The sequence below is a fragment of the Vipera berus genome, assembly GCF_964194415.1.
Source record: "Vipera berus genome assembly, chromosome: 1".
Lineage (NCBI taxonomy): Eukaryota > Metazoa > Chordata > Lepidosauria > Squamata > Viperidae > Vipera > Vipera berus.
Window position 1 is genome coordinate 30935288 of NC_138202.1, and position 144179 is coordinate 31079466.

A 144179-nucleotide genomic window follows, 5' to 3' on the forward strand; every position below is an offset into this window, starting at 1 on the left:
GCCAGGGGATTTAAAAAAAATGATGCAACTGTGGAAGGAAAAGCCACCGGAAAGTGACATAACCGAACAATGATTAATGGATCAAAGACGTTTCATCATCTGTAATAAAGTTTTTACAGATGTGGAAATTCAACATCTAGGAACATTGGCTAAAAAGAAAACAACAAGCAATGATGAAGAACAGGCTAAAGAAATTGTTCCAATACCTGAACAAACTGACCAACAAACTGACCAACCAGCAGAAGAAGCCACCACACAGGATGAAGATTCCCCTGTGCAACAACTTGAAAGTGTAGAGCTAAGTAATCTAGCAAAAATGCTGAAAGAAAAGATTGCAAACCACATGAAAGAAAACACAGAAAGAAAAAGACTGCCTGCCATCCGTGAAGTGCATAGCAAACGAGTGAAAGATCTACTAAATGCTGTGAACAACATTTTAACTTCCATCCCATCCAGCACACTGTATGTAACAAACCAACTAATGTACAGTACAGCCGCCGTTATAACTGCAGAATTGGGTTATAAAATGACAAAAAAAGAAACCCACTGGAACACCAAAGTGGAAAATTCGACTTGAAAATAAAACAAAAAAAGTATGAGGAGATGTCAGCAAATTGAAGTACTTGAAAGAAGGAAAACTAAAGAACGAAAAGCTGAAAAATAGTTTATACAAAAAATATAACCTGGAGGAAACAACAATAACAGAAATCATAGAAAACCTAAAACAGCGTGTAATAGCAACAGCAAAGACAATTGAAAGATATGAAGGACGAATAAAACAATATCGTGAAAATGTCCAGTTCAGAAGAAACCAGCACCTCTTCTATCGGTCACTTGATGAAAATAAAGTCCAAACTACTGCTCTACCATGTAAAGAAAAAACCTTAAACTTTTGGAAAGAACTGTGGGAAAACCCAGTGGAACATAATAAAACTGCCTCCTAGATCAAAGATATCTAAAAACAAGCAACACAAAACAAAACAGAGAATATTGTAATAACCACTGATATGGTTGCAGAACAAGTAAAGAAGGTCAAGAACTGGAGTGCACCTGGCCTGGACGAGCTGCATGGATACTGGTTGAAACACCTCACCATACAGTAATCGCGAAGTTTGAATGGCTATGTGAATCAAAGTACAGAAAAATTGCTGCAGGCTGTGAAAACAGAGAGCATTATCAAAATAACAGAAGCAAAGGCAGAATATAAGGAAAAATGGCTGGATGATAGATTAAATAGATGGAAAACCAAAGCTTTGCATGGACAACATTTGAAAACTTTGAAGGAAAATGTGATAACAACTTGACATGGGCATGGCTTAAGATGGGAACCATCAAGAAAGAAACAGAAGGCTTAATACTGGCTGCTCAAGAACAAGCACTACAAACTAATGCCATGAAAGCGAAGATACATCGAATATCGCCTCGATGGCCTAGGACAGATTGGGTTGAGATCTAATGCTTTTTAAATGCAACAGGCTTTTCACTCTGCTCAAGACAGAGAGGGAAGCATATAGTTTAAGATGCTAGTTATTTAATGGTTTTGAAATTATACTTATTCTACTTATGTTCTGCTTTTTTTATAATTCCTTTGATGTTCACAGTTTCTCTGCATTTATCATGTGATATTCTGATGTCTTGATATTCTGGCTAGATTTCCATTCAACAAGCAGACAAATCCCTGAATCACCTTGGCATTTGCATTTAAGGGAAATTCAGGAGTGATTGGACAACCATTTGTTTGAAATGGGGTCTCCTGCTTGAGCAGGGGGTTGGACTAGAAGACCCCCAAGATCTCTTCTAAATGTTATTCTGTTACTCTGTCAGATGTCCTCCTCCTGTTTGTTTGGGTTTTTTTGGCCATGTTTTCTGTTATGTATTGAATATATACTGCTCAAAAAAAATAAAGGGAACACAAAATAAGCCATCCTACTATTAAATACAGTATATTGTGTTGTTTAAGTGTTCCCTTTATTTTTTTGAGCAGTATACCGGTATATAAAGTTGTGTTAATCCCTGCTAAAGTGAAACTAACTTAACTCCAACTGCTTGTGAAGCTAAAATGAAACTAACCTTTAGATGACCCTGACTGTTAACTCCAACTGTTTTGGAGGGAAACTTTGAACATTCACATTTGGACAGGTTTTTCAAGTATTGTGATTGGTTAAGGCCCTGTGGGCTCAGAGTATAAATTACTGGCAATTGCCTGCAGTTCTCCAGTTCTACTTTGACTCAGTAAATAATGTTGTAACTATGCTGGTCTCTCCTTGCCTACTGATGCCCACTACTCAATATTTTCATTCCTGCAGGGGTATCTGCAGGATGCTTTTTAAAAAGGTCAAGAGGGCAGCCACCGTTGTGCAACAGAAGCCCTTTCATGGTGCAAGTGAAAAGGGGTGGGTCTCTGATCACATAATGGTGGCTGTCCTCTTGATGTTTTTGACCTCCTCCTTACTAAGTCTCCTATATCTGGACTTTTTTTTCATGTAGAAATTAAAATTTTAGACTTTCATGATACTTTTGCATAATAGACCAAATGCAAAATGACTGGGTATGTGATGACATAGGAAAGACTAATCCTGTTATCAATTTATTTCTGTATTAAGATCTTAAGATTATTTATTTATTTATCAAATTTATATAGCTGTGCATCTCATGAATATGACTCTGGGTGGCTTACAATAAAAAAATCAATAAAAATAAGATTTTAAAAACCATTAAACACTTAAAATATAACTAAAGTTACAGAAGTCTGCCTTCAAAATCTATACAATATAGTCATTTCAAAGGCTTCCAACTTCCATGGGATCCCTAAGCCGCTGACAAAACCAAGCTCTAAGGCATTTCCAGGAAATCAATAGGACTTTCTCACGTCCTTCTCACTTGTCCATACTTAGATTACTAGAGAAAGCTAAATTTATTTATTTATTAAACAATAAAATTTATATAGCTACCCATCCCCCAGATGATGTACAGTAATCACATAAAACAACACATACAGTATATAAAGAATCATGATAAAAATATTAAAAAATCAGTATTAAAAATGTTATTAAAATTAAAAATATAAACCCCAGTAGAGAGAATAAGTCATCCACCTAGAAGTGGAGCCACCCATATATGTCCCTGTTTGCCTGGGAAACCCAGGCCTGGTGACATAACCAGGTCCTGAGGGACTTCCAGAACATGAAGAGGATAGACTAGAGCTAACCTGATTTCAGTGTATGTGTGAGCAGAGTGTGTGGGGGAAGAATGTGCCTTAAGATGGGCAGAGAAGGGCTGCTGCCTGGGACCCACCAAATTTAAGTTCCTGGAAGATGGTACCCACAGCATGTCTTCTCTTACCAGGTCTAATGGGGCAGGCTGATGTAATTGGGGAGAGGCAGTCCCTCAGATTACCTGTTTGCATGCCATAAAGTGTTTTAAAAGTTAAAACTAGCACCTTGAATTGGACACAGAATCAACCTGGCAGCCAATGAGCAGAGGTGTGACATGTGTATTCTAGGAGTACATGTAACTGCTCCCACCACAGCATTCTGTATCCGTTGAAACTTCCAGATACTCTTCAAGGCCAGTCTAATTTAGAGTACATTACATCAGGGGTCCCCAATGCCTGGTCCATGGACCGGTACCGGGCCACAGCATGCCAGCAACTGGTCTGCACAAACAAGCAAAGCCCCATCTATGGGATACAGGCAGCACACAAAACCACGCACTTTCTGGTACGTGGAAAAACCTTTCTCCATGGAACCAATCCTTGGTGCCCAAAAGGCTGGGAATCTCTGCATTACATAGTCTAATCTGAAGGCAACCAGTGCCTGACTGACTGTGAGCAGAGTCTCCTGATTCCAGAACAGGCAGAACTGAGCCACAACATGAAGTTGTGCAAAGGTCTTCCTAGCCATGATTGCTACCGCTCCTTGACCGAAGTTATGAGTATAAGAGGACTCCCAGATTGCACACTGCATCTATCTGAGGTGGTACAGCCCTATCCAGCACAAAAAATGGAATAGTCCTAGAATCAATAGGTTCAAACCCAGAGCTGCTCAGTTTTACCAGGGTTTACCTGAAACTTGTTGTTCCCCATCAGACCCTCACAGCTTCCAGACACCAGGATGAAACATTCACAGCATCACTTAATTCACCAGAAACATTAATTACTGCTTAAGCAAGAAACCTATGGCAGAAATATTTTTACAAATTTCCCTCAATTTTTCTTTTTTAAAAGTGCACACTCTAATCTAATCTAATCTAATCTAATCTAATCTGTTAATGCCAATGATAATGATGCAGTGCTATAAATATCTGACACTGGTGATGGTGTCTTGACTTTATGAAAAATTATACAGAGATGAGTAAAAGCAATAAAAGAGAGAAAATGGTTATGAGAAACACCTTTATGGGGAAGTAAGAGGAAATGGAAAGTAATTGAATTTTTTGCTCAATGTGCTGATTTCAGGGAAAATGCTCAGCACCACCTATGTATCTAAACTAGATCTAGAATGGAATCTTATTATATGCATTCAATACTTATAATTAAAAGTTAAGGGACTCGACAATGTTGTCTCCAAGGTTTTTGGAGGGGTATGTTTCTCGGTGCCTTCCATCCTTCTCACCACCACCACTACCGGTATATTTTGTTTCCTGGGTTTAAAAAGAGAGGACTGCCATTTGGAAACTGGTTTATTCTTATCTTTTCTCCATGCTTGGGAATGATAGGAAATCAGGACTCTTAGGGATTAGCTGTGGTTCCCTGCTGGGCAGAAGACGTCAGCAGGTGCTCCGTGATGTCAGTCTCTGATCTCTGGCTCTGATAATGAACTGAAGTACTGTACAGTCATCAGGAACCTTCTGGTACATTAAAAAAGATTTAAATTGTGGTAAGATGGGTGGCCAATAAATTTTATAAATAAATAAACTCTTTTTTTGAAATATCTACATTTGCATTTGAAAGGTACAGTACTTATGTAAACACAACATAGTATGCAAAAGTATCGTCAGCTTAGTTTCTTTCTTTTGGAAAGGAAGATCCTACTATAATGTTTACTGCTGAGTTATGAATACTAAATATATGAACATAAAAGTCTAGGAGGTAATATATATTCCCTATGAAACATTTCTAATGTCTGCTTAACTGACCTTTATGACTTTGGATTGTTTCCATCAGTAAAATGTGTAATGATTATTGTTTGTTTGAACTTGTTTCTCTCTGTAAGGTCTGCAATACACTGAAGTTAACAAAACATGAACCTCAGTCTTATTGGTCCATGGAGAGCTAAGACCAGTTTTCTTTATGCCTTATGTGTTCTCTTCCCATTTTCCCTCACATATTTAATGCATCTGCATGCGAAATGAAAATATAATGGATCTCATCCTTCTTTTCTCAAATTATAAACCCAGAGTTCATCTTGAGGCACAAATGAACAGGCTCAAATTATCCTCCTTAGGAAACATTATGTAAAGATCTAGCTCTACAGACAAAGCTATATTACTGGGACGAGTGAAAAGAAAGAGAGGAAAAAATGAAGAAGACAAACAACTTCTGCATACCATTTAAAAAAGACATCAAAAAGCCGAAGAGGAAACAAAAAGACAAAAAACCATCATCACCAGCAATCAACATCCAGATAAGCAAAGATTAATGCTAAACCAACAATCAAGCAGTAAGCAATACCCCAATCAAAGAACTACCAACTACCAATTCAGACAAACAAGCTAATAGTAAACAACAGTCTAACAAGGAACCACCAAGAACACTCACAACAACACTGCCAGGGCAAGCCGCTTCTGGAAATCCATTCTGGCCTTGGGTAACAAAAAATTAGCTATTGGTTCTGCCGAGGTGGTGTGAACTGGCTGAATCCCACCACTGCCTGCATTAGTATATAAACAAAGAACAACCTCCACTCCCTTCTAGCACTGATAGGGTTAACTAGTTGGGTAATGAAACATCTGCAAGAAAACAACCAAGCTCAGAGAGCACCAAAGACCCTACAAGAAAATGACCAGCAACAACCTGGATGGATTTAGTCATAGTAGTGATGATGAGTGCACCATTGGAAGACTTGAATGACCAGGTTAAGGACAGAGCTTCATGCAGAACAATGGGCCCTATCCAACAAAATGAATTTCAATGTGAGAAAAGCAAAGTCTTGCATTTAGGCAGGAAAAACCAAAGGTACAAATGCAGATTGGATGAGACCTGGCTCAAAAACAGTAACTGTGAGAGGGACCTTGGAGTCCTAGTGGATGATCACTTGATTATGAGCCAGCAGTGTGCAGCAGCAACCAAAAAAGCTAATACAATCCTGGGTTGTATAAAAAGAGGCATAGAATCAATATCACACAAAGTATTATTACTGCTTTATAAAACCCTAGTAAGACCACACCTGGAATACTGCAAACAATTTTGGTCACCATATTACAAAAAAGATGTTGAGAGTTTGGAAAAAAATCAGAAAAGAGCAACCAAGATGATCAAAGACCTAGAGACTAAAACATATGAAGAATGGCTATGGGACTTGGGTTTGGCTTGTCTAAAGAAAAGAAGAAATAGGGAGACATGATAGCAATGTTCCAGTATCTGAGGGGCTGCCACAAGGCAGAGGGCGCCAGGTTGTTCACCAAAGCACCAGATAGAAGGACGAGAAACAATGGTTGGAAACTGATCAAAGAGAGAAGCAACCTGGAATTAAGGAGAAACTTCCTGACAGTGAGGACAATTAACCAGTGGAACAGCTTACCCCCAGAAATCATGGGTGCTCCATCACTGGAAATTTTTAAAAAGAGACTAGACATTCACCTATTTGAGACAGTATAGGTTCTCCTACTTGAGCAGGGGGCTGGACTAGAAGACCTCCAAGGTCCCTTCCAGATTTCTATTCTATTCTATTCTATTCTATTCTATTCTATTCTATTCTATTCTATTCTATTCTATTCTATTCTATTCTATTCTATTCTATTCTATTCTATTCTATTCTATTCTATTCTATTCTATTCTATTCTATTCTATTCACAATTCCAGGGGCAAATCAATAAGCAGAAGTCTGTGTAATATTTTCTAGTGAAGCATATTTATTTATTAGATTTATCTCCCTCCTTTCATTCAGGAGTCCAGTGTTCATTCAAAGTGGCAAACTTAGAGCTTCCTCCTCCCAATTTTCCCACAGCGGCAACTTGGGTTGAGAGAAAATGACTGACTCAGGGCTACCCAGTGAGTTTTTGTGGTTGAGGCAGGACCTGGCCCTGGGTCTCCCAGGTGTTGCTCCAACAGCACCACACTGCTGCAAGGCTGAAGGGAGTTGACCCACTTATCAAGCAAAGATGGGTCCGTTAGAGTATTGTTTCTCTGAGGTTGGCACATCTGTACAATTATGCTTTTCTTTAAAGGAAGTGTTGTATGTTTCAATTATCCACAGATCATGGTATACCTTTCATATGAACAGAGGAATGCTTATTAAAATTGAAAGTGTTGTTTTCATGAATATTTTTGACAGTAATGAACAATGCCAATATGTTTTCTTCAGCATTCCTTATTAATATGTTTACCTATTCATTTAACTTGTCCTCGGTTGCACTTTCTCTCAGGTGCTCTTAACGGCATCTAATGTCATTATTGTGCAGACTATTTGCTGCTTTGCTGGCTGCTAGCTCATTGCATACTAGGATAGATGCCCCTGAAGCCCATGGCAGATGCCAGATGTTTAAAATCTTTTTTCCTTTTTTAAAAAGCCCAATAGTAGAATCAGTACTGGGCCCAAATGCCTGGATTCAATGATGCAGCTTCTATTTAGCTTCCATGCCCTGTTTGGTTGTGCACTGTGACAAAATTAGCAAGCTGCATAACCTCAAAGCATCTTTTAGTGCACAGAGTCTCTAGCAACTGAATCCTCCCAGCTGCAGTCAACCAGGAAAATTTTGAGATAACCTTGGTTGGAAACCCCCTGTTCGTTCATTGGCATCCCCATTTTGCAGAATGTACATTTGTGAACACAACTAAACCCAATCTTGAAAGAGATGCTTAATGTCCAAAAACATGGTTAAATATATCAGTAGAAGAGATTTCTGAATTTTCTGTCCTCCAAATGGAGAAAGAATTTGAAGGAAAGAAGGATTTCCCAAATAGTTGGTAAGATAAAAGCACAGTGTTCTGACAGATATGAGCTTTTCTAGCTACAGTCAATTGACCAAGAAAAGTGATTATTTGCTCCACAGAACTCTACAACTTTGATTTAAAAATTCACCAGGATCGAGATCTAGCATTATCTTGGTTTAAATTGTGATTTGGTGTTCTTAAATAATACGGGTAGTCCTCAACTTACAACCATTTGTTTAGTGACTACTACAATGGCACTGAAAAAAAGTGATTTATGACCAATGTTCACAATTAGCATGTAGCGGTGTCCCCATGGTCACATTATCAAAATTCAGATGCTTGGCAACTGGTATGTATTTATGCTGGTTGCAATGTCCTGGGGTCACAACTGTCTTGCTGAAGAATGGAAAATTTGGGCTCAGTTGTGGTCATAAGTTGAGAATTATTTGTATTGCAAAGACATTCAGATCTTTATTCTTACTTTGTAACTGGATCGGGTTACAACATCTTGTCAAACAAAAGGGAATTATGTACATTAGCAATCCTAACAGTAAATGGCTGCATAATGTGGTAACCTTTCCTCCTCCCTGCCCTAATGGATGTAATTTTCAGGCACAACTTCACAAGGGCCTTTGATAGCTGTTTTTCCTTCCAGCTTGATAAGCTGCATTATAATTTTGTATGAAATTCAAGTTCAGCGTGGCTATAATATCTTATGAATAATTTACACCAACAGCCTTTCTGTGGCAGAAGACTAAACTAATTAGGACCTGAAGGAATTTCCATGTGTTTTAGCCACACTATATCTTCAAGATTTTAACATTTCAAAGTCAATGAGTCTAACATCAGGCTTCTTGTGTGTTAATGGCACCAGCAAAAACAAGTTCCGTACTCTTCGTTCTGAGAATGGAAACAATTAATGAACTAAGACAGCATGGGCAGGATGTCTATGGGTGTCCATCTGCTTATCTGATACCAACCATTTGCAATCTTGACCTAAATGACACCGTTTTGTTATTCCATTTCTCAGTTTCCCCTTTCTTTTACAAGAGAGAGAAGTGGGGCTAATGGATGACTTTTCCCAACTATTCAATGCAGCTGCTTTTAATAAATGTTTGGAAATGACAAAATTCAGCTCTCATGGTGTCAAATTGAAAACCCTAATTACAGTAGACCTGAAGTCAAGGAAGATTTCTTAACCTGCTTCTTCTAGATATGTTTGGTCTATCCTGCCCTGGTAGGGAATTCTCGCAGTTATCAGTCCACTTTCAATAGAGCCGTAGGGGCTACTATTAGGGAAAATTGGGAAGATTGTCTTAAGGATGCTCAGCAGGGATATGTTCCCACCTGTTTGCTCTATTCTAAATGGGAAGTTTTGCTCCAGATTCTCAGAGCATCTGACAGTCAGCAGGCTTTTTAACATTGTGCCTTTTCAACAGTGAGACCCCCTTGTGTAGAAGGTCCAATTTAAATCTGAATTCAATTAAACTTTATTTCCAACATATAAATAAAAGAAAAAAGCCAAGGAAACAGTCAGTTCACAAAAGAGAGAAGATGGCAAGGAAGTAACAGGCAGTAGAGAGAAAGCAGAGCTGCTTAATTCATTCTTTGCATTGGTCTTCACACAAAAGAAACTATAGCCCAACCTACCAAAAACATAACTGTAAAAGACGGACTAGAAATAAAAATTAAAATTAAAATAAGCAAGAAAATGGTAAGAGAACACCTGTTTTGATCTTGATTAATATAATGCACTGGGACCTGATGGATTATATCCCAGAGTTCTAAAGGAGCTGGGAGATGTAATCTCAGAACCATTGTACCATACCTTTCAAAAATCCTGAGGATTGGAAAAGAGCTGATATGGTTCCCATCTTCAAAAAAGGAAGAAAAACTGACCCAGGAAACTGCAGACCAATCAGCCTAACTTTAATACCTGGGACGATACTGGAAAACATAATCAAAAAACAGATCTGGAAATCACCTAGAAACAAATAAAGTTATAACTAGAAGTCAGTACAGGTTTGTTAAATCCATGCCAAATCAATCTTATTTCATTCTTTGACCAAGTGACTAAATTAGTAGACCAGTGAAATGCTGTGGACATAGTATAGACTTCAGTAACACATTTGACAAAGTAGCTTATAGGTAAGCTAGAGAAAAGTGGGATAGATAGCATCACCAGATGGATTAGCAACTGGCTGACAAACCGTACTCAATGAGTAGTCCTTAATGGTACTACATCTATATGGAGGGAAGTAAACAGTGGGGTACCACTAGGATTTTGGAGTCCTAGTGGACAATCAATTAAATATGAGCCAGCAGTGTGTGGCAGCAGCCCAAAAAAGCCAATGCAATCTTAAATTGCATTAACAGAGGGATTGAATCAAGATCATGTGAGGTACTAGTACCACTCCATAAAGGCTTAATAAGACCACCCCTAGAATACTGCATCCAGTTTTAGTCACCGTACTATAAAAAAGATGTTAAGATTCTAGAAAGAGTGCAGACTGACAAAGATGATTAGGTCCTGAAGGCTAAAACATATGAACAATGGTTGCAAGAACTGGGCATGGCTAGTCTAGTGAAGAGAAAGACCAGGGATGACATGATAGCAGTGTTCCAATATTTGAGGGGCTGTCACAGGAGGACAGTCTATTTTCCAAAGTACTCTAAGGCCAGACAAGAAACAGTGGATGGATGCTGATCAAGGAGAGGTTCAACCTAGAAATAAGGAGACATTTTCTGACAGTGAGAACAATCGACCAATGGAACAACCTGCCTTCAAAAAATGTGGTTGCTTCATCATTGGAGGCTTTCAAGAAGAGACTTGACAGTCATTTGTCAGAAATGGTGTAGGGTCTCTTGTTTGAGCAGGGGGTTGGACTAGATGACCTACAAAATCCCTTCAAACTCTGTTATTCTATATTGATTTCCAGATACAGTGTGTTTAAGGAACTCTTTAACTGAAAATCACTTCTCCCTTTGCCCTGCACATGTTGCATTATTTTCCTTTCCGTCTATCTTCACTTTGTTTTTCATTTATTTGAATTCATGGATGTTTTTCTTTCATCATGCTGATACTTTCTGATAATTGTTCATTGTGGAGGTGGGCAACCTTTTGATGGCTAAAATTGGCCCAAATGAACATCACTGGAAGCTGACAACAGCAAAAATGATGAAGCCATATCACATAATGTATCTGGAGTCTGAGGACAAGAAGAAAACTCACAGACTGCATGTGGGCTTGGGGTCACAGATTGCCCACCAATTTTAATGAATTTTTGTTCATTTGATTAGACTGTGCTATATATTATTGTTGGCTCCACTACATTTACTTTAGGACAATAAAGCAGAGAGGCATTACTTAAAAAAACACAGTGGGACATCAGTAACTGGCAATCATCAGTTGGTTTTCTATTCAGATTTAAGACTCTGCTTTGAGAGCACCATCAATCTTTGAAATACAGAAAAAGCATAATTTTACTTATCAAGTATAAAATGCTAAGCTGTTGTTACATCTGTGCACGCATCCTTATTACAAGGGAATAATAGAACAGGGCTAGCTTAAGAAACTTTGCAGTCATGTCAATTCATGGAATTTCTCTTCTACTAAGGAGTTAGAATATCCTGTGAGATTTTCTTTCGACCTTCCAACATATGTGCTGGTCCCCCATTCTCTGCATTTAAAGAACTTCATGAAATTAATTGCCTAACATCAAAAAGCTTCATGGCCATTCTGATACACTGAAAGTACCCATGAGAGGGATTGTTGGGTGGCATTTCCTAGGCCAGGGATCTGCAACCTTGACAACTTTAAGACTTGTAACTGGCTGAGGAATTCTGGGAGCTGAAGTCCATAAGTCTTAAATAATAAATAATAAATCTTTATTGTCAAAGTACAACATGTGTACATTGAGATTAGCTGAGCCTCCCCCGTGCTCTCTCCCCCCAACACACAGTGACAACAAACCCTCCATCCCACCACACTATGTGAACCAACTACACCACACACCGGCCTCCCAAGTCAATTCTGCATAAGATTATGTCCCATTTAAAAGCCTAACAGCCCATGGATAAAAGCTATTTTTCAGCCTGTTGGTACGGCTGGCTATATTCCTATATCTCCTACCGGAGTAAAGAGATACCGTCCAGGGTGTGAGTCATCCCTGAGAATCTTCCTCACTCTTCCAAGGCAACGAGCCCTGGCGATGTCATCCAGTGGTGTCAGGGAACAGCCCACAAAGTCATCAAGGTTGCAGACCCCTGGCCTATGCCTACCTCCCATTATTGCTACCACCAGACATTCCCCCTACTCACTATAGAAAAGGTCTTAGGCTAATGACTACCTAGATTTGCTCAGTTGAAGTGGCATAAAATTACTTCGTATGAATGAATGAATACATTAAAATCCTTGTGATAGACTTCTACACAGGCCAAGGGAGTAAAACGTTGTGCTAACTAGAGGAATCACTTTTGATGTTTGCTTGAAGAAAATGTTAGCACTCTTTTGTTTATATAGGCAAGAATGTTGTTCTAATTGAGGATAGCTATTCAGAATCTTTCAGGAGCTCTTACTTGACTTCCTACATGAGATTCTTTAAAGCAGAAGAAGCTAGGAACTGATGCTAGGGTATTATGCCTATAAAATATTAACTGCATTTAGAGTTATGGAACTTTCTGCTCATGCTGTGATTTCATAGATATTTATTTGGTGGCTGTGCTAAATGAGGGTGATTGTGCTCATAGAATGGATTTTGGGTGTGTCACAATCAAATCTGGCCTAACAGAATTCACCCAATGACTTCTCCATAGTTAACTAGGATCATAATTCTCTTCTTGTCACAGATTACATAGATGTAAATACTGTAATATCTGTTCTAGATTTACCTTTCTAAGAATCTCAATATTTATTTTGATACTGAAGTTATTTATGTATTATAAAATTTATTGGCTGCCCATCTTAGCATAGGTGATTTTGTCCTATTGTGATATATAACTAAATAGACTAGCTTTCCCCAAGAAATATATGGCTCCAAGAATTCTCTTCTAGCACAACATATAAGCATACAGCTAAAGGGTATTCACTTGGGTCTTCTGATTTCTACTTGAGTATCAGTGGTGGTGGGTTTCTTTGGATCCTTTTAAGCAGAGGCTAGATGTCCATCACTTAGCAGACTTACTTGAGTATCAGTGGTGGTGGGTTTCTTTGGATCCTTTTAAGCAGAGGCTAGATGTCCATCACTTAGCAGACTTACTTGAGTATCAGTGGTGGTGGGTTTCTTTGGATCCTTTTAAGCAGAGGCTAGATGTCCATCACTTAGCAGACTTACTTGAGTATCAGTGGTGGTGGGTTTCTTTGGATCCTTTTAAGCAGAGGCTAGATGTCCATCACTTAGCAGACTTACTTGAGTATCAGTGGTGGTGGGTTTCTTTGGATCCTTTTAAGCAGAGGCTAGATGTCCATCACTTAGCAGACTTACTTGAGTATCAGTGGTGGTGGGTTTCTTTGGATCCTTTTAAGCAGAGGCTAGATGTCCATCACTTAGCAGACTTACTTGAGTATCAGTGGTGGTGGGTTTCTTTGGATCCTTTTAAGCAGAGGCTAGATGTCCATCACTTAGCAGACTTACTTGAGTATCAGTGGTGGTGGGTTTCTTTGGATCCTTTTAAGCAGAGGCTAGATGTCCATCACTTAGCAGACTTACTTGAGTATCAGTGGTGGTGGGTTTCTTTGGATCCTTTTAAGCAGAGGCTAGATGTCCATCACTTAGCAGACTTACTTGAGTATCAGTGGTGGTGGGTTTCTTTGGATCCTTTTAAGCAGAGGCTAGATGTCCATCACTTAGCAGACTTACTTGAGTATCAGTGGTGGTGGGTTTCTTTGGATCCTTTTAAGCAGAGGCTAGATGTCCATCACTTAGCAGACTTCTGCTGCTGTACTAGTGGATTAGATATGAAAAGGAAGCTACAAGCAACAGAAAAAGGAAGAAAAGTGGGAAAAAGAAAGGGAGGACCTGCTGCCAGGAGAAGATGATAGGATTTTAACAGGCAAGAAACACTTGTTTTCTCAAAAAGGAATATGTTCGAACAGACCTAAGCAGAACAACTGATAAAAGGAAGGAGCAATAACCCAAATTAAGTAAAACATTGGTGAAGGAGTATCTGGTTAATAGGTATGAGCACAGGATGAAGCAAAACATACAAAAAGGAGCTGTTTTGGTGAAGCATAAGCTGAACTGAGTCAATAACATTGATGGAGCTGGAGAAAAAGAAAAAAAATAACCCACGCAAACTTAGGCGGTATTAACAAATGTATGTGTCGAAGTACGAGGTGTGAAAACCACTTCCAGAATATTGTACAGATAGTTCTCGAGTTATGACCATAATTGAGCCCAAAATTTACATTGCTAAGTGAAACATTTTAAAGTGAGTTTTGCCCCATTTTGCGACTTTTCTTGCCACGTTAAGTGAATCCTCACATTTGTTAAGTTAATAATATGATTGTTAAATGAATCCGAGTTCCCAATTGACTTTGCTTGTCAGAAGGTTGCAAAAGCTGAACACGTGGCCCCAGGACACTGCAACCATCATAAATGTGAATGGGTTGCCAAGCAGCTGAATTTTGATCATGTGATCATGGGGATGCTGCAATGGTCGTAAGTGTGCAAAATGGTCGTAATTCACTTTTCCCAGTGCCATTGTAACTTTGAATGGTCACTAAATGAGCTGTTGTAAGTTGACCACCTGTATTTGGTTCTGAGCACCACTTTGTAGGAACATTCACAAATTGGTGCATGTCCAGAGTGGATCACCAAGAAGGGAAGAAACTTGGAAGGAACAATTTGTAAGGAAAATGCTGTGTATGTTTAACTTCAACCTGCTTGGAAATACCTGAAGCAATAATATGCAAGATGAACAGCAATAAAAAAAGCAATGGATTTAAGTTTTAAGGAAGTAGATATTCATTGGACATTAGGAAAAAAGTCCTAATAGGAAAATGCTATTCAATATTGGAACAAACTACCTCAAGAAGCGGTGAACTTTTTTCACAGAAAAGTTTTAAAAGAGGCTAGATGGCCATCTATCTGGAATGCTTTAATAATAAATTCCAACAAAGGATAGTGGGTTGTATTAGATACATTATTATATGCTTTGATAGAATACCTCTGAGATACATTTTAGATCTACATTTGTATTTATGTAATGTTACAGAGCAGTGTTTCCCAACTTTGGCAACTTGAAGCTGTGTGTGGACTTCAAATCCCAGAATTCTCCACCCAGTCATGCTAGCTGGGGAATTCTGGGAGTTGAAGTCCATGAGAAACACTGATAATAGACTAGAGTAGACTAGACTAGGGCTGGAATGGACCTTAGAGGTCTTCTAGTCCAGCTCCCTGCTCAAGCAGGAGACCCTATACCATCTCAGACAAGTGACTGTCTAGCCTCTTCTTAAAAATCTCCAGTGATGGAGCACCCATGATTTCTGGAGGCAAACTGTTCCACTGGTTAACTATTCTCTATAACCTTCCTGGTTAATAACTGTCAGGAAGGTTATAGAGAATAGTTCGGAAAAGTTTCATAGGAATATTTTTGTTGGGCTATGGAAAGATAACCCATGCCAGACTGTTTTCCTGAGCAAATGCTATCGAGTTTTGTACAGTGAAATTGTTAATAGAATGTATTGTATTGCATCTTACATCTTACTAATAGTCTAAAGCATGCATTAAAAGTACTGAAAAGCTTGAGAGGAAGGAGAGGCCAGTGTCTTTGACGGGACTTTTTGTCAAATCATAATATTCCCCCTTGATAGTTCACACATCAAAGGAAGTAATGGAAATGGGTAGAGATGAAACGAGGGCAACAGTTGCCAAGCTAAATAAAAGGCTTTCATTAAATATGAAGGTCAACAACAGTACCTGGAAAGTTGGCTGTGAAAACCAACTTTGTGTGAAAACCTATCCTCTCTTATGTTTTCTATCTCAAAGGGGCAATTACATCCCCAACATTCATTTTAACTTTCAGGAATGAAAAATAAACATGGCTTAAACATGGCCATGCAAATCAACAAAAGCACCTCATTTGGGAATCTATCACATAGGATGACATAAGCAACTTCCTTTAATTCGGGGCAGCACTTAAAATTTAGAAATGGCCCTCCAGAACCACAAGAAGTATGGTGGCAACACAGGAATGTTACTGGAAAAGGCGTAGCTCAGAATACTGAGACCATGTGTCAGCTGGTGGGATTTGAAGAGAAATAGAAATAGAAATAGCGTTCCGTGCGCCTTTGGCGTCTAGTCATGCTGGCCACATGACCACGGAGACGTCCTTGGACAAGCGCTGGCTCTTCGGCTTTGAAACGGAGATGAGCACTGGCCCCTAGAGTCGGAAACGACTAGCACGCATGTGCGGGGGAACCTTTACCTTTACCTAGAATCATGGAATCACTGGGCTGGAAGGGCCCATGGAGGTCTTCTTGTCCAACTCCTTGCCCCAAGGCAGGAGTCTTTACACCTTCCTAGGCAAAAGATTGTCCAACCTTTTCTTGAAAACCTCCAGAGATGGAGCACTCACAACTCTGGGAAGCAAGCTCTTCCATTGATTAATAGTTCTCACTATCAGGAAATTCCACTTTATTTCCAGATTGGATCTGCCTCTGATGAGCTTCTACCCATTGCTTCTTGTCATGCCCTGAGGTGCTATAGAGAATAAATCAGCTACCTCTTCTCTGTGACAACCCTTCAAATATTGGAAGACTGTTACCGAGTGTCCTCTAAGTATTCTCTTTTTTTAGGCTAAACATATATAATTCCCTTTTCAGGGGTGTCAAACTGCCGGCCATGGGCTGGTTGCATCATGTGGAGGCCACCCCCACCCCAGCTGTGGCAATGCGAAAAAAGTCAAAATACATTGTGACAGGTCACGTCACGTGGCGAGTTTCACACCCATGCCTTAGCTCTTCATCAAACGATTTAGCTTCTAGACCCCTTATCATCTTTGTGCATTGCATGTGTATTAAAATCCGTTATGCTTTTTTGAAAGAAATCTAATAATGCAAAAGTGCTGCTAATGTTAGTGCTCAATTTCATGTTGTCAGTGAAATTAGACAGTTGTCCGTATAGCTTTAAATGTTTTCTGGGGCAGAAAATAACCTGGAGCTAAGGGTCAAATATAGTTCATTGGCTATGGGTTCTTTACTCCTGAGTAAGTGCTGTAGTCCTGTATATTTAGCATGGAGCAAATCAAGGTAATAGACAACCCATTGGAACATAAGAATCTACTCTTCCTATCTGATCTCATAAACCATTTTTATTCAAGTCTTTCCCAATTCAGTATCACTGTGTATTTTTGGATTGTTTATCATCCCCAGTCAAAGGCCAGACAAGGTGGTAATTGTAGTCCAAAATATCTGAGGCTTGAGATTAATAAAAGCTTTACTACTCTATTAAGACTGCCAGTTCTCTCTATTTCTCAAATCACGATTGTTCTATAGGCAATTGCTTGCCTTTTAAGATAACTTTCAAACAATTTTTTCATTTCAAAATATTTGAAATTTGATAAATCTGAACAGGAATTGCATGATAATTTAAGTGGCTGTCCACATTTACTGATGCATTTCTGAGTTTCTAGAAATTCACAACATTTCTAATGAGACTATATGAGACTTGAGCAGGGGGCTGGACTAGAAGACCTCCAAGGTTCTGTTCTATTCTATTCTATTCTATTCTATTCTATTCTATTCTATTCTATTCTATTCTATTCTATTCTATTCTATTCTATTCTATTCTATTCTATTCTATTCTATTCTATTCTATTCTATTATTGTAATAATAATAATAATAATAATAATAACAACAACAACAACCCCTGGCTGGGCCTGGACAGCTATCGGGTGTGCTACTACCAGGCAGAACCAACAGCCAGGGGATTTCAAAAAAGAATGATGCAACTGTGGAAGGAAAAGCCTTGGTGGAGCAGTGGGCTAATGCCTCCTTAAGTAACACCAGCTGCCTGCAATTAGTGCAGGTTCGAGTCCCACCAGGCTCAAGGTTGACTCAGCCTTCCATCCTTCCGAGGTAGGTAAAATGAGGACCCAGATTGTTGGGGGCAATAAGCTGACTTTGTAATAATGCCACTTGGGGGGGCAAAAGCCCTAAAAAGCACATTGATTTGTGCTTTAGATTGTAAGCCGCCCTGAGTCTTCGGAGAAGGGCGGGATATAAATGGGAGTTTTTAAAAAAAGCATCCAGAAAGTGACATAACCGAACAACGATTAATGGATCAAAGACGTTTCATCATCCATAATAAAGTTTTTACAGATGTGGAAATTCAACATCTAGGAACATTGGCTAAAAAGAAAATTAATACTTCATGTGATCTTGATTCTATCCCTCTGTTAATGCAGCCTAGCATTGTGTTGGCTTTTTTGGCAGCTGCAGCATACTGCTGGCTCATATTTAAGTGATTGTCCACCAGGACTCCAAGATCCCTCTCACAGTTACAGCTATTGAGCAAGGTACCACCTATACTATACCTGTGCATTTGGTTTTTCTTGCTTAAATGTAGAACCTTACTTTTTTCACCATTGAATTTCATTTTGTTAGATAGTGCCCAGTGTTCGAGTCTGTCCAGATCCTCCTGTATCTTAAGCCTATCTTCTGGAGTGTTGGCTATTCCTGCCAGCTTGGTGTCATCTGCAAATTTGATGAGTTCCCCATCTATCCCCTCATCCAAATCATTAATGGAGATGTTGAAGAGCACTGGGCCCGGAACAGAGCCCTGGGGCACCCCACTACACACTTCTCTGCATGTAGATGCAGTTCCATTGAGGACCATACGCTGAGTACGGCCGGTCAGCCAGCTACAAATCCATCTGGTGGTGATGCTGTCTAACCCACATTTTTCTATCTTATCAAGTAGTAAGTTGTGATCTACTTTATCAAATGCCTTACTGAAGTCCAAGTAAATTATATCCACAGCATTCCTCTGATGCACTAAATTTGTCACTTGGTCAAAGAATGCAATAAGATTTGTCTGGCATGATCTGACAAACCCATGTTGTCTTTTAGTAATGAGATATTAACCATAATAGTGGACCTTCTTCTATTATCTTCCCTTTCAGATAGGAAAGGGAACAAAATGTCCCCAAAGTGGGGCAAAATCTAATTTAAACAATCCTATATTAAAACTGAGGGATGCGGTGGCTCAGTGGGTTAGGACGCTGAGCTTCTCGATCAGAAGGTTGGCAGTTTGGCGGGTCAAATCCCGAGTGCCGCATAGCAGAGTGAGTGCCTGTTACTTGTCCCAGCTTCTGCCCACCTAGCAGTTCGAAAGCACGTAAAAATGCAAGTAGAAAAATAGGGACCACTATGGTGGGAAGGTAACAGCGTTCCGTGCGCCTTTGGCATCCAGTCATGCTGGCCACATGACCACGGAGACATCCTCGGACAAGCGCTGGCTCTTCGGCTTTGAAACGGAGATGAGCACCGGCCCCTAGAGTCGGAAACGACTAGCACGCATGTGCGGGGGAACGTTTACCTTTTACCTATATTAAAACTGAGATGAGTTCACATATATGGTTTAAGCTGATGATTAATTGGCTGGATCTGGTTGTAACTGTGCTTAGATTAGAGACTTTGAAATCAATAGAACAATTCTTAAATTCTAATTTATGTTCTAATTATTTCATACCTATTAGCATGTATATAATTAAGAATATATTCATCCCAATAAGATTTAGGATGTGATTCTGTACACAACAATCCTGCTGTTTTATGCTGCAATAAATTTATCAGTCTTTAAGATTTAGGATATTTTTTCAAGGTACACAACAAATTTGTCAGAAGTTTTGGAAAACCCAAAAGAACAAAATCTGGACAGGTGTTGTATTGCCTCATTTAAAATACACCAATACTTTCAACTTGATATTTTGTGACTGGATGTTATGCTTGCTTTTCTCTTTGGTTGCTTAACCTGGCCACAGGTTGCTAGCATTTAGTTTCTTTTGGTATCACCCTTTCTCTGCTCTTGCTAAATCTGCCTTTCTGCAAAAGATTTAACTGAGAAATAGTTATGTGACCTTAGCCTCAAACAGCATTGCCCTTGCTTGCATATTTTATTGTAAGAGTTTTCATAAAATGTTCAGTGTCAAGTACCAAGCATCAACTTTAGGAACAAGCCACCTAGTAGTTATGCCATAGGTTGCAATGGTTAATACATATTAACTGGGTCTCCCTAATTAGTGTACCATAATAAACTCTTAGTCTATAATGATTAGAAAGAAATCATGCGTAAAGAAACCAATGCTGTATAGACATCTTGGCAAGACTGTAACTTTGTGATATTGTGTCCCATTTGCTTTCAGTTAGATTTAATCAGTGCTATTAATTCAGTCCAGTGCAATTAATCTTGGCTGATCAAAGTACAAGAATGAACCAGGGACTGCAATGACTTTGTGAAGAGATATTGCTGATAGAGCAGAAGCATGCAATAAGCTTAGTTAGCTGTGAGAATTGTGAAGGTGTCCTCTTAAACTGCAAACAAATAACCAAATAAGCAGATGTTTACTACCTTCCTATGATAACTCTGGAATAACATGGGAATTGTTAATCACATAAATAGCTAAAGCTCTGTATTTTACAGATGCATATTTTTGTTAGAAGCTTTGTTAGATCAGGATACAATACAGAAAATAATTGTTTTCTAACACATATCCTTGTATGTAACCTTGTGGCAATATGTGTGGCTAATCACCAAACCTGTCCTTAAATGAGAAGAAGCTGCATCGCTTATTCTGATTAGAGCTGCAGCTGATATTATCTGAATTTGTTTCAGGTAAGCTGTTTTGATGGGCTTAGAATTTTTCATGAAGAACTCATAATCAGGTTTAATTTAATTTTCAACCCAGGTGAATGCAATTGTGCAATCTGAGATATGTTTGTGTATAGCTGTTTCTTCTTTCTGTTCATATATTAGTTACATGGCACTCATTGCATAGTGAATGGGGTGATGCTGCATTACCTAATCAGTTAAATGGGTGCATATGTATCTGCACAGAAGTTTATGCTAACTACTGTAGAAGAGAAAAAAACTGGGCAATTTTTCTACAAAAGGAACTTGTGTGTTTCAAAATGTGCCCCTCCTCAAGAATTTGGTGAAACTTTTTTGAAATACAACTAGACCTTCAATACTGGATGTCCTTCAATACTGGATGTTCCATTTTGCCAATGGAAAATCAAATGAGGCCATTAGAGTCACCTTTAGGGTGGCAGAACAGAAGAAAGAAAGATCCAACATGACAAATTGGCTTGTTCAACTAGAACTAGAAATTTCTAGGTTCAGATCTTTATTAAACAATGAAGATTGAGTTAATCATTCTCTCACCCTACAGCACAGAGAGGAGAGTGAATAAAGTAGATAGGGGAAGAAAAGTACACACTCTCCGGAGTTCCTGGCTTAGAGAAAGGATTGGTCTCTTTAAGAGAGAGAGGACATTCCTCCTGACTATTTGAAAAACTGCCTGTACATTTATAAAGGAATGCAGGTAGAGTTGTAGAAAAAAGCTAGTTTATTGGAGGCTTCAATCAGCATTTTGACTTTTGTCTTAAATAATACTTTCAGAGAATGAAAATAATATGTTCCTCATTCTTTGCTCCATAAAAATACAAACATATGAACATAACATCCTATTATTGTTGAAGCTTCTGAGGCATTTAAAAGGATATGTCCATATCAACCATCAGGAGATGTCAAGGCACAATGGCAATTGGTGAGGTATTGGCTAGGTACTGGTTCCACGGGACACTTGCTGTGTCAAATATGTTGACAATGGAGGCAACCAATTGTTAACTGATCAGCTATGCTGCATGAAATCAGTAGTGAGGTGGAGAACAAACATGCCCTTCATGGCATATAGGTGAACAGCATGTCTCCTGGGAGATATGGATTTTCAATCTGTTAGCTTTCTTGAAGGTTGTGAAGACCTTCTCTTGCAGTAAACTTTTAGTAATTAATGATGAATGGACTGCTTCTTAGGATTTTATACATTACATTTTACTATATTTTTTCATGAAGCTGGATGAATTTTCTGGGGACTGTTGATTTTTTTAACCAGTCTTTCAAGCTGGGAGGCATACCATTGTTATATAAATATATACTATAAACAAATAAACATCCATCTTGAAATGGCCATGCCTATTTTGGAAGAACAGAACTTCAGAAATATAAATAGGATATATCAAAGGGCAGAACTGTAGCTGGCAATGCTTCAGGAATTTTTGCTATAAGACAATTATTGTGACTGAGGCAAAGGAGGGATAGGTGGAGTGGCTTCCAAAAATAGAGATGAATGAAAAATATTTTTAATGTGTCCTTTAGTTATTAGTTTGGTCTTAGGGAGCATTTGTCATCGTGTTCTTGGCTGGAAACTGTACTGAAAATGCTTGGTTGGTTCTGAAGTCTTTTGTAATAAATTTTTCCTATTCAACAGTTAAGACTGGCATATATAAAATTTACTATAACCTTCTCCTTCCTATTTCAGGAGACCAGTGATAAAAGAAACAAAAATAGACTTTGGCAGTCTTCTAATTCTTTGGCCTTCCCTTCCATCTCTTTGGAGCTGGAATTAGACATGGAAGTTTTAAGACCTTGTTTTTCAATGACTGCTGCAGTCATTCTAACATTGAAAAAATGGCTGATAAGAATCCAAAGAATAATATTTCAAAGTGGCAAAACATTTGAAGGAGACACATTTGAGTTTCTCAGAATGTTTGCCTATCCTGATTTTTATATTGGAAGTAGCACTGATGATGGAGAAAAGAAATATTTATTATAAAAATTTTAAACCTGCAAATGTTCATCTGCAGGTTTTCAAAATTGTTTGCTGCTATTGTTTCCCCATTAGTTACTGATTTGGCATTGTTTTTATATAAGATATTTTTCTAAATTGATTCCACCCAATCAGGGATAACATAGGCAATGGAATAATGCCATAATGCAACAATAGTGTAAACAATGCTTTATTTATTCATTTAGTTAGGATGCTACCTGACCCCAGCCAACTTTGGGTGGCTCACAATCATAATAGGAAAAAAATAGAAATATGAAAAAAATAACCCAAAAAAGTACAAATATAACTCTAAAATAATGACAAGATTGCAATCCAACAATAATGACAACAAAACCATTATAGCAGGGGATGCTATATTTATTGGTGTTACTGAGGTCAAACCAAGTCATTATAATGAAATGACTTTTGAACAAATCATACATAATCAGCCAATGGTTACCAGCAGTAAAAAAAAATGCCTACTCAAACAATGGCATACTACTGCTTCTTTTTGCAGTAACCCCTGAAATATTGTTGAAAGAGTGATATGTTTGATAGAAATAGAAATATTCACAAAAATTGTACCACTCTCATGTTTTATTCCTAATGTATTGCTGTAGACCATTTGTTTATGGAACATTTGCACATTAGAGAGTTCCCATAACACCATATTTGTTACCTTTTGTTCCCCCTCAATTTGACCTATGGAATAGTCTTGATATTCCTGCTGTTGTATAAATTAACAAAATGCCACGCTTTTAATCTTGAATGGTAATCAAACTGCCAAAGCATCTGTCTTTACAAATTGTTGTAAACATTTTTCTCAAATAGCCTTTTGAGACTGCAGGTGGGTAAGAATGCTGTTCTATGAGAAACATTTTATATGCAGCAGAAAAAAAGCTTGATGTAGAGAATATGCTAGACTTCTTCATTATGGGTTTTATATTTGTCTTTGTGTGTGCCTCCTGGCAACCCGTGGACTATTTCCTGTAATTTTCTGCATAAGATTTTCAAAGTGGTTTGCAGTTGTCTTCTTCCTATGGCTGAGAGAGACTGATTGGCCCCAATTCACTGTGGTTTCATGACTATGGTGAAACTAGAGTTCATGGTGTCCAGGTTCTGAGCCTGGTGTCTTAGTCACTACACCCAACTGCCTCTTAGTTTTGGGGGGCATGGAAGAAAAGACGAGTGATAAATATAAGATGAAATAATATTTATTATTTAATAAATAATATTAAATATTCCAGGTAGCCCCTTCCTGGAATGTTCTTTCTTGGTGCAACCACCAACCAAACCTGCTTGCTCAGGAAAGAGTAGGATCTCCACAATATGGTGGCCCCTGTTCCCTCACAGGCAGTCCTAGACCAGACAATGGTCAACAGTACTGATAACTACTAAAAGTGCAACATAATCAGGATCCTCCATGTCAGAAGTCATCCGTGAGAGTAACCAGTGCCATATGCATCCTGTGCCCAAGCACAGCTTTTGGTTTCAGAGAGGAAAAAAAAATGTGCTGATTAATTACATTTGCTGATGGATTAATAGCCTATAAGCAAAGGGGGAAAAAATTGCCCTGAGGATATACAATGATTTATTGCTGCTTACAAAGAGAGAACTAGCTTTAACTTTTGTTCCAGAAGTTCAATTACTTTTTACTCTGCATGTGTTATACCATACCATTGTTATTTATTACGTAGAAGTGTTGCCATTGTAAGATATCTAGACTTAGACCATATATGCTCTGTTTTTGATTTGCAGTTGATGGAATTTCTTAGTTAGAAGTCAGAACTATCAATCATAAAGCTACACTTTCCCCCTTCTTTCTGCCGCCTGGCGATTTCATAGAATCCTAGAATGTGAGGGACCCTGGAGATCATTGACTCTAGCTCTCTACTCAGGGCATAATATATTACAATTGCATGTCCAATAGGAGTCTACCATAATCTATTTGCATACTTTAAATGGATAGATGAAGCAGTCTATTCCATTAATGAACAGCTCTTACATTTTGAAAAATTTCCTGATATCCACTTGAAATCTCCTTCCTTGTACTTTAATCCTATTGCTTCTTGTCTTGTTTCTGAACAAATCCTGTCTTCTATATGACACTCTTTTAAATAGTTGTCTGTAGGCTTCTCCTCCAGACCGATCATAAGTGGCTCTGATAACTTTTTCTCATAGATTTTTCCTTCTAAGGCCATGCTTAATTTTATTCCTCTCACTTGGACAAATTCCAGCTTCTCAATATCCTTTTATAAATGTGCTACCTAGCAGTATTTTCTTTAGGGAGAGAAAGGGTGTTAAAACAAGTCAAGATGGTGACTTGCAATAATATCCTATGGACTACTATTTCTTGCTGCCCTTATCCATGGTAAAGCAAAGATGCTAGGCATTTTTCTATCCTAAAAATATTTATACATTAGCCAAGGAAGCATTGGGACCACAGAAAAAGACCTGAATTTCATATTAATTTGGAGTACTGAACCAAAACCCATCCAATAGAAAATGTGTCATTTATATGTCTTTGTTGTGCACATTCTTTGACATTGCCAAGTGCTTTAAATCACTTCAGGAGGTGGTTGGACTAGAAAGTTAAATCAGTCAGGAAATAAATATAGCAGTGAGATAAACGGGGGAAGCGCTGGTAATGAACATTTTCAATAAATTGCTGCTCCCCCCCCCAGAGATTGTTCTCAAGAGGCAGAGTTTTAATGAGGTAATGCATTGTGCTCACATGGAATTGGCTTTGTGGCATTCAGCAGCTTGTTAAGTTTTCACTTGATTGTAATGTTATGACAGTGGCAAAATGATTCTTGATTGGCTAGATCACAGAGCAATCAAAAAGAAGAAAATGTTTGTTGAAGATAAATATAGAACTAGAGCAACAACCCAGTGAACAAACATCAGCTACCACATATAAGAGAGACAGATACAGCACTGAAGGGGAAATTTTGACGTTTTATTTTCCTTTTGATACAAAAAAAATCACTTGAAAATATGTTTAGCTTTTAAGCAAATGCACCTGATTTGTGGCAAGATCTGTTGAATTGAAAACAAAAACAAAATCCAACCCTGTGCTCTATATAGTATAGGTAGTCCTCGAGTAACAACTACAGTTAGGACCACAAATCCGATCATAAGTCATTGAGGTCATAAGTTGAGGCATCCACACAATCAGATCTTTTTTTCTGATATTTTTCATACGGTTGTTAAGCAAATCACCATGCTCATTAAGCCAACAGCACAGTCATTAAGTGAACCTGCTCTTCTGAATGGGGGAGGGTTTGCCAGAAACCTGGAAAAAAACAGTCGCACATCAGGGTCAAGTGACTGTGGGATGCTGCAACCAGAGGTAAATGCAAACTGATTGCTAAGTGCTCATAGTGTGATCATGAAACTGCACAGTGGGGTGCAGAATCTTATGTTGGATACAAGGGCTTTTCAGGCTGTAAAGGACCTATTCCCATGCCCTCATAACCTTGAAAGGTCATAAAACCACTGGTCATAAGTCGAGGATTTTCTGTAGGCCTTTACCTATTTTTCCCTCTAGCAGGAATGCAATTGAATAGGACCCAGAGCTGATGCCAGTGGGAATGGAGTGTCCTTTGCAAATTTATTAAATAAACCATCCTGTTGCAGGAAGTCAGTAATGTTTATCCAATTAGGCATAATGAGGGTCTGGTGACAACAACTGAAGCAGGTTACTTGCAGCTGTACAGTAGTGGGACAAAGATACTGTTTTCTTCTCCAGCAGTTTTCAGAGGAGATAGTTTTGCCTGCAGGCTTCATATTGCTAAAGATATTGTTATTGGTAAGAGGGGGGAGAGGAAGGGGAGAGAGAGAGGGAGAGAGAGGGAGAGGGAGAGAGAGAAATTACCTTGCATGTTTTATGTTGATCATGTTTCCACTAAAAGTTTGGAAAATTTAAAAAACAAATGCCTTTTCTTAAAAAATATTCTTCTAAGAAAAATGGTAAAGGATAACTACAGTTAAATCTTTTCCTAAGAACACATTAGTCCTACGTATATAGGTTTTATTTATTTTAAATATTTGTATTCTGTCTCCTATAAATTCTGTTTGCAATATTGTGTACAAGAAACAGTAGTCAAGATCCAGTCTTCACAAATCAGCTTTTTAATTATCCAAAAATACTTCTATGCATATACCCTTGTCATTAATACCTCAAAAGCACCCGAAGGCAGGACAAGAAGCAATGGATGGAAACTAATCAAGGAGAGAAGCAACCTAGAACTAAAGAGAAATTTCCTGACAGAATAATTCATCAGTGGAACAGTTTGCCTCCAGAAGTTGTGAATGCTCCAACACTGGAAGTTTTTAAGAAGAGACTGGACAGCCATTTGTCTGAACACTAGAAGACCTCCACGTTTCCTTCCAACTCTGTTATTTTGTTAATATGCAGTCATCATCAACCTCATCACTGAAGTTGTTCATAAGATGGAGAGCTACAAAGCCATCTTTGTCTTTGAAAACCTGCTAAGGTAATTGAAGTTGTTTAGTTGGTAGATGGAGTAAGGCATGAATTCTTGTAAATGAGGAAAGGTCCATCCACAAGCCCACAGAGCTCCAACACACCAAAGGGAAAAAAAACAATGGACTTATGGTTTAAAATATAGAGAAGCTGAGCCAGAAATGAATCAGCTCATCATTTGATTACTTACCAACTTCATAGGATCAAACCACAGTGATTCAAAGCAATGTTGAAGCACTGCTTATATAAAAATAGCTTTCATGAAAAAAAAGAACCAAGCAGTAAATTAAGTGGTTTTATCTATTGCAGAGTTAGACAGTAGGTCTACTGAGATGTACTAGTAAATTGATAAATTTCTAGTAGATCAAAAACTGCTCAGAATGGTCACATTCACCAAAGTAGCCAAGTGGCAGTTTTAAGCATGGTCTCTATGAATGTATCAATAATGCATTTGCATAGACTTCCTCCATGTAATCAGAAACCACATTTCATGAGATTTGCACAAAACAATGTAGACATCATTGGGATGCTCCTACTGAATATATTCCAACATCATTCTGACATGCTATAAACTGAGAATGGCAGGTTGTAGGTGACTCCTTGAAACGGCAGTGGCAGTAAGCAACTGTTACTTGCAGATCCACGCAATGCACCCTTGCATATTTTTTTATGAAGGGTGGGTCATCTAATCTCCCTTTTTGCATCTCTTCTGACCTCTTGAGTTTTTTCCAGCCAAATGTAGAACAATATCCTAAAAAGAATATTTCTGAAGGAACAGTAAGAAGAGCAGTGGCTTAGTTGTGGCCTGGTGTAGTAGGAAGGGAGTAGCGTTCAGTCATATGAGTGTTGCTTTTCTAGAAATTGAAATGATATTGTAAGAAAAGAAGAAGCAGAACTTGGAGGCGGAGTCAAGAGAGGAATCAGTCTGAAGTTAGATTCCCACAAGCGATCCAAGTCCACCCCTTTTGAATTCCATTGATTCTTATCTAGTGCCAGTTTAGTGCTAATGATTAGTTGACTACATTCTTGTCTTTAGGCACGAGCAATAAATCTTAACTGCACCATAACTTGTGGTCTTGATTTTTTTGTGCCTAACAGATATATGCTTAAATCATCTCTCAGTTTTAAATGTAGTTTAATTTATTATTAATTCATTTACTTTTAAAAAGTTTTTCTCCCTTCTCAGCTATCTTTTTCTCCATCTGGGATAGCTAATGTGGTATTTTTAATTGCAATCACAGAATTCAATCTAAACAATTGTATTTTATTGTTTTATTTTAATTGGTTCCTGCTACAGGGAGATAAAACCAACCAAGGCTTTCAGTTTTCATATGATTATTACTTTTCCATCACTTCCGAAGAATCCATTTGGTTGTTTTATTTTATTTTTTTGAGGGGGGGAGGGGCATTGCTATCAAAATTGCACGTTTAATTAAAGGACTAGTTGCTTGGCAGATACTCTTTTAAATGCGTAACTGATTATCTCCTTCCTGTAATTGCGGGTTTGTCTATCTAAATTTTCACTGAGTTGGCAGCCAATGAAATACTGTATCATTCTTTAATTAATCATTTCATCTGTAGCACTTGAGAGCCAAAGATACTTCACTTTCTGTACTAATACATTTTCCTCCCATTTGGTAATATGGTCTTCTCTTATTAGCTATTCACATTTATATCTTGATTACATTCTCCTTGGGTCTTGCTTTCCTACAGGCTTCCTATATGCTGAAGGTTTGTTAAAAATGTAAGACATCTGTAATGGTATCCATCCTGTCATCCTTCCTCTTCAGAGAATCCATTTGGCTACTCTTTCTTACACTACTAAAGATAAGAATAGATCCATTGTGGATAGATCCATTGTGGGACAAACTGGTGTGAACTCATCTAAAATGAGAGATCAAAGCATTTAAATAAGGACATTTTTCTGATAAACAATAGTATGACTGAGAGTACCACTTTCTTAAAGCAAATACAGGTAGTTGTCGATTTATAACGGTTTCTTTAGTAACCATTTGAAATTACAATAGCACTGAAAAAAATGACTTATGACCATTATTCACACTTACAACCGTTGTGGTATCCCCATGATCACATGGTCAAAATTCAGAAGCTTGGCAACTGACTCATACTTATGACAGTTGCAGTGTCCCAAGGTCATGTGATCACTTTCTGCGACCTTCTGACAAGCAAAGTCAACGGGGAAATCAGATTCACATAAAAACTGTTACTAACTTAACAACTGTAGTGATTACTTAACAGCTGTGGCAAGAAAGGACATATAATGGGACAAAACTCACTTAACAGATATCTTACTTAGCGACAGAAATTTTGGGCTCAATTGTGGTTGTAACTTGTGAACTATCTGCAGCAAAGAAAAGTTGTTGCCTTCCAGCTCTACATAGGACCCATTCAAAGGTCATTTACAGAGCCTTGTGCAGAACAAAATGATTAGGTGGATTTTCTACACTAATTCATCTCAACTGCTTGATATCCTGGCAGGCAATTACACTGGTCTATGGTCCTGCTGATTCATAGTTCAGGAGCAACTGAGCAACTTTTTGCCAGAGATTGAACCATTATTTGTTTTTTAAAATATTTTCGCCCACTGAAATGAATGGTACTGAATTTAACAACTCTCTTCATCTCCTTTCCCTTCCTCCTGTCCTTTCCCCCTCTCCATCTTTCTAATCTGTACAAAGCCCAGTTTTAGATACACTCAGAATTTCTAAAAATTTAAAATATGATAAATTAAACCAGGCATGCTGGCTGAGGAATTCTGGGAGTTGAAGTCCACAAGTCATAAAAGGGCCAAGGTTGAAGACCCCTGAATTAAACAAATCAATGACATGGGAAGCATAAAATCTTGTATTGCGTTACATAATGGGATTTTTTTAAATCAAGCTGAATACTGAACTAGGAGAATGTTTTTGGCACTGAAGAGATACTTCTGGTAATGCCAATGTGCCTTGTGTATTGCCTTGTAGGGGCATTTCATAAGAAGGCTCAACCAATAAAAGGTTTCCTCCTTTCTTCACTTGACAGGTGATGGATACCTCTGAGGCTTCCAAAGAGCTCAGGTAGGTACATTAAAGAGTGCTGAGTTCTTTGAGCCATTCAGCACTTTAAAAATCGTCAATATAACCCTGAACTGAGGCTGGAAAAATACTGACAGCACATCACAGGTTATGGTGAAAAAAATCCATCACAGATCAGCATAAGCACAGATTCTCAGCCATCTTTGGTGTCATGTCTTTGACATGTTTCTACCCTTTATGTTCCATGCTATGCCAGCAAATGAGATTTCTACTATTATGTTGAGAGTGGCTATTTAGTTTGATAATCCTCTAAATCACATTAGCCAAATTTCTAGGCAATTACCATCCAAACAATCTTTTTCCTCTTTTCCCTTTTCTTTCTCTCTTCCTGTCCCTCACATACAGTTTACCTGGTGCTTCTATATTTGGCTACATTGCTATATTATAAGTTTGAAAAGATAATTTGATATCAACAAATTTCCTGTTATTGTAGCACTTGCAATGGCACTTAGACTTATATACTGATCCAGTACTTTTCAGCACTCTCTGGGCAGTTTACCATGTCAACAAATTGCCATCAGTGATCTGGGTCCTCATTTTACTAACCTCGGAAGGATGGAAGGCTGAGTCAACCTTGAGCTGGTCAGGATCAAACTCCTGGCAGTGGACAGAGTTACCCTGCAATGCTGCATTTCAACAACTGTGGCACCATGGCTTCTTTAACACTGGTTACTGACTATGAGAAATATTATGATGATTTTATTTTTATGCAAGCTAACCCAAATTCATTGCTTCGATTAATAGAAATTTGGCTAGAAAAACCTGAAAAAAACTTAGTCTTTTTGAGAGCTACTGTAACAGTAGAGAATGCTGGATAGGGATCAAGGAGACATTTGTTTGACTGATATCTTGATGGAAAAATCATTTGCACTTCCCAAGCCTATATGTGAACCAGAATATGTTATGCTAACATTATGCTGACATTCATACATTTTTGAATTTGAAAATACAGTCCACAGCTTTGGGACACATGAAAGAAATGTGTCTATTAAGGGAAACTATGCAGGAAGATGTATATTACAGAAAATCATTTCCAAAAATTACTCTTAGAAAAATTCTGTATAAAATATGTACATTATGAGAAATGGGATGAAAAAGCATATCATATGATGCAGGGACATTTAAAAAAGCAAACTGATATCAAAGGAAACTAAATGAACTAACAATGATTTGTGGGAGGTAACTGAGATATCAGTATCTCGTATTACCTGCTAATGTTTGTATAAATTTATTGATTGTAGAGGAAAATCATTTGATTTTCAAGATATGCAATAAGTAATTACATTTTTTAAGGGTGGAGATTTTGTGAGCCCCCCTTTTTCCTGCTTTTTTACATTTGGATCCATTTTTTAATCCATTCCTCATTTTGGATCCACTTGCCTGAAAACATCCTCAGAATTCCCCAAAGCCCAAATGATAGTTTGCCCCAATCTAAAATAAACCTTAAGTGAAATTAGTCTCACATTGCCTTTAATCTTCTTTCTTGGGAATAAAAACATACAAAGTTGTTACTTTTTTTCCTGCCTAAAGTTACTGCTAGTAACTGCTAAGTCTCTTCAGTGGTGGTATTCAGCCAGTTCGTACCAGTTTGGCAGAACCGGTAGCTAATTTTTTGTTGCCCAGGCCCAGAATGGACTTTCGGAAGCGGCATCCACACAGAGAACTGGTTGTTCACATATCTGAATCCCACCCCTGCCTCTCTTCCCTTCATTCTCTCAGTGCTCATATTAATATGGTAGTCTAGTACTTGAAATCTTTTGGATTGTCTAAAGGTCTATTATTTGTCTTTGCCATTTTTATTCTATTCTCCCACCCGACCCCATTTCCCATTTAGCATTCAGACTAATCTTTCTAGGTTCAATGCTATCAGGGAAAACTGAACTGCCACTTGGTTTTTCCATCTTAAGTTGACCTCTCTTATCTCTTTTCTTTCTCCTTTGTTCTCAACCCTTCCCTTATCCAATTGTTAGTACTGTAAGTCAGCAGGCACTGGCTATTTACACCTAATGGTTTTCTCTGCCCAATTTTCAGACCAAGGACTTAAATTAAACTTGCGTAACTTGCAGCTTCTGAGGCTAAATGTAATTCATCCTTAACTTTTACTGATAACAGTTTCATATTTTCTGACATGGAAATAACAATCTCAATAGACTATCGTGTGCCAGATAGCAGGAGAATATTTGAAATATTTTTATTTTTTCTGATTCATGACCTGTCTATCATCTTCATTTTTCCCCATCTTGCTGATTGTGCTCTCTGTGCTTGGTTGTTTGCTTGCAGAAACTTCATTATCCAACCAGATAATATCATCAGGTCTCATGAGTGTGGGGTTTGCTCCCTGTTTATATACAGTAACTTGCCCTGCCGGTGTTTTCTCCATGGCACTTCCTTGATTACGGTATTGTTTTCTGTTTGATTGTTTGCCTGAAATTACTCCTCTGCTTATCTGGGTGTTGGCTGCTGGAAGGGATCTGTTCTGATCTTTTTGTTTCATTCATAGCATTTTTTTATTGACTCATTTGAATGGCATGTGAATGTGATTTATCTCTATGTATTTACTGATGTACTGATGTGATATATTGATGGCTAATTTGGCTGAATGCTAAGCTTCTAGGAATTCCTTAGCATTTTTGGATTTAGGTTGGTCTGGGATGCTCATAGTTTCCCAGTTGAAACTGTGGTTGAGTCTGTTTGTGTGTTGTGAGATTAAGGAGCTTTCATTATGTCTTCTGACCACTGGTTGGAGTTCATGGATGTGGTCTGCTAGTCTTCTGTAGCAGCTGCTACAATCCTTACATGTTCTAGGTAAGTCCTGTTTGTTTCTTCTTAGCTACTGAGTCTTTTATTTTACTTGACATGTTTTGGAGGGCTTTAGTTGGTTTATACACTATGATGAGGGTGTCTGGTTATAATAGACTTTGTTTCTGAGTTGTTTTTGAAATATGGCAGTGTTATCTTTTTCATGGTTTGTGTTGGTTGTTCTATATTGGGCTGAATGGTCAAGCATTTTTTGATAAAGTTACATGGGTATCCATTTTCTTGGAAGATGTTTTATAGGTAATCTATACAACCTTTTACAGCCCAGTTCTGGGAAAGATTTAAGGACCACATTCCAGTTCTGATGAAATCAAAGCTGAAGAGGAAAAAAAACAAAGATGTCCTTAAAATAAGCAAGAACATAAGTGTATACCACCCCCCGCCCCCACCCCCATTTATTTGCTCAGAAGTCAAGTCTCTTTAGATGTGGTGCCTATTCCCAATGGTCGATGTCAGCCTCCCTTCTGCTTTAGGTAGGGACTGCAGCTCAGGACCCTGTAAAATTAAAGAAAAAGTGAGTCTTGGGTTAATGGCATAAGGGCAAACCTGGAGGGGGAGGCATCAGAATGGCTGAATAGCTTGCACAATGAACAGGTGCCGGAGCTATGGGACTACAACCTATTCATCCAAGGCCTAAGACCCAGGTTTGAGGACGAATCCATACCTCTGCAGGCAGAGAAGGACATTCATGAAGTGAAACAGGCAGGTAGACCAGAGAAGGAATATGTGTGTGAATTCCAGAGGGTCGCGGGTTGTATTGAGTGGTAGCCAAAATGATCCTGGTGCACCATTTCAAGAATGGCCTGGAAGCCAATCTGTTCCAAGCCTGTTGTCAAAGCAAGAACATCTGGTGTCTATTGTGGGATTCCTGACCAACTGCAGGAATGGTACTGGGTGGCAGTAAAGATGGACATTGACCTGACCCGTTATAAAAAGCTGACGACTCCCGCACTGGGACTGAGGTCAGAATCTGCAAGATGACCACCTCGATGACCCCCAGTGGCAGGTGCGGTGGAGCCTCCTAGACCATCTTCAGCCCCACTGATCAAATGTTTTAGATGCGGCCAGCCGGGTAACTGGGCAGCAGCTTGCTCCTGTCCTGTTCTTGCAGCAGAGAGGCAGCTCAGCCCCACCATAGGAAAAAAAAGTACCCCAGCCATCTGCCAGGGAGAAGTCAAATTGGGTCATGCAGGAACCAGTTGCCCAGGTCATCTCACCCACTCAAGAGAGAGTTGAAAACCCAGCTGATTCAGGCACCGTGTTGGCTGCTTATGACAGCAATGATGAGGGAGAGAATGACCTGATGGTGAGTCGACTTATTCCGCCTTTTTCCCTTTCAGCCAGTTTCTAAGACAGGAACACAAATGGACTTACGGGTACTGATAGACTTGGGGTGCTCATGATGCATTATCAGCCTGCCAATTGCTCTCAGATTGGGCATTCAGATGAGGTTACTCTCCAAACCCATGAAATTTGAACAGGCAGATGGGTCTTTAATAGGAGGAACCCTAGTCACTCACCTAACTGAGCCAGTGGAGCTAGAAATAGGTGAACATTGGGAGCTCATCCGGTTTGTGGTGGCTCCAAAAATGACTGAAGCAGTGATTCTAGGCCTAGCTTGGTTAGACAGGTAAAAACCCTTTATCTGGTGGGAAAAGGGGATGAGAACCCTAAGATTGCCCATATGACCATCCACTTCCAGTTCCTCCTTCGATATTAGCGGTGAGACAGAGCCTCCAGCCAACACAATAAAAACAGCCACCATCCCCCTGCCTGGAGGGCCACTCATCCCCAGCGAATATTGAGGCTTGGCAGAAGTGTTTAGTGAAAAAGAATGTGATGTCCTGCCACCCCACAGACCAAATGACTGCGCTATTGAGATTTTTCTGGGAGCCAAGTTACCAAAACTGAAAATGTATGCAATGACCCCCCCCCCTCGAGGTGGAGGAGTTGCAGCAATACATTGACAAGAATTTGGCCGGCAAAATCATTGAGCCGGCAAAATCCCAAGTAGGAGCCCCAGTACTATTCAAGGAAAAGAAAGATGGGACACTCCACCTCTGTGTTGATTATAAGGAGCTCAACTTGACTGTGGAAAATATGTACCCCCTCCCTATACTGAAGGATTTGTTATCCCATCTAGCAAAGGGACAAATTTTTACTAAATTAGATCTGAGAGAGGTGTATTACCGTGTGAGAATAAAAGAAGGTGACAAATGGAAAACTGCTTTTAACAGCCATTTGGGCAGCTATTAGTTCAACATTATGCCATTTGGATTACAAGGGGCTCCTGCTGTGTTCATGCAGCTGATTAACCAGGTGCTATATGATCATTTGTACAAAGGTGTTTTGGTCTGTCTTGATAACATCTTAATCTATACTAATACTATGGCAGACCATGTATGTTTAGTATGAGAGGTGTTGAAAAAACTTCTAAGCACTAAACTCTATGTCAAACTGTCAAAGTGTGAATTTCATCAGACACGTTTGGATTATTTGGGCTATAGAATTTCCAGTGAGGGCATTGAGATGGACCCAGCCAAAGTGAAAGCTGTAATTGAATGGCAGCCTCCAAAAACTCAAAAGCAGCTACAAAGTTTCCTGGGGTTTGCCAATTTCCGCCGTCAATTCATCCCATCATTTGCTGAGATTGCTTTACCCCTGATAGAGCTGTTAAAAACTGGCAAAGATAGAGGGAAACCATGACCTGGTCAGCCACTACAATGGACTATGGAATGCCAAACTGCTTTTGAGAATTTAAAAAGACAATTTGCTGCTGGACCAGTTTTAAAGCATCCCTACCCAGAGGAACCATTTGTTATTCAAGCCAATGCCAGTGATGTGGCTGTAGTAGCAGTACCTCTGCAGAAAAATCATGATGGGATTTTACAGCCCTAGGCTTACACTTCCAAAAAGTTCAGTGACACTGAGTGATGGGCTGTTTGGGAGAAAGAAGCCTTTGCGATTCGATGGGCTTTGTTGATGTGGCGTCATTACCTAGAGGGGAACAAGGTGCCTTTTGAAGTATGGACTGATCACAAAAACTTAGAGGCATTGAAAATTCTCCGTAAGCTATCTCCCAAACAAGTACATTGGGCACAATATTTTAATCATTTTAATTTCCCCCTAAAATACATACTGGGTGGGGAAAATTTCTTGGCTGATGACCTATTGCCCCAGTATAAAAGCCAGCATGAGCAAGTCATTGATTCTATTATGTCTGCACCACAGGTTATCTCTCAGATAAATCCACAGAACCCCCAATCTGCAAAGACTCCTAACACTGACGATCCTGTGATGAGCAAGTTAAAGCAAGAACTGATTAACGATCAAAGGTTTAAGAACAATCCGAGCATCCTGACCCATAGGGATGGGTTGGCTTACAAGGGGGAAAAATTATATCTGCCTGAATCACTCAGATTCCAAACACTCCAACACAACCATGATGCAAAATAGGTTGGTCACTTTGGTTACTTGAAAATGCTGCATTTAATTTGGTGGCAATTTTGCTGGGCAGGCTTAAAGAAAGATGTAGAGAACTATGTAAAAAGCTGCGCAGTCTGTGCTACTATGAAAAGAATTCCAGGGAAGCCCCCTGGACTATTGCAGCCTGTTGCAGACCCTTGCCAACCATGGGAAGAGATTGCTATGGACTTTATCGTCGAGTTACCTGAGAGTAGAGGAAATACAGTAATATGGATTGTGATTGATATTTGTTCAAAACAGGCTCATTTCACCGCCTGTTCCGGCCTCCCATCGGCCCAAAAACTGGCTAAAATGTTCCTTAAACACATTTACAGACTACATGGTGTGCCAAAGCATGCGATCTCTGACAGGGGGGTGCAATTCATGGCTAAATTCTGGAGAAATTTTCTGAAAATAATCAGCTCAATGCAAGGACTGTCATCAGCTTTTTATCTGTCTATGAATGGGGTGGCTGAAAAAGTGAATACAATGGTGGAGCAGTATCTTAGGTGATATGTGGATTACCAACAGATGAGCTGGACTGACCTCCTCCCGTTCGCTGAAGTGGCTTACAATAACACTGTCCACAGTAGCACCGGTTTTACGCCTTTTAAGATTGCCACTGGAAGGGATTTCATCCCAATGCCTGAATACCCCCAGGATCCCCCTGCATCTCAGACTTTAGACCAATGGGTGTCTGCATGGCAGTGTGGGGCAATGCTAAGAAAGAATTGAAAAAAGCCTCAGAAACATATAAAAAGCAGGCTGATAAGAAAAGGGCTCTTCAGAGGTCATTTTGCATGGGGAAAAAGGTTTATCTGTCCACGAAGTATTTAAGACTCAAATTGCCTAGTAAAAAATTGGTACCGAAATACCTAGGTCCTTTCCCCATAGTGCGAATTCTGAACCCGGTTACTGTAGAATTAGAACTCCCTCAGCTTTTAGGGAAGATTCACCCTGTGTTTCACTGCAGCTTGTTGAAACCTTTCAGGGAATCAAGACCCCCCTCCCAAGAAAGCACCTGGGCCCCTTGTGGTGGCTGGGGAGACTCATTGCAAGGACTTCTCCTTTCTGTTAAGGGGGGGGCGGATGTCAGCTCTGCAACAACTATAGCCATTTTACCTTTTGCTTTCATTGTGCTTCTTTCTGCTTTTTGGGTTTTTAGATGTAGAAGGGGGTAGGGGGCAATGTTTGAGCATTTTCAGTTAGCTATAACAATTGCAGCTGTGGGTGAACTCAAGGCCAGTGTTAGATAAAGATTTGGCAGGCTGAGAAGTTGGGAGGAGAGCCCGTGTTTTGGATTAATTGGTGAATGTGATATATGACAGCCTTTCTGGAGTGGGAATTGCAATTTGTTATTTTGTATCTGGGGGAGGGAACTTTAGTCTTGGGTTCAACTATGTAAGTGACCATACTTTGTTTCCTGAATAAAATGTTCTTTAAGGAAGAAATCTTTGCCTTGAAGTTATTTTAATTGGTTTCATCTATCAGAACCATGACATTCCTCTTACACAAATAGCATTCCAGCCACTTGTTTCACTCCCTCCTCTTTTCCTGGCCAATACAGGATCATCTGTGTAAACACCTTTTTCTGTTGAAAGTTTAGATAAATTGCTATATACAGAGTTTAGTAGCAGTTCAGATGAGACCCAACTGAATTTAGTGAGGCTTTTCTTCAGATAAGAAAATAAGAAGGTGAGATACATTTTAAATATTTTAAGCATAACAAAGCCACCCATGTAGTGCAGATGCATTTGTTAGGTTTGTAGCAACTTCCTTACAAAAAATAAATATTCGTTCACCACCCCTTCCACCTGACCACTGTTTTATACCATAATTTATTAATATATTATTAGGAAAAATACATTCATAATTTATACCTCATGTTGCATGCATCAGAAATTTATCCAAAGACTTCTTTGGCTCCCCCACAAATCTCTCTGGTCTGTTTCTTGCCATTGCAAGAATTGGAGCCTTTAATCATTAATTAAAAAGCTTCAAATGAACTTACCCAAAATAAGAAGAGGAGGAGGGAGAGAGGAAGGGAGGGAGGGGGCAAGAATAGAAAAAAGATAAATGGATCCTGAAGGATACAGCATGAAGCCATTAAAGGAAAAGAAAGAGCATGGATGATAGTTGCTTGAGCCTGAGACTTAAAGTAGTTTTGCTCTGCCTTAAAAAAAAGAAAGCAAAGAAACTTTTTTTCAGAAATGAATGGTATTTGGTATTTTTCAGAAATGAATGGTATTTAGTATCTTTGCTGTATTGCCGTTAACTAATGATTAAAACATATAAGTTAAGCACAAGATGTGCAACAGACCTGACTTATAGGTAATCCTCAATTTAAAACCATTTGTTTAGCGATCGTTCAAAGTTACAAGGGCACTGAAAAAGGGACCTACAACCCATCCTTACACTTAATTTCATTTCATTTCATTTTATTAAATTTATATGCCGCCCTTCTCCCTGAGGACTCAGGGCGGCTCACAACAATAAAAATTAAAAAACATAGAGCAAAAAATTTAAAAGAGAATTAAACAATAAATACAAAATTACAAAACAATTTAACCCAGTAAAAGCCTAATTAAAAATCGTAGTCAGTCCAGGCCCGCTTGTTGGAACAACCATGTCTTCAGGTCACGGCGGAAGGACCGAAGGTCAGGGGCCATCTGCAGCTCCGGAGGCAACTCATTCCAGAGGGTCAGCACACCCACAGAGAAGGCTCTCCCCCTGGGGGTTGCCAGCCAGGATTGCCTGGCCGACGGAACCCTGAGGAGGCCGACTCTGTGGGAGCGAACCGGGCAATGGGAGGTTGACAATGGCAGCAGGTGGTCTCGCAAGTACCCCGGGCCTAAGCCATGCAGGGCTTTAAAGGTTATTACCAGCACCTTGAATTGCACTCGGAGGGTAAACGGAAGCCAATGCAGCTCACGCAGGAGTGGTGTAACATGGGAGTACCGAGATACTCACATAAGTACCCGCGTGGCCGTATTTTGTACTAGTTGAAGCCTCCGGGTGCTCTTCAAGGGCAGCCCTATGTAAAGAGCATTGCAGTAATCCAGGCGAGAAGTGACGAGAGCGTGGGTAACCATGCACAGGGCATCTCGGTCGAAAAAGGGGCGCAACTGGCGCACTAGGCGAACCGTGCGAAGGCCCCCCTGGTCACGGCCATTAGATGATCTTCCAAATTAAGCCGTGAATCCAGGAGGACACCGAAGTTGCGAGCCCTTTCTGAGGAGGGCAATACCTCCCCCCCATCAAAAGAGATGGAACTTGTTGGACAATGCAAGATGCCGGTATCCACAGCCACTCGGTCTTGGAGGGGTTAAGCCTGAGCCTGTTCCTTCCCATCCAGACCCGCACCGCCTCCAGGTATGGTATCAAAAACAACTGAGAGGTCAAGTGGGACCAGGACAGAGGAACAGCCCCTGTCCCGGGCCCGCCAGAGATCATCCACCAGTGCAACCAATGCCGTTTCCGTGCTGTAGCCAGGTCTGAAACCAGACTGGTACAGGTCCAGATAGTCCGCTTCATCCAGGAATTGCGGGAATGACGCACCACAACACTCTCAACAACCTTCACTACAAAGTGAAGCTTGGAGACAGGATGGTAGTTATTCACCAAGGCCGGGTCCAGAGCAGGCTTCTTGAGGAGGGGTCTCACCACCGCCTCTTTTAAGGTGGAGGGGAAGACACTCTCCATCAAAGAAGCATTAACAACTGCCTGGAGCCAGCCCCCTGTCACCTCCCAGGCGGCTGAAACCAGCCAGGAGGGACATGGGTCCAGTAAACAATTTGTAGTGCTCAGTCTATGCATGATCCTGTCCACATCATCCAGAGTCACAGGGTCAAACTCACCCCAAATGGTATGGTCAAGACCTGCCCTCTCCACTCCGCCAGATTCCACCCAGTTGGAGTCCAAGCCAGTCCGGATCTGAGCGATTTTGTCCTGCAGATACTGTACAAATTCCTCAGCCCTACCCTGCAAAGGGTCATCCCTTGGTCCCTGATTAAACAGGGAGTGGGTCACTCTAAACAGGGTGGCTGGGCGGTTATCTGTGGACGCAATGAGAGCGGAAAAGTAAACACACTTTGCCGCTTCCATTGCCACTAGGTAAGACTTAAGATAAGTTCTTAGCTGTGTTCGATCAGATTCGGATCCGCTGGACCTCCAACAGCTCTCTAGGCATCTTTTCCGGCGCTTCATCTCCCGGAGCTCCTCGGTAAACCAGGGGGCCACCCGGGGTCTGCGCCGGGTCAGAGGCCGCAAAGGCACAACTCGATCCAAGGCCCCAGCAGCCACCCTCTCCCAGGCTTCTACTAGGGCCTCGGCAGAGTCGTGGGCAAGGGAAGCAGGAAATGTCCCAAGCTCCAACTGGAACCTTTCAGGGTCCAATAGGCACCTGGGGCGGAACCACCTGGTCGGTTCCAACTCCCAGCGGTGTGGGGTGGCATACTGAAAGTCTAGCCGGAGAAGAAAATGATCGGACCATGACAGGGGTTGGATGATTAAATCCCCCCCTACCCAGATCATTAATCCACTGCCCAGAGATAAAAACCAGGTCGAGTGTGTGCCCTCCATTATGGGTCGGGTGCTGAATTATTTGAGTCAGGTCCATGGCCGTCATGGAAGCCATGAACTCCCAGGCCAACTCAGACGCCTCACCCACGGAAGGCAGATTGAAATCCCCCAGAACTATAAGCCTGGGGAACTCAATTGCCAACCTGGACAATATGTCAAGAAACTTAGGCAGGACCGATGACACGCAGCTGGGAGACAGGTACGTAATCAATAGGCCCAACTGAACTCCAGGACCCCACTTCAAAAGGAGAGACTTACACCCGCCTATCTGAGGGACAGTGGCCACTTGCGGACAAAGACTCTCCCTAATAATAACCACCACCACCCGCCCCTGCTCTGGGCCCATGGCTGGTGAAGCACCCGGAAACCTGGTGGGCATAATTCTGAGAGAGGGACACACCCCTCTTGGCCCAACCAGGTCTCCGTGATGCAAGCCAGGTCCGCGTTCTCCTCCTCAATAAGATCCTGTATGAGGGGAGCCTTGTTCACCATGGACCTGGCGTTGATATAGACCAACCTGAGCCTAGGTTCCTGTAATCCTATGCCCCCAGGGGAGCGAGAAGAGCAATGAGGGCAGGAACAGGCCACCGCTTGAAGACAGCGGTGGCCCGTTCTCCGATTACGATAAAGCCCTCTGCTCCCACACTCTCTGCCCCTCCCAATCATTGTCAGGATAGAAAGACCCTCCTCACTCAGAGCTGCATCCATTCCCAAACCCCTACTCCCCCCCGTGACCATCCGATGGTCTGGACTGTTGTCCGGGTCGAACTCCCCCAAGTTCATTCCGGATCCCTTGGACCTCCCCCCTCCCAGATCCCCTTAAAATGTTGTTTAAAAATCTTAGTAAAAATCCCCTCAGGTTCCTCTTTGCGGCATGCCATCTCTCGGGGTCCCACAACCCGTCATCAAGGAAGATCTTCCATAAAACAGATGGACGCTCCTGCGAGAGGGGGGAATCTCGCAGCGAGTAAAGTTCTGCTGCAGTGTAAGCTGGCATACAAAAGGGAAACGGTCACATCAGACATCTGCAGGGTGCCAGCAGATGGAATCAACAAAAAGTTCAGTCAGCCTGTGGCAGATCCCAAAGCCAAAATCGTGGTAACGATCAATGGTGGCGACAGTGGAAGCCATAATAAAGGTGGCCAGGGGGCAGCCCGATGATAATAACGGTGGCCCATCGCGGCGGACCCAAGACAACGGGTTCAGTCACGACGGCAAGAACATCTGCAGCCTCCGCAGTGGCAAAAAGAGGGGGAGGAGATGAGCACAACAGCAGGCACCATGGCAACAGCAACAGCAAGCACCATGACAACAGCAACAGCAGGCACCATAGCCGCAGCAATAGCGTCACCAGGTCCACTGCGTCCGTAGAGCCAAGCTCTTGCAGAATCCCCATGAACAAAATTCAGGTGCTTGGCAACTGACATGCATTTATGACTGCTTGTAGCACCCTCAGGTGATGTGATCATCATTTGCAACCTTTTCTGTCAGCTTACAACCAGTAAAGTCAATGGGGGAAGATGGATTTGCTTAATGACTGCATGATTCACTTAACAACTGTGATGATTCACTTTACACCCATGGCAAAAAGGTCATAAAACTGGGTGCAACTTGTTTAACAATTACCTTGTTTAACTATGGAAGCACTTGTCCTAGCTGTGGTTATAAGTCAAGGACTACCAATATACTATTTATAACTTAAATTATACATTAATTACCAACAACCTCCCAAACATGATTAGGCATGTGCAAAACTCATCATATTAAGATCAGGCTGTTCTGGGTACAGATTAGTGGTTTCTAGGTGTCCTGGGTGGTCCAGCCTGAAATAGGATTGTTTTGTCTAGATTGCTGTGTTTAGGATATCTCATACAGCTTCTGGTTTGAAGTATTTACTTCCAGAAACCAGCATATCACTTTTGGAATGTCATAGTCAGAAGAAAGTTTGGCATGATTCCATTGTTCCTCCAATTTGCCCTTCCTGAATTAATGAGTTATGCACATCCTTATATCTACGTATGTGCAAATTTATTTCCTACTATTATAATGTATCTACATTCTCAAGGTGGCTTAAACCAATTAAATGCAAGCAGAAACAGCAATAACAAGTTTGCTTTGGCTGGGAGGAAGGAAGGAAGGAAGGCAGGAAGGCAGGAAGGCAGGAAGGCAGAAAGGAAGGAAGGAAGGAAGGAAGGAAGGAAGGAAGGAAGGAAGGAAGGAAGGAAGGAAGGAAGGAAGGAAGGAAGGAAGGAAAAGACCCCCTATCTAACGCAAACCAAATGAGTTACTTGATCATGCTAAGTAATTGGCATAGCAGTATCTATAACATTTGGCCAAGAGGGTATTCTTAATTAGCACACAATAGCAAAGAAAATCATATAGAAATGAAAAGTTGTGCAGGGAATGCTGGTTTATGTTTACGTTTACTGTCAGGATGGACAAGGTGATTCAGACGATACCAACATGCAACTTTTCACCATAAATTTCTGAACTGGGTTGTTTCATTTTAACCTTTGAAACAAATACACCTTTCAGTTCATTCATGTCCTAAATCTGAGTGGCTTTTGGAGAACAATAAGATGGTTCCAGCTACGTAACTAACAGATAATTAACATTGCATTTACCAAGATTATACATTTGAGCCAAATTATACAAAGCATCTACAGTATATTCCTACTTTGCCATGTATTTGCTATCTTAATATTCTGACAAAGAAACTCTGGAACATTTCAGCTGGTTTAAAGTAGAAAAGTTTTGCACTTCACACTTCGGAAAGAATCTGTCTCTAGCAGCATTTTTATTTCTCAGTCATGTATTTTAAACTGTTCCATTCAAGAAACAATTAACCTGAAAATGTGTACACATGCATCCTTACTTTACTATTTTGCCTTAAGCAACAGAAAAATCGTAACAGAAAACCACTGCAAAAAATTGCAAGTAGGTAACATAGATAATGAATAATTGAAATTTTTTGTTTGAGCTGAAAGGGTGAAAAGGGAAAGAGAGAAAGTTACTGACATTCACATAAAGTTTTATTTTTATTTTTATTTTATTTTAATCCCATTTATATCCCGCTCTTCTCCGAAGACTCAGGGCGGCTTACAATCTAAGCACAAATCAAATGTGCTTAGCAATAGCCTTCATTCTATGTATATGCCTGCTTATTAGGGCTTTCGGCCCCATCTCAAGTGGCATTTTTACAAAGTCAGCTTATTGCCCCCAACAATGATCTGAAAACGCATTTGTTTGAACAAGCCGGCTTGGCCCGATGGGGGGTGGGTTGGGTTTTTTATTGTTCTTAATATTTGTATTTATTGTTCTTTACCTCGGGCATTATGTTTAATTCTTTTTAACTTTTGTATTTTTTGTATTTTATACATCTGCCCTGTTCACCGCCCTGAGTCCTTCGGGAGAAGGGCGGTATATAAATAAAATTAATAATAATAATAATAATAACAATCTGGGTCCTCATTTTACCTACCTCGGAAGGATGGAAGGCTGAGTCAACCTTGAGCCTGGTGGGATGCGAACCTGGTGTTACTTAAGGAGGCATTAGCCCACTGCTCCACCAAGGCTCCAGGTGATCATTGTTTCAATGACAAGGTAATTAAGCTCTCATGGGCAATTCCATAAAAATGTTGGCTATGATATCCCATCGATTAAAACCATATAAAATAGAAGAGAGATAAGGAACAAGCAACAAGCAGGAAAGCAACACAAGTTATGACAGGCATCCAATTCCAAAATACTTCCTGCTTCAAGAATGAATTTTCTCTATCCCAGCTTCCTCATAGTTATAGCCTCCCCATTTTGCTGTCTTCCAAGAAAATTGTCAGGGAAAAAAAAACTCCCTACAGGATGGAAGGAGGCTATTTTTAACTGCCTTACCATTAGATAGAGAGGAAAGTCTTTTATCTGAATTCAGCACAGGATTGCTCTAAATTAAAAGCAATCTCCATTTAGCTTCCAGACTCTATTAAAGTACTTTCTGAACAGAACTTTTTGTTTCAATTGATATGTTTTGATATTTTTTTTTTCATTTGCACACAGAGAGAATATGAGAAAAAGAAATTCACAGTTATAGCGTTTTAGCTAGGGTGGTAGTGACTTTGAGACAGTCATGGTTCCTGGTGACTACAAGGACTTCCTGCAATTTTCTTAGCAAGGATTCTCAGAAGTGGTTTTCCAGTTCTTTCTTCCTAGGACTGAGAAAGAGCAACTGGCTTAAAAGTCACCCAAATGGCTTCTTTGCATAGCTTAGAACTCATAATCTCCCATTTTCTAGCCCCCCTAAGCTTTAACCACTACAGTACAGCCAGCTGGTTTTTACAGCAATATTAATCTGCTAAAATAAAAATGCCAAAACAAAAAGATGTTGATACCTTAAAGATTACCATAATAAACAGACATCTGTGGGAAGCACATAAATAGGACAATCCAATAATAGCCATTTCCTGCTATTGTTCAATAGTGACTGTATCCGGGAGAGACTAGAGTAACCTTTATTTTCTTTTAGTCATAGCCATGGACAGCTTTATTTTGCCTACCCTTCCACTCAAAGGTGCTTTTTTTAAGGAGGCAATTGGACTTTCTTGTGTTTCTTTTCCACCATTTAAAACCATTTAACATCTTTCAGTCTTGTAAGAGGACAAAAGGACCCTGAGACCCCAAATTCCTAAATTTGGCAAAAAGAAAGCAAAATCTGTTTACACCATATGCATGTGCAAATTTACATACATTTAGAGTCTCAACCTATAAAACAGATGTTGAGATTCTAGAAAGAGTGCAGAAAAGAGCAACAAGATGATTAGGGGGCTGGAGGCTAAAACATTTGAAGAATGGTTGCAGGAATTGGGTTTCTCTAGTCTAGTGAAAAGAAGGTCTAGGGTGAAATGATAGCAATGTTCCAATATTTGAGGAGCTGCAAAAAAGAACAGGGGGTCAATCTATTTTTCAAAGTACCAGAAGGCAAGAAACAATGGGTGGAAGATAATTAAGGAGAGAAGCAACCTAGAACTAAGGACAAATTTCCTGACAGTAAGGACCATTAATCAGTGGAATGACTTGTTTCCAGAAGTTGTGCATGCTCCAACACTGGAAGTTGACAACCATATAGGGGTTGGACTAGAAGACATCCAAGGTCCCTTCCAAGTCTGTTATTCTGTTATTCCAGCATTCTATATCCCATGTCTATCAGCCAGGCACTTGGGTCTAGTTGTTTATCAAGTGTCATTGTGCTTCAGTGGTGTGTGCTTTTTATTGTGTGCGTGTATTTTGTTTAGTGATTCATTTTTGTAAGTGTGTGTTAGCTACTTGGACTGCAAAAATCAAGAAACCACTTCTTGATGTCGTGCAAGAAGTATAGTTTTCTCTAACTTTTTTCTGTCACCTGCTGGTCATCTGAATTACTGCAAACCAGCTATGGTAGTCCTACCAATTTGCCAATTTTTAAATAATTGCCTTTATGTTTTTAATTTAGTGATTATGAGTTCCATACATCGTGCATAATCTTTTTCCTTTCCTTTCTTCTCCCCCCCCCTTTTTTTTTACAATCACTTACAGGGTTATATATGACATCACTGTGTTTTACAAATGAGTACTAAAAGCCAGTAGTCTGCTGAGGGGGAGGGCGCACCTAGTCTTATGAAAACCTCAGTGATTATTACTTCTGTGGCTGTATCCTTCATTTCCATTAAAATGCCTGAAAAAAACCCCAAGAATATTAATAGCTTATACAGCTTTGTGGAAAGCCCGGTGATCTAATTAGTGCATGTTTGTACATTGTACATTGTGCTGAATTCAGTGCTGATTGGCTTCTAGTGTTTGTCCACAGGCAATGTGAGATGTTCACCAGGTGAGCATTTGGCCCCTTGATGAATAAATTGCATTATGAACTGGTTAGTGCACAATTAATTTACTGTACAATTCAGATTTTATACTTTGCTTTTCACTTTGCTGACTTCTTGTTTTATTGTCTACATTTATGGAAACTCAAGTTCTGATACAAAGAATTTAGCACCCATATTTTAGGTCCTTTTGTCCTCATTTTTCATTGACTAAAAGAAAGAAAAAACTTCTTTCACTTAAAGAATTATGGAATGTTGGCCGGACTCTGACTGATTTTAAGTGGCTGAATAATGTAATTTTGCTTAACATGTGCTCAGAAAAACTTGTCTGTTTTCTGAGACTTATCTCACAGTTCATAATGCTGGTTCAAGCACACTGACAGTGCCATGAACATTGCAACCTGATAATTTAAATTCTTCTCACATATCTTCCACCATCCCAATAGCATAATTTATGGGGAAACGCTACTTTAAAATTTACTCATGCATCATCCAGTGCATATTCCCAGGGATGAGGAAGAATTTTTTTAATCAGGAAGGTTGGTAGCTATCCCATAACAAGCTTGGGGAAAAATAATCAGGAAGACTGATGGTTCTAACTAAGTAATAATAAAAAAGCTCTCTAGATAAATGTCCGCTTGGTTAGGTAACCTAGTGATGCAGTTTACAGCCATTGATGATGGAGTAATCATGACTGTAATACTAAATCATTTTTGTGTAAGTACCTTGAAAATATAGCAATTTCATTTATGCCATCTTATAATTGTTCAACAATTGTATAGCTGTACAAAAGTGCAAAATGAAATAAACTTTACCTTTTGTGTGTGTGTGTTACAGGAAAGAAGTAATCAGTAAATACAGAATAATTATAGATGACAGCAGGGCTGTTTCTGAAATACATTTATACTATTGCATTTTTTAAAATGGATTTTTTTAATGATATACTGCAATAGCAATATGCTGGTGCAGTTTATTCTATTATACCAAGGTTCTATCATCTCATTTTGCTGAATAGAAGTGATGGTTCATAATATACCTCAAGTGGCCCAATCAGTTAAAAATAAGCTGTTTAAATGCTTATATAATTATAACATGATTCCTGATGACTAAAGACATAGAAAAGAAAGACAGAGACAGGATCATGCAGTCTGTTGCTTCTAGCAGCTGCTTTGCTATGTTTTATGGTAACTTGGTCCAACTGTAGGATGCATTAATGAAAAGAGATGCTGAGCTTACTTAGAACAAACTTGCAGCTCCATTGTATAGGTAGAATATTGGCTGGTGCAACTTGATGGTACAGAAAAATTATCCACATCACTTTACATTTATTGAGGCTAAGATTAGATCTATGATTCATGAATATAAGACTTGGTCTCATTTGTCAGGCAGGGCTGAATTTTGGCATAATATGAATAAAAGTGAATAGAAACTGATTCCATGAGAGACATGCTTTATTTTAATATACTTGGTTTGGATACATTGTTTTTATTAGTAAAGTAAAACTCCTTAATGTAATGGGAAAAAATCTCTTTTTGTAAGGAAAAGCCCAGGTATGATTCAAACAGTTACAATAAATACAAGCACTTCACAAATGTGCATTTCTCAAAACTATCATCTGGATCTATTTATATTACAATCCATAACCCAATATAGTACAGAATAATTCTAGATTAACTTGGTGTAGTATAGATTTAAGAATCTCACTTTGACCAAAGCTTACTATATCAAACAGGGAGCTATGGAAAATTCATTGTGAACTTCCTTAATGCCTTGTGTCACATAATCAGCATGTGTAACAGTACTGAAAGAAGGTATTGGTAGCTATGGCGTTCAAGAAACCAAGATGTTAGAGAGCAAGTTTATTCATGCATGGATGAAATAAGTATTCTCAAGCATGTCTGTAAGAAACAGCATTCCTTATGGCAGTATGTCTCAAACTTGGGAGCTTCAAGATATGTGAACTTCAACTCCCAGAATTCCCGAGCCAGCTATCCCCATCAATGGGTGACATCTGAAGTTTTAGATGAGTCAACTGGGTTTATAAGTGACCCTACTACATTCACAGAGATTTTGGACTTTTTTGCATGCAAACTTCAGTAGTTGCACTGAGATGAACGGAACAATGTCACTCTCATCTTACTATAGCTATCTAGCAGTTGTCCAGGTTTTTGCAGATTAGAAATGGCAGTCCTTGTCCACCTGTCTTATTAAGTGGAATAAGATTTGAAAACATAGTTTCTCAATACTCTAACCAGCTCTAACCATGATTATCTTTACATCTCTTTTTCAGGAACCCTAGTTTGTCTGTCCTCCAGTCCTTCTCAAAAAATACTTTCCAGATATACTTCTCAGAATGTCTTTTGACTATCATGACAGAAAATGTCAGGGTTAATCTCATCAGATATAATGTTAGGTCTACAATCCCAACTTTCGGGAAGGTCTTCCAAATGGCAGGAGTTCAATCCTTATCAGCTCATGGTAGACTCAGCCTTCCATCCTTCTGAGGATCCAAGTTGCTGGGGGCAATATGCTGACTCTGAAAACCTCTTAGTGCTGTAAGGCGCTAAGTGCTATTGCTATTACACACTGAATAACTTCACTCAAGGTTTGGGGTCTACCATGGCTTTTATATCATCCATTTGCAACTTAAATTAAAAACATTTTTAGAAGTCATTCCCTCCCCAAAGATGGTATAGATACAAAAGATAGCCAGTAATTTTCCAATAGGGACTTGGTGTAGCTATTAAATAAAGAATAAAAAATGAAAATGAAAAGAGTTCCAAGATTTCATGTAATGGTAACCTTCGAAACAGCAAGGCCTCAACATGTCTTTATATAGTGCCTTTAGATCAATAATGTTGAAAAGTTAAAAGGAAGAATGAAGATCTGGAGCCGCTGGATCTGATCTCTTCTTCTCATTTGCAAAGATAGCTTCTTAGCCACTTCAGGTGGCTGTCTTAGTTGTTGTCTAAGGCTCTAACGTAGGAATGCTAGTTATGATTTTAGTAGTAAGTAGTAAGTCTGGAAAGGGTCAATGGAAAAGTGAAATTTCATGGAAGAGAGAAGATTCTCAACAAGGTGCATGGACTAATTCTGTAAATGATTTCATTGTGGCTATAAACTTATTCCCAGGTATATTTCCTCCAAATCAAAATTTGGTACTATTTAGCTTTAATCTTTTCTAGAAAGTGCTTGAAAGTAGAAATCCCTCTGATTTGCTGTGATTACAAATAATGGCCCTCCATGATAGACATATCTGGATTGCAAAGTCTGTATGACAACTAGATATCAGCCACGTCATATAGAATTTCTTTCTGTTGTCTCTGTCATTGTTGGATTTCTCCAATAGGGGATAGTATGCCTAATCAGTGATCATAATATGTGCAGAATCTGTTTAACAGTGAGAACTTTCTATAATCTTTTGCTTCAAAGCCATTAAGATGTACCATGCCTTCTGGCCATATATGAACTCATGAAAACTCTCAAGACATACAAAAAATAGGCAGTTATCAGACCTGCTTTATTTTTCTCATTTAATCTCTTAAACACATTTGGAGGCTTAAAATATTCTGAGCAATTCTTGATTGTTGAGTTCCCATCATCAAGTCTGAAAAGCAATTATTTGAATCAGCTTTAAAAGAAAACTCTAAAACTGTATCTGTAAGATAATATGCTTGGCAACCTATATTACAAATAGGAAGAGTCAATTTGAAATATTAATTGATAAGATTTATGACATCAAAAATGATAAAGAAGCGTGGTGTAATTCAGACACAATTTAATTCTGGCCATTGGGGATGTGGGTCTTTAATGAAAGGATGTTAATTAGTAAATTGCTATCTGTGAAATGGTGGATGAGCCTTTATTCATGGATCATTTATATGCATTTTGCCCTGCCACCATGGTGCCAAAGATCCCTTCTGGAAAGGCAATTTTATAGCTGGGTTTCTCTCCCATGCCATCCTGCTATATTCTTGCCAAATGTGGCTCAATTTTTTAAAAAAAATGTTTTCCAAATTATATTTATTTATTTATTTATGTCAGTGGAATTTCCTGTATTAATCCTTGCTTGCAATCAAATTTTAAATATAATTTTCTGGTTATCTTAAATGTAAGGATTAAGAAAGTTGCTTTTCCTGCACTTCCAGCATTTATCCTATCTCATCAGATTTTCCAGAAATAAGTAAACTTCAGGGATTGGCCTGATTAACAGCTCCTTGTTGTACTCATAAATGGGAAATGCAGAAGCTGAACAAGGTTACGTTACATTAAGTTTCCCCATTTTTCTGGTCATGCTAGATATTATAGGCATGTTAATGCTTTCATTTGAGACACTGCCTTTTACATTTTGAGTCTGTTCACGTTAAGATCTCTAGAGAAGTCCTTGTGATGTGCCCCATTTTCAGAAGCCCATCTGTCAAGCGTGTAAGAAGTGGGCTTTGTTCTGTACCACCCACTGGCTATGTGATGCATTCCCTTAACATTTATGTTTGGTTCCCCAATTCTGTCTGCTTTTAGAACGTTTGTAAAGACATATCTCTTTAGTGAAGACTTTTAAGATCAATAATATAAGTTATTATTTTAAAATCTTGCCTGTATTCTGTAATTTCTATGTAAACTATAAACCTCCTTTGAAAATTCATTCAAACAGAAAGGCAATATATACTCTACATCAACTAAATAACATCTAATAAATGTACCCTTATGTAGACATAGCATTCTTCAGTTCACTGTGTTTGTATAACTCCATTCTCTATTGGTCTTAAAGAAAAAAGAAAAAATTGAAACCTATCAGATTATTGGAGTGGTAAATTTCTGGAACTAACATCTTGAACGGGGGATGTTGAAAGAATATGCTAAGGATTAAAAATCCAGTGGAATCCTTAACTGACAAAGATTTGGTGCTTACTACTGCAAGGGGAAATTGGAACTAGACAAGAAAACCAATGGGCCCAGTTACTCTTCTCTGTTTTTGAGTGAGTGATCTGGTGGTTTTAAAATTATTGCTTGTTTTAGGTTTACTGTTTTAGGTGTGCTGATAGTATTTTGTTTTCGGCTATAGTTATAGTTTGTTTTTGCCATCTTGTGTTCTTTCATAGAAAGGCTGGGTATGAATTATAATAATAACAATAATAACCATTGGCATTGACAAATTCACCATCGGTCAATTGCAAAAGGAGGCTTTACTGAAAACAGCTTCCATCCTGCAATGATATCTGTAAAACCATCAAACACGCACATCTGCCTATCCCAGGTTCTTGGTAAGGACTCAATAGGTAGACAAAAATGCCAAATCCAATCTGAACATCTGGCTGACTGTGCGATGATCAATAATAATATATAATAGCACAGCAACAGCTCTGCAAGGTTTCATATAAAGGTTGTTGGCATCTGTGGTTCCTTTCAGTAGATGATCAGAGACAGTATTTAGCTTATTGCAAATATATTTTGTTAAAAACTGACACTTACATAAAACATGCACTTCACCACTGAATAGTAAACCATTCACTGGTTTGTTATGGAAAGGAGTGAAGGACCCAAATCTAACCTTCCAATTATGTGAATTTATCACTATATAAATTTGGTGTTCCTATCTATCTTCAAAGCGGCAACTTTAATAAATACAAATAAACAAACAAACAAATACATAAATGCTATTACTGATTCTGGCAATTGTGATTTACATCTTGTGTCAGACAAGTTCTTTGGCTTGTTGCTATGATCTTTGAAGTATGTCAGTAATCAGCCAATCACTCTGGAGAAGAGAAGGAATAGGGAAAAGAAGAGACAAAGCTGTATAACTAAAATCAGAGTTGGGCAACTTTTTAATGGATGGGGCTGCACTTAATGTTCTTTGGAGGAAAGCTCCATTGGCATAATGATGATCCAAAGTAGACAGGAGTATGTTACTCATGTCACCAGAATGCTTTGCTTTTCTCCCCCAGTCTATTAGGAAGATGAAGAAATATTGACAAAAGAAGTTTTGCAGTCTTGAATAGTACCAGGTCTACACTGCAGTTTACATAGATTTCTGTGTTAAAATGGGAAGAAACCATGCTGAACTAATGTCACTGAAATATGGAAACATGATTGAAAGAAACTCTGAGAAAGATGAAAAAGGCAGGAGAGGGGATTGGATGTCATGGGGACTTTGGAACTGAATGTTGCTCTCTTATAGTTTAAATAGTTCAAAATGTGATTGGGAAAGATTAAACACTGGAACATACAACATTCTTTAGGAAAAACCTTATTTGCTATAAATCTGATTTGGACATCTGCATATATTTCATTGATCTGCCTAAGGAAGATTGCAAATGGATCCATTACAGAAAATTTGACAATCCAAATTTATAATTCAGTTAATTCACATCCATTGGAATTCCATTTGCCGTTTGTAACATGCTTCTGGCTAGAATATAATCAGTTTGCTGATTTTCTTATAATTTCTATTATATTTGATATTGCTGCTGAGCAAGTCTAGCTCAATTAAAGGTAGATCTTGAATGCATCAAATAAAAAAAATGCTTTCACTAAATCTCTTTGGTTAATAACATGATTTTAATTCTGAAGGGTTGCTTGAATCTGCTTTATAAGCATAATGTGAACGTTCCCCTGGAGTCACAAAAAATTAGCTTTGCATATCCCATATCTATTTAACACTATGTACATTCCTTGACTCTTTATAATTTATTCTGGTGTGGTATGCATGAGAACTTAATTGGAAAAATAATGTAATATTGGAATCAACGATATGAAAAATCTGTTTTTCTCTATTTGAATAATATTACCATACATTTTAAGCAGAGTGGAATTTCAAAAGTTATATAGGTATGAGAGATGGTTGACGCAAAAATGTACATCCAGGAGAACCTTTGAAGTCAAACATTACCTTTGTTGAATGTTTCAGAGATGAGTTTTTATATTCATTTTGCAAAATTCTGTTAACTTACAAGTTAGCAATGTAAATTGGTGCCAATGCTAATGCATGTCGCTTACTGGTTTTATTAAAACAGCTTTCCCATCTCAATGCCCTTCGGTTTTTGTAATTATAACCACATTTCTATTCTTGCACGACATCTGTAGCTCTTCTAGATTCACAAGCTTATTTTCCCCCAAGGCTTAAGTCCATCTTTACCATTGTTTCCTTTCTTTATTCCTCACAAAGCAGTCTGAGATAACTATAATTGTTTACTATTGGCTTCAAAACACTGAAAACACAGAAAAAGCACCCCGAGCCAATCAAAGTCTACTTACAATATGTGGCTTCCAGTTGCCCAATAGGAGACTGCAAATAACTTTAACCAGTCAGTATCCATTTCCTTTTCACCAATCTGCAATAGTAAAAATCCTTTCCCTCTCCAGACAGCAGGTAAATCAATAGCTACTACTTCCTCCTCTGTTTTTCAGTACATACATTTTGTGTGTGATTTTTCTGACTGTTTCCAAAACACCAACCACAAGAGATGTCACCATGATAGGGAGCTTACTCAAGAAAAGGTCAGATGTCAAAACCCAAAACAAATCAAAAGCATTTAAGTTTTTCCAAGATTTCCAAATTACTTTGCTGACGTTGCATTTAAAAGACCATTTGATTCATGAAGATAAACTGTTCTCCTGTTACTGATTTTGAAACCAGGAGCTTTTCCTAATAGCTGTGATCATGGATACATATCGCTACAATGACTGAACCGAGTGGGGAGGAGATAATTACTTAGTGGGAGAGAAACACTCCAAGAACAGCTTGCGGAACTTCTATGGTGGCAAGAGGATACAATAATGGTTGGCTTGAGTCTAGGAGCCGGAAGGCAAGAATGGGTGAGAAAAAGGACCATCTACATTCTACAAGGTTTGCAGAGCCAAAGTAATTCAGAGGAAAAGAGCAGCTTCGCTGCAGTTCCCAAACACCAGAGCAGACTCAGAAATGGCTTGGTTCCCAAAAGAAGACAGTATCCTAAGTGCAAAGAGGTCCCAAGCCTTTCAGTGTTTGTAGTTCTAAATGTTCTAAATGTCCAGTTGTGGTATATCATTCTGCATTCTTTCAGTGTATCTATGATATAAGGCCGAATTTAGATACCTCTAGGGCAGGGCTTTTCAACCTTTTCACCCATTGTACCACTTTTAGGATATGGCAACATCTGAGTTCCACCAGTCGCCTAGCAAGGTGTCAAAAACTTGATGACCCCCCAAAAAAGGAAAAAAGTGATGAAGTACAGGTAGTCCTCGACTTACAACAGTTCACTTAGTGACTGTTCGAAGTTACAATGGCACTGAAAAAGGGCCCCCCAAGCCACAGCCGAGCAAGATAATTGCCTGCCCGCCCAGCAGCGCTCTTCCTCTTGTACGAGGTTTTCATTGTTGTGAGCATTTCTGTTGAGGATTGGCAGAGGTGGTGGGGTGGGGGGGGTGTTTGGTTTTTATTCCCCCCGTCTGCTGGGTGGTTGCAGCAGGTTTTGGTCACTTCACATGACCCTGGGACATTGTGACCATCATAAATATGAATCAGTTGCCAAGCATCTGAATGTAAATCACAAGACACTGGAGATGCTGCAACATTCCAGCTGATCTGCGCTTCCTCTGGGCTCAGAAGTGCCAGGATCAGTGCCGAGCTCCAGCTGGAGCCTGGCACTGATCCTGGTGCTTCCATTGAGCCCTGACAGCCCTGAAGAAGCACTGATCCTGGCACTTCCGCTGAGCCCTGACAGCCCTGCAGTTCCAGCCATCTCTTGCTCAGGCTTGTGTGGTGTTGCCATTCCCCTCCCCTGCTACCACTTTACTAGGATGGTCGTGTACCACCTGCCAGGTGCAAATGTACCACAGGTGGTACCCGTACCACTGGTTGAAAATTCCTGCTCTAGGGAACAGTTAAAAAGGCTGAAGTCTCAGCTTTTCATGATCCTCTGGTGCAGTCTTTTTCAAAGGGCCTCTTGTGTCATTCAGCATAGTAATTTGCACAACGTTCCTTGTAGAATTAATGATGTCTATAGGCCAGTGGGTAAACGAGGAGTGTGTTGTCATTTCAGTTGTTTTATGTAGTTACAGACCTTAGTTGATCAACTGAACTCATCCTTTGGCTATGCATGCTCCAGGTTTTAATTTCTAGCATTTTTATTTAATTTGCAATATCTTCAATTAAACTTGAGAAACAGCAGAAATGATTCAAAACCCTAGCTGTAATAGCTTGCTCAAAGCTTCACTCAATATACCTTCATGCATTTATATGTTGGACTGATAATCTGCCACTTAATTATTATCCTCAATAGTACATGAAAATAGGGTATTGTTATTGTTGTTGTTGTTGTTATTCCTTTTATTTTCCTTTCTTTTGGGTTGATCCAGTAAGTTGACAGATGGTGGCTATTAAATCAAGAATACATAAAAAATTAAAATTATGCTGAAATAATAGGCAGTCACAGAAAAAATAGTGAAAATATCATAATTACATAATGTATGTGAATCAGTTATAATTTAATGAAATGATTGCCAAAATGCAATATAGATTTATACTAGCATTTATATATATAACTATAAATCTCAGTAAAATCCTGCAATCTTATGATTGAACAATGCTTCCAATAAAAAAAAATCCTGTAATCCCAATGCCACCCCCAAATCACACTGATCACTGCTTTGATAGATTCTTATTGGTTATTGGTTTCAGTTAAAACAGTTAAAACTAACATTATATTGTTAGACCAATACTCTATTTTTATTTAATCCTTTGCCTCTTAACTAATTTACTTGGAATTAGACTCCTCTGTCAATCATGTCTTAAACTGGTTTATTTCAAATGTTATTGTCATGCATTCTCCTCCCTTTACTGGTTTACAAAAGGATTGCCTTTTCAGACGAATCATTTAGAAGCGAATGAAGGTTCATTCTCCAAGCTTGAGGGCTGGTTTCTAAACATTTCATTACCAGGCTAGGTAACATATTCAGCAGAGTTTAGGGGATGTCAGTGTCTTGTGATGGGTCTTGCGATGGTGAGGTCACGTCAGGTGAGGGTCCCATCAGGTCAGGGTCTTGTGATGGGTCAGGTGGGGGTGTGACAAGTGACTCATACAAGACCCATCTGACTCATCACACCACACCTGACTCATCGCAAGACCCTGACCTGATGGGACCCTCACCTGATGTGACCTCACCATCACAAGATCTACTGGCCACACAAAATCCTTATAAACAGAAGAATACTGACATCCCTTAAACTCCACTGAAGATGTTACTTAGCCTGGTAACAAAACATTCGGAAACCAACCCACAAGCTCGGAGAATGAACCTTCACTCTCATCCTACACCTGATATTCACCACTATTGTAACTCATTTAGAGTTGAAAATAAAATTAAACTATCGCTATACATACATCTCTGTGCTTAGCCATTCAAGCCCAATAGTCACACTGGGCAATTGCAATGCGCTCTCCACTCTCTTTGAAGAGCATCTGGAATTTTCAGCTGGTGCAGAGCGTAACGGCACAGGCGGTCTTTAGGGCTTCTAGAGTGACCCTTGTTACATCACTGTTCGGCAAGCTGCACTGGCTGCCAGTTTGTTTCTGCTTGCAATTCAAGATGTTTGTTATTATCTATAAAGCTCTAGGATTTATCATGCATCATAAACTTTTTCACAGCTCCATATGTCTCAGCTGAATAGTAAAAGATGCCCAATACATGTTTTTTGAAACCATCTAGGCTCCTGGACACAAAAGTTTCAGATCTTTTTAAAGTAATTTTTGATTCAGGTCTTTCTTGTCAGGGGAAAGTTCTGCTCTGCTTCAGGCTCAATATGCTTCAGATTCTAACAGGTTTTATTTTCCAGCAGATATGACACCTGGTTCACAGCATCCTTCAAGCTTGAGTTTGGTTCAAGCTTCATTTGATCCGCTGCTCAATAGGCCCTATCTTTGTCTGATGTTCCTTGTTTACAACATCAACAAATGACTAGACTAGCAGGGCACTGGCATCCAAGCCTGAGATTATTTTTAACATGAGCCATTTCCATCCTTTTCAGTGGTTCATAAAACTAGTAATGTTATTATGTTTGCTGATGCCACCACTCAGGTGAAATATGGTGCACAACTCTATTTTCTATTAGGTACACCAAGCAGAAGACTAGCTTTTGTGCATGCTAGCTAAGAAGGTAATAAAAGGACAAAATCACAGTGTGAGGGAAGCTCCTGTAATAATGCTATCAAGTTACAGGTATTAGACAAAATATAGGTATTTTGCAAAAGGTAGTGCAAATATACTGCATTTGCAGTGCTGTGCACAGTTTAGAGAATATGGTAAGAAATCATGTGTCTCTCCAGTCCCAAGGATGCTCTCTGAATGTTTACTTATTTTTTTGCCCTTCAGAAAGACAGCCTTCTATTTCTCCCCCCTGATTTCTCTATGCAGTGCTATACACCTCTCTTTCCTTCTTCAACATTCATATATTACCTAATAAAGCATTTCCTCTTTCTGAAATCTCAGGTCTCCAATGCACTTGCTTGGATTAGGAACTGCCATCTCTTCAAAAGACTAATTGACACTACATGTATGGAAGTTCAGTGAAAGATTGTCTAAAAGTTGGGGAAATCCTGTCAAATCCTGGTTTGATAGCAAAAAACAGACATCTCTTAATTGGAAGGCATCAGCCTCATGGGTGAAAATATGGAACAATCAAAAGCTGATATGCTGGCCAAGAAAGCCAAGATGCTGCCTGTTGATAATATGAAATCTTTTCATGAGAGAAAAGATCAGTATCAGACCAGATGTGTGGCTGCTAGTATAAGCCATGCTGTTTATTGTGCCAGATATGCTGCTTGTCAAATCACATCACTCTTGCTCTAAACCCATGCTGACAGCTACTGAATCAAATACATCAGCTATTGAATTAAAGTTGTCTCAGAAGAAATCATACCAGGATTAAGTGTAATATATAGGAATATACAAATTGCAGCATGAATCTTTAGACTGATTTTATATAAAAAGATGGTAACAAAGAGCATTAGCTGGAATTACAGAAAAGTAGGGAAATGTCTATCCAAAAGATCAGGTATATCTGTGTGGATGAAGACCTATACAATATAAAATTATATACAGGGAGAATCAGGTTGACAATATCCCTAGAAATTCACAGAAGACCCCTCAACTAATCTTAGGGAGAGGGACCTCTTCCCCTTATTACACTATTGTTCTCCAATGGCATCCTATTTTACAATAGGAAGAAAGTTAAGTTGTGTAACCATGCTGAAATGTGACACTTCTTTTCCTTCCCCTGATGAATCCAGTCATTAAGGAGAAAGACAATTTTGGCTGATCTCACTATGAGCCATTGGAAAGTCTCATCTTTATGGCTCAGCACCTTTAATATGTATGATTCATTCTTTAATATTACTAGTTCCAGAAAAGAGGGTATATTTACATATTAATTTGTAAAAAGTTAGTTTGCATATTAATTTATAAAACATTCTGAGTTGGTTCATCCTATACTTTTACTGTTTTTTTATTTTCAATCATGTACAATCCTATTTTTCAAAAACAAACTTCTTTATTCTACTTATTCTATTCTTAAGAGGCCATCAGAAGGTGGACAAGAAATCCAAGACATCAGCAAAAACAGATGAAACAATGATGGATGTCAATGTTCATTTTGATGCAAGTGATGTTCTTTGGCATGATTCACTGCTGTTGAATAATGTGAGGGACAAACAGCCGAAGAAGGAAGAGAAATGACAATTGAGAGGAATTAAGTTCAAACAGGTTTTCAGGTACCTTTCTCTTCACACCATTACAATGATGGATTTCCTCATTATTTTGGTCAACTTCATTTCACATTTTGCTTTTATACTGTGCTAGCAATACAAACTACAAATTTTTTTCTCTTAAAACCACATAATTTTATCTATACCAAAATAACAAGGCACAAAAACAAGCACAAACAGGCAGAAAAAAGGATAGAAAAATAGACATAAATACCTAGAACAGACAAGCTAGAAAGAAGGCTAACAGATAAGCACATCCACCAGCCAAAAAGAGGGATTTTCAAATAACAAACACATGAAACAGGTGACTGATACTATTGTGGTGTGCAATACATGTTCCATATATGCGGCTATGCCCAAAGAACACCCAAACTATACATGCATTAGATGTAAATTATGTGAACTGCTACAGGAAAAAGTAAGGAACTTAGAGGCAACTCTAGCCAAATCCCAATGTACAAAAGAAAGCTCCACCCAAACTGAACCAAATAATGAACAAATAACTCACAGAGGATTTGACCCTACTGATAAAGCCTTGGAGGAAGACAAATGGAGGTATGTCACACATAGAAGGAAACACAATACTCAAAGAAGCAGCATACAACTAACAACCCCCTTCTGCTCAATCCAACCCAACCAGAAGCAGCTCCATTAAAACTTAGCAATTGATTTCTCCCCTTAGATGGAAACATGTAGACCCACAAACTCCCCCTCAAAGAAAACATGCAGACACCTACCAAAGAAACAACTTCAAATATCCCTAAAAAGACACTTCAAACATCCCTAACAAAGTCACATCAATAAACACACCTGAGATAAACAGAAAAGCACCCCAAACTGCAGCCCCCCAAAAAGGAAGGTGAATGTTGGTAATAGGAGATTCTGTCCTCAAAAGAACAGAATCATCCATCTGCAGACCAGACATACAATCCAAGGGGGTATGTTGTCTCCCTGGAGCAAAAATCAAAGATGTAGCTGAGAACCTAACCAAAATAATTAGGCCCACAGATTACTATCCCTTCCTCCTCCTCCACATAGGGATGAACGACACAACAAAGAACTTGAGTACAATAATGACAGATTACAAACAACTAGGCAATAAAGTTAAGAAGCTAGGTGCACAAGTAGTGTTGTCATCAGTACTTCCAACAATAGACCAACATCCATTGAGGGGAAAAAGAATTTTAGAAATAAACCATTGGCTAAAGGGTTGGTGTCACCAAAAAAACTTTGGTTTTCTGGATCATGGACTACATTTCCTATGTGAAGGAATGGCAAGGGATGGGCTGCACCTCACGAAAACAGGCAAAAATGTACTCAGAAAAAGAATGGCCCAACTCATTAGGAGGGCTTTAAACTAAAATTGAGGGGGAAAGGTGACAAATCTCTAGAATCTTTAGAACCCAAACCCAATCACAAATCCCAAGAAAACAAATCAAACAATGAGTAGGCAGTCATGAGAAAAAAGAAAAACTCAAACAACAATCAGGAGATGCAGGAAATATACCCATGGACAGGCATAAAAGTCTTAAATGCTTATATACAGATGCTCAAAGCTTGGGGAACAAACAGGGCGACCTAGAAGCAATAGTACACAAGGGAGGGTATGACATAGTTGGCACTACAGAAACCTGATGGGATGAAACCCATGAATGGAATGGACTGATGCATGGATACAAATTGTTCAAAAGAAACAGGTCTACAAAAAGAGGAGGGGGAATTGCACTATATGTAAGAGAACACTATGTACCTACAGAAATGCACATGATCCAAGATAAAATCTCTCCAGAATGTATATTTAATTTCATTTCATTTATTATATTTGTATACCGCCCTTCTCCCGAAGGACTCAGGGCGGTGAACAGGACACATAAAAAATACAGAATACAAAAATTAAAAAAGAATTAAATAAGAGCCCAAGCTAAAAACAGTAGAATAATATAAAAATCCCCAATAAAAACCCCAGCACATCCCCCATCAGGCCAGGCCGGCTTGCTCAAATAGGTAGGTCTTCAGACCGCATCGGAAGGAGCGAAGGTCAGGTGCCATCCAGAGCTCAACCGGCAACTGTTTCCATAAAGCCGGGGCGCCCACAGAGAAGGCCCTCCCCCTGGGGGCCACCAGCCGACATTCTCTGACCGGTGGCACCCTGAGGAGGCCCTCTATATGGGTCAATATAAAAGAGAAAAAAGTGACATTGCCATAGGTGTATATTACAACCAATCAGAAGAAATAGTTGAACTCTTTGCCAATCAGTTAACAAATACATGCAGGAAGCATACCACAGTAGTAGTGGGAGACTTCAACTATCCAGATATCAACTAGGAGACAAACTGTGCAGCGAGTGGGAGATCAAACAGATTCCTAACCAAGCTAGCTGGCAACTTTGTCATCCAAAAGGTGGAGGAGGGAACTAGACGTAAAGCCATACTGGACTTAATTCTAATTAATAGACTGTTAGAACAATTAACCAGTGGAACAAACTCCAGAAGCGGTGAATGCTCCAATGCTGGAAGTTTTAAAGCAGAGACTGGACAGCCATTTGTCTGAAGATGACCTCCAAGGTCCCTTCCAACTACTACTACTACTACTACTACTACTACTTATTATTATTATTATTATTATTATTATTATTATTATTATTATTATTATTATTATTATTACTATTATTATTATTATTATTATTATTATTATTATTATTATTATTATTATTATTATTATTATTATTATTATTATTATTATTATTATTATTATTGAAAAAGTGATAGAGGGAATTGAAATTGCCAGACCTTGGGTGAAAGTGACCATGTTATACTGGAATTTAACATAATGCAAACACTAGCAATAGAAAACAATCCAACCAGTGTCTTAAACTTCAAAACAGCTGACTTTAGCAAATACAGAGCGAACCTAGGAAAGATCCCATGGATGAAAATCCTAAAAGGGAAAACAACCCAAGAAGCATGGGAAACTCTGAAAAATGCGATCATAAAAGCTCAGACCAGTACAATACCGCTGAAAAACAAAAACAAGAAATTTAAGAAGAAGCCAGCATGGCTGCACAAAGATCCCTCTGACAAACTCAAAGACAAAAAGGACAAATACAAAAAAAAAAGGAAAGAGGGGCACATAACTAAGACCGATTATCAGCAGACAGCCAGAACATGCAAAGATGAAGTCAGGAAAGCAAAGGCTCAGAACGAACAAAGACTTGCAAAATAAATCATGGATAATAAAAAAAAAGTTTCTTCCAACATATTAACAACATGGAAAAAGTGAAGGAAACTGTAGGTCCTCCAAAGAGAGAAGATGGCAAGGAAATTAACAGGCAATAGGGAGAAAGCAGACCTGCTTAACTCATACTTTGCATCAGTCTTCACACAAAAAGAAACTATAGCCCAACATACCAAAAAAACCACTGCAAAAGACAAACTAGAAACAAAAATTAAAATAAACAAGAAAATGGTAAGAAAACATGCATCCACCCTTGACAAGTATAAATCACTGGGACCCGCTAGATTACATCCCAGATGTTCTTAAGGAGCTGGCAGATGTTATCTCAGAACAATTGCACCAAATCTTTCATAAATCCTGGAGCACTGGGGAAGTATCTGAGGATTGGAAAAGGGCTGATGTGGTTCCCATCTTCAAGAAAGGGGGAAAAAAACAGACCCAGAAAACTACAGAACAATCAGTTTAACAAAAGATAATCAAAAGATGATCAAAAAAGAGATCTGTGAACAACTAGAAACAAACAAATTTATAACTAGTAGCCAGCACGGGTTTGTTAAAACAGCTAAATGCTGTGGACATCGTATACTTAGACTTCAGTAAGGCATTTGATAAAATAGACCACAACCTACTCCTTGGTAAGCTAGAAAAAGGTGGAATAGACAACATCACCACCAGATGGATCTGTAGCTGGCTGGCAAATCATACTCAATCAGTAGTCCTCAATGGCACCACATCCACATGGAGAGAAATAAGCAACGGGGTACCACAAGGTTCCATCTTAGGCCCAGTACTCTTCAATATCTTCATCAATGACTTAGATGAGGGAATTGAAGGGGAACTCATCAAATTTGCAGATGACACCAAACTGACAGGAGTAGCCAACACCCCAGAAAACAAATTCAGGATCCAAAAAGATCTTGACAAACTTGAACAATGGGCGCTATCCAACAAAATGAGTTTCAGTGTGGAGAAAAGCAAAGTTTTACATTTAGGCAGGAAGAATCAAAAGTACAGATTGGGTTTGGCTAGTCTAAAGAAAAGAAGAAATAGGGGAGATATGATTAGATATGGTTAGAATGCAGTCTTCCAGGCTAATTCTGCCAACTGCCAGCAGTTTGATCCTCCCCGGCTCAAGGTTAACTCAGCCTACCATCCTTCTGAGCTCGGTAAAATGAGGACCTAGATTGTTGGGGGCAAAATATGCTGACTCTGTAAACTGCTTAGAGAGGGCTGTAAGGCACTGTGAAACAGTATGTAAGTCTAAGTGCTATTGCTACTGCTATTCATTGATCACGTGGTTACTGATTTGGTTAGGGCTGAGATACAGCGAGTTATTATTGGCTCTTTTAGGCTGCTACAGGGACATCCCCATCCCATTTCTGACCATCTTCCATGGCTATTTTGGCTCCGATCCTTGGCTTCCAGAGAGGCATTTACCATATGATAATTTCTAGTTGCTTTTTGAAATATTTGTTAGAACAGTTGTGGGCTTCTTATAAACATACTTCAATCCTATTTTGAAAAAAGAGGGCTAGCATTCTCTTAAGTGAACATTAGCTCTGTACTGCAGAGAAGGCTCTTCTAGACTGGAAAAAATGGACATGTTCTACTATCTCTGTGTTGTTGGTTTTGTCACCATTGGCAGCCTGACAAATGTTCTGCCAGGAAGGGTTCACATGGCTCCAATTTTTATTGTTTTATTTCTTTGGTGGGGTAAGGAGTGCCATTTTACCTACTCAATTCCAACTCCATGGCTGTCCATGGCTACCTCTGGATGCTGCCAGCTAGCAGAACAGAACAGACTGCCATTCCAATAATTGTGGATGGAGGTTACTCATTTTGAATAACTTCTTTCCTGCTTTATTCCTGTTAGGTGACATATGGTAGGAGGGAAAATGAAGCCAGGCAAATCCACTTTTCATAATTGGTCCTGTATTAAGAGCGTGGCCAACACCAGTCATAGACCTTGTTACTGAGGCAAAATTAAAGCTTGGCAACCAGGCTATCAAATTTCATGGTAACATATTTTTCTGCTAGCTTGAGGACGATGGATAGCATTTAGCATGGCCATATGGTTGTGCCAATAGACAACTCAGATACAAATATTCAGTGAAATACAATGAAACAATATCCCTTGTTTCTGTCCTGCTTTCTTATTTTCTTTCCTATTTCTCTACTTTCTGTTAATCACCCTTTGAAATGCTTTAAAAAATCTATTAAACAAAAAATAATGTAACAGTTTAAAATAGCATGACATAACAAATACTAAATAGTAGAGTTGAACAGGGAAGGCAAGAAAAGGCAAGACAAGGGAATGCTACATTTCGGGAAGCTCCCTCAGCTGGAATGGGACAACCTTCCATGAATTTGCTGCAGCCAACTTGCCAAATGACAGCTCATCAAGGGACAATTCAGCAATTCAATTTAATTACTTAAAATAATTAAAAAATATTTTAATTTTTGTCATTCACATTTCATTTTGTCTTTCCTTTTGCAGCCTTTCTTTAATGATTCTATTCTACCATTTCTTCAATATTTATGTAACTCTTGTCCCACAGTGAGGTGTCCCACAGTGAGTTGGGTGTGGCAAGTTGTCCTGTGGTGAGTTGGTTGAAGTGAGTTGTTTGTGGTGAGTTGTTAGACATTCATAAAGAATGTCACAGTAAAAACCATGGGCTATGTCCTCACATCAACATCAAACCAGGTTATTCTCAATTCACAGAAAACAGATGTACAAAATATATATTTCAGGCAAGATTAACTAAATTTTACATCTTGGTACATTATAGGCTGGTCATTAAAGGACCTCCTGAGACTATCCTATTAATTCAAAACAATAAAATAGAGGCAAGCAATCTCTCTTAACATTTGGAGGGCTCAGGAAGTGAGTTAGGTCATAATTCTATCATACTTGCCCACAGCCCGATTTTGCATGAAGTCAGAAAGGAAAATGTCTAGCATTCTTGTAGTAACCATGGGGAAATCAGATTATCAGCTTGATTTTGAAACCTCCTCACAACCTAGATGCTTTGGGTACTTGAAATCTCCAGACCAATCTTTTATGAGTTATCCTAGATTATGTTTTTTGAGATGATGTCCCAGTATGCTATCTATAGGGCTGATCAAATAACATTCATTGCAATGTAAATCCCACCTCTCATGTACTTGCATGTGAAGTTGCAATACAAATACTTAAGGATGGAGTTTTTGCCACAATATCATGATATCACAATAGACATTTCATCATTTTGGTATTATCATGGTTAGGAATAGCTTACAACATTTACAATTTTTAAACATTAAACCTTGCACAGAGCAGGGGTTTCAAACTCAATTTAATTTTGGACTGTATCAGCATTGTGGTTACCCTCAGGGGGCTGGGGGACGTGGCTGACTAGGTGGGCATAGCTGGGGGGGCATTGCCACTTCAACACTGTTTGTGTTGTGGAGCACCTGTGGGGGCTGGGAGAGGTTGGGGGGATCCAGGGGTCTCTGGTGGGTGGGGTGGTGGGCAGGAGGCATGGGCAGGCAGGGGTGCCACCACTATGGGGTGAGGGGAGGGGAGACAGGTGGTGGAGTAGCTGCTGCTGCTGGATACCATTGGCCCCTGTGCACAGTGGGTGGCTAGTGTGCAGGGGATGATGGTGTCTAGCAGCAGCCCATTGCCACCACCGGGCTGGCCTTCCAAGCAGCAGGCAGGGTGGCAGCACTGGCAGCAGGTGGAGTCGGAAAGGCATGTGATGTGGACCACCAGACATGTCTACCCAATCCCATCTGTTTTTGCTTGGAGAGCAGGTTCCTGCTGGTCATCTCCTCCGCATTCCTCTGTCCGTTCCTCCTCAGTTCCCTCCCTCTGTTGTGCTGCCGGCTTCTTTGAAAGAGGTCCCTTGGGATCTGGACAACTCTCACTGGGATGGCATTCCCAAAAGTCTTAGATATCTTGCTGTTCTCTCAGGCTTTGAGTTAGGGCAGATGGAATCATCCTTGTTGGAAGTGTTTGATATTTTTCATATTTATGTTGATGTTATTGCCTGGCTTGTTATTGTGCTATTTGTCATTTTATGAAATTGTATCTATATTCTGTTTTACATAGTGAACTGCAAAGAGTTGCTCTGGGAACAGGTGGTGTTAAGATCAACTTAAATAAATAAACCACCACTGTGGTTTGTCTGATAATTCACAACATCTGATGTTCATATTGACCAAGGGGAGGGAAAGATAAAACAGGCTGAATATGTACAAAGATCATGAGAGAGCTAGAAGATTCCCATATCACAACTGAGAAATTGACAGCAAATATTGGGATTTCTCTCATTTAAGAGTAAATGAAGAAATAGGACACATAGGTTACATTTTGGAAGATGAACTTCCCTGTACAACAATATAAAAAGAACCCTACTGATCAGGTCACAAAGCCCATCTATCATGGTATTTTGTTTCCACAAGTAGTTGCCAGTGTCACTAGTGTAACGTGAGTTTAAAAAATCACACAGATGTATGTCCTTCAGCAACTGGTATTCAGAGGCATAATGATCCAATATTGAAACGCTGAGTCTATTGTCATCTTGAATAGTCTGTATGTATGTCTGTACATGTATTTTAATATTGGGTGTTCTTATGCTTGGAATCCTCATTGAAGATAAATATATTATCTTTTTGTTGACTAGCATCACCTGTTTTAATAATAAGGCCTTTCAAGCTAAGCTTAGTAACAGAAATTTAGTGCTCAGGCAATATATTTAAGCTCTTTAGAAGGATGCTAATCTCTCTAGTGATGCAGAAGCACAAGCATCTACTGCTGGGAGTAAATGTTGATGTTATTTGACCCTTAATACCCATGCCCAGACTTGAAATGACATCCAAGATTTTTCAGAAAAGGAGGCTTTATATAGTTTCATTTCACTTCTTGCCTGTTCTTCAAAAGCAAAAGATAAGGGAAATTCTACTTCAAAAAGCCAATCCTTTGGAAAGGCAGCTGATTATGTTAACCTTGCCTGATGCAGCCACTGGGTTATGTGAACAAGGTCTGATTTATGGGCATATAGCTTGCTTGCTGGTTTGTTGGTTTGTTTATCCCTTTTATAAATAACTCAAGACAATATCCAACACACCTTCCTCCTCCTATTTCCCCACAACAACAGCCCTGTGAGATGAGTTGGGCTGAGAGAGAATGACTGGCCCAAAATCACCCAGCAAGCTTTTATGGCTAAGGCAGGACTAGAACTCATAGCCTCTTGCTTTAACCACTAAACCAAACTTTGGAAGCTTTGGGAAACCACCTTCGCTGAAGTGTACAGTGCAAGTATTGAATCCAATGATAATAATAAGAATTCTAGCAATTCTAGATATAGCAATGGAACTGGGGGAAAAAAATCAAATGATTCAAAGTGCAGATTGTTCAAAGGAGCAGAATAAACAATAGATCATATACTCAGCACAAAAGGGTTGCAAAACTGATTATAAATAATGACATAACATAGTCACCAAAATGATTCACTGGAACATCTGCAAAAATTATCACATGCCAGTAATGAAATATTGGTGGGAACATAGAGTTGAAAAAGTAGTAAAAAATGAGGAAATTAAATTATTGTGGGGTTTCTGAATGCAAACTGATAAAGCCACTCAGAGACGCCTTGAATCATGAGATAGGCAGCAAATAAATGTAGTAGTACTAATAATAAAAAGTCTTGACATATAACACACCAGATTTAACTGTGGTTGAAAAGAAGAAAGTGTGGATAAGTGATGTGGCAATATCAGGAGATAGTAGAATACAAGACAGAGAATTGGAAAAGATCACAAAGTATCAAGATCTGAAAATCAAAGTTAAGAGATTATGACATAAACTGGCCCTGGTGGTCCCAGTGGTCATTGGAATATTGGGTGCCATATTAAAAAATCTTGAATGGCATTCAGAAAAATATGTGCGTTGACAAAATGACCATCAGTCAATTACAAAAGGCCACACTACTTGGATTACATAAATACTACACTGAAACATTATGACATCCTCGATTCTTAGGAAGAACTTGATGTGTGTGAAGACCAACACCAGCAAAGAACTGGCAGCTGTGATTTCATATTTTATGTATATAATGATACTTTATAATAGAAAATGAAAAAGCTAAAGTGCTCTGGGACTCAAACAAATTCAAACAAATAAGCACCTGCCACACAACACTCTAGTTTTAACAACTGTTAATAAGAAAAACAAAAGAGTCTGGATAGTGGACATTGCAATATCTGGGGACAGCAGCATAGAAGAGTAAGAACTGGAGAAGATAACAAAATACAAATAGAAGTAGAATGACTGTGGTAAAAGACAGCAGAGATGGTATCAATAATAATAGGTCCCTTGGGTACAATCTCAAAGCATCTGGAACACTTTTTGAACAGCATCAGCATTGACAAAAATCACAGTCAATTGCAAAAGACATCTTTACCTAGAATATCTTACATCTTGTGATGATACCTTAAACACCATCAAACTACAGCATCTGTCTATCCCAGGTCCTTGGGAAGGACTTAACAGATGGATAAAAATGACATATCCTGTTCCAGCAGTCCGGCCTGGCCTGATAGCTCTTGGGGTCTCAGTTATTATTATTACTATTGTTTCTGACTATTGTTCAACTGTATACCTACCTTACTCTGTACACCGCCCCGAGTCCCTCGGGAGAAGGGCGGTATATAAAAACAAACAAATAAATAAATAAATAAATAAACATCTGGCTGACTGTGTGAGCAAGTATAATTTATATGCTGTCTGACTCCTAGTGACTCTGGGCAGTTTCCAATTGTTAAAACATTTAAAAGAATGATTAAAAAAACCCCACAAAAACAGCACAAGACAAATAACAATGGCGCACGCGCACACACACACACAGATACACACACACACCAATCCTTAGAACAAAGGAGGAAAGGGGCATCAAAAGAAATGTGAAAAGGTTGCTGGGGTGAGGAGTGGAGGGAAATGAGAAATTGGAGAGGAAACAAAAAACTCCTGATAATTTTTCACAACTAAAAGGGAAACAAATGCTAGTATTCTAGCAGCGGAAAAATACAAATAGCAGAGATAGTTAGCAGTGATTCATATGTATTTCTGTGTTTTGACAGGGGAAATTTCCTATCACAAGAGGAAATTCTAAAAGAAGATTTAATGGGTAGTTGATACATTTGTTGTTGCTATTGTCATCACAAAAAAGCTTCCTCTTTTATATAACCAGGGACATCTGTTTTGTTTTTATTTTTCTCCACCTAATGTGTTTCTAATCTCAGAAGCAATTTTGAAAAGTGGCATTTTCTTGCTATTCTGCAGATCATCTCTTTGAATCATTCACAACCACTTATTTTAGTACCAGGGAAACCTTTAACAACAAAAACCCTTTAACAAAAGCAAGATAGTCTGCAGAAAGTACAAGTGAGGTTACTTCTCCTTTGTGTTGTGTGATGGTCCTTTGCTATACTCAGCAAAATGGACAATTGCCTTCCTCACTGTAATCAGTAATTTGAGGACTGGAGCGGTGGGGGGAGGAGGGAGACAGGATGGTCAGTAGAGAAAGCCAGCTCAGTGCTAGGCTGAAAATTGAGGACCTGGAGGTGGAGTGGTGGTTCCAGGGGCATTGCCAATCAGCTATTTGCTGATCAGCTGATTGAGCACATATTGTTCCAGGACAATGATATGGCTGGCAGCTGAAGAGGCAGGTCCTCAGCCTTGGAATAAACTGTAACCTTCATTGGAACAAAAATAGGAAGATTGTAGCTCCAAAGCAGACAAGCAGTTGTGGGGGTAACACAGGGTATGGATAAATACTTCCATTAAGGACTATCTTGTGGCACCAAGAGTGGTGAAATGCACAGGTAGCTAACAAGTAACCCTTTTGGGGGGGTGATTCAGTCCCTCACAGTTTTATTCATTGTTCTTGGCATGTACTGGATACAGTTGCTCGGATTTGTTGAGAGGTGGATTCTGACTGAGCAATCCTATGGAAGTAACCATGGTCGGACTCAATTATCTTGAGGAGTCTGAGCCTGTTGATCCTGAGAAAGTGGTCAGGGACCTTGAAGCTCTGAAACCTTCCCTCTGTGTTTTAGAACCATGTCTCTCCTGATTGACTGAGGCTGCCCAGCATTGCTTCTGGATGATGGCAAACATCTCTTTGTAGAACGAGTTCACACTACCTGCTTTGAAGGAAGCAGTGGTTCACTCTCTCTTCAAGAAGTAATTGCTGGCTCTAATGGTTTTGGACAATTTTAGCTCAATCTCCAACCTTCCCTTTTTACTGAGAAGATGGTAGGCTCACAGCTCTAAAATGATCAGAAAAAAACTCTTTTGCACTAGTTTCAATCTGGGTTCAGTTCAGGGAATAGTACGAAAGCAGCATTAGTCATGGTTGAGGTTGATCTCGAGCAGGAAAGGGATAGTAGCCCCATCTGTTCCCTTTTGACCTCTTGGCGGTTTTTGATACCATTGACTAAAGTATCCTTCTGGCCCACTTTAGGGGATTGAGTCTCTCTCTGTCTCTGTCTCTGTCTCTGTCTCTGTCTCTGTCTCTGTCTCTGTCTCTCTCTGTCTCTCTCTCTCTCTCTCTCTCTCTCTCTCTCTCTCTCTCTCTCTCTCTCTCTCTCTGTGTGTGTGTGTGTATGTGCATGCATGCTATTCTTCAGTGGTTATCTGCCTTCCTATGAAGCTGCTTCCAGCTTCAGTGTTGGTGGGGAAACTAGTCTAGCTCTAGGCTCCTCATTTGTCAGTGCCTCAGGGTTCAACTCTGTCCTCAATGCTATTTAATATCTACATGTACTGAATATCTACTGGTGAGGGTACTAGCCTCGTGTCAGCATTATCACAAAAATACCTAGGGCACACAGGACAATTCTACACTTCCCTGCTGCTTTCTGATCTTAACCCTGCTATAACATATAATGTTGCCAGGTTTTGCCCAGCAATGCTTAAAATCCATCAGATGATGACCTATGCCATAAACTAGTCCTAATGAGCACCGAGTTGTCATACTAGAATGCTCTGTATTGTGATAGATCTAGTTTGTCACACATTAACTTTTATGCTTCCCTATAACCATCTAATGCTCCTAGTTCTTCCTTTTAGATTCCTTTTTAGATTTTTGCTTTGTTTGTTTTTACTTTCTGTTTTTATGTTTTAGCTTTATAAGTTTATTTTTAGACTCTAATGTATTTTCCTGTGCTTTTAATTGATGGTGCCCTCACTTCCATTTGACAAAAATATTCATAAAAACTAAAACATGTTCAAAAATCAATTTCTTCAGAATATGTTCAAAACATGGAAAAGACAGGGCCCTAAATTAACAAGACACCCATCATGCCTTCAGTTCTTTGCCTTTCATTCTTGTTTTTATAATGTACAGTTGATAAAATTAATCAAGGCCAGGATTGGGAAATGAAAGTGCATCATACTTTTAAAAAATTGTTAACTACCCCAATAATTAAATTAATTAATTAATTATTAATTTAACATTTCATGATAACCAACAGAGTGGAACACTGAACAAGTGAATAGTGACAAAGAGCTGGGAAGACAGAAAAGTGGTTCCCAGAATAGAGGCAATTGAGCAACAGCTTGGCATTAAAAAAAAAAGGGTTTTATGTTGCCTCAGAGCAAGTGAGGGAGAATTATTTCAGCTGCATCAAACACAGCACTTTCCGATGTTCCTCTCTGCCCATTTATTAGTCCAATTTGTTTGATGCAAATTGAGCGTTTAAGGCAAGCCATGTAATTGAAGCCAAAGATAAAGGCAGCACAGTTTGAGGAGCTTAAATATCAAGCTTTACTGTTTCTTTTTTTGGCTGGTAGAATGTAACCTTTCCTGGGATTTTCAGACTGATAACTAAAAGCTGTAACTCATCGTGGAATGAGGAAGGCAGGGTGGAATGAACAGCGAAAGTGACACACACTAATTGAGTCATCACAGTGCTGTGTTGCCAAGATGGCAACATCAGCAGCAGATTTTGAATGATTTTGTTTGCAAATGAAAACATCGACCCTCATTCAGGTCAATGCTTTTAATAATGGCCATGCTGTGGCTTGAAAAGCAATTTACACCTAGGCAAAATTTCATGGATACATTCAGGATGTTTTCAGTATATTACCAGGGTGAATGCAAGGTGAATCCAGGAAGCTATTTGCTGTCAAATAATTGCATTGCTTAATAACTACAAGTCAGATGAGTAGGAAATGACAAAGGCCAAAGAATTACGCTGTCTACTCACACAACTGGAATGGAGGACCACTGCATCTTCTCTCATCCTTCAGCAACTATTTTCTCCATCACCCATTAGGTAAAATTTGATATTCTCCTGTTAGGAAGCCCCATGTGCTGATCTTTAATATCACATGATGGAGCCAGCTTAAGCCATTGACTGCTGATCCAACAGACCACTGCTGGCTTCAGGGCTGTCCATAGGGCAGTGAAGGTGAAAAAACACAAGAGGGCAGCTACAATCACATAACTCTTGTTAAAAGAGCCTTGATCATAATGCTGTGGCTTTTTTGTTTATTGACCCACCCACACCTTTTGGCAGGCTCCAGGTAATAGCAAAATCACAATATAATTACTATGAGAAGAGACATGAGGGACTAAGAGCACTAGTGGGATGAAACCTACCTGGAATACTGTATCCAGTTTTGGTCACCACGATGTAAAAAAGATGTCGAGACTCTAGAAAGAGTACAGAGAAGAGCAACAAAGATGATTGGGGGACTGGAGGCTAAAACATATAGGGAACGGTTGCTGGAATTGGGTATGTGTAGTTTAATGAAGAGAAGGGTGAGGGGTGACATGTAGCAGTGTTCCAATATCTCAGGGGCTGCCACAAAGAAGAGGGAGCCAAGCTATTTTCCAAGGCACCTGAAAGCAGGACAAGAAAAAACGGATGGAAACTAATCAAGGAGAGAAGCAACCTAGAACTAAGGAGAAACTTCCTGACAGTTAGAACAACTAACCAGTGGAACAACCTGCCTCCAGAAGCTGTGGTTGCTCCAACACTGGAAGTTTTTAAGAAGAGACTGGACAACCATTTGTCTGAAATGGTATAGGGTTTCCTGCCTGAGCAGGTGGTTGGACTAGATGACCTCCAAGGTCCCTTCCAACTTCTTCTTCTTCTTCTTCTTCTTCTTCTTCTTCTTCTTCTTCTTCTTCTTCTTCTTCTTCTTCTTCTTCTTCTTCTTCTTCTTCTTCTTCTTCTTCTTCTTCTTCTTCTTCTTCTTCTTCTTCCTATTATTATTATTATTATTATTATTATTATTATTATTATTATTATTATTATTATTATTATTATTATTATTATTATTATTATTATTATTATTACATGACCTCGACTTCAATGACAACTGGTCATTTTTTAAATGTAAAGGTATTAAAGTTAGGCTTCATTCTATTCTTCTCTTCCTCCTACAATGCTTTATGTTGATTTCCTGCATTGTATTTCTCTCCTTAATTAGTATAGTCCAAAGGTTTCAACATCTGGAAGTGGAGCCTGGAAATAGCTGCATTCCCAGCTGTACCATTCAGCTACCTGTAATGTAATATGCATAACATGAAGCCAGTCTTTGGTAATCATGGTTTATAGCTCACTGTTTGAGGTAAAGTCAGCAATCACAAGGCACAATTGGAGAATTTAAGGCTTACCAAAAGTTTGAACCAGGCAGTTCTGAATTTGTAGAAGTCTAATTTACACATTATCCTATTTCCTTTCTTGGTCATGTGTTTCACCTGGCTTAATCCTCTAGGCAAACACTTGATTTCTTTTTCTTTTTATATAGTTTTGTAATATGCAGTAACAGTGAAGTGAAGGTTCCCAGTGGATAACTTTTGGAGCAGGGGGGAAAGAAAAAGACAAATGTTCCTTCTTTCCTTTATCATGTTACAGTGGCCACTTAGTAGCTATACAGACCCTACCTCTTTCCTAATTTGCATTGTACAATATAATTTCCAGATGAATTTTGGGAAAAGAAAATGGCTGGTGAACTTGTTTGTTGCCACCAGCAATTGATCTCTCCAGTCTTACTGCATATCACTTTCATTAGACTTGCCAAGATGCTGCATCTGAATGGAGGGATAAACTGCAGAATGACCAGCAGTGTGGTTTATCATGCTAAAAATACTTACAGCACATAGACAATTTTGACTGACTTCAAAAAGCTAAGTAGGATCCATCTTGGTTAGTAGTTGGGTGGAAGAATGATAGACTAGACTGGGAAACAGGAAAAGTATCCTAGATTAGAAGACCATGACTAACCAGTTTTGTACTGCTGCCAATAACACCACCTAAATCTTCCTAGATACCCACTAAATTTGATTCCACAGAATCCTTTACCTTGACTTTTGCTACAGACTGTACACTAATGGTACTATATAAATCCTCATCTTTAACCAACAAAACAGTGAAAGAACAAGCACAAAAGTTAGACAGTGAACAGCTAAAACTATCTTTTGGACCTGGGCAGAAATAAAGTCAGGCATTGAAAAACTACCTTCTTTTTTCATTTCCCTTGTATAAAACAGTAACAAAAACTATCTAGTCCTAAAAAGAAGCGACCTCATCTTTCTAGAGAGTATGTTCTTAAGAGTCTACTGGTTAAAGTACTGGACTGACACAGGCTCATGTCCACCCTCAAATATGGAAGTTCAGTGGGTAATTTTGAGTTGGTCACTCTGTCTCAGTCCAAAATGAGGCCAGATGTTTATTGAATAGGACTTGAGCTCTTGAAGACAAGGCAAGAAAAATGGGGGGGCAAATATGCAAACATCAAAAGGCTACAGATAAGAGAACAACAGAAAAAGATACTGTTTGGACATGTACAAAGTTGCATTTTACAAACATTTTCCTTCTTAGTAATAGTGCTCTCAAAGATAACTGAACAATTTCCTGGTTATTTTTATTTTACAAGGATGCAGTGTGAAGGATAATAAAGTCTCTTCTTGTTCAGCCTTTTTTCCTTTTTCAAACTTGTCCTCTCTGCCATTGCTATTTTTACTACAGAACTTTGTACAGGTAATCCTTGTCAAGGTAAAAATCACCTTTGTAGAGGGCGACGGACCGTGCTTCAGAGAATGCATGATATGCTTGCAGGAAGGCAATAAAAACACGACGCATAATCTTACTAAATACCTTTTACTTACAAAAATATAAAAACTAAATATATATTATAAAGAGAGCTAGCTCACTACATTCTAACGTAACAGACAGTAACAGCAAAGTGAATAAAACAATACAGATAACAACTCAGAACTTTCTCTAGACATGCGCAATAAACAGACTGAAACCATAACATAGCTAGTCATATGGGATTCACTATGGTTACCAGATAAGTTATCACAACAGGTGCAGAGAGCAGGGGAAAATGTACAGTTAGAAATGAACTTTCTGACGAACATAAAAACGTGCAGTGACATTCCCCTTCTTTCGTCAGCAAAGTGAAGGCTCAAGTAAGGCACATCTCACGCAGATACTCATGCTGGGCTGTAGAAAGTGGTTTGTTCAGCATGTCAGCAATTTGATCACGTGTAGGCACATACTGTAATGTCACAAAACCTTGTTTCACCAGTTGCCTTATGTTTTGATATCGGATGTCAATGTGTCTGGACCTTGAACCTGTAAAACGTGTTTCAGAAATATAAACCACAGATTCATTATCTTCCATCACTGTAATCGGTCGAATCGGATGTGTCCAGATATCTGTGATTAAAGCATCAAACCAGGTTAAAGAATTGCATGCATCAGACACACAAGCATACTCAGCTTCTGTAGAGGAACAAGAAACAAAATTCTGTTTACGCACATGCCAGTAAACAGGACATCCATTTAAAAACATCATGTAACCTGATGTACTTTTCCGTGACTTCTTATCACTCGCCCAATCTGAATCTGCAAAACAACATAACTCTGCATAGTCAGTATGTGTGGGCTCCAACAACAACTTCATGTCTTTGGTGTGTTTTAGATACCTCAATAACTTTTTAACACATGTCCAATGAAACTGTTTTGCCTTGCCTACGTGTCGTGATAAAAGATTAACACTAAGTGCAATGTCGGGTCTAGTCCAACTACTAATATACAGCAACGACCCAATGACTGAGCGATATAGTGTTTGATCTTCGAACTCAGGACTTGGTTCATGTGCCAAAATGTGAAAATCGGTTTGCATGGGTATACTCACAGGCTTAGCGCCCTCCATGTTACAGTGATGTAACAGTTGTTCAATCTTCTCTTCTTGTGTGAGACTAAACCCCTTCTGAGTTTTGGCAATTTGAACACCTAAATAAGTGTTAATACATCCTAAAGACTTCAACGTGAAAAACTTTTGTAAAGCTTTAGCAAAAACCTCACTCATCTGCTTATTTGGACCAATATAAACAATATCATCGACATAAACAAGAATTATCTCATACCTATTACCGGATCTTTTGGTAAACACGCATTCATCTGTTTCGGACTTAATAAAGCCCATTGAATTTAGTTTGTCAGAAAGACATAAGTACCACATTAAACCAGACTGTTTCAGACCATAAAGACTTTTGTGTAGAAACCAGGTATCCCCTTCTTGCTGTCGGAAACCTGGAGGACCTTTGACGTAGATGTCCTCGTCAAGATTAGCGTGTAGATAAGCCGTTTCAACGTCGAACTGGAACACTTCCAGGCCAAGGATAGTTGCAGTGGCTAATGCAATTTTCACACTTTCAGTTCGCACCGTGGGTGAGTATGTATTTGTATAGTCCTCAGGATAACGTTGAGCGAAACCCTGGGCTACGAGTCTGGCCTTGTACAACGACTCACCATTCGGCTTCTTTTTGATCCTGTAGACCCATCGAGTACCAATAATTTTCTTGTTTGCTGGAGGGCTTGCAGGCGTAAACACTTGAAGTTTCTTTAGACTGTCCATTTCAGCCTGCATTGCCTCAAACCATTTATCTTGTTCTGATTCAGGAAGATGTTTGATCTGTGTGAACTTCTCAGGTGGAAGTGTAACATTACAAATTAAAGGTACAGGTGTTTTTGTTACTTGCCATGAATACCGTTTTGGAGGGATTCCCTTTGTGGTCCTCTTGGAACGTCTCGGGCCAACCGTCCATTCTTCTTCCGTGTCGTCCTCGTCTTCATCATCATCGCCAGCAGCAACATCAGCAGCTTGCGAAGACGGAACAGTAGGTTGAGAAGAACTCGTGGAAGGAACATTCTCCTGTGCATCTTGATCATCAGGTTGCGTGGCATCAGCAACATCATCTCTAGGAAAATAAACTCCAGGATCGTTAGAATGAATCCTGGACCAGTCAGCATCTTCCTCAAAAGTAGCAGATTGTGAAACCACAATAACATGATGAGAGTCAATGTATTTGCTCCATTTTGAATTATCATCAATGCCCATAAATCTCATCCTTTTTGCTGCAGGACCTCCTTTCTTTCTTTGGGCTAAAGGAATATTCACCATAGCATATGAACCAAAAATATGGAGATGTGAGAGATCAGGCTTGTGTCCATACAACATGAAATAAGGGGTCTGATTTATCACACTACTCCAAGTACGGTTGATGATATGGTTAGCATATTTGATAGCTTCACCCCAGTATGGAAGACCAAGGTTAGCATCTTCAAGGAGGCAACGCATCATGGTTTGCAGAACTCCATTTCTGCGTTCTGCCACCCCATTTTCAGCTGGAGTATAAGGAGCAGATGTCTGATGTACTATCCCATTCTCACGCATCCAGTCCTGGAAACGCTGAGACATGAATTCAGCACCGTGATCACTCTGGATTCTGGCAATGTTGACCTCGAATTGGGTATAGACAAGACTAGCAAAGTCTTTAAAGATCTGAAAGGTCTCAGATTTTTCTTTCATAGGATATACATATCCATATCTAGAATAATTGTCAACGATTGTCAAGAAATATCTTTTACCACCAAGTGTTGGTGCAAAAGGACCAACTATGTCAGTGTGTACCAAATCAAAAATGCGTGTTGACAGGCGTGTAGCGCGTTTTGGAATTGCTGCTGCTTTGGATTTGGCTTTCTTGCAGACAGCACAGTCCAAAAACACCTTACACCCCTTTAGATCCAAACCTCTTGCGAACTCTGGCATCTTCTTCAGAACACGGAAACTGGCATGACCCAATCTTCTGTGCCACTTATGGATACACCTGGAATGCAAAGGTTTACCTGTTAGTGAATTCTCAACATTAGCATTTTTATTAGGAACCCCAGGCTTGCTGTGAGCAACCTGTGTCTTTTTTGTCTTTTTATCATTATTAGGAACCTTTGGAGTAGCAACAGGATCTCTCTCTGGGACGTCTCTCTCTGGGCCTGTGCTTTTTGGAACGTGTATACTTGCCTGCTCTTGCTGCTTAGGCTTTGGTTTTAAGTAATAAACACCACCAATCAACATGGTTTCAGCAACAATATCTCCATCTTTGACTATATAACTTGCTTTTTCAAGATGGTGGACCTGAAAATGAGAAAACCTAGACAAATGACTCTGACTAAGCAAATTACTACTGGCAGACGGAACGTAATAAACGTTTGGAATGAGAGCACCGAGCTCTTCAATGTAGACAGTTCCTTTTCCCATGACCTGAACAGGATGATAGGAAAAAGAATAAAGTTCACGAAGTTCAGGTTCAGGCTCGTGCATCTCTGTGTAAAGCTCTTTTCTGTAGGTAACATGTAATGCTGCTCCACTGTCCAAAGTCCAAAGAAGTCGTCTGTCGTACTCTGGTTGAGGCTGTGGATCGTTGGTCACAACCAATGTGGCAAGTGGAGCTTGTGGATCACGCCTGGAACCACGACCACGACTTTGTCGTCCGCCTCTACCTCTGCCTCCTCTGGAATCTGTTCCTCTGGGCTGGTATGTGACGGGCGCTGGAACTCGTTGGGGACAATCCCGGGTGGCATGTCCCACACGATTGCAGATGTAGCATCTTGGCATTCCTGGAACGTAGGTCCTTCCACGGAAGGCACGCCTCGCTGAAGCTCTTGATGCAGGTGGTTCCCTTAAATGTGGCGCAGCTTGCATAAGTGCCTCTTCTTCGGCTAAGATCCTGCATACATGATCCACTGTGCGTTGAGCAATAGGCACTTGATTGATCTTGGAAATAGCATCTTTCCACTCATGATTCAAAGAATTGATGATAATGCTGATCATTTGAAAATCATCAATAGGATAGCCTTTTTCACCCAGTTCTTTTCTAATACCTTTCATTTTAGTCAAATGTGCTCCAATATGTTCACCAGATTTTAATCTGGAACCATGGAACTCGGACAAAAGCAAACATGTAGACTCAATTGATGTAGGCCGATAACATGCCTCTAACTGAGTCCAAATTTGTTGGGCAGTTGCATCATGTGAAAACGTGAGCTGCAATTCAATGTCCATTGACATCAATAATGTTGTGCATGCTCTATTATCCAAGTCCTATATGTCAGGAGTCCATGGCTGGGCAGGAGGATTAAACACCATCATGTGAGTACCTTCTCTGCGTAGCAAAAGTCCAACCTCACTGACCCATGCCCTGTAATTCTGTCCTGACTTCTTTAATTTTGAATCACCAGCCAGTGGTACAATGGAAGGTGTTTGATGAGGAAAATACAATTGAGGTACTGGCTGTGCAGGTTGTGCAATCCGACCATAACCTGCAGGGGGCACCAGTGGCGTCCGTGCCTGGACATGCGGCAGTTGCATTGAAGCTGCCGGCAGTCTTGGTGCTGGCTGTGATTGTCTTTGAGCTGCTATTTTACCCTGGCCAGCAGGAGGCGCTGGCGCTGGGGCTGGTGCAGTAGCATAATCTGCAGATGACACTGGCCTTCGCATATAAGAACCCGGTGGCAATTGCATGTGGGTTAAATATGGCTGTGCTCTGCCAGGTAGAGGGGCTTGCATAGAAGCAATATTAACAGGAGAAGCAATAGTAACAGGAATCCTAGCACCATCAGGGACTGGAGCCTCAGATAATGGCAGAAATCTTGTATCTCTGAGCAAAGACTCCTCCATGGACAATTGCGAGAGTGAGAGCTCCAATTTATGTCTTAATGCAGCTTCACCAGTAGATGGTGCTATAACATTTGCTTCAGGCATCATTGTGGCTCTGTATGTCCTTTGGGACAGCCCATGATCATGTGACATAGGAGCCTCCGGTTCCCATTCGTCTTGCATGACACTCAATGATGGGCGTGACTTTGGCTTTGGGGAAGAAGGAGGCAATATGGCTTCTCCTTGTGGGTGTGGCAATATGGCCGGTTCATGCTCATAATTCCTCTCATATTGCTGAACCATTGACACATATTTCTTTGCCTGCTGCAAACGCCTTTCAAAAACCCCAATTTGTTCACAGTAGCCTTGCATAGCCCTATCTCACATAGTTTGCTTGAGGCTTGAAGGAGCAGAAGGAATTTTCTTCGGCTGAATTTTAGGTTTCACTCCAAGCCTTTGAAATTCATCTTGAGCCCCTGGAGTGGGAACATTTCCAAAAACAGCTGCCAGGGAGCTTGGAAAAGTAGAAAAAGGAGTGACTGACCTTGCATCGTCGACAGGAGCAGGTGCGTCTTCTCCAAGGCGTGTGGCCGAAGCTATCGGAGTTCTTAAGGTCGAAGGGGGATGCCCAACAGAAAGACTCCTTTTCAGCCGTGGCTTCCTTCCTGACATGTTTCAGCAGTTAATCACCGCTGCCTCACTAGCACTAACTAACTGATAACAGCCGCAGAAACATGCATCTCTAAAACATAAATCAAACCATCCTCTGCTACCAAAATGTCAAGGTAAAAATCACCTTTGTAGAGGGCGACGGACCGTGCTTCAGAGAATGCATGATATGCTTGCAGGAAGGCAATAAAAACACGACGCATAATCTTACTAAATACCTTTTACTTACAAAAATATAAAAACTAAATATATATTATAAAGAGAGCTAGCTCACTACATTCTAACGTAACAGACAGTAACAGCAAAGTGAATAAAACAATACAGATAACAACTCAGAACTTTCTCTAGACATGCGCAATAAACAGACTGAAACCATAACATAGCTAGTCATATGGGATTCACTATGGTTACCAGATAAGTTATCACAACAGGTGCAGAGAGCAGGGGAAAATGTACAGTTAGAAATGAACTTTCTGACGAACATAAAAACGTGCAGTGACAATCCTGTACTTAGGACTGCAGTATTCTGAAATTTAAGCAAAAATAGAGAACATTTGCGTGTGCATCTATACTTAATATTTGTTGTTAGCATTTCTGCATGCAGCACTTCCTAATTAATTTTAACACAATTTTGTCAAAGTGTGCTGTTTTTAATTAAATTTTGCATAAGATATGCATTTCAAAATCCAGCTTCCCAAATATATGCCATTTTTCTGAGTTGAAAATGAGATGCTGCAAGATTCTTCATTTTGGCTGTCTATCTATACCACCTGGGAACCTGTATTAGTAGAATAGACTATTTTGCTTTAAAAAAAGGAATCATGGTACAATTATTTTGTATTTGTATGCATTGATTGTGGAAATACAAATCAGCCTGGTTTGTTTAAAAATGGGTATTGAGTGAAATTCCTGGGTAAAATGTGCCTTTTGATTATGATCATGCCCATCAGTTTTCCTGAACCTCCTATTTGACCACTGTAAGGAATAGTAGATTACTTCTGATCCCATTCATGCCAAGTGTTCCTATGACTAAGGGGACAGCAAATGTGGCATTTTGGAACCTATGAAAGCAAGCTATGGATAGAAATATAAATGTAAATCTGTACAATTCAATATGAGACTGGTTCAGAATTCAGCTGTTTGAAGTTGAATTCAACCAGTCAAGCTGCTTTCAGCAATCATGAGGACTAGCAACTTACATTTTAAGGACTGGATTTATTTAAGATATTCATCATCCTGCAATTATAATATTGTGCAAGTTTGACTTAGTTGCATGTAGTATTATTATCTGCAGTGTCTAGAATCACTGGGAACGAGAGCTGCCCTGTGAAATGACTATGTCCCTCCCAATGTGCTGCCTCCAGAGAGACCAAGATGGTGGGAATTGAAACTGGTTGCTGCCAAAGACATGAAGTAATTGATATCACTCTTTCATCCCAAATCAGATATCTTATTATATTTGGATAAATGGAAATCAGGCTAAAATGGATATGAAGAAAGGGTTGTCCCTCCCTGAATCCAGTAATTTTGTTAGTGAGTGGCTCTTGAAAGGAGAATAAAGAATGAAGTTTAAAATCAGCTCAAAGCAATTTTTCAGGATTATATTGGAGTTTTAACACATGAATGTAGTTGAAAAATGTCAACGTATTAATATAAAGGTTTTTGACATGCAGATTTAAATCTGAACCAAGGAAGAATTGTATTTCTCCTATATTCAGCATGGGTGGGTGGGGTACAGTTATTTGCAAGTAGGAAGTTCTTGATTCAATTCTTAGTAAAGTCTATTTGTAGAAAACAGGGAATACAAATAAATTCACAATGCCTGCAAGGGCTTTTTGACGTCAAGATACAATCAATTGTATGTAATGGCTCCTGTAACCTCATTCCCCAGATTTTATCAATGGCCCAAATTGCATGAGATTATGAAGTCATGCAGAATTTTGGCAATCAAAATTCTAACTATAATTTTTGAAATGTCAAAAGATTTTATGATTTACAATATAATTAGGGCTGTGGGACCTGTTAGGCAGAGTGTCTGTCATGTTGCCATTTCTAATTTGTATTGTTCCTGAATATTAGTGATTTTGTTTAACATTTGATAGAAGTAGGGCGTATTCAAATGTAATCTTCAGTTCCTTAAAAGCTATCTTATTGATGATTGAATACACACAGGCATCTTCATTTGTGGGGCAAATGACAATATGTGGATCATGATATCATAATCAAACCTCCAATTTATTTATTTACATCATGACATCACTGCAAACGTATCATAATCTTTTGTCACTGTGGCTAGCTGAGACCTTGAATTTGTTTTGCTGGAAAATTCAATAGCATGGTCCCATATCCAATAGTTGCCTCTTTCACCTCTGTCAAAGTAAAACATTATTTTATGGAAATCAGCTCCCTCCTCAAAAGAACTCCCACCCTGTTCCCAAATCCATGCCAAATCTAAAATGATATCTCTCTCAGACAGCCTGGTTTTACGTTCTGGCATTTTAAATCAAGGAAGGAATAAGACTGAATGCCATGCTTTGTTTGGTGCTATTCCTCAGCACTGGTGCTAATGTTTTAAGCAGAGCAGTAAGATCACAAGAACAAGGTTAATGTTTCATATCATTTATTATTATTTCCAGGTGTTCAAAGTACTAAGAATTTGCAGCTTAACTCTTTTTTTTGGTTTAGCTTCAGCTGTGACTTCCTGTCCTTGAAAATGCATGCTACATTCGACCGTATAGAAGATGCAGCCTTTCTGGAGGATATGTTTTTCTTTGTCATTTGTATGTATTTAAAGGAAGACCAAACCCGGCTGGATTTTTGTGCTGGCTGCATCCTTGGAACTAAGTAAATCAAAGGGAAGCCATGGAAAAAGGAAAACATTCCCAGCCTCCCACTGGCTGCAAACTTGTTACTTTGGATAGAGAATTGTTTTCAAAGAAGAAATGATTAAAGTACTCAACTGAGATTTTGGATGGATGGATGGATGGATGGATGGATGGATGGAAAGAAAAGCAAACTCAAGCAAACCAAATTCCACAACATTCTACCCTAGACATACAAATCAGCAGATAGGAAAGTTAAAAGTTTGCACAGAATGTCAGGCCTTTTCTAAAAGCAAAAAGCAGAGCTTTCAAATTCAGTACAAGCAAACTTGGATAGGTGGAATTAAAAGGATGGGATTCCATGTGATAAGAACATCTCATATAAAGTTTTTCATACAATATGTGGGCTTGAATAGAATTTGAGGCTCCAAAAGTTTGCTACCATTCCTAGCATAGCGATTCTTCTAGAAATAATCATCTACTAGATTATTACCTCTAGATTTTAGTGATGATGGTGAATTTAGCATGGAGAAATTCAGGAGCTGAATTTTCTCAGTTCAGAAATTCCACTCCCAATAGGACTAGATAGAGACTAAACCTATCAAAACTTTGATCCTGAATTGTATTGCAAATTTCTGTTACTCTGTAAGATGTGGCAATTTCCTCTCTGGTCCTATCTATTAAGTCTAAGTGACTGCCACAAAGTAGAGGGAGTTAAATTATTTTCTAAAGCACCTGAAGTCTGGAAAAGAAGCAAAGGATGGACACTAATCAAGGAATGAACCAACCTAGAAATAAAGAGAAATTGAATCACACGATAAACACTTGGGGGAAAAAAGCACACTCTAATATTCATTTCACAAAGAGAACACCTCTGCCCATTCTAGTCTAGGGCCTATAGAAAAGCTGATTTTAAGGGCTCACTTAAGTAAAGTCACAGTAGGCACCACTTGAAACTCTGGAAGGATGCTAATTCAGAGGGAAGGGGTCCCCTTTCTGGGTCCATTAGATGACACTGTTGAATCAATAGGACTGCAACATGATGACCCTGCCCAATTGTATAGGATGTGCACCAACTTGGAAGTCAGGTGGTCTTTCAGATAACCAGACCTATAAGACTGAAACTGAACATTAAGAAAACCAAGATCATGGCATCCGGCCCTCTCAATTCCTGGCAAATAGATGGGGAAGAAATGGAGGTAGTGACAGCTTTTATTTTCCTGGGCTCCAAGATCACTGCAGATGGGGACTGTAGCCAAGAAATTAAAAGACACTTGCTCCTGGGGAAGAAAGCCATGGCAAATCTAGACAGCACACTAAAAAGCAGAGACATCACCCTATCAACAAAAGTGCTATGGTCTTCCCAGTTGCAATGTATGGCAGTGAAAGTTGGACCATAAGAAAGGCTGAGCACCAAAGAATTGAGACCTTTGAACTATGGTGCTGGAGAAGACTCCTGCGAGTCCCTTGGACTGCAAAGCGATCAAACCGGTCAGTCCTAGAGGAGATTAACTCTGACTGCTCTTTAGAAGGCCAGATCCTGAAGTTGAAACTCAAATACTTTGGCCACTTAATGAGAAGGAAGGATTCACTGGAGAAGAACCTAATGATGGGAAAGATTGAGGGCAATAGAAGAAGGGGACGACAAAGAATGAGGTGGCTGGATGGAGTCACTGAAGCAGTAGGCGTGAGCTTAAATGGACTCCAGAAGATGGTAGAGGACAGGAAGGCCTGGAGGAATGTTTTCCATGGGTCGCGATGGGTCGGACACGACTTTGCAGCTAACAACAACAAACAACATAAGACTGAAACCAGACCAGAAGGCAGAAGAAAATACAAATCTCCTGAATTCTGGCAGAAAGTGAATCTCAGGCATAGTTACAAGTATTCAAATATTATGGATGATGGCAATGATCACCAAAACATATTACCTATACAGGCTATAATCAAGTAAAAAAGTCTTCCTTGGTTTACACTCTGCTCCATCTGATCACGGTAGGTGGTATCATCTAGTGAGGTTGCCTCATTCCCCCCAATATTAAGCAGGGATTACCTGACTAGGAGACAGAGGAGAAACCACCACAAATGCCCAGGACTCAAAGACATATCCTAGAAGTAGACAGGAGTAAACCACTTTTACATGGCTACCAAGAAAAGTGGATGAATAGATTTCTAAAAACCAAACTCAGCTTGATGGAATCATTAACTTTGTTAACCAATAGGATTCACATCAAAATATAGTGAATTTAGTAAAAAAAACTTTAGTTGTCAGATAATAATATATTAATATCTAATAATTTAAATTTGTCATAAAATGTTATTAAGAAATTAAAATACCTCCCCTTTACAATTGAGAATAGTAACATTATAATTAATGGTATGCCTCTCAATATGGCATGTAACAGCCAGTTAAAAACAATTGTTAATTAAGAATGTCAAAGACAAACAGGAAATACAATTTTTGTGTAAGACGATTACAAAAATGTAACAACCTGGTAAAACCAACCAATTCACAGTCATCAGTATAGTTTAATCTGTGATCCTTCTTCGTTTGAAGCAGGAATTTTTTAATCACACTTTTCTTAATGACATGATACATGTATAGCCCTAGTTATAATAACAACGTGGCATTGAGTTCAAGACTTCAATCCCCAATGCTGGCAGAGAATTCTGGGAGTTGAAGTCCACACATCTTAAAGGTGCCACCCTTGAGAACCACAGCAGATTTTTCAAACAAAAACTCTTCCAACTGCTGTTCAACTTCAGCTTGTTCAAGCAGCCTGCTGCCAGCCCTTTTACCAACAGGGGGAGTTCTAAGGAATGATTCCTAGATGATCCAGTAAGAAAAAGAATCTCCCAACTTCTGGGTTGTTGTTTTTTTTCTTTCAGATTTTACATATATCAGGGGAAAAACAAGAGGCATATGAAAGTATACATGCTGGTACAACAAGAAATTTATACTAAATTATTGAATGAACAGGTCAACCTCTACCCTTCAAATAATTGCTTTACTTGTTTATGTCAATCTGTTCTGTAGCTCAGGGGTCCCCAACACCTGGTCCACAGCATGCCAGCAACCCAGCTGCGCAAACAAGTGAAGCCCAGTCCGCAGGATGAAAGCAGCACATGAAACCATGCCCCCTCTGGTCCGTGGAAAAATCTTTCTCCAAAGAACAGGTCCCTGGTGCCCAAAAGATTGGGGATCTCTGCTGTAGCTGGTTGCTTTGGCTTCAATCTGCTTTCCCCCCCCCCCCATCTTCTTGCTGCTTCTCATGGCAATAGTATTTCTTTCAGAAAGCCCTGGGTCTTCTCTCCTTCACTCTTTTACTCCTTGCTTTGAGTTGGGATATTTTATGTTTCTGAACTAATTCATTCTTGACCCCTTTCCAAACTAGCTTCTTCTTCTCTATCCTCTCCTCCTGCCACTGTCTCATTCTTAGGGTTGGAGCTACTTAAACTGTAACCAAACATCAGGACGTTGTGCAGGGAAATCTTATCTCTTCTCAAAATCCATACCTTCATCTTAGAGCATCCTGTTTCCTGCATCTTATCTAACTACTTCATTTTCAACTTTAATCTTTTTGGCCTTGTACCCAACTTCCCTACAAACCTGTTGCACATGTGTTGTCTTTTATTCTGGAAAAGACATCCAAGAGAAAATATACACAATTTCTTAAAGACTCATTGGCTATAATTGCTGGGATAAAGAATTGTCATAATTATGTGTATCACCGCATCTTTGAAATTCAAGTGGGCTATACAACTCTCTTGGCATTTGAAAAAAGAAAACTTAACTCCTCTCATTTTATCTCCCCAACTAAAATGTTGTAATATTATGACCTGTTTTTACTCTGCACGCTGCTTTACACGGCTGTAAAAATGGTTATACATTCTCATATACCAAATCTTCAACCAGTTCCAAATTATAGAGGGGCTGTTTCCTAGAGATTAATACAAGGAAGCTATATCATTCATAGAAAGTGAATATGTAGTTATAAATACATCAAGTTATAACCAAGACATAGATCATATTGAGTTATAAACTATAGTTTAAAACTCAATATGATCCAAGCCTTGGTTATGATCAAAGTTCTTTAAATATTGTGGATTGCTGATTTTGTTTTATTTAAAAATATTATTATTATGGTTTGTCACATAGCCAATCAGATTTTTAAACTGGATTTGCAATTTTTATCTACCCAAGGATCTGGATACATACAGTAAACTGATTACCTGATTTATTAGAAGATAAAATGGAAGGGTTATTGTAATGTTTTGCTTTGAACTGTGTTCTCCTACTACACAGAAAAAATATCTAGGTGATAGAGAATATTTTTGTAGACTGGAACAGTTGTGGAGAGCAACTGGGTCATTTTGCTTTATGACAGCTATTTGTTTTATGATTGGCCATGTCATTCTAGCAACCATTTGGAGACATGGCATTTCCCTCACAAAACTCATAACATCCTTTTAAAACTCCAGATGTGTTGAAAAATTGAATATCAACAAATGAGATATTTGAGCCATTCTTTGCTAATGTAAAGTCCGCTAAAGCCTCTGAAGACAATGCAGGAATGGATATTTGTGGTAAGAATCAGAGTTTAATATTAAAAGTATGAATGGGTGTTCTGTTTAAAAGAGTACTTAAAACCTACTAAATCCTCATTCTCTCTCTTATTGGATTTAAAGTAATGAATAAAATAGTTTATTTCTATTGTTTGATGGTAGAATCTATGGTAGATTATGTATATGTTTGAAAGAAATAGCAGGCAAAATGTTACTTACAGTAAATATATCTATGGGACAATTGATGAAGGTAGAAAATAGCTATTATATAGCTTTTCTAAATTAATCATTAGTGAATCATTATTATAAAATCTCATTTTCCCATAATTTCTACTGATTGCTTGAAAGTCACAAGGTGTTCTGTACCAGCCTGCTACCGGCCTTGCAGAAAGGCAACCCCTGTACAAACGGCAGAGGCTGGAGAGCGTCTGAGGCTGGAAGGCGTCTGCCAAGTTTAATTCACAAGCAAAACAACAGAACAAGAAACAAAACACTGGAACTGTGATCCTCAAACGGAGCGGTTGCTTTCAGCAACCAGCCCTTCCCCAAACACTCCCTTTATTAGAGTTCAGGGCGTGGCCTCCCTGTGCCTCCTTCCGAGGAGTCCCACAGCCTTTCTCTGCTTGTTCCTGCTTGACTGCCTCCTGCGTCGGGCGTCCTTGAACAGGGCCAGCTGTGGGTCATCATCATCCGCACTGTCGGGCTCGCGCAGCTGAGAAGAGGGCCCTGGCTGGGGGCTCTGCGAAGCCTCCAAGCCATCATCAGCAAGTTCGTCTTCAACACCCTCCTCCTCCCCTCGTCTGAGTCATCCGAGACATCCGAGCCGGCTGCCGGACCCACAGGCTGGCCCTGAATCACAACACAAGGTATCATGGTTTGAATACCCAATGCAAGGAAATGCACCCACAAATGTGTCCTTTTCGTACTGTTAGTGATCAGAGCTTGTGTGAAGATTTTCATACAGGTACAGTATTGATAATTAGTTCCAAAAATTATAATGATTATATTTTGATATATTTGGTCAATGGATTAAACTGCTTTGGGTGTAACCATGTAGAAATGATTGCAGCCCAGATAAAACAATAAGGGTGAGGGCAATGGACAGCTCAAAGAAAATACATCTATCTTATTTTTTATTTTTATTTTTTTAATTCTATTTATATCCCGCCCTTCTCCGAAGACTCAGGGCGGCTTACAAGCTTAGCAGTAGCCTTCATTCTATGTATATGCCTGCTTATTAGGGCTTTCACACACACACACACAAGCGGCATTATTACAAAGTCAGCTTAATTGCCCCCAGCAATCTGGGTCCTCATTTTACCTACCTCGGAAGGATGGAAGGCTGAGTCAACCTTGAGCCTGGTGGGATGCGAACCTGCACTAATTGCAGGCAGCTGGTATTACTTAAGGAGGCATTAGCCCACTGCTCCACCAAGGCTCTGTATATAACCTAACTTATAACCTAATTCAGGCATTAGTCATTGAAGCTGGTAGAAATTTCTTCTAAGTAAACATGTTAAGATGTTTAGGATTGAGGTGCGAAAATTTCTTGACTAAATGGAGGTACACAAAGGTGTATGGATTTTTCCGAACCAACAGCCAGACATAATTCTTGCCTAAACAGGTCAACTTTGCTTAAAGAGTTATATTATGTTTCATCTCCTTCCATTGGCTGTTAACATTCTGGTGCAGGCCAAATAACATTGTCCTCAATCTGATGAAAAATCTGTGCCAAAGGTATGAGTGAATTAATTGTGGGTTAGCCTGCTTCATGTCTCTACTGGTAGCCCTCCTTCACGATTAAGATGTAATCTGAGAACTAACAAAATGAAGGGAATTGTTGAAGAAAATGTATAAAAAAGAGGGCTGAGCTAAAACATGGAATGTTTTTGTAGTCAATAAACCATAATCATTTTTAGAATAGAATAGCACTGGAAGGGACCTTGGAGGTCTTCTAGTCCATCCCCCTGCTCAAGTGGGAGAAACTATACCATCTGAGACAAGTGACTGTCTAGCCTCTTTTTAAAAATCTCCAGTGATGGAGCACCCATGATTTCTGGAGGCAAGCTGTTCCACTGGTTAATTGTCCTCACTGTCAGGAAGATTCTCCTTAATTACAGGTTGCTTCTCTTTTTGATCAGTTTCCAACCATTGTTTCTTGTCCTACCCTCTAGTGCTTTGGTGAATAACATGACCCCTCTTCTTTGTGGCAGCCCCTCAAATACTAAAATACTGCTATCATGTCTCCCCTATTTCTTCTTTTCTTTAGATTAAAAAGGTAAAGGTAAAGGTTCCCCCGCACATGTGTGCTAGTCGTTTCCGACTCTAGGGGCCGGTGCTCATCTCCGTTTCAAAGCCGAAGAGCCAGCGCTTGTCCGAGGACATCTCCGTGGTCATGTGGCCGGCATGACTAGATGCCAAAGGCGCACGGAACGCTGTTACCTTCCCACCGTAGTGGTCCCTATTTTTCTACTTGCATTTTTTACGTGCTTTCGAACTGCTAGGTTGGCAGAAGCTGGGACGAGTAACAGGCGCTCACTCTGTTACGCGGCACTCGGGATTCGACCCGCCAAATTGCCGACCTTCTGATCGACAAGCTCAGCGTCCTAACCCACTGAGCCACCGCGTCCCTTCTTTAGATTAGCCAAACCTAAGTCCTGCAGCCATTCTTCATATGTTTTAGTCTCCAGGTCTTTGATCATCTTATTTGCTCTTCTCTGAGTTTTTTTTCCAAACTCTCAACAACTTTTTTGTGATATGGTGACAAAAATTGGCTGCAGTATTCCAAGTGTGGTCTTACTAGGGTTTTATAAAGTGATACTAATACCTCATGTGATCTTGATTCTATGCCTCTGTTTATACAACCCAGGATTGTATTAGCTTTTTTGGCTGCTGCTGCTGCTGCTGCACACTACTGGCTCATGGTCAATGATTGTCCACTAGGACTCCAAAGTCCCTCTCATAATTACTGTTTTTAAGTCAGGTCTCACCCAATCTGTACTTGTACCTTTGATTTTTCCTGCCTAAATGTAAAACTGTGCTTTTCTCCACACTGAAACTCGTTTTGTTGGATAGGGCCCATTGTTAAGGTTTGTCAAGATCTTTCTGGAACTGAGTTTGTTTTCTGGGGTCTTGGCTACTCCTGCCGTTTTAGTGTCATCTACAAATTTGATGAGTTTCCCTTCAATTCCCTCATCTAAGTCATTTATGAAGATATTGAAGAGTACTGGACCTAAGATGGAACCTTGTGGTATCCCGCTGCTTACTTCTCTCCATATGGGTGTGGCGCCATTGAGAACTACTCGTTGAGTATAGTTTGCCAGCCAGCTACAGATCCATCTGGTGATGATGTTGTCTATTATTCCATCTTTTTCTAGCTTACCAAGGACTGGGTTGTGGTCTACTTTATCAAATGCCTTACTGAAGTCTAAGTATACTATGTCCACAGTATAGTATAGTCACTTTGTCGAAGAATGAAATAAGATTGGTTTGGCATGATCTGTTTTTAACAAAGCCGTGCTGGCTACTAGTTATAACTTTGTTTGCTTCTAGTTGTTCACAGACCTGTTTTTTTATTATCTTTTCGAGGATCTTCCCTGGTATTGATGTTAAACTGATTGGTCTGTTTTTTCCCCTTTTCTTGAAGATGGGAACCACATCAGCCCTTTTCCAATCCTCAGGTACTTCCCCAGTGCTTCAGGATTTTTGAAAGATGTGGTGCAATGGTTCTGAGATAACATCTGCCAGCTCCTTCAGAAGACTGGGATGTAATCTGTCAGGTTCCAATGATTTATACTCCTCAAGGTCGGAAAGGTGTTCTCTTACCATTTTCTTGTTTATTTTAATTTTTGTTTCTAATTTTCTTTTGCAGTTTTTTGGGGGGTATGTTGAGCTATAGTTTCTTTTTGTTTGAAGACTGATGCAAAGTATGAATTAAATAGCTGTGCTTTCTCCCTATTGCCTGTTATTTCCTTGCCATCTTCTCTCTTTGGTGGACCTACAGTTTCCTTGACTTTTTTCTTGTTGTTAATATATTGGAAGAAACTTTTTTTATTATCCATGATTTCTGTTGCAAGTCTTTGTTTCTTCTGAGCCTTTGCTTTCCTGACTTCATCTTTGCATGTTCTGGCTGTCTGCTGATAATTGGCCTTAGTTATGTGCCCGTCTTTCCATTTTTTGTATTTGTCCTTTTTGTCTTTCCATTTGTTAGAGAGATCTTTGTGCAACCATGCTGGTTTCTTGTTGTATTTCATACTTTTTCAGTGTTAATGTGCTGGTCTGAGCTTTTATGATCCCATTTTTCATAGTTTCCCACATTTCTTGGGTTGTTTTCCCCTTTAGGATTTTCATCCATGGGATCTTTTCTAGGTTCTCTCTGAGTTTGTTAAAGTCAGCTCTTTTGAAGTTCAAAACACTGGTTGGATTGTTTTCTGTTGCTAGTGTTTGCATTATGTTAAATTCCAACATGACGTGGTCACTTTCACCCAAGGTTCCGGCAACTTCAACTCCCTCTATCACTTCTTCTCTATTAGTTAGAATTAAGTCTAGTATGGCTTTACGTCTAGTTCCCTCTTCTACCTTTCGGATGACAAAGTTGTCAGCTAGGTTGGTTAGGAATCTCTTTGATCTCCCGCTCGCTACAGTGTTTGTCTCCTAGTTGATATCTGGATAGTTGAAGTCTCCCATTACTACTGTGGTATGCTTCCTACATTCATTTGTTAACTGGTTGGCAAACAGTTCGTCCCACCAGGTTTCTCTAATGCCAACTATGTCATACCATCCCTCGTGTACTATTGCTTTTAGTTTGCCCTGTTTGTTCCCAAGCTTTGAACATTTGTATGTAAGCATTTAAGACTTTTATGCCTGTTCATGGGTATGTTTCCTGCATCTCCGGATTGTTGTTTGAGTTTTTCTTTTTTCTCGTCTCTGCCTACCTCATTGTTTGATTTGTTTTCTTCCAATTTATGATTGGTTTTGGATTCTAGAGATTCTAGGGATTGGTCACCCTCCCACCTCAATTTTAGTTTAAAGCCCTCCTGATTTGCTTCAAGCTTTTTGGGAGGAGGGGAAGGGATGGTAAAGAGGGACACATTCTTAGGGATCGGTTACAAACAGTGAGGGTCGGGTCTGCTTTGTCCACCCCCCTGAAGCTTTGCACCGGCACACCACAGGGCTGTGTGCTTAGCCTCTACCTGTACTCTTTATACACTTATGATTGTGTATCATCTGACCCATCCACTGCGATAATCAAGTTCACAGATGATACAACTGTGGTGGGTCTTATTACAGGTGGGGATGAGACAGCATATAGGGCGGAGGTACAAAAACTATCCATATGGTGTAGTAACAACAACTTGCACCTAAACATTGGCAAGATGAAAGAGATGGTGTTAGACTTCCGGAGAAAAAAGGAGGAACCTGCCCCACTTTACATCGGGGAGGACTGTGTAGAGAGAGTTTCCTCCTTTAAATTTCTGGGAGTCTACCTCTGTGAAGATCTGACCTGGAAAGTTAGCACAACCCAGGTGGCTAGAAAGGCCCAACAGAGGCTTCACTTTCTTAGGGTCTTGCGGAAGAACAGGGTAGAACAACGGCTAATGACCCTCTTTTACCGGTCTACTATAGAGAGCGTCCTCTCATATGGTATTGTGGTTTGGTATGCTGGTCTGACAGCCGCGGACAGGAAAGTATTACAGAGGGTAGTGAGCACAGCACAAGACATTGTGGGCTGTTCCCTGACACCACTGGATGACATCGCCAGGGCTCGTTGCCTTGGAAGAGTGAGGAAGATTCTCAGGGATGACTCACACCCTGGACGGTATCTCTTTACTCTCCTACCATCCGGTAGGAGATATAGGAATATAGCCAGCCGTACCAACAGGCTGAAAAATAGCTTTTATCCGTGGGCTGTTAGGCTTTTAAATGGGACATAATCTCTGTGAACTTATGCAGAATTGACTTGGGAGGCCGGTGTGTGGTGTAGTTGGTTCACATGGTGTGGTAGGATGGACGGTTTGTTGTCACTGTGTGTTGGGGAGAGAGCACGGGGGGGGGGAGGCTCAGCTAATCTCAATGTACACATGTTGTACTTTGACAATAAAGATTTATTATTTGTGATAGCAGGACAGACTGGCTAATAGGGGATTGTTATGATATGAATCTTGATTGGCTGTGCACCCTCAAAACAATACTGGCATTCAAAGGAAGAAAGCAATGATCAACTACTTCTGGAAACTTTGCCTAAAGAACTGCACGCAGCTGTTCATTTGGTCACTAGGAATCATTTAGAATTTGCAAGAGAAAATACTATTCTGAAATGAACATCTTCTATTTAGAAGGACATGCTACTTATTCAGTGTTCCACGGGAATTCTAAATTTTCATTCTACAAAACTAACAAAAGGTGCTTCTGGACTGAAAGGATTTACTGATGACAATACAACAACAACAACAACAACAACAACAACAACAACAACAACAACAACAACAACAATAATAATAATAATAATAATAATAATAATAATAATAATAATAATAATAATAAAAATAAAAATAATAAAAATAAAAAAGTTGGAAGGCACCTTGGAGGTCATCTAGTCCAACCCCCTGCTCAGTCAGGAAACCCTATACCATTTTGGACAAATGGCTGTTCAGTCTGTCCTTAAAAACTTCCAGTGTTGGAGCATTCACCGCTTCTGGAGGCAGGTTGTTCCACTGGTTAATTGTTCTAACTGTCAGGAAGTTTCTCCTTAGTTCTAGGTTGCTTCTCTGCTTGATTAGTTTCCATCCATTGCTTCTTGTCCTGCCTTTGGGCGCTTTGGAGAATAGCTTGCCTCCCTCCAAGAGATGCCCAATTGCCAAAAGTAATGCAGTCTTTGGGGAGGCTCCATTCATGTCCCCTGCCTTCCAGTCTAATAACATCCATTGAAATAAATTTTGTTGGAATGATTTCCTTGAAAAGTAAGTGAAGTCAGAGAAACTATAGCCAGTTAGAGAGATGATTGTACAATGAGAGACTGACTATTCCACACACACTCCTTGTCAGCCTGGTAGATGCAACAATATCACATTCCTTTAATAGGAATTTCACCAAGATTCATTCTTTTTAAAAATAAATAAATATTTTTTTTTCATCAGTTTCAATGAGAACTAATTGAAAAACAAATTGGGGAGCTCTTCTTACGATCTGTAGTCCTGCTCCAATTATTTCTGGTTGTCGCTGGAATATTTACTTATTTACCAAATTTCTATCATGCCTTTTCACCAGAAACTCAAAGCACCTTGTCCTTTGACTTACCCCCACCTCCAAAACAGCAATCATATGCAGTCAGTTGGGCTGACAGAGTAGCTGGCCCAAAGTGCTTCAATGAGCTTCCATACCTAAGGATGATGGGCTTGAACGTTAGATTTTCTCAACCTGTTTCATCAACTTAACCACTGCATGATGCATAGCTTGGCCAGTTTTGTGTGGCCAAAAAGAAAACCAAAAGGGAAAGTGTCAATAAAAAGAAGACACAGATTTGTATTAAAAATGCATGTCTTGTGTCCGAATGCAAATTTAATCATAAGCATTGTGTTCAAATTGAAGTACATCATACTTTTCATACTAGTAGGGAAGGCCATGAGCAGATAAAAGGAAAGTTTGTTCAATCTGCTGATTGAGCTAAGTGTTGATGGATAACTTCAAGTCTACTTTTGATATGTATAACCGTCTTTGTGCAGGACAGCCTTCAAGGAGATAATTGTCCTCTATTTATTACGCTCAAACTGTTTCAAATCTGTTCCTTCTTTGCATAAGCATGTTGAATTCAGAATATACTAGGAGGGATATTGTATTCCAGGGTGTAGCAGAAAAGAGTTGAGCCTCAGTAATTCCTCCATTTGCTGCATGACATTCCCTTCCTTCCTGCTTTGTTGAAAGACCAGGTCCCTTTGAATGGAATTTTTGGGGAGCCACCTATAAATTCCCTTCCCTTCCCTTCCCTTCCCTTCCCTTCCCTTCCCTTCCCTTCCCTTCCCTTCCCTTCCCTCAGTGGCGTAGCGTGGGTTGTCAGCACCCAGGGCAAGGCAAGTAATATGCGCCTGGCACCCCACCCCCCTCCACAGTGGGCGGTGACCCGGCGGCTCGGATCAGATTCGCACAGCCAGCACTGCAGTGAGAGAGAGTGAGTGAGCCAGGCAGGGGCAGAGCTGCGAGTGCGAGCGCGAGCGCACCCCCCCAGATGTTGCGCCCGGTGCGGCCGGCCCCCCCTGCACCCCCCACGCTACGCCACTGCCTTGCCTTGCCTTGCCTTGCCTTGCCTTGCCTTGCCTTGCCTTGCCTTCCCTTCCCTTCCCTTCCCTTCCCTTCCCTTCCCTTCCATTCCATTCCATTCCATTCCATTCCAGCCATTTGTCTGGAATGGAATAGGGCAGACATGTCAAACACAAGGCCCGGGGGCCGGATCCGGCCCGCGAAGTGGTTTTATGTGGCCCGCGAAGCCATCCTGGAAACAGTGAGGGAACGGCCCCCACTGCCTTGGCCCTGGCCCAGAGACACTCCTTCTGCCAGAGACCCTCAGATCTGTCCCACTCCTGCCCAGGCCCCCATAGGCACCCTTGATGCGAACGATGTAGAGCTGGCCATGCCCACCCAGTAGGCCATACGCACTCTAGCCACGCCCACCCAGTAGGCCACACCCACCCAGGCCATACCCACCCGGCCCCCTGAGGGCAACCACAATGCTGATGCGGCCCTCAATGAAATTGAGTTTGACACCCCTGATATAGGGTCTCCTGATCGACAGGGGTTTGGGCTAGAAAACCTCCAAGGTCCCTTTCAACTCTGTTATTCTGTTAAATAATGGAACTGAACACAATACTGAATTCAGCTAAAAAAGAGCCCCTCCTCTTCTTTCTCTTCCTTACAGTACTCTGGATGTCATAACTGATTGTCTGCAGAAACCTTTTGAACATAGGCATCCATCACGAGCCATAATGATGTGACAATGACCTGTGCATTGTGACATCCTCTTGCAAATGATGCAGTGACTTTGTATTTCTTTCTCAACCTACATTTCAAATCTTTATGAAGATATTTTCTCAATTACTAGATTTTGCAACTGCAGAAGTAAAATTTCAAACCTTTGCTTATATGGGAATTGGTACGGTTAAACGTATATTCCTTCATGCAATTGTGTTGCTAGAATGGCAGAAAACTATGGCTTTAGAATTGAACCTCAGTTTACTTTGAAAACAGAATCAATCGTTTGTAAGTGCTGTTCACTATATTCTTTTCCCCTGAACAAAAGAACGTTTCAGAGAAGCCATTGCCAGGTTAATTCCCTTTCCAGAAGAGAGTACTCCTGGCATTTTTGCAATTCAGTTACTGAAAAGTATAGGTGGAACATGAGAAGTCGACAAGTACTTGAAAAACATTGGTAGTCTTCAAGGGTGACCTACAAAACAACCAGCCACATTTCCAGCCAGCTATAATGCTTAGATATATTTTCCCTTTTTGGCTACGTTCGAAGCCCAGGCCTATCTGAAGAAGTGAGAGATATGTCAGCGACAGTAGCTACTAGCCATCAAAAGTAATCGGGCAGATATATTCTGCCTTTCAGACCATATTTAACAATCTGTTTTTGCTATTATCTGCAAAAAATAATGATAAATATATTTTAATCATTTGACATCCCTCAGGAGATTGAATCCACTAAAAAGCTTTGATTAAAAGAGTCTTGAAGCTTTTTTCTTAGTTCTGCCGATCGGCTTTAAACATGCTGATGATTGTCAGCAGTTTGTTAGCTTTCAGTCAGATGCAGAAGAGGCTTGATCTGCAGTCTTCCCTGAGTCAGCTATATTTCAATACTATGGATTTGATTTACATCTAATATTTATTCTCCCATAAGAGGAGATTAAGAGGTCAGAAATTATTTGCTGACATCACCTCCCATCCTAAGAAATTATGCTACTCCATCTTACCCAGACAAATCAAGGCAATGGGTGAACACGGCATAGCAATTGTTCAGAGAAAAGAATTTATTGCTGAGGCCATCAGAAACATTAACAATTAATCTACAACCCAGCTTCTTAAATTAAAGAATTTATCTTTAATTCCTATTAATCCCACTATTTCAACATTTAGGGTTTTTTTTAGATTGGGATTGCACTCCACCGTTCTTGGTAGTGGGAAAGAAGTGGGAGTTTTTAGAATGATGACATTTCATTTAATGCTTATCTTAGTAGACATAGTCTATCAATGTCCAAAGGCACATTTGCCTTATGAATCTCCGTTAAACCCACATTCATTTTTCTTCAAAATTTCTCTAGCATGCTTGTTAAGAAAAATTCCCTGAGAACTCTTCTAATGCAAATTTATCTGATGTCATTTCTTATTATGTAAGCTTACCCAACGCAAACATTTCTCAATATAAGTTACTCTTTTTATAAGCAATTTTCTGAACATAAACCTGAGTATGTGTGTGTGCATAAGATTTTGCTGATAGATATTAGCATGGTCCATTTAATATTGCAGTGCATCCTACTGTAGTAGATTGTGAAAAGTTTCTACACTAGAATTTCATGTTAAAAATCTTTTAACTATCTCTCATAAACCTGCCCATTTATTAAGATCCTCTTTTGACAGACTGTGAGAAAGAAGGAAAGGAAAAGAAGACCATTGGAAAAGAGAGGCCTCAGCTCCAGGGAGGGAAGAAGCATGAAAAAGAGACTCAAAGCAACTCCGCCTTAATTATGCTAAGTATAACTTGAGCTGGAGAATTGCTTTGACAAGCTTTCAAGATTCTGATATCGTACCATACTAGCAATAAAGTTCTTTCCAAAAACCCAAGTAGCATTTGTTTCCTAAGTATGTGAGACTTGCAAAGCTTTGACACTTTTGCTAAGGTCCTGTTTGAAGTGCTTTAATAATAAAAATATTATTCATATGCTCTCCCTGATAATGGCAAATGTCTCATACAGGATTGTCTGCAGGGGAGGTTTTAAAAAGTCAGACTGATGACTGCAATGCACGTAAAATAAGATTGGGACTTTGATCCCATGGTCATGGCTGCCATCTTAACTGTTTTTCAATTCCCTGTAAATTACTTTGGTCTCACATGTCAGTCTGAGGTCTATAGATTAAAATATATGCCCATATATGTGTTTAATGAAGAAACCAAATAATGTAATAGAGTGAAGGGGAAGTGGGGGGGGAATTGCTTGTATCTGTATGGTAAATCAAAATATTTTAGATAACAAATCAATTGCGAAAGGAAGATTTTCATAAATTTTAAAGTGTTGCCATGAAATAATTGTGTTATCTGAGATATTTTAGGTAAATCCTTCAGGTTATATTTTTCATAGCTTTTGGATTTGGTGTCAGAACTAAATTGATTACTTCCTAAAGATTGAGTCTCACAATGGAGCACTGTTTAAGACACTTGATAATTTCCAATATCTATCAGTTTCTCTCAGCAAAAAGGATCCCTCACAGACTTTACAGAGAGAAACAGATTCCTCTGTATTCAAACAATAAAACGGAATATGAAGCTAGCTAGGAAGGTCTCAACTGATGATCATCAGAATGCTGCAATTGTCATAAATACATGCCAATTGCCAAGCACCCAAATTTTGATCAAAGTGACCAGGAGGACACTGCAACAGTACTGAGTGTGAGGATCAGTTGTGAGTCACTTTTGCCAGTGCCACTGTAATTGTAAAATGTCACTACAGGAATGGTTGTAAGTTTATATATAGTTCCGATTTTCCTTTCTCAGTTTGTATAGTAACAATTTTCCCATCTTATTTGCTAACTGAAAATTCTTTTTCATTGCAAAATTCATTTTTATTTCTCTGAATATGATCATTAACATAGAAAGCTGGTATTGTAGATGTATAATTTGTAGTGAGATATTTTTCCTTTTTGCATTCCATCTTTAATTCCTCCTCTTTCATTTTTTTATCTCCATTAAAATCTTTTGCATCTACTCTTTGTCTTTTCCATTTGCTTCTTTGTTGCATAAATTGTCCCCTCATAAAGACTTTACTAAAATCCCTTACTGTCCTTATATCAGTCCCTTTATTATGATTATTCTCAAAGAATATCCTTTCAGTTTCTTTTTACAGCTCTTCTTTTTGTAGCAAAGTCTCACTTATCCTCCATCTGTAAGTTCTAGCTTTCCTCTTATATGTTAAAATTACTGGGTTGTGATCCGAATAAGTCTTTGGCAATATCTTCATTATCTGTATCTTTCAGAAAACTTTTATATCACAATTTTTATGTCCCCATATACCTATAAGCTCAAAGTTATTGATCATTTCAAAAAAAATATTTTTGTTAATTTACTGTACTTGGGTTAATTTAATTCCTTTCTGTCTTTTTGCGGGCACCTCCTAAGAAGCACCAATTTTTGTAGCACAAGTCTATTAACCTTTTCCCAAGTCCCTTGAAAAATATAGCCGTGTTATCATTTTGGGCATATATTACCAATATCATTATTCGCTCGTTTCGCCGCGACCTGAAGACTTGGCTATTTGAACTTGCCGGCCTGGACTGAGGGACTGGGATTTTAGATTTTAAATTTAAAAAATAAATAAATTTTAGAATGGGTTTATTGTTTAGGGCTATTTGATTTAATTCTATTTTAATTTTTATACATTATGTGTTATTTATAGTGTTTTAATTGCCCTGTACACCGCCTCGAGTCTCTTCGGAGAGGGGCGGTATATAAATCCAAATAAATAAATAAATAAATAAATTATAGTTTCATTCAAATTAATTTTAATTGGCCATGATCATTCCTCATTGTAGTTTTGATTGTAACTGTGGATACAAAACAACTGAATTTTCCTTGGCTGTTTCGGCCAAAAATAAATTCTTGTATTGATTTTTTAAAAATCAGATATTTATTATTTTTTAAAATCTCTTTCCTGTAGACAAATTAAAACAGGCTTTAATTTTTTCAAATAATGAAATACCATTTTTGTTTTTGCCCCATTTATATTCCACATGAGGTATTTAAAATCCATCTTTATGCTGAAGGCTTAGAATAGCCTATACAATAGTCTTTTCCTCATTTTCTTGCAGCATTTGCTATACTTTGGGCCCAGTCACTACCTCTTAGCCCAATCCACCTCACAGGGATGTAGTGGGGAAAATAGGAGGAGGTAGGTGGGTTGGATATGTTCAGTGCCTCGAGCTGCTTGTAAAAATAATAAAGGTGGGATACAAATAAATAAATAAACAATTCCTTCCTTTGGCTCCACTTTCATCTCCTCCATTTCTTCTTTGAACATTTCATAGGTATCCCTCACTTTTTGGACTGAATTAAGTCGGTATCTCTACTGCTTAAAAGTTAAAATCACTCTTCAGTATCCTCTGTTTAGGTTTCTCAGTCAGGAAGGCATATCCTTTTGTTTTGCAGTTTTCTGACAGATATTTTTTTTTACCAGAATTACTTCTGAATTATTTATCCTTATAGAAACTGGTCTTTTGTCTTCTTCCTGAAAAAATGTATATCTCTTGGTGCTTTCCTTAAGTTTACATACAGTATGCTCAACTGCTTTGGTACTCAACATGTGAAAATTTTGTCTCAGTACTCACATTTGTTTGGTATTCAACACACAAGCTAGAATTTGTCAGTGTCAGCTGTTTTGTGATTCACTACATTATGCCGGCCACATGACCACAGAGACGTCCTCGGACAAGCGCTGGCTCTTCGGCTTTGAAACGGAGATGAGCACTGGCCCCTAGAGTTGGAAACAACTAGCACACATGTGTGGGGGAACCTTACCTTACCTTTACTTACATTATTCCTTATGGGAAAAATTTATTTGGTACTCATTGTTTTTGGTACTCATTGCACTTCCTGGAACCAATTAATGATGAGTACCAAGGTACCACTGTATCTTGTAATTAATTCTGTACACATGATCCACTTCTGCACTCTTACTGTATCTTCCTCATAGCATTCCAAAAACTTTGTTAAAGATTTAACAACCCTCTCTCTAATATCTTCAGCAGGTTTCTCTTGAACTGCTCTTAATATTAAACAATATTATTTCTCTCTTAGTTCCAGTAATTCCACATTGTCTAGATTTTTTTTGGTCTGTGTTTTATTTCTGTTTTATTTTTCTTTTTTTTCCAACATCATCAGTACTCTGTATTAGATTCTTTCCTATTTGCTATTCTTTCTTCCATTCTCCTTGCAAGTGGAGCCAAATCCATTTTAACTGATCCTGTTACAGAATTAGTCAGTCAGTGATGCAGGTACTGATGCTATGACATTGTTCCCCAATTTTTCAACCATCCTGTGTAAAATCTCTTTTGTATAATCCCTTCTTCTGTTAATCTCTCTGTAAATGATCCTTTCTTCCCTTCTGTAATTTTCATTGCTTTTCTAATTTATAATCCAGAAAGGGGAGGTAAAAACTAAAAGAAAGGTTTTTCTTTCTCTTTCTATTTTTCTCTCTATTATAATTCTTTGTTCCCTTTCAGTATTTTGTACTTCTATAATCATGTGGTTTTTCACAGCTTCCAATTCCCTTATCTCTTTGTTTAACAAAGCCAGCCAATCATTCTCCTTAGCAAGATTAAACAACTCTCTTTCTACAGAGGGTTGCATTATTTATTTATTTAATTCATAAGTACTTTAAAATAAACAATGTTTCTAATTTAACTATCCCCTTAAGTCTGTTTTTTCTGAATTCAAACTCTTGAGAAGCTTTCTGCTTTTAGTTCTTTTTTAAAAAAATCTGTATAACTATTTCTTTAGTTTTTATTTTAACTTTGCCCATGGGTCAAAGGCACATTCACAAGGTGCCTTGAGCTATTCTGTTACTTTGAAGATCTCTGTAACTTTAAATTTTAAATCTCTGTTCCAAAATGTGATAGAAAGTAGATTGGATTAGCCCAGTGTCCTTTAAGTAGGCTCCACCCAAGACTGTGAACTTGATGATTCATCCTGTGGTTTGTGGTGCTTTACCCTCAAGTCACCTGCAAGATCACTTTGGAGCTTGTGGGTTTCCTTGTGAGGAGCTGCCATCTGAATCACAAATAGGTAATCATACAAGTTCTCCTTGTCTAGAGAAGTTCTGTTGGCTCAGCCTTGCTGCCAAGTTACCACTCTTTGCTTCAATGGCAAAGTGTTTCAGTCCACTGTTTTCACCACCCAAAGTTGCAGCCTTTCATACTTGGGTCAAGACAGTAAATGCTTGTTGTATGACACAAAATCTCATGCTCTGAACTTTGACTGTGACGTGCTTACCAAAATTGGTTATGCCATCATTACATTATGCCTTAGTACTTTGCAAGTCTCAGTGGAGGAGAAGCTCATGGATGGTGTATATTTGCGGTGAGACTGTCCTTTTCCTCGACAAGAAAATTTTTATGGCTGGCATTTTACTCTTATTAAACATGCTGATGTAGTATTTTTCTGACCACAAGATTAATGATGTCAAGCTCAACATTATGTTGTTGTCTCCTGGGTCACAAACAATCCCTTCACAGTATTATCTGGCTTCATCTTAATGGCAACAGAGGTATTTATTTTCATCTGCATTAGCATACAGTTTAAGTTTAAGCAGATACAACTAAAGGCATTGTGTCTATATCTTTTTTTTTTTACAAAAACATGACTTCCCATACAAGAGCAAAATATCTAATAATAAATCATAAAGAATTTGAATTTATGAAACATTCCATCTTTTAAGAAACAGTTGATGAAAATGATAGTTAGCAAGAACACATTATAAGAAGATTATGATATGTCAGAAACTGGGAAAGCTAATGGTAGCTGGTAGCAAGGAAGGACATTAGAGGAGTCAGCATTAAGAGAAGTAATGACCAAAGAATGAACAATTTGTATAATTGTATAATTATATATTTTATATATAATTGTATAATTCAATTGTATAACACAATTGAAGAGCAAGTTAGAAATTAGCACTAAACAACAACCTTGGGTGTAACAACGGAATTCAGAAAGGCTATGCTGCCGAATCAAGGCCTAACTGGAACAAGAATCTCATTTATATTTCCTGTCCAGGAAATTCTAATACAGATAGTCCTTGACTTACAACAGTTCATTTAGTGAACATTTGAAGTTACAACGGCACTGAAAAAAGTGACTTATGACCATTTTTCACACTTAAGAACCATTACAGGATCCCCACAGTCAGTCATGTGATCCAAATTCAAACACTTGGGAATTGACTCATATTTAGGACAGTTGCAATATCTCAGGGTCCTATGGTAAACTTCTGACAATGGGGAAGCCAGGTTCTCTTAACAACCATGTTACTAATTTAACAACTGCAGTGATTCACTTAACAACTGTGGCAAGAAAAGTCATAAAATGAGGCAAAACATATTTAACAAATATCTCGCTTAGCAGGAAAAAAATTGGGTTCAATTTTGCTCGTAAATCAAGGACTACCTGTAGTAATCCTGGGAGAATGAAGCCAATCTAAAGCTTAAAAATGCTGTCACTCAGCCTATTCCAGGTTTAATGACTACATGTTGATTTTTGTGGAAATTTTTTTTGTTCTTAACCGATTTTTAGAAAAATAAATCTATTGTCTGAACAGTGTTGACTCCAAAATATGTGATTTAATCCTCACTACAATCTCTTGTGCTTTATTTGCTACTGTTGAAGGGCTGATTTTAATGAGATAGTCTATTCTCTTGTTTCATCTTAAATGTGAAAAAGATGAATAAGGGCAATATGCAATTTAAAAAAAAATCTAGTTGTCATTATATTTGACATTTGAAAAAAACACTCTTTTGGATGTTTTTAATCCAAGATCTCTTTTAAAAAGGCAATGGGAGGAAAAGAGAGAATTAATGGATTTACAAGGATTGCTTGTATCGTTTAACCACTTTGGGATAACTGATACAAGTTGGAATTGCATTGAGGGCACAGTGTCAATGTTATGTAGAAGGCAGATTTGAAATCCACTTTTTCAAACAAATGAAAAAATGTCACTTTGAGCAGAGTAGTAAAATGGGGAGAAACGTTCTTTTCTATCTTGTTTGAATTCTCATCAAAACTGTCTTTCTAAAAAATCATTTTTTCCCAACAGAATAGAGCGTTCTATTATTTGTTCATTGGTAGATGAAAGAAAAGAATGAAAGGACAATTTTAACCCAATCAGTGAGAGAAAATGATACATTTAGATAGCCACCTGCTTATATTTTCTTCAGATTCCTGATTTTCTTATTCCCAAAATTTCTTCTCATTTTAAAAAAATGCAGTCACTTGGAAGAATGATGGGGTACTTCAGTGTAGCATCTAGTCTGGTTTTCTTGCATTTTAGAAAGAGCTTCAGCCAGTTACTATCATGTTGTTTAGCCTACATCACAGGATAGTTGTGAGGCTAAAATCCTTACAGTTACAACCTTTAGTCACCTATCAGGGGGATTCTGACTTGAATTTGGGGAAAAAAATGATGCTGTGTGACCAGCTATGTTTACTTCAAACAAACTGGACAAAACAGAAAATGAAATGTTAAATACAGTATCTTTATCTAAGGAAACTGCATAGCTTTGATAGCATTGTTATTCAAACAAAAGATTCATATTGCCACATACATTATATTGCCTTTGGCCTTTTGTTTTTACACACCCAGTGGAAATTCAGCAAAGAAAGAAGGAACATTTTCTCTTTATGTGCTACACTAATCTGATGAAATAAGTAAAAAACCAATTGGCGTGCAGCTGGGGAGAAGGATGACTGCAGCTGATCTGAATATTTTTTCTGTTAATCTGACAACCATATACTCCTACTTTTAACAATATACAAGGGATAACCTTGTAATGAATTGTTCTTCCTGTTTTCAGCAGCACTCCATTAAAACAATGCTGGCTGCAAAGAGTGTGATAAAAAGGTTTTGGGCCTTAGGGAAGGATCTGCAGAGAATGGTCCCAATAGTCAAGATGGCAGCCACAATGGAGTGATTGATATTCTGTTTTCACTATTGTTAAAAACAAAACTTTCTTGACTTTTTGGATCATACCCTCCATCCATTCCCAAGAAAAGAATGGATGGAGTTTATTAGTTTATTAGTTTATTCTGTAAGCTTAAAAGGTCCAAAAAGCTGCTTTTTCCAGGGTCAGTGTACAGTACAAAAGATTTCTCCACATAAGGATCAACAGTAAGGTCTGGGTGAAAAAGGGAATATAGGTAGTCCTTGTTTTATTATCACAGTTGGGAATATCAACTTGGTTATTTAATGAAGTTGTTGCTAAATGAAATTGTGACTGTGCTTATGGTCTTATTTTAGCTTTCCTTTGCATTATACACCTGTGAAGGTCATAACTGTGAGGATTTCTCTGGCCACAAGCAGGATGTTCCTAACATTATGAAGATGGAGTAATGAGAAATATTCCCTCTTCCACTCTACCCTCCCTTCCCCACCCCCACCCCCACCCCAAAAAAACAAAATGGAGAGGTTAGAGGTGGAAATTAGCTAGTTAACGTGCTTAATTAAATCAATGCTGCCATTGATTGACACAATTGGGCTAAATACATAACAGAATATCAGAGTTGGAAGGGACCTTGGAAGTTCTCTAGTTTAAATCCCTGCTCAAGCAAGAGACCCTACAACATTTCAGACAAATGGTTGTCCAATCTCTTCTTTAAAAACCTCCAGTGATGGAGCACCCACAACTTCTGAAGGCAAGCTGTTCCACTGATGAATTGTTCTCACTGTCAGGAAATGTCTCCTTATTTTTAGTTTGGTTTGTTCCTTGATTAGTTTCCATTTGCTGATTTTTGTCCTGCCTTCAGGTGCTTTGGAGAATAGAATAGATCCAGATTTTCTTAGGATAGAGATGCTACTTATGTCAACAGATAGCTTTATGACCAAGAAGTACAAGGCAAAATATTTATTAAACAATGAGAGACGCCTCCTGGTCGCTTAATATATGTATGCTTATGATGATGTTAGAAATGTGTTAGTTGAGGACATAAATGTGAATGTACTTTTGTAGGTGCAGTGTTGTTTGCTGATAGCCTGAATTATTTGCAGCAAAAGTTAGATTCTAAAATGAAACAAACAAGCTGAAAATTTATGTATTGAACAACAACACTGAGTTGTGTTTAGCAAAGGAAATGGAGCAAACAATTGCAAATTAAACAGAAATTGTAATAATATCAAAATATGTGAACACTGGGGAATAACATTTATTATGGTTGGGAACATAGGCAGGGACTTTTTAAAGCTATACAAAAGTTAAGTAGTATTATACTGGTACTACATAGCCTCAGAACAAGTGTTTTGGGGAAGAAACATATTTGAAAGAAATGAAAATGGATGTACAGTACGTAAGAGCAATGTTCTCCCCCCTTTGCTAATGGCACAGAGAGCTGGGTATGTCTGGAAAAACTGCAGTGCAAATAAACCACTGAAGAAGTGTGTGTGGTAGAACAAGAAGAGATAGCATCAAGAATAAGTGGGTGGTAAATAAGTGTAGATTAAAAACAAAAGCAAGTGACAAGAACAAAAATAGTATGTTGAGGTAGTTTGGTCCTATAGGGAGAATGCATAAAAAGCAGCTTCAAAAAAAAGAAGAATGCATAAGTGGTAAGGTTGGTTGAAACTTATCCAGAGAAAGAAAGAGAGGTTTAAAGAATAAAGGACATAGTAGAAACCATGAAATTTTGCAAGGATATAAAAGTATAAAGATATACAGCAAGTGCTATTGGTATCAATGAAGTTTAATTCAAAGTCCCTTCTTTTATCTTTTCCATAAATTTTGTTTCCTCACTACTTCTCACTATTGATTGCCTTGACAGGGAATGCTATTGAGGTGTGTGTATGGTATAATCGAATGATGATAAGGAGAATAAAACCAGCACAATACAGGTAGTCCTCGACTTACAAAAGTTCATTTAGTGATCAACAGCACTGAAAAAAGTGACTTAAGACCATTTTTCACACTTAAGACCGTTTCAGCATCCTCATGGTCATTTGATCAAAATTCAGACACTTGGCAACTGACTCATACTTATGACAGTTGCAGAGTTCCGGGATCATGTGATGCCCTTTTGTGACCTTCTGACAAGCAAAGTCAATGGGGAAGCCAGATTCACTTAACAACTAGTGAGCCTTGGTGGAGCAGTGGGCTAATGCTGCCTGCAATTAGTGCAGGTTCGCATCCCACCAGGCTCAAGGTTGACTCAGCCTTCCATCCTTCCGAGGTAGGTAAAATGAGGACCCAGATTGTTGGGGGCATTTAAGCTGACTTTGTAATAATGCCGCTTGGGGTGTGTGTGTGTGTGAAAGCCCTAATAAGCAGGCATATACATAGAATGAAGGCTACTGCTAAGCTTGTAAGCCACCCTGAGTCTTCGGAGAAGGGCGGGATATAAATGGAATTAAAATAAAAAAAAATAAAAAAAAATAAACTATGTTACTAACTTAACAACTGCAGTGATTCACTTAAAAATTGTTGGCAGGAAAAATCGTAAAATGGGGGCAAATGTCACTTAACAAATGTCTCACTTAACAACAGAAATTTTGGGCTCAATTGTAGTCGTAGGTCGAGATCTTCTTAGAGAAAAATGTGCCAGCTCACTTCACTTCCCACTTCTCTTGACAATGGCTGATCTTCCTAACTGAGGAGATGTCTAACTGGAGCCCACAAGTGATCCCGCTTTAAGGCCTTCTAAAAATCCTGATTACATTCAGCCATTGTATTAAACTATAGCTTGCTTAATTGTAACGTATAGATAGAACAAATTCTAATTAACTATGCTTATGGCATACTAGTCCATAAGTTTGAGTGGATTTATATAGCACATTAAACCATTATGTGAGTTTGTTGCTTTTGTCTTAGTGTTTTGTATGGACAGAGCTGGACTCTCAAAAGGAAGGACCTAAAGCAGCAAATTGCCATGGGCTAAGTTATCAAACAGAAAACACTTGTCATTGGCCTCCCGAGAATTGATTATATAAACCAACATGGGATACACTTGATTTTAAAACCCCTGATCTTAATCGTTATTCAAAACACACAGACAATTTCTTAAAGTCAAGCAATGTTTTCTGTCGTTACTTTAAGTATGACATGTAATTATTTAAATCAATTCATTTGACAGACAGGGAGCTTGTGCCTCCCTGGCAGAGTGACAGGAAAAGAGCCAAGTTTTCCCCTGCTTGTTTTTGTTACAGCTCATGCTACAGATGGAGGCTGGATTTGCTCTATTTCTAGCTAATGGAGGCATTTGGAGACACTGTTTATATTTGAAATGTTGGTTGGAGAGGCTTTAATTTGCATTCAAGCCATAATAACTGGAGCAAATTGAAGGCTATCTATTTTAGTACACATCCCTTACAAAACGGAGTGGCTATAGATATTCAGACCACTTGGATTCAGGGGTATTCCATTTTTAGCATCATTCACGGCTGGATACACAATTTGGAGGTCCTCCTAGACTCACAACTCTTGTCAAGGAGGAAATAGCAGCTATGACCGGAGGATCTTTGTGCTGATTCATTTTGTGTACCAGTTATGGCTCTTCAGTTTCAGTTTTCAGTTTCAGTTTTATTTGATTTGTATACCGCCCTTCTCCCTAGGGACTCAGGGCGGTTCACAGGGCATATATAAATGACAATACAATACAATACAAAAGTTAAAAAAGATTAAATCAATGCCCAGTTAAAAACAGTAATACAATTCTAAAACAATAATTTAAAACCCAAATCCCCCGTCAGGCCAGACCAGCTAATTCAAATAAATGGGTCTTCAAGCCACGACGGAAAGTTCGGAGGTCTGATGCCATCCGGAGCTCCACCGGCAGTTGGTTCCACAAAGCCGGGGCACCCACAGAGAAGGCTCTCCCCCTGGGGGCCGCCAGTCGGCATTCCCTGACTGGAGGCACCCTGAGGAGGCCCTCTCTGTGGGAACGCACAGGGCGGAGGGGAGTTGACGCCGGCAGCAGGTGGTCCCCGAGGTAACCCGGACCCATGCCATGTAAGGACTTAAAGATCATAACCAAGACCTTGAACCTCACCCGGAAGACAACTGGTAACCAATGCAGCTCGCGGAGCAAAGGTGTAACATGGGAGTACCGGAAAACTCCCAAGACAACTCTCGCGGCCGCATTCTGTACCAGTTGGAGCCTCCGAGTGGTCTTCAAGGGAAGCCCCATGTAGAGAGCATTACAGTAGTCAAGGCGAGAGGTCACGAGCGCATGAGTGACCGTGCACAGGGCATCCCGGTCCAGATAGGGCCGCAACTGGCGCACCAGGCGAACCTGGGCGAAAGCCCCCCTAGTCACGGCCACTATATGATCTTCCAGGGTAAGCCGTGAATCTAGGAGGACTCCCAAGTTGCGAGCCCTATCTACGGGGGGTAAGAGCCCTATCTACGGGGGGTATAGGGAAGTATTTATCATAGCCACTCATACTTTGGCCACCTCATGTGGATTGGACCTGTCCTTAAAGATGACTTGAGAGCTGCAGCTGGTCCAGGATGCAGCTGGTCCAGAATGCAGGGGTCCCCAATCCCCAGTCCCTCACTCCCAGAAATTGGACCATGCAATGAAGCAAAGCCCCATCTACTGGATGCAGGCAGCACCCAAAACAACACTCCCTCCAGTTCGCAAGAAAAACCTCTCTCCACGGAACTGGTCCCTCGTGCCCAAAAGGTTGGGTGTCATTGTACTACAGTACAAAGAGTTATGAGCACTTCAATTATGCCCATCTAATATCTCTGCTTCATGGGCTCCATTGGTTGCCAGTTTGCTTACAAAGTTGGTCATTGCCTATGAAGCCCTCCATGGGGTAGGGCCTGGTTAATTGAAGGACAGCTTTGTTTCCTATGGTATTTACCTAATTTGTATCAGAGTTGGCATACTTTACATCCCATCAATTTAACTGGCATTTGATCAGACTCAGAATGCAGGCCTTCTGTCATGGTATCTATCCTGCGGAACAGCATAACCCCAGAAATGTAAATGCTTCCTACCTTAAAGTTTTTAAACCAAGCCCTGAAGATTGGACTCTGTTCCCAGGCTTGGATTAGAAAGCATGGCAGAATCTTTTGGGAATATGGGGAGTTGAGAACTATGCTTTATTACTTGTTCAGACACCGATCACTTTCTTATTGATTATGATGAGGTTTTTTATTTTAATATTGAACACTGCTCAAAGTTGTTATAGTGGTTTTAGAAATTTGACCAAATAAATAAGCAAATAAATAGGGACCATCAGTATCCCATCTCAAGAGTTCATGGTAGCAGTACAGGTTACTGATGAATTGAGGTTCAGAACTGCTTTTGCCCCAATAATTCATATCCATAATTACATTTGTCCAGTTTTTTTTCTAACATAAAGTAGCTGAAAGAGAGGAGAGAATCATCTGCTTCTTTCAATTTAAACAGTCGTGGTTACTGCACCCTACTGCTACTAGCGGAGGAAAAGCAGGAGAGGGAAATACACCTTCAGTAATTTCATTACCTGAATAATGAAGTCACTGAAAGCATACCACCCACAAGATTATTTATTGCTTTTCCCTGGCTCTCATTTATTAGCATCAGATTTTACTTGTTATCTTCTCTGACTCTTCTGTTCTAAAGGACAGCTCCTTGCTGTTTTTAAGGCAATGCAGGAATGGGAATTGTGGCAGATTTAGTTTGTCAGCAGGAGGGAAATAAGATGTAACTGTCATAATTTCTTCACAAATATGAAAGACACAGAGGAGCCCTGTCCAATCTGCATATAGTAATTTAACAGGGAATGCTGCTGATAGAGATTGTCAGTGGGCGTAATAGTAAACTACAATCTGAATCTTGCATTTTCTCTTAGGTGGACATGGGACAACATTCTCTGATGGTTATATCATGGTATTGTGGTTGCCCTATTTGAAAAAATTCCTACCACTGAAAGCCCAGTAACTGAAATGGAGAAGAAAACAGGTTAAATGGGGCAACTTTGAAATTTTCTTCCTCTCATCTTAAAAATGATGGAGTTGCCTATTCCAGTACATCTGGAGAGGGGCCAAACATTTAATCAACAGTCCTACAGTGGAGTGTCTTGAGGGACGACAGGAGACAGTAGGCACGGTCCAAAAAGAACTTGTTTATTGGGCAGAGGTCCCGGGCGAGGCACCGCTGGGATTCCCCCGTATTTATAGTGAACAACAACATTAACAACTTTGTTCAGAACCAATAAACAGGCGGGGTTCTCCCGCCTAACGATAACACCCAATAGGGAAGAGACCGGCTAAGGTAGGCGCGGCTGACAGCGGGTTGTTGCTGGGGCCAGCTGGCAGCTTTGACAGCTCCGGCTGGACTGCGCATGTGCGGTTAAGCTTAGTTTGACAGCTGTCAGTGTACTGCGCCTGCGCGTCAGTTGACAGCTGTCAGAATCGGCCGGTTTGACAGCTGTCAGTGTACTGCGCATGCGCGGCAGTTTGACAGCTGTCAGAATCGGCCGCTTGCCGTGTCAGTGGGGGGGGGAAAAGCCGCGGCAGCCTTTTGACGGCTGTCAACGGCTGCCGGGACTCCTTATTGTTTGTGAGGGGAATGTATGTGTATGCTGAGTACATAACATACAGCAATCTCTTCCATGTCATGCTTTGACAATTAAGCCTGTTTTGGCTGATGATAAACATCTCTGTCTCTCTCTGTCACTTTCCCTGTCTCTGTCTCTCTCTTTCTCTCTCTCTCCTCCCTCTCCCTTCCTTTCTCTCCTCCCCCTAGCCCCAAGAGACTCTTTCAAAATTGACAGCATGGAATTATAATATATGAGCACAGAATTATCTTTCGGCCCAAGACAATCTAAAAACTTTATTTTACTCAAGATTCACAACACATCTTTGATTATATGTGGAATGCACTACCTTCTCAAGGAAACCCATAAATGACCTACAGTTGAGAAATCAACTGGGTCTAAAAAAAATTGCATACTGAAATACTTTAACTTTGTCTTCTGGCTGTAGGGTATAATGACTTTTCATTCATGCGACATCTTTAGGATTGTTTTCCAGGTACATTTATACAAGATTATAGAGATGAAGGGTTAGTAATCAGCAGCTATTCACCTGAGGGGACACTTATTGTTCACTAGTTGCCAGGCTAAATTCTATTTTCCTTCTCATTTGCTCGAGCCTTTTTTGATATAAGGAGAATAAGTGACTCATTGAGCCATAGCACATTAATCCTTTCCCTGCTTCTGGGCAGTCAGTAAATTAGGAGAAATATAGTATTGTTATTGAGTATCTATTTAACATAGCTATAATCCCTTCCTCCTCATTGTTTAGTGCCAGAGGAACGATTTGACAGTTTGATCCATAATGGTTGTTTGGAATTATCTAAGAATCCAAGAAGTACATTAGTCATCCATGGGCATCCAAGGGAGGAAGGCAGTGATAACTACATGACCATTCGTGGGTACTGGGGTGAAGTATAGTGAGGAAACGTATGCAACAATGTCACACAAATTATATCACCTTATTTGCATCAGATGTCAGGATGTCAATACATAATGGTGGCATTTTCATTATGTAACTGCATGCATGCTATTCAGGGATGACCATGATTTTGCTGCAGATGCTGTGACCTGCCATGGTCCATGTGGACTATGAAAGTTTTGTCTCTTGAGGCTCAGTTTCATTCTTAGAGGATGACTCACTCACAAGAATAAAGACAGAAGCAAGTGGGTAGTCATACTCACACAAAGAAAGATGTCCATATCCTGAGCAAATAGACATTCATCCATAAAAAAAATGCAGTTAGAAAATCTGACATTCAGAACTGGAAATACTGAAGTTATGCATTGTAAAAATGGGACAAAACTCACTTAGCAATGGTCCTACTTAGCAATGGAAACTTTTGGTTCAATTGTAGATGTAAATCGAGGACTATTTGCATTATACACAAGAGCCTCCCAAAGCATGAAGCTGGTGTTGTTGGAAGGAATGCTTTAGTCAGCCATCCACAAAATTGAAATTATTGAAATAATTAAATTTTCAATTTAGCAAAGTTGAAATTAGTGTTGGTTATTCTAGATCCATGCAGTGCTGCCATCTTCTCATCAAGGTAGTACCTACTTACCTACTCACATTTGTATGCTTTTGCACTGTTAGGTTGACAAGAACTAAGGTGAGGACAGGAGCTCACCCTGTCGCATGACTCTCTGGTCTCAAACCTGGGCTGTCTGTTTTCCAGCTGACAAGCCTAGTATCTTAGCCACTGAATAATCGTGCTGGTGAGAAGGTAACCGTGCTCCATGATGTCATACTGGCCACATGATCATGAAAGCATCTTTGGACAGCTCTGGCTCAGTGGCCCTTGAAATGGAGTTGAATACCGCCCCCTCTAGTTGATAATGACTAGTGGACTAGTGGAGTATTTATTTATTTATTTATTTATTTAGTTACATTTATATACCGCCCTTTCCCTGAGGACTCAGGGCGGTTTACAGGGAATTAAAAAATCCAACATACAAAAGTTAAAACCGAATTAAAAAATATTAAATTGACCCTGTACACAATTAAAACCCCAATTAAAAATTTCTCCTCAGCCTGGGCCCGAGAGCTCAAAGAGCCAGGTCTTCAGGCCCCGGCGGAATGATCGGAGGTCAGGGGCAGTTCTCAGCTCCACCGGCAGCTGGTTCCAGAGGGCAGGCGCTCCCACTGAGAAGGCCCTATCCTGGCTCAGGATCCCCCTTTTCTCTCTCTGCTCCAGTTAGACGCCTCAGCCGGAGTGAGAGGACTGAGATGGCCTTGCTAGCCATAATGCCTGCCTGTCAACAAAGAAAGTAAAGGACAGGCAGGCCAGGCCTCTGTCGATCCTCACACCGCCAACCAGCGCCGTCAGTCTGAGGGGGGAGAGCAGAAACATTCTCTCCCCAATGCCCGTCCGCCAGTCCAAACCATCTTCCAACGGCGGAGAGAGGTGATCCCAGCAGCTATGTTGAGTCAGGGAGTTCGCTAGCATGTCCGCCGAGGCCAATGACCAGGCCCACAGTCTGCAACCACCATCCGGGAGGAGAAGGAGGCTCCGCAGCGCAAAAAACGGTGCCAGCCAGCAGATGGTCATAGAAGAATCTCCGTCCGGTGGGATCATCGCCGCTGCCCCTCCGACAAGCAGAGGGTATCCACAGCGAGCAGGCAGAGGAGGGAAGACAGGCAGGCGTCCCGGGCTTCCCGGCGCTGTAATAGTGCTCGGCGCCGTAACGGAGCTCAGCAGGTCGGCAGGGAATTCTCAGCGCTGCTCATTCAAATCAGCAGGCCGCTAGTTCGGGGGGGGGCTCAGCGTCACGAAAAGCAGCGCCCAGCAGCTGTTTCAACAATCCCCAATCCCCAAAGCTGCCTCGGCCCGCAAGCAGATGAAAACAAGGTAGACGTCCCGAGCTTCACGGCGTGGCAGCGCTCAGCGCCATAATGGAGCTCAGCAAGTCGACAGGCAGTTCTCGGCACCGCTCGTTAGAATCAACAAGCCGCTATTTCGGAGGGGGGGGCTCAGCGCCACAAAGAGCAGCGCCCAGCAGCTGTTTTAAAAACCCCCGATTCCCAGAGTCGCCTCGGCCAGCAGCAGCATGAAGTCGCCTCGGCCAGCAGCAGGTGAAGAAAGCAAGGCAGACGTCCCGGATTTCACGGCATAGCAGCGCTCAGCGCCATCATGGGGCCGGCAAGTCGGCAGGCGGCAGATGTCAAGCACCGCTAGTTCGAAGGGGGGGGATCAGCGCCGCAGAAAACAGCGCCCAGCAGCTGTTTTTAGATCCCCCACCCCCAGAATCGCCTCAACATACCGTGGGCTTCCCCGAGCTAAATCCTTTGGAGCCCTCAAAGAGCGCCCGAAGCTTAAGTTGCGGCCGTCGCCATCTTGGGCAGGAAAAAACTGTAAAAGCTGTAGGGACTCCTTTACTTTTATTCTGCATCCTATCAATAAGAATTAATGCATGAAAGTGGCTGTGCATGTGTTCCCACTCATGAATTTAAGCTGAAAAGCTAACTCATCAGTTATTTTCATCTGCAGAGCATCAGGTTGGAAAAAGGAAATTTAGAATTGGATCACACACTGTCTCTCTGTAACAGGTATTTATTTTGAATAGAGTGTTTTTCTCTCTCTCAAAAAGACAGATTTATTGGAATAATGATGCTAAGACTTTGGCTCACATGCATACAATCAAATTTCCTTTGATACATAAAATATACAAGAATGCATTGAAAGAAATGATAAAGACTGACATTTGAGTTTGCAATTCTAGTTTGTGCGCATTTATATAACAGAAAGTATTTGCACATTCTAAGAAAGAGAGATTAAGTTAATTGTGCAGCAGAGTCCAATACAAATACATGAAGAAAAATCCATGATTTTCAGGGCATAAATTTATGTGAGATACAGTTTTCTTGAACCTTCTTTGAAACATTTCAGTTTTGTACTTCTGTTTCACAAGATTAGAAAGATTAGCTAAAAAGTAAGAGTCAGCTTTGACTGGAACAGCTCATAATCCTTGTAAAATAAAAAAACATAAATATCTAACAAAATGAAATTCAGTATAGAGAAAAATAAGGTTTACACTTAGGCAAGAAAAAACAGATGTACAGGTACACATTAGATGAAACCTGGCTCAATAGCAGTAGCTGTGAAACACATCTTGGGGTCCTGGTGGACAATCACTTAAATATGAGGCAGCGGTGTGTAGCAGCAGCCAAAAAAAAGCCACTGCTAGGGACAGAATCAAGATCACGTGAAGCATTAGTATCGCTTTATAAAGCTTTAGTAAGACCACATTTACCAGACCATCTTATTTGTCTCTTGAGAAACCTATATGCGGGTCAAGAAGCAACAGTGAGAACTGGACACGGAACCACTGATTGGTTCAAAATTGGGAAAGGAGTCCGGCAAGGCTGTATACTGTCGCCCTGCCTATTTAACTTATATGCAGAGCACATCATGAGAAAGGCAGGGCTAGATGAATCAAAAGTTGGAATTAAGATTGCCGGAAGAAATATCAACAACCTAAGATATGCAGATGATACCACTCTAATGGCAGAAAGTGAAGAAGAACTAAAGAGCCTCTTGTTGCAGGTGAAGAAGGAGAGTGCAAAACTTGGGTTGAAACTTAACATTAAGAAAACCAAGATCATGGCATCTGGCCCTCTCAATTCCTGGCAAATAGATGGGGAAGAAATGGAGGTAGTGACAGATTTTATTTTCCTGGGCTCCAAGATCACTGCAGACGGGGACTGTAGCCAAGAAATTAAAAGACGCTTGCTCCTGGGGAGGAAAGCCATGGCAAATCTAGACAGCACACTAAAAAGCAGAGACATCACCCTGTCAACAAAAGTGCGTATAGTCAAGGCTATGGTCTTTCCAGTTGCAATGTATGGCAGTGAAAGTTGGACCATAAGAAAGGCTGAGCGCCAAAGAATTGAGGCCTTTGAACTGTGGTGCTGGAGAAGACTCCTGCGAGTCCCTTGGACTGCAAGGCGATCAAACCGGTCAGTCCTAGAGGAGATCAATCCTGACTACTCTTTAGAAGGCCAGATTCTGAAGCTAAAACTCAAGTACTTTGGCCACCTAATGAGAAGGAAGGACTCACTGGAGAAGAGCCTAATGCTGGGAAAGATCGAGGGCAATAGAAGAAGGGGACGACAGAGAATGAGGTGGCTGGATGGAGTCACTGAAGCAGTAGGCGCGAGCTTAAATGGACTCCAGAAGATGGTAGAGGACAGGAAGGCCTGGAGGAATGTTGTCCATAGGGTCGCGATGGGTCGGACACGACTTCGCAGCTAACAACAACAAAGACCACATTGGAATACTGCTTTCAGTTTTGATCACTATATTATAAAAAAGATATTCAGTTTCTGAAAAGTGCAGAAAAAACTACAAAGATGGTTAGGGGGCTGGAGGCTAAGACATATCAAGAACAGTTGCAGGAATTGGGTATGTATAATCTAGTGAAAAGAAAGACTAGGGGTGATATGTTAGCAGTATTCCAATATTTGAGGGGCTGCCACAAAGATGAAAGGGTCAAACTATTTTCCAAAGCACCAGAAGAAAAGACAAGAAACAATGGATGGAAACTAATCAAAGAGAGAATAACCAAGAACTAAGGAGAAACTTCCTAACAGTGAGAACAATTAACTAGTAGAACAGTTTGCCTTCACAGGTTTTGAGTGCTCCGACGCGAGAGGCTTTTAAGAAGAGACTGGACAGCCACTTGTCTGGAATGGTACAGGGTCTCCTGCTTGAGCAGAGGGTTTAACTATAGAAGACCTCTAAGATCCCTTCCAACTCTGAAATTCTGTTAAAAATAAGTGATATGATTCTATCATGATGGGTTGTAATGTGTGGAACAGCTTCAGGAACTGGGCTGAGCAAGTGAAAAAATACTATATAGACTTCTTGACTGTTGGCAATACCAAGAATGCTTTGGCTAGGCAGGAGAGTCTACAGGGGGAGGCAAAAAAACAACAACAAATTAAGATAGCACCGATCACCATCTTCTCACATGTATTGTATGTCTAGGTAACTTGAGACATAGAGCCAATTTCATAATATAATTTCCTTCTGGGAACAAGGTGATTCCAGCAGTTTAAAAGATACCAGGTTTTTCTTAACCATTTGACCATGTGGCCTTATGATTTTTGCACAAAGCTTGGCCGCATGGTAACACTTGCAGAATGAGATGACTGACAGGTTAAATTAACTCAACAGCAAGAGGCTTAGCCATCTAATGGCATGTGTTCCTTGCAGCTCACAGATAAACGTGAGAGTTGATAGCACTGATAGTTTTCGGGTCAGAAAAAAAAAGTACTGTAAGAAAGGAGAGGGAAGCAGGAGAGGAGGGGCTGATTTTTTTATTATAAACAACTAAAATTGCATTTAATAATTACCTTATATGAATAATCAATGTAGATTATTCCTCCGTAGTGCTTCTGCTCCCCAAAAGCCCTTCTGTTTTTCCTAGATCCTGCTTCAAAGGGTTAATTTTTTTTAGCCAGTCATATTCTCTACTACATCCTATAGAGGCATTTATATTATTAAAACTTTCCTTGTTTTTCTGTGTGGGTAACACTTAACATCATAGACCAACACTTTTTGAACCTAGATATCTCAAATGGTCTAACTTAACAGAATGTGTCCAAAATCCAGGACTTCAATTCCCATAGAATTGAAATTGGGCAAATTTTATAAAATATTTTATGACATTATTTATTTATTTGCTATAGCTATCCATTTCAACATGTGTCTCTGGTGGGAAACAATAATGGGCAAATAAAAACAATTACAATACCATACAAAAATATTTAAATATGGCAGCTGAGAAAAAATTATCAACATAGATATTAATACAGCCAGGAAATGGGGCCCTTCACACAAATGGGGTTCCAGGCATATAACCAGGTTTTCAAGGCCTTACAAAAGGTCAGCTGGGTCGGGTACATCCTAATCTCTGAAGGGAGAATACTTCAGAGGGCAGAGACTACAGCAGGAAAAGCATGTCTCCTAATCTCTTTCTGCTGACATTCCTCAGCTCAACCTGGTGGGCTGAATTGAATGAGGAGAAACAAGTGAGAGAAGATGGACCGTCAGGTAACCCAGTCCCAAGCCATAAAGGGCTTCAAAGCTCACACCCAGCACTTTGAATTGTGTCGGCATCAATGCAGCTCACACATTAATAGTGTTACGTATATTGAACATCTGACACATTTTACTATCTGTGCAGTCACATTTCGGAGCAGTTGAAGCTTCCAAAACGCTTTTCAAGGGCAGCCCCATGTACAGCATGTTGCAGTAATCCAGAGAAGAGGACATAAAATTATAAAATAGTTCATGACATAATACAAAATGCCATAAAACATTTCCCATGGTCAACTCCTGATGTTTGGTAGTGCTATATAATTCAACGTACGTTACTTTCAAGACAGATACATCTCTAAATAAACTCCCTGGATTTTTAAGAACTTTTTCAAAACATTAGAAGCTCTGCCATGCTGGAGGTATTAAGGGATCTGGTAAGGAAATATCTCTGAAATGATAGCCCAATGGATCTGTGGGTTGTATAGTCCCTAGATAAGGTATGAAACTGCATAATGTCAGTGTACTGATGTCACCATTTCACAGAACTGCAAACTACAAAATTTCCCCTGAGGTTTGTTGAGACTTGGAAAACAAGATACTTTCACATTTCCCCTATTATTTTCTTCTCTCACCTTTCCCAAGGGAAGAACCAAACTATTGCTGAATGTGCCATCTCAGCTAGGAAGCCCTGAACAACATGAAGAGCAAATGTGTCTCTTGAAAAATCACAAAGGATTCAGACAAACATTATTTCTTTATTTTGGGAATCACCACTTTCCTCCACCCTACATTGCAGATGCCTTTTAATTGCATTGCATATTAATTAAAGGATGCTTTAACAGGAGACTTCCTTTTGCAGTTGACTGGTCACTGTGTTAAAAGACTGCTGGATTAGATGGGGCAAGAGCCCAATCCACCAAAAGGCACTTCTTATGTCCTTATGTTCTTAAATGATATTGTTTTTACTTGTACTTCACAGGTTTCTGCTTTGCTGAAAAGACAGTTCATGCCCAACCATAGCTGTTGATTAAGACTACAGAATGTTTCATGGAAAACTTATTACAGTTCAGTGCAATATTTATAGACTTTAGCTGTTTCTGGAAATACTGATACACAGCGGATCAAGTTATTCTTTTTTTCTTTGACGTTGTTCTTTCCTGTTGTGAATCTTCCATTTGAAGGATGATGATTCATTGTGAAATATCCTTGCCTCTGATCACCTCTTACTTATATGGAAGCAGCCTTGAAAAAAATGCTTATATGCAATAAAACTACACATTTAGGCTATCAACATAAATAAGATGCACTATACATGTCAAAACAAATTATTATGTAATAGTGTTTGTATGGGTTTCATGTACTATCAGCATCTTTCATCAGACTTCACACAGATATTGCACACAACCCCCTTCCCCAGTATGTCATACAGAAATATCTTTGCCAGTGCTTAATTTCAATTGTTTGATAAGTGGAACAGTACACATGCTCTGGGACCAGCTGAGCTATCTGGTTTGTATATTAATTATTTTATATTTTCTCTATGAAATATTAAATATATCAACAAAAGAGATCTTCATTTGCATCAAAAGAAGTTTTCTGTATTGATGCAGATTAAAGTCAAAATGGAATAGAAGGCTTTACTGCATTTAACTGTGAGTGAAACAACTTCTGAAAAATTCTTAAAGTTGCAGTATTGGGTAGCTTTTCGAATTCATGGCACCCTTCAGACATTTTGGGATTGCCACTCCAAGAATTTTAAGTCAGTAAGTAACAAACATTTGGGGAGCTGCAATCTCAAAATGTGTGGAAGATGCTAGGTTGGGGAAAATGATTCTGTATCTACAGTATATCCTGTTCAAGATGGCTGAATGAAATCAAACACCTTGCTTGATATAAGCAAATGTGATGTTTGGATAGCACTGCAGTGAAATATTGCTGCTTGTACTGCTCTTCCTTTTTGTCTGTAAAGTGTTTTGCATACTGAAAATTGAGGAAAGGTAGAATGCAAATGACTGAAATAAACATATATATATATTAGCTTAGTAGGTATCAAGTGTTGGAAAACTGTTGTGTAAGTGTGTAAAAGGAAAGCCATTTTTGAACTACTTTCTTCTTTCCCATGATTCATCCTGTTTGCTCTTCTCACTTTTTGGTGTTGTGATTTGAGAAATACTATACTTTGGACCCTCAATTTTCTGACAGATAGGACAGCTCCTGCCCCCACCCCCCCATGATAGTCTTAAAACAAGGGACATCTGTGGGCCATCATAACGGATGTGGGCTCTCTCAGGAAGCTTTGCTAGGGAAATGTTCCAAAAGGTCTTCTCCAAACATCTGTAATTCTCCAGTGGTCTGAGTTTGTTTGGGCAATATTATTTTTGCTTGCTCATTTGTTCCTTCCTCTACCATTCTCCCATGTCTTCCTGCTTTTGTTCAAACTGGGAGAGGAGGCCCAGCTTGGATTGGAAAGAGGAAAGCATTCACAAGTGCAGTTCTGTTTATTTTTAAATGTCACTGGTGGGAATCACCCTCCTGAGATACATCACATTTTCCTGAGGAGTCAACCAAGTGAAGAAGCTGTGAAGACTTCACAGAACAGGCTTTTCTTTTTTTCCCCCAAAAGAAAACATTCCAAATTTCAAAAGTCTGTTTAAAACTCTAACATATTATTATATTGAAGTAATGTAAGAATTACAAAGCACTGGCATAGCATTCCCATATTTATTGCCTTAAATATTGCATTATTACTGTTGTTATTATTACTATCTACTACCACTACCATTGCAGATAATGCCCTGACCATTATATTTTTGCTATATTTTTACTAATTCACACAAATGCATACATGCACAACTACTCGCTATGCTAATCTATTTCAGAGTATGCAACATTATGCAACATTACCCAGAGAAAAGAAAGGAAGAAAATTAAAGGTCTATGGAGATTCTCAGTCATCCACGTCATGGTTGTCCCAAAGGTGATTTTCCAGGAGGCAACTGGACTTTCTTGTTTTTCCCTGAAGACGTTTCACTTCTCATGAGAGGATGAAAAACAAAAAAGTCCAGTTGCCTCCTGAAAAAGCACCTTTTTACAAGAAATTAAAGGCAAAGAGATGACAAAGGAAATATAGGCAAAACTGCTTTCTTTAAGTACTATTCACTATACATCCACCTATTTTTCTATCCTTGAAACCCATACTTGCTTCCATCATATCCATACTGCATTTCATACATTTTTTCTTTAGCTTTCTTTCCTCTCTATTTGTTGTGATTCAGGGTCAGCTTGTGGGTTTGGCAGTTGGGTCGGACGACTCAGAGGAGGAGGAGGGGGTTGTTGAAGACCTTGCTGAGGGGGTTGAAGATCTTGCTGATGAGAGCCCTCAGCCAGGCCCCTCCCACTTGGTCACCACGGAGACCCAGCTGTGTGAGCCTGACAGCGTGGATGAAGATGACCCACAGCTGGCCCTGTTCAAGGACGCCTGACGCAGGAGGCAGTCAATTAGGAGTAAACAGAGGAAGGCAATGGGGCTTCTCAGAAGGAGGCAGAGAGAAGCCACGCCCTGAACTCTATATAAGGGGAATGTGTGGGGAGGGCTGGTTTGCTGAAGGCAACCGCTTGGATAGTTCATGTTTCTTAAAGCTCCTGTTTCTTGGTTCGTGTCTTGTTTGTTTTTGTAGCTATAAATTTGGCAGGCGTAATTCCAGCCTTTTGCCGTTTGTAAAGGGGTTGTCCCTGCCTTTTCTGCAGGGCTGGTAGCAGGCTGGTACAGAACACTATTTTTCAGGGTTTCATCAACTTCCGTCCAACCATGGTTTTTTCAGTCCTTCTGTAGTCTCAAATCATTTACCTTCTTTCATACATTTGTTCTGCATCCATTCTCTCTATATGATCAAACCACCTCCTTTCATACTTGTGCCTCACTCTGCATTAATTTTGCATCCTCATTCATTTTGGACATTGTTGTTCTGATGGTCATACTGTATTCTAAAACTGGTAAGCCATGTATCACCTGTCTTCTCCAAGACATATGGTACCTCTCAGCAAAATGCCCAGAATTAGAAATATAGTTTTCCAGAGGAGGGGGTCAACCTATTTTCCAAAGAATTAGAAGGCAGGACAAAAAGCAATGGATGGAAACTAATCAAGGAACGAACCAACCTAGAGCTAAGGAGAAATGTTCTGACAGAACAATTAATCAGTGGAATGACTTTCCTCCAGAAGTTGTGGGTGCTCCAAACACTGGAGGTTTTTAAGAGGTTTTTAAGATAGCCATTTGTCTGAAATGGTATAGGGTTTCCTGCTTGAGAGGGTTAGATTAGAAGACCTCCAAGGTCCCTTCAACTCTGTTATTCTATTATGAAGTTTTAAGTCCTTGTTGTTGTCGTTAGCTGCGAAGTCGTGTCCGACCCATCGCGACCCTATGGACAATGTTTCTCCAGGCCTTCCTGTCCTCTACCATCTTCTGGAGTCCATTTAAGCTCACGCCTACTGCTTCAGTGACTCCATCCAGCCACCTCATTCTCTGTCGTCCCCTTCTTCTATTGCCCTCAATCTTTCCCAGCATTAGGCTCTTCTCCAGTGAGTCCTTCCTTCTCATTAGGTGGCCAAAGTATTTGAGTTTTAGCTTCAGGATCTGGCCTTCTAAAGAGCAGTCAGGGTTGATCTCCTCTAGGACTGACCGGTTTGATCGCCCTGCAGTCCAAGGGACTCGCAGGAGTCTTCTCCAGTACCATAGTTCAAAGGCCTCAATTTTTTGGCGCTCAGCCTTTTTTATGGTCCAGCTTTCACTGCCATACAGTACATTGCAACTAGGAAGACCATAGCCTTGACTATACACACTTTTGTTGACAGGGTGATGTCTTTGCTTTTTAGTGTGCTGTCTAGATTTGCCATGGCTTTCCTCCCGAGGAGCAAGCGTCTTTTAATTTCTTGGCTACAGTCCCCATCTGCAGTGATCTTGGAGCCCAGGAAAATAAAATCTGTCACTACCTCCATTTCTTCCCCATCTATTTGCCAGGAATTGAGAGGGCCGGATGCCATGATCTTGGTTTTCTTAATGTTAAGTTTCAACCCAAGTTTTGCACTCTCCTTCTTCCCCCGCAACAAGAGGCTCTTTAGTTCTTCTTCACTTTCTGCCATTAGAGTGGTATCATCTGCATATCTTAGGTTGTTGATATTTCTTCCGGCAATCTTAATTCCAACTTTTGATTCATCTAGCCCTGCCTTTCTTATGATGTGCTTTGCATATAAATTAAATAGGCAGGGCAACAGTATACAGCCTTGCTGGACTCCTTTCCCAATTTTGAACCAATCAGTGGTTCCGTGTCCAGTTCTCACCGTTGCTTCTTGGCCCACATATAGGTTTCTCAAGAGACAAATAAGATCGTCTGTTACGCCCATCTCTTTAAGAACTTGCCACAGTTTGTTATGATCCACACAATCAAATGCTTTAGCATAGTGAATGAAGCAGAAGTCCTACAATATCCTTAAATATTTAAATAATATTTTAACTACCCACTGTAAAGAATTATAGAAATCTGGAAATCAAAATCCCACCCCTTTCTATTTTGAGCCTTGACCTGGGTTGTACAACCCATCTTGACCTAGGTTGTACAATAAATTGTAGATGTCCTGTCACTTCATGGCTTACTGACTACTTAGCTTGCTTTGATAGAGATTCACACGTAGGGCTTGGCTAGACTAGAATCCATCTTGCAGACAAAAATGAAGACACATTCAATGATTGCCCATTGCCTGTATAAAGATATGCCCTTAGGAGTTTAAAGCTTCTTTCTCTCACCCTTCCAATTTGTTGAGTACTTGGTGCAGTGCTTAATGGCCTTGAAACAGAGCTGTTATGCATTTACCAAGTGGCCACCTCTGGACTAGGAACCAATGATTCATACACTGTTTCAATCCTTTCAGCTGAGACTAAAAGAGAAACCTCTACCAGCCACAGAAGTGTTGTCATCCCCTAAAATAAAATATTTTTTTCCAGGATACAGCAGAACTGGTCTTTTCTAAGAAGCTTCTGTTTTTTTAATCCTATGACTTGGAAGAGGTTATTTTTCTCAAACACATCACTTGGAGGAGAAAAAGACAAGAATGACCTGAGCCAGCAATTAATATAGAACACTGTCACTGCAGTTTGAATGCTGTATAAAATTTACAGTGATGGCTTGACACCTGGAACCAACATTTTATGTGTTGATAATTTCATTTTCTGTGCTCTCCCTTTGACAATGTCTCTGTGTTATCTTTTTTTGAGGAAAAAGAACACACACACATAACTGTTTCAGCCACCCTGTACTTGTCTATTGGGGGCCATGTTTACTACATGACATTGGATAATCAAGGCTTTTTGCTTGTTTTGCTCCCTGCTCTTGAATAGTGAAGCACCATATTTTGGAAACTTACAAATGCCTAATTAGTTTGACATTGAATCTCTGCCAATTAGTGTTTACTGTTCTTAAGAAATGCACACTGGTTTTAAGCATATTACAGAAAAGCTTCTTCAATATACATTTGGCTGCCTTGTTGGCAGCAGATCTCTTGGTATTTTGTTTGAGAGAGTATTGGCTCTAACTCTTTGTATGTACAAAGTGTGTGTGTGTGTGTGTGTGTGTGTGTGTGTGTGTGTGTGTGTGTGTATAAAGAAAATATGCATTTGAATAACATTTGGCCACCATACTGTCAGTGGCTCTGAGTTGTTGCTGGGTTGTAATTGTTTCTCATAAAAAAAAACTAATCTTATGTTTTCAGATCCTAGCCATTTCTCATGGCTAATCTATAAAAGGATTCCCAAACTAACTGAAGTGCTTTGGGCAGACATTTTATTACCCGCCGCCACTGCTACAGTGCTGGAGAAGAGCCTACAATAACACATTACATGGTTGAAAGCAGCGCTACTGGCGAAGTGTCTAAATTATGGCACAGTGCACAAAGCTTCTTCTCCAAAGTCTTAGCTGAAGTGTGGTCATCCTGGCTGTGAGGAGAATGTGGCTAAAAACTTCAGCCATGTACTTCTTTGTTTTCTAATGGCCTTGCAACTTATGACTGTTCTTTTAACAATGGTTCAAAGGTACAGTGGCCTGGAATAAGTGACTTGTGACCTATACTCACATTTATGACTATTGCACTACCTTCATGGTCAATGATCACAATTTGGGAGCTTAGCAACCTGAATTTACAACCAGTTGTGGCTTCCTGCACTTACATGATCACAATTCGCTGGTGGTTTTTTGCCAATTCCCACCCATTGAGGAACCTGGATTTGCTTAATGACCGTGAGATTTACTTAACCACTGCAGTGATTCACTTAATGATTGCTGTAAAAATTGTTGCAAAATCAGACCCAACTTGACTTATGACCACAGTGACTTGCGATAGAAATCCGGGTCCCAATTGTGGTTGTAAGTCAAGGACTACTTGTATTAATCTGCAAAACTGACAAGGACTCTGTCCTTTTGCCATCTGCAAGCGTATAGGGGCATCTGCAGGGAGAAACTAGTCAAAAAAGTCCTTTCCTCCTTTTTTTAAAACTGTCATTACTTTTTAAAAAAGCTTAGTCTTTGACTAGTGTGCAAGAGGCTGCTCTTCAAAAAAAAAAACCAGAACAAAGAAAAATCAACCTTAAGGAAAAAATAAATTTTATTTAATTCCCATTTTAATCTAAATTATTAACACTATGTTTATCAAAATATTGCAAATTATACCATGGCAACTTCTGAGAGATTTTTGGGAGCTGCATGCACCATCTGGGCCTAAGACTGTACATTCTTGTTCTAGCCTAAGTGATACAATTCAATACAGCCAATACAGATGAAAAGGGAAAATCATATAGAAAGGAGAAAATGTAATTCTCATGGTCTTGTTCAGTGTTGAAAATTGACCACAGTCAATTGGGAACATTTACAAGAAGAACAATTCATGCCTAACAAGGATTTGCATTTACCAATATTAAGCCTCACTCCTATATTGTCTTTTAGTAAATGGGCACACTCAAATTTTATTCCAGTACAGGAGCCAAAACTACTGTATGTGGCCATTTCCTCTATTATAATTAATAATATATTCCAGCAACATTCAAGCATTATTGAGGAAACATAAAGCCTGTCCTCATTACTCTTATATTAGCAAAATGGTGATTGGATGATTCTAAAAAAAATGCTCCAAGTCAATAGTGGGGATTAGTTGCCAAGCTACAGGTATATAGGTACTCCTCGATTTACAACAGTTGATTTAATGACAGTTCAAAGTTACAACAGCACTGAAAAGGGTGAATTATGACCATTTTTCACACTTACGACTGTTGCGGCATCCCCATGGTCATGTGGTTAAAATTCAGACACTTGGCAATTGACTCATATTTATGATGGTTTCAGTGACCCGCAGTCATGTGATCACCTTTTGCAACCTTTTAACAAGCAAAGTCAATGGAGAAGCCAGATTCACTTAATAACTGTGTTACTAACTTAACAACTGCAGTGATTCACCTAACAATTGTGGAAAGAAAGGTCGTAAAATGGGGCAGAACTTACTTAACAAATGTCTCAGCAACAGAAATTTTGGGCTCAACTGTGGTCATCAACTGGAGTGCCTGGAAGACCCAGATATTCTGCGGAGCTCTACTCTGACTGTTGGGGCCGGGAGTTTTTTCTGAGAGTTTTGAGAGCTTGTTTAAGAACTTGTTGGAGCCGGGCGGAGGATTTTGGAGGCCTGCGTTACGCCGACCAGCTGATTGTCGGCCCTGATAGAGTTTGCGGATCCGGGAGGCATTCTCGAAGCCTGTGGAGCCCGGGACATCTTTTTAGAGCTTGGCGGTGTTCCGGAGCGCCCTTCAGCTGCTTGGGGGAGCCGCGTGTTGACTGATTAACTATGAATCGCGGCTTGGAGCAGCGTTGGCGTGGAAATGCTGAAGTGTTTGTCGGCTTTTTGGAGGGCCCTGGCTGCTCGGAGGAAGTTTGGGAGAGCCGTGTGGGCCCGGAAGATCTGATTGAGCCCCGTGTTGAATTTCTCGGTGCCGACCAGCTGACTGTGCTCCGCGGTACCGACCAGCTGTCTGTCGGCTTTCCGGAGGGTCCCGGCTGTTTGGAGGACTTTGGGGAGAGCCGTGCAGGCCCGGAAGAACTGGCAGAGCCTTGTGCTGTGCTTTTTTGGCTCCGACCAGCTGTCTGTGCCCCGTGGTGCCGATCAGCTGTTGTCGGAGCCCGGAACAACTTGATGGAGCCGGTGACCTTGAGGAGAACCTTCCAGTTGCTCAGGAGCCGGATGCTGGTTGAGTTACAACTTCCATTATGAACTACGGTTTGGAGCAGCGTCAGCGTTTTAAGCTGGAGTGGTGGAGACGGCCCTGGTTGGCGTCTGAGACGGTTGGCGGTGAGGGGATTGGAGTGCCGCGACCGTCTTGGTACGGTGACTATGGCTGGGTGGAGTATGGACTTTTATGCCTGGACATCTGGAGGCATGGACTATTATAGTTCACTGGACCATATCCTTGAGCCCCACTCCGTGACTTTACGGGTTTTTTACCCTAATCCATCTCGCTGACTGGTTTACCTCTATTGTCCTCCCTTTTTCCTTTCCCCTTGGGCTGTGGAAGGCGCCGGGTGTATAACCACTGTGAGAGAGTGATTAAGAGTTAGGAGTTTCCATCTGTTCCGTCTTAGAGGTGAGAGCTCTAGGCGGTATCTCTTTCCCCGGCTGCATATTTCAGGCTGCTCCCCGGGTTCTGACCGTTGTGAGAGAACGGGGATTGTCCCGGGGTTACCCAGCTCTAGTGGCAGAAGAGCTGGGTTTGCAGTCTGGATGCTCTCCTTCCATTTTTAAGATCCTCCCATTTTATTTATTCGATCTGGGTCTGTTTTGCTGTACTATCCAATTTTACTATGGTCTTGAGATACTCCAGCACGGTTTTACTCGCTCTCAGGGGTGCCCCCCCATCCTGGGAGCGACCCGCCTTATCTTTTAATTCACCTCTTGATGACGGGTCTGACTGTTGGGACCCTGAGAGATGGCCGGGCAGAAACAGGGGCCTAAGATATAAATTTAACAAGAGGCCCCTGATTACTTTTTTAGCTAAATTTTTTGTAGGGTTAGGGAGGGGGGAGGGTTGTGGTTGGTTGGAGAGGGGGGGCAATCCGCCAACTGCTGTTCAGACCAGGCCTAGGAGAGATCGCATTGAGAGGGAGCCGGGGTCGGTCATCTCTGGAGCTCTGGAGCGGGTCGTGGGATTGCCAATTCCCACGACGATAGGGAATGGCTGCAGGTGTAAGATCAGAGGGCCGTATCGACCTCCGGGAGGGCCTCTCCGCTATCTTCAAGCGGTGAGGCGCTCCGACCCTCTGCCTTCGACCCAAGGCTCTGGGAGCGGGGATGTGCAGCCACCTGAGCTCCGACTGGTGTACCTAAATGCCAGGTCCGTTGCTAATAAGGCTCCCCTCATCCGGGATCTAGTTGAGGGTGAGCAAGCGGACCTGGCTTGCATTACGGAAACCTGGTTGGGCCCAGAGGGTGGTATCCCCCTGGTGGATCTCTGCCCACCAGGCTTCCGGGTGCTGCACCGGCCTCGGACTCAGGGTAGGGGTGGGGGAGTGGCTGTGGTTATGAGGGAGACCTTATGCCCGCAGGAGGCCACCGTTCCTCAGATAGTCGGGTGTGAATCTCTCTTATTGAGGTTTGGTCCTAGGGCACAGTTGGGCTTGCTTCTCGCGTACCTTTCGCCTAGTCGCGTAGCAGCAGCCCTGCCCGAGCTTCTCGATATCCTCTCAGGGCTGGTGATTGAGTTTCCTAAACTTATGGTTTTGGGAGACTTCAATCTACCATCCCTGGGAGGAGCATCTGAGTTAGCTCGGGAGTTCATGGCTTCCATGACGGCCATGGACCTGACGCAGGTAATTCATGGACCGACCCATGAGGGAGGCCACACCCTTGACTTGGTTTTTTTATCTGGTCGGTGGTTAGATGATCTTGGTGGGGGCTCTCCAATTGTTATGCCCCTGTCATGGACCGATCATCATCTCCTGCGGCTGGTCTTCCGTTTTGCCACTCCCCACCGTGGGGTTGTTGAGCCAACTAGATGGTTCCGCCCCAGGCACTTAATGGACCCTGAGAGGTTTCAGGCAGCGCTGGGGGCCCCACCTACCTCCCCAGCTCACAGCTCGGCGGATGCCTTAGTGGAGGCCTGGGAAAGGACGGCCACGGAGGCACTTGACCGAGTTGTACCCTTGCGGCCCCTGACCCGGCGCAGATCCCAATGGGCTCCATGGTTCTCCGCGGAGCTCCGGGAGATGAAGCGTCGGAGACGGGGCCTAGAGAGCGTCTGGAGGTCCAGCCGATCTGAATCCGACCGATTGCGACTAAGAACCCATATTAGGTCTTATCTCGCTGCGATGAGGGTAGCGAGATCTAACTACTTCGCTGCCCTCATCGCGTCCGCAGATAATCGCCCGGCCGCCCTGTTTAGGGTGACCCGCTCCCTCCTTAACCAGGAGGTTAGTGGGGATCCCTTGCAGGGGCGTGCCGAGGAATTTAGTCAACATCTGTCGGACAAAATCGCTCGGATTCGGACCGGTTTGGACTCCGACTGGGCAGTATCGGACGATCAGGACACGAGCGATCTTGTCGATGTCACCTGGGAGGAGTTCGATCCTGTGACTCCGGAGGAAGTGGACAGGATCATGGGGAGGCTGAGCTCCACCACATGTTTATTGGACCCGTGCCCTTCCTGGCTGGTTTATGCAGCCCGGGAGGGGACACGAGGCTGGTTCCAGGCGGTTATAGCTGCTTCTTTGAGTGAGGGTAGTTTTCCCGCCACCCTGAAAGAGGCGGTGGTGAGACCTCTCCTCAAGAAGCCTGCCTTGGATCCGGCTGTTTTAAATAACTTTCGTCCGGTCTCCAACCTTCGCTTCCTTGCGAAGGTTGTTGAGAGTGTGGTGGCGCACCAGCTCCCTCTGGTCCTGGATGAAGCGGATTATCTAGACCCGTACCAATCGGGCTTCAGGCCTGGGTACAGCACGGAGACGGCATTGGTCGTGCTGGTGAATGATCTCTGGAGGGCTCGGGACAGAGGATACTCCTCTGTTCTAGTCCTATTAGACCTCTCAGCGGCTTTCGATACCATCGACCATGGTATCTTGCTGCGGCGTCTCAGGGGATTGGGAGTGGGAGGCACGGTTCTTCAGTGGTTCTCCTCCTATCTCCTGGGACGCTCGCAGTCGGTGTTGACAGGGGGGCAGAGGTCGACCGCGAGGCCTCTCGCTTGTGGAGTCCCTCAGGGGTCGGTCCTCTCGCCCCTTCTGTTCAACATCTATATGAAACCGCTGGGCGAGATCATTCGTGGTTTTGGAGTTGGGTACCATCAGTATGCTGATGATACCCAACTTTTCATTTCGACCCCAAACCACCCCAGTGATGCCCTCGACGTGATGTCCCGGTGCCTGGAGGCGGTCCGGGTCTGGATGGGGAGGAACAGGCTTCGTCTCAACCCTGACAAGACGGAGTGGCTGTGCGTACCGGCATCTCGGGATATTCAGGATATCCCACCCCTCATTATGGGGGGTGAGTCATTATCTCCTGTAGAGAGGGCTCGCAACTTGGGAGTCCTCCTAGATTCACAGCTCTCTTTAGAAGACCATATTGTAGCTGTAACTAGGGGGGCGTTCGCCCAGGTTCGCCTGGTGCGCCAGTTGCGGCCCTATCTAGACCGGGATGCCTTGCGCACGGTCACTCATGCGCTCGTGACCTCTCGTCTTGATTACTGCAACGCTCTCTACATGGGGCTACCCTTGAAGACCACTCGGAGGCTCCAACTGGTACAGAATGCAGCCGCGAGAGTTGTATCGGGGGTCTCCCGATACTCCCGTGTTACACCTTTGCTTCGCGAGCTGCATTGGTTGCCAGTTGTCTTCCGGGTGAGGTTCAAGGTGTTGGTAATGACCTACAAAGCCCTCCATGGCATGGGTCCAGAATACCTTGGGGAGCACCTGCAGCCGGCGTCATCTTCCCTCCGCCCAGTACGCTCCCACAGAGAGGGCCTCCTCAGGGTGCCGCCAGTCAAAGAATGCCGACTGGTGACCCCCAGGGGGAGAGCGTTCTCTGTGGGTGCACCGGATTTATGGAACCATCTTCCGGTAGAGCTCCGGATGGCGCCCGATCTCCGCTCCTTCCGGCGCGACCTTAAAACCCATCTCTTTAACGAAGCGGGCCTGGCCTGATGGGACAGGGTGGGATTGTTACTATGATTTTAATTTTAAATTTGTATTATTATGGGCACTGTTTAATCATGTTTTAATAATTTTAATTTTTTGTACCTGTTTTTATGTATTGCCCTGTTAACGGCCCTGAGTCTCTTGAGAGAAGGGCGGTATATAAATTAAATAAATAAATAAATAAATAAATAAATAAATAAATAATAACAAAGTCTGCAGCTCAGCTCCAATCCTAGTGACATTATTCTGCTCATACCTCAAACTGCTAACACATCTGGATAGCTCTGCTGCCTCTGCTGAAGCAGACAAAATGTAGCATTTTACTTTTAAAAAAAGAAAAAGAAAAATCAAGATGTTATTACTTGCAATGTAGCCAAACCTAGTTTTTCAAAAATAAATTTACCAAAAATGAAGTGTTTTTATCAAAGACATTATCAAGAAAGCCAGAAAAATAAATTTATTCAGAAACACTGTCAAGCTCAAAACATTATCTTCAAGATAAGTATAACGCTATCTAGGACAACTTATCCCCTGGGCTCACCCTCTAAGCAATTCTATCTTAACTGAAATTCTGTTTAATTCTTAACCCCTTTACAGCATCAATTATTTCCCTGCTTTTCATTCCTGGGGAATAAGCTATGTCCCAAGTAAGCAAAGCTATTTCAGTTTCAACCCTCAAATTCTGAACTGAAGTCAAATGGATCTACAAAGAAAAGCTGGAATTGACTTTTCATGATCCAAGCAAGTCTTTTAAAGCAAGTCTTCATCTAATTCAAGAGCATCTAATGAAAAAGCCAAACTCCACTGAAGAACATCTCAGTGCCTCCATGTAGTGAGCCAGTTTGGTCTAATGGTTAAGGCCTCAAACTAGAAAACAGGAGACCATGAGTTCAAGTCCCACCTGAGCCATGAAAGCCTGCTGGGTGACTTTAGGCCAGTCATTCTCTCTCAGCCCATCCCACCTCACAGGGTTGTTGTTATGGAGAAAGGTTGTTATAGTAGAAGAAAGGTATGTTGGATATGTCCGCTGCCTTGAGTAATTTGTAAGAATAATAAAGGCGGGATACAAATAAATAAAAAAATTATAGATGTCTATGAAACCTCTACCAGGGTCAAAAATATCTCCTGATACTTATGAAATCCTTGGAAGATGGGGAACTTTTCAGTCAAATTTGACATACAGGAGACCAGGTTCTAAAATAATGAAAAGTATTGGAGAAGCCATCCAGTGTCAATGTTCTATCAATGCTACACACTGGGGTGTTAAGACAAAAAATAACCTTCTTATGCATTTCAAGCAGATCTAATGAATGTTAACACAACCTTTGCTAAAGAAACCCTCATATGCACTAAAGAAAGCATTTAGCTACATCAAGCTACACTATTGGATGAGGGGAAATCATCCAAAAAATCAAGAGGATAGCTACAACCATGTGATCAAAGCTTCACTGCTTTTATAAGGTCATGTGATTTTATTTTTTATAATAAAATACATTACATCAACAAATAAATAATAACAGTGAAAGAAAAAATATCAAGATACATTTAAATTAAATATAACAAAGAGAGAGAGGAAATGCTAATTAACAGGGGAAATAGGAGGAGTCTATTTATATAAAACTATCCTTTTTTGCTGTGCCCATGTGTCAATAGAGCCAAAGCTGTTCATGAGAAATAAAATGAACTATATTTAGAAATATAGTTGAAGCTAAGGTCTTTAGCTATATTTCTTTCCAAAATTGTATTGATATGTGTAATGATTTTAATCTCAAATAAAACTATAACTGGAGAAGCCCAATTTATATGAGTTAAAGACCTTTCGAATTCCCTACAATCTCAGCATAAAAAAGGTCTAATGTCCAACCCTTGTTAAATCTTTATTGAGAAGTCCAATTATCATTAAGATATTAAGATATTTTCTGATGAACTAATTTTGTTTTTAATTTTCAATAAGTAGATTTTACACCTGAACCCACCTAAACCATTAAACCTAAAGTTGTTTATCTTCAAAGCATACATTTTAAGACTTTTTTCAATCCAACAAGATGGTTAATTTTGTCAGTTCAAATGTGAGTGCGCAGAGGAGATTCAATACTCTTGATCTATAGCCCAGATGAGGACCACGTATGAGGTCAGAGGACCTCACAAAGAGCAGGAAAACATAACAAAATAAAAACAGTATAGTGTGTTTTTTTAGTTATTCATGAAAATACTTAAGAACATGACTGAATCACTCAGCATCCAAAAGGAAAAAAAATGATGAATATTTCAGTTCTGACCCATTTCATGCAGTTATCATTACTCTGTGTCAACTTCTACAACCTTGGAAATGGATTTTTCTACTTAAAGTGCAGATTGCTCTCCTATTTTAAAAACTGGAACCAGTATTTTGAACTGGATCTATAAAGTGTTGGGGGACAGTACAGATCAGCCATGGTGCTTCCCTTTACTCTGTCTGGTTGGGAGTCTTGTTTTTGTTCTCAATACCTTAATTTTGAACTACATTTTTATTTCTGGAGAGGGTAGCACTGCTCCAGATAGACCCTGTGCACAATATGGAAGTTCTCCTGGGGTCTTAACTCCTGATTGAAGAGTTAGTGGAAGTTGTGGCTAAGAGAGCCTTTGCGCAACTTCATGTTGTGTGCCAGTTGTATCCTTTCTTGGATTGGGAGTCCTTGTGTTCAGTCACCCAGACCCTGACCATCTCTTGGTTAGACATCTGCAATGTGCTGTACATGGGGCTACTCTTGAAGAATAAGCGGAAATGCATGCAAAATGCAGTTGCACAGACAGTTCTGAGGGCACCTCTGTAATATGAGCTGCAGTGGCTGCCAGTTTTCTTACTAGTCCAATTCAAGGTGTTCATTATTACCTATATTATTACCTATATTACCAGAGAAAAATAAACTAGCATTCTAACTCTGCTTTAACTGCAAGTTTATATTCCATTTCTGTATATGATGGGTGTTTTTTTTTACTTCTTATGAAACAATGGCAAGGCACAGATTAGCGGGGACCACATATTGGAATGCTGTATATGAAATAATACAAAAACAAAAAAGGATAGAAAGGTCTGTGCTACTTCCAAGAAATTTCCCTGCAGGAAGCTCAATTTCCCTTTAGGTTTGGCAAGACATCGTCTCAAGACCTGTGGGCCTTTGGGAAGTTGTCTGCCTGTCTATGATATAGTAGTTATGGAGTGCTCCCAAGTGTCTGTAGATGTAGCAAGCAATCCAAATAAGGCCTGATGGGCCTGTGGGAATCTCTTTATCCCTTTGTGCAATTCTAGAGACACCAGGGAATGAAAGCAGCTATAAGATCCACCTGCTAATTCTTCTGTCCTCCCTTCCTCTCCCCTGCTGATTTCCAGATCCTGAAGATCTTCCTGCTTCACCCATCACTTCAAAGACTAACAGGTTGAATATTCTTTAGTTGGGTTGTTGGCTTCATGCATTTTGTTTCTCATTTTAAAAAAATGGTATTCCTTTGTTTATGTGTTCTTGTTACAAATAAGTACTCACTTGAATGAAACATCTTGACAATCCTCCATTGCAAAACTACGTTTGATTTAAGCTTTCTCTTATTCTGTGTTAAAGCCTTTTGAAATTGAGCCTGGCCAGGATTTGTTGTCCCTAAGCTTTCTTTAACTCCAGGTAACAGGTTAACTCTGTCTCCTTTTCTCTGAAGCATTCTGTTACTATTATCGGGAGGATTTTTTCTTTACTTTATAAATACAATTTTCATTTATGCTCTGCTAATTCTCATCGAGCAGAAGAAAAAGAAAAAAGGGAAAGAAAAAGAAAGAGAAAATTCCCTAAGCTTCAATGCTTTGCAGCTGTGGAATCCTATAATAACTTCTGTCAGATTACAACTACATCAAAGGTATTATATATCCCCAAGTAACACATATTTACTGGATTTTTCAACAGCTGTGTAATTAGTTCTGGATTACTACTTTCTCCAACATGTCTTTAAATAACCATATTTCCAAAACTTGCATGTATTCAAAGAAATGGAGAGCGCCTCTTTCCACGCTGTGTTTTTTAATCCCTCCATCTCTGTAAAACTATAAAATGTCTTCAGTATTATCTTTCAGTTTTATATACAGAACTATGTTGAGATAGTTTATTAATTAGTGGTGGGAGATTGGAGATAGGTCTATGTGTGCATATTTGTGTACACACACACACACACTAAACCAGCATTAAAAATAGGATAAGCAATCTTGGGCAACCGATTTAGACCTAGAACTACATCTTGTTATAGTCTGGGGAAAAATGCCCATCCTTTTTTGGCATGTTTAGGCCTTTCTGCTCATCTCTTCTTAGCTATATCATGACATGTTCTCTGTGTAGGCTGTCCAAGGGTCAGAAATGATGGAAAGTGAATTCATTAAAATTTGGAAGCTCTTAAGCTTCTAGTCTAGAGAATTTCAGCTGGCTACAGTATATTCTAATCAAAAACTGTTCCCTCATGTCATCCCTCTCAGTCCTGGAGGCGATTTGGCAGAGATCAATTTGTGCTGGTTGCTGCAGAGCAAACTCAGAGGGAGGTAACTCGAGACAAAAAGTCCAGTTCATGAGACTTTTGAGACTTCAGAGGATTTGATGTTTCTATTCTTGCTTGGTACATTCATGCCAGCCCACTGTCAGAACTCTGAGATGACCAAGAGAATCTGATCTAAGTGAGAGGATGATAGAGAAGTAAAATTCATTCAGAAACATTCCCAGCGGTTTATTTTCTAATCTAGGTGCTAAGAATTGAAACCATATTTAAGAACATTGAACTTGATTCTGGACTGTTAACCCTTTAAGGTCTGTGAGTGTACATTGTTTTTGGGAGAGTACATTTTTGCATTGTTGAAAAATGTACCGTAGTTCATTAATTGTTGCTGAGGCACATTCTGGGGGATGCTGGAAAATGAAACAAAGCAGAGCTGTTAACCCAGAAGTGGCAGGAAAACACTAGCAGCAGCAGTGTAGCTAACACAGTGACAAGAAATGTAAGAAAAAAGAATTACAATTACAATGAGTCCCAATTCCAAAGAACAGTTGGAGGACTCCCTTCTCCTGGAGAATTCAGTGAAATGGTTTCCTTCAAACATTGCCCATGAGCTAGGAAATAAAAATTTGAGAGACTACTTGCATGCTAAGCTCTTGCTGAAAGCTGTTCTGTACCAGCCTGCTACCGGCCTTGCAGAAAAGGCAACCCCTTTACAGACGGCAAGAGGCTGGAATACGTCTGCCAAATTTATTACAAAAACAAACAAAACACCAACCAAGATACTGGAGCTTTGAAACACTATCTGAGCGGTTGCTTTCAGCAAACCAGCCCTCCCCACACAAGTCCTTTATAAAGAGTTCAGGGCGTGGCTTCTCTCTCCCTCCTTCCGAGAAGCCCCATTGCCTTCCTCTGTTTACTCCTACTTGACTGCCTCCTGCGTTGGGCGTCCTTGAACAGGGCCAGCTGTGGGTCATCTTCATCCACGCTGTCAGGCTCACACAGCTGGGTCTCCACCAGGTGAGAGGGGCCTGGCTGGGGGCTCTGCGGAGCCTCAAAGCCATCATCAGCAAGTTCTTCAACACCCCCCTCCTCCCCCTCATCTGAGTCATCCGACCCAACTGCCGAACCCACAGGCTGACCCTGAATCACAACAAAAGCAGCCCTTTCTCGTTCATATTTCATGCACTGGAGAACCATGCCAAGAGTTGGGAAAGCAAGTTCTTTCTCTCTTGGCAACCACTTTCTCATCTTCCTTTCTACAAGCTGAACAGATAACTGGAACCTTCAGCTAGTGCGAAATGCAGCAGCATGGGCAGTTAGTTATGCAACGCCTCCAGAAAAGAGCATGTTACGCCTCTACTCTGTGAACTATTTGGGTTGCCAGTTTGCTTCCAGCTGCTGCTTTTGACTTCTAAAGCCCTTTCTGGCATAGAGCCAGGGTATTTGAGGACCTCCTCTTCCTGATTATCGATAATCCTCCACTTACAACCACAACTGAGCCCAAAATTTCCACTGCTATGCAAGACAGTTGTTAAGAGAGTTTTGTCCCACTTTACGACCTTTCTCGCCACAGTTGTTAAGTGAATCACTGCAGCTTTTAAGTGAATCTGGCTTCCCCATTGACTTTGCTTGTCAGAAGGTCACAAAAGTCTGATCCTGGGACAGTGCAACCATCATAAAAATATGTACCAGCTGCCAAGCATCCAAATTTTGATCACATGACTATGGGGATGCTGCAATGGTCATAAGTATGAAAAACAGTTATAAGTTACTTCTTTCAGTGCCATTATAACTTTGTGGATGGTTGTAAGTCAAGGACTACCTATATATTGATGTGTCTCACCAGATAAGGCAAGTTATGGGTGCCATCTGCCAAGAAATTCCACCTGATAGGGCTTTGGCGATGACCTTTTCTGTGATGGCACCTGCTCTGTGAAACATCATCCCCATGGAAATGAGATTAGCCTTGAGCCTTTCAATTCATTTAACTCTAATATGAAATGCAGAAGGATGATATTTGAGCAGAACGCACTTCCGTCTTACATGCAGGTATCATCTTAAAGAGAGAGGTATATTCCTTCTTGCTTGACTTTCCTAAGTAAAAGACTTTCTTTCTTTCTTTCTTTCTTTCTTTCTTTCTTTCTTTCTTTCTTTCTTTCTTTCTTTCTTTCTTTCTTTCTTTCTTTCTTTCTTTCTTTCTTTCTTTCTTTCTTTCCTTATTTATTTATTTATTTATTTATTTATTTATTTATTTATTTATTTATTTATTTATTAACATGCAGACTATCCTCACTGTGGTTATTTTGGCATAGTGATGGCTGGATGCCTCTAGAACAGGGGAGTCCAACTGCTGGCCTGCGGGCTGGTTGCATCATGCAGAGGCCACGTCCACCCCAGCTCCAGCAATGCAAAAAAAGTCATGATACATTGTGACACATCACATGACTTGGCAAATTTGACACCTGTGCTCTAGAAGATACCACAGTCATTACTGCAGAAATAGCTCATCAGTTCTCAAATAGCTGAAAGAAAAATCCAATGTATCAAAATGCCTTCCAGGGACAACTTGAGCAACAGGTCAATTATGAATGTTTTGTTTTTGTTTTGTTTGTTAAAAAAGAAAAGAAAAAACAGAGATGTAGAAGCAGAAACTGAATGAATAAAAACAAGGAAGAAATAAAGAAGAGAAATAAATGAAAAAGGTCTTAAAGCTATTCTGTGCTAAAATATAAGCTGCCCATTCCTGAAAAACTTTTTTGAAATATTGAATAATTATTCTAATGTATTAGGATTACAGCTTCCCAAATTCCAAGAAATCATGGCTAAAAATCTGGAGATTAGAGAAGACTGGATCTACATTCTACTGTATACAATTGATTCTATAAAATATGGCTTCACTCAATGCTCATTTTCTAAATCTGAAGTTTGTTCCAGGCCACCTTTACAGTTTTCTGAAGGCATCAAGATTGTAGCTTAGATCCATTAAAAAAAATAGAAGAATTTATTCCTTTGTGGAACAAAAATGGTGTATTTGGGTAAAGTTAGCCTTGCTTCTAGTTTTAAATGAGTTTTATAGGTTCTCAGTTGATTTCCAATCCCAGTTCAAAAAAACTGGTATTTACATACTATAGCATATAGTAGGGTCTGTATCAGTGGTGGGATTCAAATATGTGTGGATGCCACTTCTGGAAGTCTAAACTAGGCCTGGGTAACAAAAAATTAGCTTCAGTTCTGCTGAAGTGGTGTGAACTGGCTGAATCCCACCACTGGTCTGTATCCTTTAATAGTGCAAAACAGTACATCACCAGGCAACAATGTTTGAATCAACAACCTCAAATGGGTTAAATGTATCTAAAATGACAGAATGCATCCAAAATCTGGGACATTGTGTAGGATTGAAATGTGGCAAGTTTGTGATTGCTTTCATGTTGCTGTACTACTGCATAGCTGCCTGGAGTTCAGTAGACCAAGGCTTTTCAACCGGTGGTACACGTACCACTGGTGTTACGCGAGCACCTGCTGGTGGTATGCGGTGTCGCCTTCCTCCCCCCCTGCCTCCCCCACACGCTCCACTCCTTCCCAGCTCACTTGCTGCCGTAAAACATGCATGCGAAGAGCGCAGGTGCAGAGCGAGGTCCCGCCCTCCCCAGGGACTTGTTGTGCAGCAACCGGATTGACTTCTTCTCATGCAGGATCCGTGTCGCCCTTCCCCCCTCTTCTTACTTCACAAGTAAGCATGAGCCTGATGGGGACAGAGCCATCCACTTCCTCGGCAGGTAGGTGTTTGAGACTGCTCGCGTTATGGCCCTGAGCGCCAACTTCACAACCACCCCTCCTTCTTTTCCCCCTTCTCTCTCTCTCTCTCTCTCTGTTGTGGCCTTCCATCTTCTTTTCCTCCCCCCCACTGCAAGCTTGCAATACCCCTCACAGCGCCTCCCAAGGCTCGAGACTTTTCCCCCTCTCCTCTTCCCGAGGTGCCTGGCTTTATGTCTGTAAATTTATGTATGTAAAGTGATTTGAGGGGTGTGATTGCTTGGATTATGATAGAAGTGTTATAGTTAAGTGGGCATCAGCCCCTCAGCCACGTGTGCTGGGCCGCAGGGCTGCCTCTGTGGGTGCCACTCTAGCACGGAGAAGGGGAGGCTGGTCCCCGTTCAGCCCACCAGCCCTGGGAGAGCCCTGCACGAGCACCTTGCCGGCCGCCGAACCCTGGCTTTTGAGCAGGAGCGGCCTTGCCCTGCTTGCCCTTGGCTCGTGCCAGGAGCAGCCACTGCCGCCTGCTCTAGCGTGAAGAGGGGGAGGCCGGTCCCCATTCGGTCCGCCAGCCCCAGGGGAGCCCTGTGCGAGCACCTCACTGGCCGCTGAACCCTGGCTTTTGAGCAGGAGTGGCCTTTCCCTGCTTGCCCTTGGGCAGCTCCGGGAGCAGCCGCCACTGCCGCCGCCCACTCTAGCACAGAGAGGGAGAGGCTGGTCCCTGTTTGGCCTGCCAGACCCAGGAGAGCCCTGCATGAGTGCCTTGCCAGCCACCAAACCCTGGCTTTCAAGCAGGAGCGGCCTTGCCCTGCTAGCCCTTGGCCGGTGCCAGGAGCAGCCGCCGCCGCCTGCTGTAGTGTGAAGAGGGAGAGGCCAGTCCCACCAGCCTCAGGAGAGCCCTGCGCAAGCGCCTCGCCGGCCACTGAATCCTGGTTTTCGAGCAGGAGTGCCCTTGCCCTGCTTGCCCTTGGCTGGCACCGGGAGCAGCCACCACTGCTCATCCCACTTTTTGCAAGCCCTGCTATGCTGCTGAAGCCACCTGCCGCAGGCTTCCAGCAGCGGAAGGCTCCGGGACGATGGCCTGGCGGGGGTGAAGAAGTCGGGGCTGCTCCGGTGGGCCGCTTCTGTGGCAGTGGGGCATGCTGGTGCCCTGCGCTGCACTCCGTCTGTGGGGGTCGCCCTGGGAAAGGTGGAAACGCATCTGTGGTCCGGGATGGTCAACCGCTCCAAGCCCTGTCTGGCCAGCTTTTTGCCTCCATCCCCCAAAAGCAGCTGGTTGTGAGTTGCTGCCGTGCTTCCCCGAGTGCGCCTCAGCCCCGGATCTCCCCCCACCTGGGACTCCGGCTGCATCTGCAGAAGGCGAGTGGGGCAAAGGGTGCTTTGGCGCATCTTTGATCCCTCCTGTGTGAAGGGTTCCTTCCTGACCCGCAGTCCACAGTAGCATTGTTGGCACATGTGGATCGACTCTAAGCAAATGCAAGGTGTTTCTGTTGCTGCAATAAAGCTTATTAAATGAGCTGGCAACCTCCGAGTATCATTGATAGATTTTCCTCCGGTGCTTCATAAAGAATTAAGTGGGCATCAGGTTTCTTGGTAAAAATGGATTTGGAAGGAAGGAAGGAAGGAAGGAAGGAAGGAAGGAAGGAAGGAAGGAAGGAAGGAAGGAAGGAAGGAAGGAAATGACAATGAGAAGGAGGGAGGGAGGGAGGGAGGGAAGGAGGGAGGGAAGGAGGAAGGGACAAAGTGGGAGGGAAGGAAGAAAGGAAGGAAAGAAGAAAGGGATAATGGGAGAGAGGGAGGGAGGGAGACAGAGAGAGGGAGAGAAATAGAGAGGGAGAGAGAGGGAGAGAGAGGGAGAGAAAGGAAGAGAGGGAGGGAGGAAGAAAGAAAGAGGGAGGGAGAGAGAGAAATAGAGGGAGAGAGAAAGAGAGAGAGGGAGAGAGAAA